This window comes from Diadema antillarum, unplaced genomic scaffold, assembly GCF_040938485.1.
Source record: "Diadema antillarum isolate AM-2024a unplaced genomic scaffold, OU_Dant_1.0 scf00000087, whole genome shotgun sequence".
In the NCBI taxonomy this organism is placed as follows: domain Eukaryota; kingdom Metazoa; phylum Echinodermata; class Echinoidea; order Diadematoida; family Diadematidae; genus Diadema; species Diadema antillarum.
In genome coordinates, this window is record NW_027270976.1 from 498,661 (window position 1) to 609,545 (window position 110,885).

Genomic DNA, 110,885 nt, shown 5'->3' on the forward strand with positions numbered 1-110,885 from the left:
TTTAAAGAGCAACGAGTTCTAATGTTTAAGCAGATTTCTTAGTTTTACTATATCACAGACCGTTCTGATTTCACTTACTTGTTTTTAATGAAATTCGCTTTTGTTAAAATCAAATTTGACAGCAGATAGTACAAACATTTTATGTGTCAAATGGAAATCTCGTCTGACCGTTTGCTTTCAACATACTTTCAATCTTGGTCGTCGCCTTGCGATGAGTTTCATCAGATTAGATTAGCTGTGACAGATATGAGTCTAGATTTCAGTTATTTGCGTCGCAGTGCCTTATTCTATATACTCCATGTCTGTTAACTGTTGAATTGTCAACATGCAGTCTGTAGTTACAAGCTTTTCCAGAAACAATTTGCATAGGGTTGGTCAGACTTGTATATCGTGACGATTTATAACAATACCATGATACACATTATTAACGTTCTAAATCAGACCAGGGCGCATGGGTTCGAATATCAAGTCTTAGAGCGCACTATTAGCGCTTCGTCTCTGAAGTCTTTCGAAGATCTGATTCAAGCGATAGGGACCAACCTCCGAGTTATAGACTCTGCAAAGGACGCAGTATATGTTTGTGATTTACAAAATACTAAACACAAATTGTAAACTATCTGGTTATGTTGTTTCTTGTTATAATGTCTTCAATCTTGTATCGTTAATGAAGTGTCGAACAAAAGACTCGCTCTTTCCATTGCACGGAATATTATTAAGTGACACTTCAAGCCGAACAAAACGCTGTGAAACCGTTCACGCTCTCATGTTATGAAGGATGGGTTCACGAGGAGATACATAGTAGAGAACTAGAAGAAATAGAAGTATAGATCCAGTCACAGATAATTATATTCTTGTAATCTGTGTCAAGAGAACGTATTGCAACATATATAATGGTAAGCTTCTATGCCATTAGTTTCCAGTCCAAAATATAGGTTAGTTTGATAAAAAAAGTAAAATCTTACGAGTTCAACGGTAAAAATTTGACTGAAATCGGAGGAAGAATAAGGAAGTTAAGACATTTTGAAGTTTTGCTGATTTCTGCAAAACAGTTCTTGTACAGCGGATTTGAATATGCCAATGATTGAGCTATGTCAAACCCTCACAATTTTCCATTGATCGTGTATATACAAAAAAAAAAGGAAAATACGAAAATTCAATTTTTCTGTCATTGAAGTCTGAAACATGACGTTATTCCTGGTGAATAACTTCAGAATAGTGATCAGTTAGATATCAGTATCAGTTAGATATAGGAGGATTTGATCCTTGGGCATAATTGCGTTTGAAAGAAAAACTGGCAGTTTCATTTTATGTACACAAACTATGTGATAAATTGTGAGGGAATGACATGCTCACTTTGCCATTTGCATATTCATATTGACCGTTCAAGCACTGTTTCTCCCAAAAAATAACGAAACTTAAAAATGTCATAACTTCCTTATTTTTCATGCGATTTCGATCAAATTTATACCATTGAACTCATAATATTTTACTCTTTCTTATCAGACTAACTCATATTTGGACTGGATTCCCCCTTTAAAAGGAATCATTTGAATGATATTTGAAAGCTACGCTCATATTTGAGTCCACTAAGACAATAAGAAGTGTGAATAACTGACAGAGGTCAGTATCTGTTAAAAAGAGTAGTGTCTGTACTAAGTGTGGGATGACTATCTGTTTAAACATACATACACACACTCGCTTACTCACCATAGAATTATTTCCGAGGAACTCAAAGAGAATCCTTTGCAGTTTGATGATATTTCCCTTGGCAAAATGTATTCCAAATCATGGACGCGGTGGAACTGAATTTGAACTCACGGGTTGCGCTGTGCTAGACCTAGAATATAGACCCCCATTTATTTTCATCGCAATTTCACAGTATTCTTCTCGTATGGTTAAGTATTTCTTCATTCCATGTAATATGATACGACGTTACACAGGTCAGAAGTTCACGATTATAACACATACACAAAAAGGCAATGTGAACTCACTTGCATTTATGTATAAAGTCTATAGGAGAGCTTCGTACTGGCTTTGCTAGAGCCAAGCCGAAGGTTTGTTAATCCGAAAATGAAATAAGGTGATCGTTATTCCGAAACACACGTTATTGGAATAGGGATCGCTGATCCGAACTTGTTGCGTTGTTCCGAAGATTCGTTAATCCAAAAGTTCATTCATCAGAAAATTAAAGGTTCCTTAATCTAAAAATGAGAGAAAGGTGCATCCCAACGAACTTTCGTAATTACGAACTGTAGCGGCAGGAAGTATTATTTCCATGAAAATCAGTTACCAAATAGGGGTCCCACCCCTTGGTCGCCCTCAAGAAAAGTACTGTGTTTAAATAGGTATGGCACCCCCAAATCCCTTAGATAATCCCTCTGAGGAGAGGGGTAACATTGTGCCACACCAGCAGTTGGCACATCATCCTTTGTGAGGCAAGGACCACTTGCACCCCAGCAGAGATGTGTAGTGAAAAAGTCTGTGAAGTCAGGGACGGATAACAGTCGGTAAGTTATAACTCTGTCCAAATTTCTATATATTTGAGATGTGGCTGATCAAAGGCAGTTGCACGAAACATCAAATGTTATAATTTAGTCAATATTATTGTCTGTATATAGTATCTGTGTTCCTCATGCACAGAAAGGTTACATAGCAGAGGAGAAAATAAGAAGAAAGACATCTCGCAGATTGATATGATTTGTTCAACCTTTCTCTAGTAAATATTGATTGAGTATATGAGTGATTTAGCTGCTATATCTGTTTGCAGATATATAGGCAGAATCAAAAGCTATGATATGTCTTATATTGTTGCAATGAAGTGTCCTACTGTAGATGTAAGTTTGCTCCGGATACTATATGAAATGTGAATTGGCTTGCAGGAGCAGAGTGCAGTATATAACAAGTGCTGTGTGAACAGCTCCTAGCTGTAATCTCAGCTTTTTACCTTGTGTGTGAACATGACAGTATGAGTCACAGTGTATTGTATATAGCATGCTGTAAGAACAAAGAGAATACGATGCCCAAAGTTTGATACAAGTTCAGGTGTATGGGGGCAGTGTAGGTGGACAATGTCATTGTCCAGCCAAGAGGCAGTAAAACCCTCTGTACATAAATCGAGATTAGTTTAGCTTTTCAGACCCAGTTGCAGCATACTTTGCTTGTGGAGTTGGGTAGATGGCATATATCTTACAATTTAACTTACGACGTAGTTGTGGTATAATGAAATGATTCTTCATTATGCACTGTATATTTTCTATGAGCATATAAGCTCAGATGTAGTGAAGAAAAAGGCGAATTTTACCTTTCTATCGTGTTACGGGTCTGTGATGTAGAATAGTGCACCTCCTACAGAAGTTGTTTAGGAGCATCTTGATTGTATGTGCCTCTTCCAATGTTTGGGTTTGTAGCAGAGCAGGAAGGGATTAGCTCACTACGAAAAGAGGTCTGAACGAACAGGCTCTTTGTTTTATCACAGTTTTGCCTCTCCTCCTATGTTCTGTACCTTGCTTCAGCCTTCTCTCTCTCTCTCTCTCTCTTCCAATTAATCCTCCATTTCCTTCTTTATTGCACTAAATGTAGTGTACTGTGGAAGTTGTTATCTAATTTATGCAATGCTGGAAGAAGCTTGCAAGTTTCGATGTTAGTGAAAGAATACACTGACTCAGTTGAGCCAGGAGTATTTAGGCTATGTATATACTGCGCAAATTGTATGTGCACTGTTAAATAAGGTAACAGAATTAGTTGAATTGAAGAAGAAACAAAGAATTGTAACAGAGTACAAAGAATGCAAACGTTATTATGTATTTGTATTGTATTTTTCTGTTCACTTGCAGTGAACCACGCTTATGTGCAGCTGATGCTTACACATGCCAGCTCGACGCTGCTAAAGAAGAATGCCAATAAAGATGCTATTAGTGTTTGAATAGTAAAGAAATTGGTGCCTGTGATCATTGGGCTCGTCGAGTGGAGAGTCTGATTGGTGCACGCGTGCGTTTGGACTGAATCTTAACCACTTCTGTGTAGAAGGCTCGCTTGAGTGCGAGATAACGCTACATAGAATAAGTTCACGACTTGCTGTTTACGACTACGAGATGGATGATGCGGCAACTCAATCGCTGAAACAGTCATGGTCAGCACACCAGGGATGGCTGTCGAGGCTATACAAGGAGCTCGAAGTGTTGATGGCTGACTTTGGAAATAAAGATGCGGTGAATGAAAAGTACCAGAAGTTGATAGGGGTATTTGTGCAGTATGAAGAAAAGTACCGCCAATATCATAGCACACTGTCTGGAGCTGAAGCAGAAACCGCAGAAGCAAAGTTCAATGCCAGCGTCAACAATAAAGAAGAGTTCAACACTAGGCTACAAGGCTGGCTGGAGAAGGCGGCAGGACATCGAGGTGCTGATAAGGATGACGACAGGGCATCGGTCCATTCATCTGCGACATCGGTCCGCTCATCGACGTCATCGAGCATCAGGTCATCGAAGAGGTCGAACTCCAGTTCATCGTCGGCAAGGCTGAGGGAAGCTAGGGCCAAGGCAGCTGTAGCACGACTGAAGAGAGAGCAGCTTCATCGAGCTCAACAGCTGAGGGAACAGGAGCTTAAACTTCAGCAAGAGATAGCGGCGATGGAGGCTGACAACGAAATAGAGGCTGCCGAGGTGGAGCTGCAGATCCTCGAGGAGGAGAGTGATGACGACGCACCTCAGGTGGACTCAGTACAATTTAAATATGACATGTCTCATAGTAGCCCTGTGAGGGAAGTAAAGGTAGGCCAATCAGGGGGTCATGATGTAAAGAGGGAGACAGTTAGTCACGATAGGGAAACATCTAATCCTGAGAATGCTAACAAAGTCAGTGATAGCTCGGGCTTGAATCCCAGTGCTCCTGAGTGGTTTCAGAAAGAGAGAAATGATGATGTAACTGGGGCCGGTATTGCTCCCGTAAATCAATTGTTCCAGGCAATCGATTTTGCTTTAAACATGCCTAAACCAGAAATAGCAGTGTTTGACGGTAATCCACTAGAGTACTGGGGATTTATCAATCAGTTTGAGACTACCGTAGCCTCCAAAACGAGTGATGAGAGAGTCAAGTTGACATATTTGATTCAGTACTGTAGAGGAAAGGCCAAGGAGAGTATTGAAAACTGTACTTTCTTGGGTAACGAAGGGTACCAAAAGGCTAGGGAAATACTAGCAGATCAGTTTGGGCAGTCGTACCAAGTGAGCCACGCCCACATGAAAAAGGTGCTGTCTCGGCAACAAATCAGACCTAATGACGGTGATGCATTGTGGGATTTGGCACGTGACATGAAACGGTGTCACATGGTGTTGTCTCAAAGGGGGTATGGGGCTGACATGAATAGCTCAGATAACCTTCTAAGTATCCAACAGTTGCTCCCACTACATCTGCAAGCAGAGTGGGCAAAGAGGGCGCACTCAATGATGTGCAGGGGGGTTGTTCCCAACTTTGAAGTCATGACTACATTTGTAGAAGAGTCTGCAAAGCTTGCCACCAATATGTTTGGTCAAAATATTGGAAAGGCATTAAAGCCAAACGCAAGCATCAAATCTCCAAAACCAAAGGCGAGCAACGAGATGATGTCGTTTGCTACACAGGGATCTGGTAGCAAATTTACACCTCCATCCTCGGCTAGGAGTGAAAAGAAAATGGAGAGAAGATGTCAGTGTTGCCAGGGCAGTCATGACCTACTATTCTGCCCAGTGTTCAAGAAGAAGTCCTTTGAAGAAAGGAAGGCATTTACGAGACAGGCAAAGTTGTGTGATAACTGCATGCAGCCAATGCACATGGCCGTCGGCTGTCTCGCAAAGCCAGCATGCCAGATCAAGGGATGTGAAAAAAGGCATATCTCACTGCTTCATCCTCCTGATCGAGAAATGAGACAAAGCCAGGCTAATAGGCAGAATGTAATTGAGCCTCAAAACGCTGCTAATACCAAGCAGGGTGTTCAGAATCAGGATGGTCCAGTTGCTACTGATGAAGTAGGGAACAGGGGTGGTCAGACATACAGCGCTCATGCTTTCAGACAGAACGTACGTTTGCGAGTAGTGCCTGTTAGGGTAGAAGGTAATGGGCGAAGCGCAACAACGTGGGCATTGCTAGATGAAGGTAGTGACGTCACGCTATGTAGCAAAGGTCTAGCAGATGAGTTAGGGTTAGCTGGGAAGGAAGTAGATTTTCAGTTAACTACAGTCAATCAGCAGGCTTCGTCAAAGAAAGGGATGGAAGTAAGTCTCTCTGTAAATGGTGTTGACGAGGATGATGTTATTAACTTACCTCATGTATGGACTGTTGATTGCCTTCCCATATCTACCTCCTCATTCCCATGTAGTCAAGATGTGAAGCAGTGGCCACATCTTGAAGACTTACACTTGCCATCAATTGAAAGAAAACAGGTGCAGATTCTGATAGGAGCAGATACTCCTGAAGCATTCTGGGTACTGGAGCAGAGGCGTGGAGAAAGGAAAGAGCCGTACGCCGTTCGCACGCCACTTGGTTGGACTCTCTTCGGGCCAACATCTTCTCAGCAGAGATCACAACATGTGAGTGTAAATTTCACTCAGCTGCAGCCAGACCCACTGCAAGATCAGCTCAAGCAGTTTTGGGAGGCGGACTTCGGTGCATATCTTCTAGACAATAAGGTGGGTGACTCTGTAGAAGATAAGAGAGCTCTCTCCATGATACAGAATAGTGCCATGCTCAGTGATGGTCACTATGAGATTGGTTTGCCATGGCGATCTTGTCCTCCGAGTCTTCCGAACAACAGGGGCCTTGCAGAGGCTAGACTCAGGTATCTCAAGAGGAAGCTTGAGAGAGATGATGTCCTCCGTGAGAAATACACATCTACTATGTCAGAGTACATAGACAAGGGTTACGCTGAGATTGTTGAGACTGAGGCAACATCACCAGAGTCTGAAGTAGAGTCAGAGGATGTGGTGTGGTATCTTCCACACCATCCAGTTTTCCACCCACACAAGCCGGGTAAGGCTAGAGTAGTGTTTGATTGTGCGGCTAGGTTTGGTGGTACATCTCTCAATGAGCAGTTGCTACAAGGTCCAGACTTAACTAACAATCTTGCAGGTGTTTTGATGAGATTTCGGCAGGATCATGTCGCTGTCATGGGTGACATAGAATCCATGTTTCATCAGGTCAAGGTGTCGACGAAGGACAGAAATGCCCTTCGATTTCTGTGGTGGACAGACGGTGACCTACAGCAGGATCCCCAGGAGTATCGCATGACTGTGCACACCTTTGGTGCGACATCGTCACCAAGCTGTGCTGGCTTCGCGTTGAGAAAGACTGCAGCTGATAACAAGGGTGATTATGATGAAGAGGTAATCAAAACTATCCAGAGAAATTTCTATGTCGATGATTGCCTGAAATCTGTCGAATCGAAGGAGGCAGCTGAGAGTCTTGTGCAAGGATTGAGAAGTTTGCTTGCCAAGGGTGGATTCCACTTGAGGAAGTGGATCAGCAATGATCGTGACGTGTTGACCACAATTCCAGAGGCTGATAGGGCAGCTTCAGTCTTGAGTCTAGACTTGGAAGAGATGCCTGTGGAGCGCACATTAGGCATATTGTGGGATGTGCAAACAGACTCCTTCAAGTTTGAGGTTCAGGTAAAGGACAAGCCGGTGACAAGACGTGGGATCTTGTCTGTTGCAAGTTCTCTCTACGATCCTTTGGGTTTTCTGGCTCCATTCGTGCTTCCGGCAAAAATACTCCTTCAGAACCTATGCAGGCGAAATTTGAGTTGGGAGGCACAGGTGGAAACATGTTCAGTACTTGGCGTCGGCCTTCTGGCGGAGATGGCAAGCAGAGTACTTGCCTTTGCTACAAGAAAGACAGAAATGGCTGACTCCACGTAGGAATTTGGCCATAAATGACTTAGTCCTTGTGGCAGATGACAATGCTCCGAGGGGACAGTGGCCGCTTGGAAAGGTAGTCGAGGTGTTCCCAGGGAAGGACGGGTTAGTCCGCCAGGTAGAAATCAAGGTTGATCTAGATTCCTGAAAAGACCAATTTCCAAGCTTTGCCTGCTAGAAGCTGTAGTTGGGAAATAAATCTACATCAGGTTGTTATTTGAGATCTCAGTTGAACATGAGTGTAGTATATTGTTTATCTTTCGTGTTCAACCTGAGATATTGTTATGATTTAAGTATGAATGATTGTGAGGGAATGACATGCTCACTTTGCCATTTGCATATTCATATTGACCGTTCAAGCACTGTTTCTCCCAAAAAATAACGAAACTTAAAAATGTCATAACTTCCTTATTTTTCATGCGATTTCGATCAAATTTATACCATTGAACTCATAATATTTTACTCTTTCTTATCAGACTAACTCATATTTGGACTGGATTCCCCCTTTAAAAGGAATCATTTGAATGATATTTGAAAGCTACGCTCATATTTGAGTCCACTAAGACAATAAGAAGTGTGAATAACTGACAGAGGTCAGTATCTGTTAAAAAGAGTAGTGTCTGTACTAAGTGTGGGATGACTATCTGTTTAAACATACATACACACACTCGCTTACTCACCATAGAATTATTTCCGAGGAACTCAAAGAGAATCCTTTGCAGTTTGATGATATTTCCCTTGGCAAAATGTATTCCAAATCATGGACGCGGTGGAACTGAATTTGAACTCACGGGTTGCGCTGTGCTAGACCTAGAATATAGACCCCCATTTATTTTCATCGCAATTTCACAGTATTCTTCTCGTATGGTTAAGTATTTCTTCATTCCATGTAATATGATACGACGTTACACAGGTCAGAAGTTCACGATTATAACACATACACAAAAAGGCAATGTGAACTCACTTGCATTTATGTATAAAGTCTATAGGAGAGCTTCGTACTGGCTTTGCTAGAGCCAAGCCGAAGGTTTGTTAATCCGAAAATGAAATAAGGTGATCGTTATTCCGAAACACACGTTATTGGAATAGGGATCGCTGATCCGAACTTGTTGCGTTGTTCCGAAGATTCGTTAATCCAAAAGTTCATTCATCAGAAAATTAAAGGTTCCTTAATCTAAAAATGAGAGAAAGGTGCATCCCAACGAACTTTCGTAATTACGAACTGTAGCGGCAGGAAGTATTATTTCCATGAAAATCAGTTACCAAATAGGGGTCCCACCCCTTGGTCGCCCTCAAGAAAAGTACTGTGTTTAAATAGGTATGGCACCCCCAAATCCCTTAGATAATCCCTCTGAGGAGAGGGGTAACATTGTGCCACACCAGCAGTTGGCACATCATCCTTTGTGAGGCAAGGACCACTTGCACCCCAGCAGAGATGTGTAGTGAAAAAGTCTGTGAAGTCAGGGACGGATAACAGTCGGTAAGTTATAACTCTGTCCAAATTTCTATATATTTGAGATGTGGCTGATCAAAGGCAGTTGCACGAAACATCAAATGTTATAATTTAGTCAATATTATTGTCTGTATATAGTATCTGTGTTCCTCATGCACAGAAAGGTTACATAGCAGAGGAGAAAATAAGAAGAAAGACATCTCGCAGATTGATATGATTTGTTCAACCTTTCTCTAGTAAATATTGATTGAGTATATGAGTGATTTAGCTGCTATATCTGTTTGCAGATATATAGGCAGAATCAAAAGCTATGATATGTCTTATATTGTTGCAATGAAGTGTCCTACTGTAGATGTAAGTTTGCTCCGGATACTATATGAAATGTGAATTGGCTTGCAGGAGCAGAGTGCAGTATATAACAAGTGCTGTGTGAACAGCTCCTAGCTGTAATCTCAGCTTTTTACCTTGTGTGTGAACATGACAGTATGAGTCACAGTGTATTGTATATAGCATGCTGTAAGAACAAAGAGAATACGATGCCCAAAGTTTGATACAAGTTCAGGTGTATGGGGGCAGTGTAGGTGGACAATGTCATTGTCCAGCCAAGAGGCAGTAAAACCCTCTGTACATAAATCGAGATTAGTTTAGCTTTTCAGACCCAGTTGCAGCATACTTTGCTTGTGGAGTTGGGTAGATGGCATATATCTTACAATTTAACTTACGACGTAGTTGTGGTATAATGAAATGATTCTTCATTATGCACTGTATATTTTCTATGAGCATATAAGCTCAGATGTAGTGAAGAAAAAGGCGAATTTTACCTTTCTATCGTGTTACGGGTCTGTGATGTAGAATAGTGCACCTCCTACAGAAGTTGTTTAGGAGCATCTTGATTGTATGTGCCTCTTCCAATGTTTGGGTTTGTAGCAGAGCAGGAAGGGATTAGCTCACTACGAAAAGAGGTCTGAACGAACAGGCTCTTTGTTTTATCACAGTTTTGCCTCTCCTCCTATGTTCTGTACCTTGCTTCAGCCTTCTCTCTCTCTCTCTCTCTCTTCCAATTAATCCTCCATTTCCTTCTTTATTGCACTAAATGTAGTGTACTGTGGAAGTTGTTATCTAATTTATGCAATGCTGGAAGAAGCTTGCAAGTTTCGATGTTAGTGAAAGAATACACTGACTCAGTTGAGCCAGGAGTATTTAGGCTATGTATATACTGCGCAAATTGTATGTGCACTGTTAAATAAGGTAACAGAATTAGTTGAATTGAAGAAGAAACAAAGAATTGTAACAGAGTACAAAGAATGCAAACGTTATTATGTATTTGTATTGTATTTTTCTGTTCACTTGCAGTGAACCACGCTTATGTGCAGCTGATGCTTACACATGCCAGCTCGACGCTGCTAAAGAAGAATGCCAATAAAGATGCTATTAGTGTTTGAATAGTAAAGAAATTGGTGCCTGTGATCATTGGGCTCGTCGAGTGGAGAGTCTGATTGGTGCACGCGTGCGTTTGGACTGAATCTTAACCACTTCTGTGTAGAAGGCTCGCTTGAGTGCGAGATAACGCTACACGAACCTTATTTCGATTTAAATAATTTGTTGTCATGCATAAGTAAAGAAATGGATTTACAGTTTGATGTACAACCACAGTCAATAACATTAATTACACATAGTAAGCCTAAATAAAAAAAACCAACAACAACCAGAAAATGATGTAAGCGCACATGAAAAAATATTGGCATACTGAGCTCAAAGTTTTTGACGATAAAACTATAATGAAGTCATAACAAATTTAGAAAACCAAATAGGGTACAAGCAAGCAAAAGGTCACACGTCTTGCAGAAAAAAGAAATAAAGTCAGAAAGGACAATAGAAGTGGAAAGGAGGAGGAAGAGAGAGAAGAAGGGAGTACATGGAAAAGATTAACGCACCTTTAAAATAACCAAACTTTTTTCCATTTTCGGATTAATGAACCTTCAGAATGGCCAATCTTATTTTCATTTTTGGATTCACGAACCTTTGAAATAAGGAACAGTATTTTTTTTTTTCAGATTAACGTACCTCCTGAGTAACGAATCCTATTTCATTTTCGGATGAAGGAGCGTTCCGAATAACGAAATGCAACCATACAAATTACCCTTGTTAGTTTCATTGTTTCCATAGAAATTCTGAAACTCTCACTGACTTTACAAAGAACCCACTAGTTTGCAGTTGGTAAAGAGCCCCAAGCAGGGCATACAGTAAGATTGATCCCGGCAAGAACATAATAAGATTGGTACAGAAAAGAATGCAGTATGTCTGAACAAGGCCAGAGTTACAGTAAAGACCCATTTTAACAGAGCCTTTCAAACCAGAGTTACTGCGACAACGTCCTGACAATATTCTTTTCTTCTTCTTCTTCTTCTTCTTCTTCTTCTTCTTCTTCTTCTTTTCTTTAAACCCTGCCTGTTTAAACGGTCCCCGCAATATGTTGCTCGGACGTTGTCACGGTAACTTTTGCCAAATTCTATTACCCCGACATTACCCTGACAACCCTTATGTTAAAACGATCTCGTGGCAACATTCCCTCGATACAATCAGCACGCATGCACAATAGTCAAAATAGAATGACACGCCTCTCCTCGATCACGTGCATGCACATCCCCTGCGTGCATGAAAAGCTATTAAAACAGTACCCCTTGCTTACTCCTCGGTTTTATTGCCGGAGGTTGTCCCGACGTTGTCGGGGCAAGGTCTCTAGGCAGGGCATTTGGCTCAGGCATAACAGCGTGATCGGCCAGACAAGCATACTATAGTATGAGAATGTCTGACTGGATGAATGAAATACCTTTGGGAAGTGCATTTAAATAGGGAGGTGAGACTACCTCCCTGATCTAAAACAAGTGCTTGAAGAATTAAGCTATATTGATAAACTTGATATTTTATAAAAAATCTTTATATACGAATCACTTGTTTACGCTGTATACCTATATCATTTTATGTAAGAAAATAGAAAACTCTTGTGACGACGTAAACACACAGTAAAGACTATGAAAGCCTTTTGAGTGATAGATTAAAGTCATAATCTGGGAGTTATTCATACGTCAACTTAACTATCATGCTTCTTTTCACTACGACACGATGAGGTCACAAGAGTGATCATGTCTTAACCATCAGTTTTCAATCTAAGATATCTATATTTCATGATACAGTTCGAAGTGAGCTCATGTGCATGCAAAAGGCTTCAAAATTACCTTTTTTTTTTCTTTGTCGGTCAGGCACTTTGCTCGTTTTTCAAAGCGACAAAATGCATAAGCTTGCCAACAGTTACGGAATTCAGCAGTCATGTTCAAACAAAAGACGAACTTGCCTGGCAAAGATCAGGGGACCAGAAATACTCAGTCAGTGGCGGATCCAGAGGAGAGCGCACCGGGCACCCCCCCCCCCCCCCTTAATTTTGTAAAGGCGCCACCTCTTTACGGAACTCCTGTATCCGCCCCTGAGAATGGTCCATCAACTAGGAGAAAACATCCGTTTCATTATTTTGCATTAAATGTATTAACAGTATTTTGCTATGAGGATTAGTTATCATTAAAAAAGTAATCACTATACATCACATATGCTGATCTCAGTGAATTCAAAAACCAACATGCCCTATTTGTACAAACGATCTTTTTCTGTTCATTTGAAGAAGGTGTGTCGCAACGATCTACCTGTGCCTGTCCAATGCGTGTTGAAATATACTGACAAGGGGGATAAAATCTCCACGCCGCCTTGTTGTATACTCATCAGTATTCGTTTGGTGTCACTTAGCTATTGACGTTCCATTAAAAGAAATGTGAATAAGAATGACTGAAGCATGTTGGCAGTGGCAACATGACGACCAACATCTGATTATGTCTTGTTTGAAAGTTTGCGCGATGACGTTAATGAGGAAGAGAGGTGTGTGCTAACATGTGTATTCGTGAAAGGACAGTTGTATAAGGAAATAAAGTGAGAACCAGGTAAAGGGTTCAGAAGTCAGTAGAAAGAGGAATAAAAAAAATGACGGAGGAGAGGGGAAAGAAGAAGGTTGGAAAATCATAGAGATAAGAGAGAGAAGTGATGAAGATGTGAATTCCGAACGAAGCGAGAGAAAACCAAGTTGGTAAGCAATTGAGAACCTTGTCTCCTATATTCCCCCGTCTCCATTAGTGCAACCTAAACTTCCAGCTAACCGCTGCCATTCGGCTGTCACTATTAGCCTTCTTTACACTTTATATAGCTATGGCGCTTCCCTCCTTCAATCTCCTTTGTTAAGGTCTTCTTTCTCCAATCAACAATCTTTTTAAGATCTATACACATGGTGTTCCGCAAATCCCTCTTCCTCGATATCTGATTGTTTATCGACAACTATAGCGTATAATAGTGTCGGTGCTTTGAAAAGTTTGGTGGCAAAAGAAAATAAACGCGTATACCAACCAGGCTGCCGGATCTTTAAATGATTTCTTATTTGATTTTTTTTTTCGTTTTTTACATTGCAGATTAAGCGGCGGATGTGTACCAGGTGATCTACAGGAACGTGGAGCGCAAAGATGGATGAGACGAAGGCGGTCAAGATAGGCGTGCTGGTCGGCCTCTTCGTGGCTACCCTCATTTTTGGATTGATTCCACTGGTATGCCTCGTTCGTCGTTCTAGCCTTACACAGAATATCGTCGCCCTGTGTAACAACTTTGCCGGCGGTGTCTTTCTAGCTACCTTACTCCTTCACATGCTCCCTGAAGCTGTAGAGACTTTGGATGATGCCTTCTCGGAGAAAGGCATCGAAGAAGACTTCCCATTTGCAGAATTTTTGGTAGCCATGGGATTTTTCTTGGTTTTCATTACGGAGCTCCTAGCACATAGGATGTACGGATCGTCCCCGCAATCTAACGTCGTCGTCGATCCTAACGACGCGACTCAATCAACAGGTGATGTTGATGCTCTACATGAGGGTGAGAGAAAGAGATTGCTGTATAGCTCCTACAGCTCTACCGCGAATGCCTCGCATGATCGCAGTCACGACCCCAATAACGATAAGCAAAATGATGATCCTATTCTCCCAAAATCTCTCATCGGGTCCATTGTGTTCTTAATGGCGCTAAGCTTACATTCTTTATTTGAGGGCATGGCAATCGGCTTGCAGGACACGCGTTCTGGAGTCATCCAGGTTTTTATTGGCGTCATTCTCCACAAGTGTGTCCTCGTTTTCAGCTTCTCACTCAGTGTTCTTCACAAGACGAAAGTTCGGAATATAGTACTGTACGTCACCCTACTGGCTTTGATGTCACCCATTGGCATTGCTGTTGGCATGGTGATTCCAGAAAACACACCGGAGGCTATGATGGCAAACGGTGTACTGCAGAGCATAGCCTGTGGTACAATTCTCTTTATCATCTTCTTCGAGATCCTGCGGGACAGCAGTCCTGAGCATGCCGATAACAAGTCTCTGCTAATGGTTGTGTGCATGCTGGTTGGCTTCGGACTAATGACAGGCTTACAGTTCATGGACCATGATTGAAGTTCTATTGGAGACGGGCAATTCTTCATTATTGTTGGAAATGATTACACGAATTTAGTCGGAGGAAGCAATTAGCAACTCGTTGATATCAGAATTAGTATTATTACTGTGTTAAAGATATTAAATGATTTAACTCCATACTATTTGTGTGATCTTGCCAGTAAACGTTCTACATAAATTTGTACTGTGTTAACTGCTATTCCTCACTAAACCTACTGTTCATCTCAACCGCGGCAGCAAAAGTAAACTAAAAAAAAAAGGAAGAAGATGGCTCTCTTTTATAGTTCCAACCATTTAGAACAAACAATCAAATCTTGTTTGAACTGCAAAAACACTGCAAAGTTTCAAAGACAAAATCAGAACCTGTTTTTAATCTTACCACCGTAGAATTTTGATAGTGCATTTTACTGATATATGCTGCATAATACAACTACACAGTTTCCACGTTAGTGCTCAGTATTAGTCTGAGTGCTTACCATGTGGTTTTAATTATCCTTTTTACAAGAGTTTTTTTTTTTCAGTGTTTGTCGAAGACAGTGGACAAATTTCTTAAAATACAAATGTGCAATCAACTATGTGTATCATAGATTTTTAGGTGTCATCAATATGTTTTTACTGAAATATATTTTCATTTTGATATTCTTAACTCTAATTTCTGTTACATCAGGATTTGATGCTATTTCTGATACGTATCGTTTTTCCCCAATGTTAGCCATTTATTTGTACGCTTTCAGTTTGTTGCGTTGTGGTTTTTACGATTTTTGTTTTTACCCTCGGTTTTGTATCACATGAGTTTTCACTCCGTATTTTCGTTTTGTACGTTTTTTAATTGATAAACCAAAACAACTCTTCTATAGTATGTTATTACAAATAATAAAATCATCATTGTGATGGTTATTCATCGGTGTCATCTGTGTATTACATAAACATTGGTATTGGTATGACATTGGACCATATAATGGTTTTGTATTTTTTTATGACAATCATAAAAATCATAGTTACCCTGGACTGTTTATAATGCGTCGTTAGTGCATTAGGTAAGACAGAGAAGCGACTTCGAGCATGCATGTAGTTCGGTTATAATACATGTAGTTTTTTTTTTTTTTCACGACGTATCAAATAGTACTAGTATGCATACAATGTGATACATACGGATAGACACACACACACAATAATTGATAATCTTTCTGATAGAAGAAATAAGCAAATTTTGTATATGATGTATAAGATTGCATATAACATGATGCCGGGAGAATTTTTAAAACATTGTGTTTTTAAAGAGTATTATTATGGTTTAAGAAATGTGTATAAATGCTTTGAGTTATTTAAACCACGAACTAATATTAAGAAACGGAGTTTTTCATTTCGAGGAATTAAAAAATGGAATCGATTGCCTAGGAATCTGAAAGAAATGTCCTTTAGATTTAAATTGAATATATAGTTTTTTTTATTAACGAGACTGTTTCAGTGATGGAGTCATATGTTGTGTGTATATTTGTTTGTTTAATCAGACGTAAAAGTCCAAACATGTATAGATTTTGTGTCGGGGGGGGGGGGGGAAGTTGGGAATATGTAGAATGTGATATGTAGCCTGTAAGCTCAAGTGTGTGTTTCTTCTTCTTCTTCTTCTTCTTCTTCTTCTTCTTCTTCCTCTTCTTCTTCCTCTTCTTCAGTATGATTTTGCGTATTATGACAAACGTGTATGATGTTTTTGTATTACGTGATGTAACTGTTTTTTATTAAGATGCATTTAAGATACTTGTTGAAGAACAGCCTGTGGCTGAAACAAGTGACCGTGTGGAAATAAAATAAATGAATGAATGAATGAATATATATATATATATATATATATATATGTATATGTATATATATATATATATAGTGTGAGGAAAATGCTGTTATTCCCCCCCCCCAAAAAAAAAAAAAAAAAATAAATAAATAAATAAATAAATAAATATAATACAATACAATACATGTAGTACATAATGAGAACAGCAATGTTGATATTGTCTTTGGATACAGGCAATGTGTTGGTAATTATCTCAAAATTGCTAACGGTGAACATTGGAATGTGAATAAAATTCTGAGAAATACAAAACAACAAAATTTAGGCATTTTACACAAAATGAATATCACAGTAAAGAAGATTTTATTGAAGAATATGTGTAATAAACAGTGAACAGTGATGATAGAAGACTAGCACTGTAGTAGCAGGATGCACACGTAAATGACAATGTGTAGACGCTAGCTAGGCTACATAGACATTTGCACAGCGTATATCGTAGTTACCGTATCACAGAATGTTAACGGACGAATTCAGAATTGATGACATAGATTTTGGCTCTTGTAGATCTTTTTGGTATACAAGATCAAATTTTGGAAGAAACTTAAGTCATTTGAATGTTTTTTACAAGTATAAAATGAGACTATGTGGTTTTACTGACATGTCTAAAATAAATCGGCAACGGTGAATCCTGTGTGCTAATTATAGCTCAGTCAGAAAACATAGAATAGTACATGTGGGACTGGGGTAAGATCGAGCATATTCACGTACGAGAAATGGCGTTAAGAAATGTGTAATCTCATTGCTTACCTTTTATGCTTGAGAGAAATAAGTTGGTGAATAGCCAGAATTTGTTCTGGAAGTGTAATGTCCAAAGATGAAAGTGTAATTTTTGTTGTATCCAGGTTAATTCCCCGGCGAACAATGGTCGCTGCAGTGTACTTCCCAATCGAATTTACCGCTGTGCGTGACGTAGAAACTTTTAGCCAATCAGCGTTCAGAGGCGTATTGTCTGCACTTTAGAGCTCAGGGTCAAGGGGTATAAAAGGGGCCCGGGAAGCTTGAAATTTTACCCTGGCTGAGAAATCTTATGAAGATCTTGACTCCGTACATCCTTGATGCTTTGTTGATGCTACAAGTACAATTGTGATCTGATACAGTCTTGAGGCTAAGTTAGAGCAATTGTAAGTCTAAAATTCTCTAAGTCCCTGAATTGTTGTTAGCATTGTTAGAACTTATAAACTGAGATATGAGGATATAAAAAAATACTTAGAAAATATTTGTGATGGTCTTCCTAGTTAGGGAAATTGGAAACAATTCTATTGACAAGATGGATAGTGAATTTAGGGTTTCTTTCCCATTGACTTAGGCGAAAATAAACTCTGCTTCTCAATAGAGTAGGGATAAGTATGGTGTACCAATTGTTTGAGAATATTTTCTTACATGCTCACAGTCTCTTAGGCAAATTTATTAAGAGAGGTTGTCATTTTCCTTTGCTAAACAGAGAGATGGTGATGATGGAAAGCAGGGTCTGGGACCCTGGGATAGGGGGTCATGAACGATGTCTCCTAGGATAGACTCACTCTAATTATTGTGTTACCCAAGTTCTTATCCAGTTAGTTGTTAGAATGTTACCCAGATTGGTAACTGGTGTTTGGAATTTAAACTGCGTTAGGGTTCTAGTTAGTGTTGTCTAGAATCTAACTGTTAGTTCTGCTCTTGTATGAGACACTCGTTGAGACTTAGACATTTTGCAGAGAAGTGTGAACTTAGAATATTTTATGGTGTCAATAGTCAGCACTTAGTCATTTTCAGAGAAGTGTGACTTAGAAATATTTGACAGTTGCAGCACTTAGAAATTTCTCAGGGAAGTGTGAACTTAGAATATTTTTATGGTGTCAGCACTTAGTCATTCTCGGAGAAGTGTGACTTAGAAATATTTGACAGTGTCAGCACTTAGATATTATTCAAGGGAAGTGTGAACTTAGAATATTTCATTGTGTCAGCACTTAGTCATTTTCAGAGAAGTATGACTTAGAAATTTTTGACATGGTCAGAACTTAGACATTTTTCAGAGAAGTGAGAACTTAGAATATTTCATGAGGAAGGAACTTTGACATTTTCAGAGTGTTAACTCAGAATATTTTGAGGTGATAGCACTTTGACATTTTCAGGAAAGTGTGAACTCAGGCTATTCTATGACAATGGCACTTAGGCATTTTCAGAAGTGTGGCAACTTAGAATATTCTATGGTGATAGCACTTAGACATTTTTGCAGCAGTGTGAACTTAGAATATTTTTATGATCATAATGTGATGTGCAGTGGATTGTAGTTCAACATCTTATGAAGACATGAGGTGGTACCATAGTAGTGCTTTTTGCATTTGAAGACTGAATAGGTTATAGATATAGGTTTAGTTTGTGATGAGTGTTGGGCAGATTCCCTTCCCCTTCCCCTCCCCCCCCCCCCCCCCTTTCCCTTTTATTCCCTGATGAGGTGAAAGACTGACGGCAGATTCAACAGCTTGATGAGTGACATGTTACCATGCCAAGCCAGCAGTTGTGATGTTTGCAGTGTCAGAGACTGGGTTCGAGACGAAAGACAAGTTTGATGCTTTAGCTGAAGGTTGAGTCTCAATGATGCTGAAACTACAAGGGCTTAGCTGAAGTCTGGCGATTGATGTCCTAGTATGATGTGGTCATGGCAAGCTGCTGTTCTTTCCTCTTCCCCCCCCCCCCTCCCCCTTCCCTCCTTGTGTTTCTGTCCGTTCACTCATTACTTGTAGTAAATTTAACAAGTGTCAAAATCGAGTGTGCCTAGGGCAGGCCTGACTAGTGCACAGTAACGGTCGAAGTGCTGAATTTAGTGTCAGAAGGTGGTTATTTGACAGCGGTGTTTGTGTCCCACCAGTGATAGGTAGGAGTGTGACCCACTTGATGTCTATGCTATCACCGAGTACCGGGTAGTGAGATACCTAGGTTGCAGGGTCTGACACCGACAGAGTGAGTGCAGAACTTGCAAGGAACTGTTGACAGGGCCTAGAAATGTATCTGTGGAGTGTGTGCTGGTTAAAATCCCGGCGGGGTGAGATCCGGATAGTGTCGTGAGACTAGCAGAAAGACGCGTGTTATTTATTCTTGTTGTTTGCGTATTTTATTGAGCCGTGCTTTATAAAGGAGAAAACCAAGGACGACTGCTTGCAGTCTAGTTTTGGAGACAAATGCCAGGAACCGAGCTTAGTAACATCTAGAGTGGAGGACCGGTAATTCAATTTAAGTAGAAGACACTATAACCAAAAGTTAATAAAATCTAAGTTCACACTGTGCTGAGTCATGAGTGTAGCGTTAGTAATACTTAAGGTGATTTAATAAAGTCAGTATGTAAGTAAAGAAATGCACTCATACTTCTCCAATGGGTAATATTAAACATAAGAATTGGGGCACAGAGTATAAGTATCAATGTCAGATTTTCTAAAATGGAAAGCATCTGTGTGTAAATGTTTGAACTGTACAATATTGTAAAGTGTACAGACCATTCAAGAGTGTACATAATATGTAACCACACTTACGACAATGTACTGAAGTTTGGAATTAAATGTTCAGTGTTGTTGTGAATTCAATCCCTGCTTGTACAGACTAAGTTTAGAAGAAAGTCAAGCGTTGTGTGATGATTGACTGAAAGTCTGCTTAGTGATCTGTGGATGCAGTTGTGATGTGTGAAATAATCTAAGTAAGAGTAGTTTAGCAGTGTAGAACAAGACCATCATCCCACGACCGCGTCCATATACTGTGGACAAACGAACCCGTCATCGACGCTCGAGCCAGTTGAAGTAATTAGTTTGATAAGAACTTAGTTACTGAGAGAGAAGGGATTACTAGTAGTTGGATACACTGTAGGAATGCCAGAATGTGTATGCCGCAATTTACAAGTGAAATCTACACGACAGTTAGGCCTGCTGAACTTATGCCCGAGTGTGGTCGAGAATGTTTAGCATGCCAGTCTGACTGCGTGTGTGCTCGAAACACGTGTGGAGAATTTGTCGCTGTTTGGAGTGTTGGGTGCAATGACTGAAACGTGCACAGCTGACTCGTGGTATTTAAATATCTACACTAGGCACTAGCTACTCTAACAGTCATGATTATGCACAAAGACACTAAATATCAAATTATCAACTCACCTATATTATGCTGAATGCTTGAATGATGAGATTGTTAGAAACTTGGCATAGAAGTCTTGTTGAAACAGGAGATTTTAGTGCAAAATCACGAGACTCACTGCATTCAGGTGCTAGTAGTAATGGCTCAGTAGGACTGTTTGGCGGTCAAGTCAGTTACCTCATTTGCATGTACGCACTTTCAACCAATAGCACATACAGTGTGATAGTGGCATTCAGAGTTGATTAGGCACTTATAAAAGAAGCTTTCCGATTGGTCAGTGTTTGTTATGAATAGAATCTAGTTATTCGCCCTCTCTCTCTGTAGTTCTGCTGACAATAAGAAAGTTATGTTGTTGGCAAGGCGTGGTTTACCTAAACAAACCTGGTGGCAGCATTACCTTCGAATGAGTGATAGTTGATGAGATTTGATTGATTGAGCTACCGTTACGGAGATCTAGCCTTGTTACTGTTTGGTGGCAGATAGGACAAATCTTTTAAGATCGCCACCCCAAATTGGTACATGGTCAGGATCAAATACCGTTACATATTTTTGGTGGCAGCGGTGGGATGGTCACGCTGCATTAGTTGAGAAATAAAATTTTTGGAAGCAGTGGGATAGTCACGCTGCACTAGTAGAGACTGAAATTTCTGGTAAGCGGAGTGATGGTTAAGTTTTTACTTCAGAAATTATATTTCTGTGAGCGGTCTGATGGTCTATTGCAAAGGTCTAAGTCAGAATATCTAACTTAGTGAATTTTGTATCAGGACAGTAGAAGAAAAAAAAAAATTGTCGGTGTGGTTACAAACAGGTTGTTAGTTTTGGAAATAGTACTTTGGTTTATAACACTGAGAAGCACTTAGTGGTTAAAAATGAAGTACAGAATTTGCTAGGTGATTGCGCTATCTTGAACACTGGTATTACATGACAAATCTATGGAGTTTTGGAGAACTTATGCCGTTGTGGAGATATGGCAATGTAGTGACGTTGAAGTTGTGAGTTAGTAGTAGGTGAACAGCAGGGAGCTGTGAGACCTAGGATAGTGATGTGAAGAAGTTACGCTGACATTGGTGGTGAAGTTTGAGGTTAGGACAGCTGGTCTGTCGAGAGGCTCATGTAGTACCTGTGCTCTGAAATAGACTGAAAATTCTGAGTGTTAAGAAAAGTACTAAAGTACTGTTTTTAAAATTGGTTGGAGTATAGGAGAGTATGAGTGCATAAAACAAAGTATTAATACACGTAAGATGATTAAGTAGTGGTAAAAATGCACACTTCGCACCTTAGTGTAAGTTATAACTCTATTCATGAACTGGTTGGTTAGAGTTAAGGTGAAAGAGTAGTACATAGGTGAATAGTTGCATAGGGGAGCTTGCTCCTGATTGTTTGTAAGAGACACGTTCACAAACCCCATTTCTACGCTAAAACTAAAAAGGCGGTCATGACTGATGCTAGTCCAGTGAGTCCTGTGACGATGACAGAGGGTACTGGTGGGGGCGATGATGTAGTCACTAGAAGTTGGGCTGTTGATGGTACGGATCCAGAGATAGCTGTCAGAATGAATGAGTATGGTGATAGCATCCCGCCAAGAAGACGACGCGAATATACCGCTAGTCAGTTTGATGCCAACCCCCGCTATGTCGCAAGTGATGTCCCAACCGAGACGATGATGCGAACTGCAGATGTACATCGCAAGGATGTAATTCCCGACAAGTTCAGTGGCAAGATGCCTTGGGGTGATTATCGCCGTCATTTTGAGGTTTGCAAAGAGTTGAATTCGTGGACTGATTCTGAGGCTGGGCAGTATTTGGCGACTCGTTTGCAGGGACCTGCTTTGAAGGTGTTGTCGAATTTGCCGCCTGGTGCACCCATTTCTTACAAGGACTTAGTGAAGCACTTGGAACATAGATTTGGTCCAGGGGAGCATGCTGAAAATTTCTTGATGGAACTTAGAATGAGGCGTCGTGGGAAAGATGAGACTCTGCAAGAACTCGGCCAAGCCATCCGTGATTTGACTGCCTTAGCTTACCCTGAACTGAGTAATGATGCACGTGAGAGACTGGCGCGTGGACATTTCTCAGAAGCAATTGATGACTCAGAGATTCGTAGTGGCATATTCCGTGCGCATGCAATGACTTTAGATGAGGCAATCCGTGCAGGGCTCGCGACAGAATCCTTTTTGAAGGTAGAGAAAGCTCGCGAGAGATGTAGGCCAACTCGATACGTCAGGACAGTGGAGAACCAGGCCCAGGCTGCACCTGTGAATGACAAAATGAGACATGAAATTGATGAGCTGAAATCTACTCTCAGACAGTTGACTGAAGTGTTGAGACAGAGTGATGTGAGACCAAAGATTGATAGATCTACTGTCACATGTTTTGCTTGCCAGCAGATTGGACACTTTAGTAGGGAGTGCCCAAATCGTGGAGCTCAGCAGGGAAACGACAGGAGGTCTTCCCTGTTGGCCAGGGGACGGCCCAACTACCAGCGATCAGGCCCACACAACTAGATGATGAACAGCAGAGTAACAGAACTAGGATTTGCACTATCAGTGATGTCAGTTACACTATGTTCATTCCCGTGATGATTGATGACAGACAGTTGCATTTCTTAATTGACACTGGAGCAACAATTTCATTAATTTCTCATGATGTAGTCAGCACAATGCATCAAGCAAATATGTGTCATTCTGCAGTACAGCTTTCTCAAGCAAACGGATCTGCAATTACAGTGTATGGAGAGATTGAAGTAGAGATGAAGATTGGAAGTAGAGTACATGAAGTTGAGTTAGTGGTAGCAGATATTGAGCAAGATGGAATTTTGGGGATGGATTTTCTCCAATGCACCAATGCGAGAATAAACTGTGAAGAGGAGTTAGTTGTGATAGACAATGAGGTTATTTCCTGTGCCAGTATGAGTGATGAACGAAGCCGTGTTCAGAGAGTTGAAGTTAGTGCTGATGAACTGATTGATGATGTACCCAAACACCTGAGAGACTTGTATATCGAAGCAACAGCCAACATTGATGAGCGACAGCATGCCAAAATAGCCGAGATGTTAGCTGAGTATGGAGACGTATTTGCAAGAGGAGACAATGACATAGGTCGAACTACGATGATGTATCACTCCATTCACACGACATGTAATGCACCATTACGACAAGGGCCAAGACGTCCGCCTATGGGTCTGAAAGATGAAATCGACAAACAAGTGAAAGAGATGCTGGAACGAGGCATAATCAAGCCATCAAGCAGCCCGTGGTCTTCCCCTGTTGTACTCGTAGATAAGAAAGATGGTACCAAGAGGTTTTGTGTAGATTATCGCCTACTCAACAAACACACTGTGAAAGACTCGTTTCCCCTTCCAAGAATAGATGAGTCGATTGATGCTCTTGATGGTGCAAAGTATTTCTGCACACTAGACTTAGCCTCTGGTTACTGGCAGGTTCCCCTTGATGATGATGCAAAGTTGAAGTCGGCTTTTGTCGTGCCTGGAGGTCTGTACCAATTTGAAGTGATGCCTTTTGGGTTATCAAATGCACCGTCTACTTTTGAGAGATTGATGGAAACTGTGCTGGCAGGACTTCATTGGAAGATACTACTCATTTACTTGGATGATGTTATCGTATTCGGCTCATCAGTGGAGGAGGTGATCGACAGACTCAAACTCGTTCTAGATCGTCTGAGAAGTGCTAACTTGAAGTTGAAACCCAAGAAATGTCACCTGTTCAAGACAGAAGTTCTCTACCTCGGTCACATTGTGTCAGATAACGGAGTACGCACAGATCCTGAGAAGATAGAATCAATCAAATCGTGGCCTACACCTGCCAACACAACTGATGTCAGAAGTTTTCTTGGCCTGGCGTCATATTATCGCAGGTACATTAAGGACTTTGCTGAAATTGCAAGACCACTTCATGTCCTCACTCAGAAAGAGAAGAAATTTGACTGGAGCTCAGAGTGTGAGACAGCATTTCAGACTTTGAAGGAGAAGTTAACAACCTCCCCAATTCTAGCCTATCCAAGAGAAGGAGTACCATTTCTTATGGACACTGATGCAAGCAAGTACGCTATCGGGGCTGTGTTATCACAAGCACAAGATGGGCATGAGAGAGTCATAGCCTATGCAAGTCGAACTTTGAGTCGGGCAGAACAAAACTACTGCGTGACGAGACGAGAGCTGTTAGCGATTGTTCACTTTCTGAAGCACTTTCGACATTATCTCTACGGTCAAGAGGTCCAAGTTCGAACAGATCATGGCGCACTGACATGGTTACTCAATTTCAAGAATCCTGAAGGTCAGCTAGCCAGATGGTTAGAGATTGTTACTCAGTATCGCCTTACCTTGGTTCATCGCGCTGGAAGAGTTCACATGAATGCTGACGGACTGTCAAGACGCCCTTGTTCCCAGTGCGGCCGCCTAAATGATGCCTGTGTAGGAAACAGAGACATTGAATTAGATACTGATGACTAAGCGTGTCGAGTAGTTAATTGAAATGGTGGAGTAAACTACGAAGTTATTGAAGTTTCAGACATTTGAATTTTAGTGTTGTTGTTGTTGTTTCTTACTTAGATACAAGTTATTCATGGATGATGGCTGAGAATACAGCTTTTGATGTAGATGAGTTGACAGAGAGAGTTGCTGCAATTACTTTGCTTCCCTCTGTGACGTTTGAGAGAATTAGACGAGCACAGCAGCAAGATGCTGACATCAAACATGTGTTGAGATGGAAAGAAACAAATGATGTGAAGCCAGAATGGAAAGAAGTGTCTGCCTTTTCCTCTGCAGTGAAAACCTATTGGGTGAACTGGGATTTACTGGCAGTGCGAGATGGAGTATTGATGAGAAAATGGGAGTCTGTTGATGGTAGTGATGTGACTTGGAAACTTGTTCTCCCTCGTACACTACGACCAGAGATTTTGATGGAATTGCATAATTCTCCAACAGCTGGACACTTAGGGGTACATAAGTTGCTTCATAAGGTACAGCAGAGGTATTATTGGGTAGGACTTGCAAGTGATGTGAGGTCGTGGGTGAGAAAATGCAACACTTGTGCCATGATGAAGAATCCGCCAAAGAGACTTCTTGCCCCTTTGCAGCAATATGGAGTTGGAGCCCCATTAGAGCGTGTTGCAATGGATATCATGGGACCCCTACCTAAGACTGATAGAGGGAATGTCTATGTGCTTGTCATCGGAGATTACTTTACTAAATGGATTGAAGCCTTTGCCATTCCTAACCAAGAAGCTGTGACGGTTGCTAAGGTCTTTGTTGAAGAATTCATTTGCCGATTTGGGATACCCAAAGAGTTACACACTGACCAGGGACGCAACTTTGAGTCCATACTGATGAAGGAAGTATGTAAGTTGTTAGGAGTGAAGAAAACTCGAACTTGTCCTTACCACCCTAAGGGAGATGGCTTCGTTGAGCGATTCAACCGCACTTTGACGACTACACTAGCTGCATCACTTGACCCTGATCGTCATCAGAGAGACTGGGATGAGAGGATACCATTCGCTATGATGGCCTATCGAACGTCAATCCAATCGTCGACTGGTGAAACTCCCTCTATGATGATGTTGGGAAGGGAAACCACTCTTCCTGTAGATTTGACGATAGAATCACCAACACCTGATGATGAAAATGACAAAGATGATTATGCATACAGGTTAAGATGTTCACTACAAGATGCACACGAGAATGCGAGATCAAAACTGAAGTTAGCAGCTTCTAAGCAGAAACAGATGTATGATAGAAACACTGTGATGCGTACATTCAAGAAGGGTGACTGGGTTTGGTTGCAAAGTATCCAGAGGAGAAGAGGTCTATCACCTAAGTTGATGATGAAGTGGCTGGGTCCGTACCTTGTAACCAGTAAACTGTCTGAAGTAGTGTATCGTATCCAACAGTCACAGAGGACCGCACCAAAAGTGGTACACGTTAATAGACTTAAGATCTATGATGGTTCCCCCCGCAAGAATTGGCTTGATGAGACTGTGAGACGCAATCCCCATAGAGTTAGACTGCCTCCACTTAGATATGGGAAGGATGATGAGTAAATGACTAACCAGATCATATTTGTTTTGTTTCTACCCACCTGATTGCTTCACAGATGAAGTGCCGTTTCTGTTCATCGTATTACAACACGTGGGAGGTGTATCGGCAACATCTAAATAATCATCATGAGACAACCATAACGGGGAGATGTAGGATCTGTGGGAGGGAGGTTGAGAATCAGAGAGCGCTCGATCTCCACCATGGAACACACCATCCCCATCGAAGGCTGCCCACCATCCAGTATGGTGTCGCTAGTGAGACGTATCGCAAAAACTGGATGAAGAATAGGTCCCAAATCGAGTTGAGGGGGGAGCGGATAACGAAGAAGGAAAGGAGAGACAAGGAAGAGAAGAAGGAAAGGACAAGGACGAGAGAAGAAGGAAAGGAGAGACAAGGAAGAGAAGAAGGAGGAAAGGAGAGACAAGGAAGAGAAGAAGGAGGAAAAGAGAGGCAAGGAAAAGAAGGAGGAAAGGAGAGACAAGGAAGAGAAGGAGGGCAAGGAGACACAAGACGAGCAGAAGGAGGAGCCAAGCAAGGGAAGTAAAGACAAAGTTACAACGGTTGAAGTGGAAGACGAAGGCGAGTGGGAGGAGATCTTCAGTGATGGTGACTCCAGTGATGATGAGGGCAGCAGCCACGACTCCGACGGCAACTCTAGTGATGACGATGGCTGCTAAGAATGATGACGGCGCTGACAGCAACTCTAGTGACGACGATGGCAGTGCTAAGAATGATGACGGCGCTGACAGCAACTCTAGTGATGACGATGACAGCGTTAAGAATGATGACGACGCTGGCGGCAACTCTAGTGATGACGATGGCAACACTAAGAATGATGAGAGTGTAAGCACCCCGAGCGCGTCTACTTCAGAGACAACTACAAGTTGTAGGAAGCGAACGATCGACCTGCGGGACGAGAGTGACGATGAACTGACCATTCTCCTGAAAAAGCCGTGCGTGGGGATCCGGGTCATCACTCGCATTGAAATCAGGAGCAAGGTTTATGTGACAGCACATGGACAGACGCGGCTCCTGAGAGAGACAGTGGACATTGTTCACCCGGAGTCAGACCTGTGCGAAGTGAAAGAAGAGTAGAGTGTAATGTGAACTGTATATAGTTACTGTTGTTGTTGTAAATAAGTGTAGATATATGAGATGTAACATATGTCATATAGTTGGAGTTGTAGGATATGAGTAGGAACTTTATTAATTCTGCTCATTCAGGAAGACATTAAAAGTTATAATTGGGATCTGTAAATTTAAAGGTGGTGGTAATAATCACTGGGACAGTGATTGTCGAGGAGGGGGATAGTGTGAGGAAAATGCTGTTATTCCCCCCCCCCCCCAAAAAAAAAAAAAAAAAAAAAAAAAAAAAAAAAAATACAATACAATACAATACATGTAGTACATAATGAGAACAGCAATGTTGATATTGTCTTTGGATACAGGCAATGTGTTGGTAATTATCTCAAAATTGCTAACGGTGAACATTGGAATGTGAATAAAATTCTGAGAAATACAAAACAACAAAATTGAGGCAATTTACACAAAATGAATATCACAGTAAAGAAGATTTTATTGAAGAATATGTGTAATAAACAGTGAACAGTGATGATAGAAGACTAGCACTGTAGTAGCAGGATGCACACGTAAATGACAATGTGTAGACGCTAGCTAGGCTACATAGACATTTGCACAGCGTATATCGTAGTTACCGTATCACAGAATGTTAACGGACGAATTCAGAATTGATGACATAGATTTTGGCTCTTGTAGATCTTTTTGGTATACAAGATCGAATTTTGGAAGAAACTTAAGTCATTTGAATGTTTTTACAAGTATAAAATGAGACTATGTGGTTTTACTGACATGTCTAAAATAAATCGGCAACGGCGAATCCTGTGTGCTAATTATAGCTCAGTCAGAAAACATAGAATAGTACATGTGGGACTGGGGTAAGATCGAGCGTATTCACGTACGAGAAATGGCGTTAAGAAATGTGTAATCTCATTGCTTACCTTTTATGCTTGAGAGAAATAAGTTGGTGAATAGCCAGAATTTGTTCTGGAAGTGTAATGTCCAAAGATGAAAGTGTAATTTTTGTTGTATCCAGGTTAATTCCCCGGCGAACAATGGTCGCTGCAGTGTACTTCCCAATCGAATTTACCGCTGTGCGTGACGTAGAAACTTTTAGCCAATCAGCGTTCAGAGGCGTATTGTCTGCACTTTAGAGCTCAGGGTCAAGGGGTATAAAAGGGGCCCGGGAAGCTTGAAATTTTACCCTGGCTGAGAAATCTTATGAAGATCTTGACTCCGTACATCCTTGATGCTTTGTTGATGCTACAAGTACAATTGTGATCTGATACAGTCTTGAGGCTAAGTTAGAGCAATTGTAAGTCTAAAATTCTCTAAGTCTCTGAATTGTTGTTAGCATTGTTAGAACTTATAAACTGAGATATGAGGATATAAAAAAATACTTAGAAAATATTTGTGATGGTCTTCCTAGTTAGGGAAATTGGAAACAATTCTATTGACAAGATGGATAGTGAATTTAGGGTTTCTTTCCCATTGACTTAGGCGAAAATAAACTCTGCTTCTCAATAGAGTAGGGATAAGTATGGTGTACCAATTGTTTGAGAATATTTTCTTACATGCTCACAGTCTCTTAGGCAAATTTATTAAGAGAGGTTGTCATTTTCCTTTGCTAAACAGAGAGATGGCGATGATGGAAAGCAGGGTCTGGGACCCTGGGATAGGGGGTCATGAACGATGTCTCCTAGGATAGACTCACTCTAATTATTGTTGTTACCCAAGTTCTTATCCAGTTAGTTGTTAGAATGTTACCCAGATTGGTAACTGGTGTTTGGAATTTAAACTGCATTAGGATTCTAGTTAGTGTTGTCTAGAATCTAACTGTTAGTTCTGCTCTTGTATGAGACGCTCGTTGAGACTTAGACATTTTGCAGAGAAGTGTGAACTTAGAATATTTTGTGGTGTCACTAGTCAGCACTTAGAAATTCTCGGAGAAGTGTGACTTAGAAATATTTGACAGTTGCAGCACTTAGAAATTTCTCAGGGAAGTGTGAACTTAGAATATTTTTATGGTGTCAGCACTTAGTCATTCTCGGAGAAGTGTGACTTAGAAATATTTGACAGTGTCAGCACTTAGATATTATTCAAGGGAAGTGTGAACTTAGAATATTTCATTGTGTCAGCACTTAGTCATTTTCAGAGAAGTATGACTTAGAAATTTTTGACATGGTCAGAACTTAGACATTTTTCAGAGAAGTGAGAACTTAGAATATTTCATGAGGAAGGAACTTTGACATTTTCAGAGTGTTAACTCAGAATATTTTGAGGTGATAGCACTTTGACATTTTCAGGAAAGTGTGAACTCAGGCTATTCTATGACAATGGCACTTAGGCATTTTCAGAAGTGTGGCAACTTAGAATATTCTATGGTGATAGCACTTAGACATTTTTGCAGCAGTGTGAACTTAGAATATTTTTATGATCATAATGTGATGTGCAGTGGATTGTAGTTCAACATCTTATGAAGACATGAGGTGGTACCATAGTAGTGCTTTTTGCATTTGAAGACTGAATAGGTTATAGATATAGGTTTAGTTTGTGATGAGTGTTGGGCAGATTCCCTTCCCCTTTCCCCCCCTCCCCCCCCCCCCCTTTCCCTTTTATTCCCTGATGAGGTGAAAGACTGACGGCAGATTCAACAGCTTGATGAGTGACGTGTTACCATGCCAAGCCAGCAGTTGTGATGTTTGCAGTGTCAGAGACTGGGTTCGAGACGAAAGACAAGTTTGATGCTTTAGCTGAAGGTTGAGTCTCAATGATGCTGAAACTACAAGGGCTTAGCTGCAATCTGGCGATTGATGTCCTAGTATGATGTGGTCATGGCAAGCTGCTGTTCTTTCCTCTTCCCCCCCCCCCCCCCTTTTCCCTCCTTGTGTTTCTGTCCGTTCACTCATTACTTGTAGTAAATTTAACAAGTGTCAAAATCGAGTGTGCCTAGGGCAGGCCTGACTAGTGCACAGTAACGGTCGAAGTGCTGAATTTAGTGTCAGAAGGTGGTTATTTGACAGCGGTGTTTGTGTCCCACCAGTGATAGGTAGGAGTGTGACCCACTTGATGTCTATGCTATCACCGAGTACCGGGTAGTGAGATACCTAGGTTGCAGGGTCTGACACCGACAGAGTGAGTGCAGAACTTGCAAGGAACTGTTGACAGGGCCTAGAAATGTATCTGTGGAGTGTGTGCTGGTTAAAATCCCGGCGGGGTGAGATCCGGATAGTGTCGTGAGACTAGCAGAAAGACGCGTGTTATTTATTCTTGTTGTTTGCGTAATTTTATTGAGCCGTGCTTTATAAAGGAGAAAACCAAGGAAGACTGCTTGCAGTCTAGATTTGGAGACAAATGCCAGGAACCGAGCTTAGTAACATCTAGAGTGGAGGACCGGTAATTCAATTTAAGTAGAAGACACTATAACCAAAAGTTAATAAAATCTAAGTTCACACTGTGCTGAGTCATGAGTGTAGCGTTAGTAATACTTAAGGTGATTTAATAAAGTCAGTATGTAAGTAAAGAAATGCACTCATACTTCTCCAATGGGTAATATTAAACATAAGAATTGGGGCACAGAGTATAAGTATCAATGTCAGATTTTCTAAAATGGAAAGCATCTGTGTGTAAATGTTTGAACTGTACAATATTGTAAAGTGTACAGACCATTCAAGAGTGTACATAATATGTAACCACACTTACGACAATGTACTGAAGTTTGGAATTAAATGTTCAGTGTTGTTGTGAATTCAATCCCTGCTTGTACAGACTAAGTTTAGAAGAAAGTCAAGCGTTGTGTGATGATTGACTGAAAGTCTGCTTAGTGATCTGTGGATGCAGTTGTGATGTGTGAAATAATCTAAGTAAGAGTAGTTTAGCAGTGTAGAACAAGACCATCATCCCACGACCGCGTCCATATACTGTGGACAAACGAACCCGTCATCGACGCTCGAGCCAGTTGAAGTAATTAGTTTGATAAGAACTTAGTTACTGAGAGAGAAGGGATTACTAGTAGTTGGATACACTGTAGGAATGCCAGAATGTGTATGCCGCAATTTACAAGTGAAATCTACACGACAGTTAGGCCTGCTGAACTTATGCCCGAGTGTGGTCGAGAATGTTTAGCATGCCAGTCTGACTGCGTGTGTGCTCGAAACACGTGTGGAGAATTTGTCGCTGTTTGGAGTGTTGGGTGCAATGACTGAAACGTGCACAGCTGACTCGTGGTATTTAAATATCTACACTAGGCACTAGCTACTCTAACAGTCATGATTATGCACAAAGACACTAAATATCAAATTATCAACTCACCTATATTATGCTGAATGCTTGAATGATGAGATTGTTAGAAACTTGGCATAGAAGTCTTGTTGAAACAGGAGATTTTAGTGCAAAATCACGAGACTCACTGCATTCAGGTGCTAGTAGTAATGGCTCAGTAGGACTGTTTGGCGGTCAAGTCAGTTACCTCATTTGCATGTACGCACTTTCAACCAATAGCACATACAGTGTGATAGTGGCATTCAGAGTTGATTAGGCACTTATAAAAGAAGCTTTCCGATTGGTCAGTGTTTGTTATGAATAGAATCTAGTTATTCGCCCTCTCTCTCTGTAGTTCTGCTGACAATAAGAAAGTTATGTTGTTGGCAAGGCGTGGTTTACCTAAACAAACCTGGTGGCAGCATTACCTTCGAATGAGTGATAGTTGATGAGATTTGATTGATTGAGCTACCGTTACGGAGATCTAGCCTTGTTACTGTTTGGTGGCAGATAGGACAAATCTTTTAAGATCGCCACCCCAAATTGGTACATGGTCAGGATCAAATACCGTTACAATAGATATATATGTATATATATATATATATATATATATATATATATATATATATATATATATATATATAATATAATATAATATACAGTGTATATACATGTATGATGTTATCCGTATATAGGCAATGAAGAGAACTTTCTCGAGACCTGCTACTGTGAAGTATTTTCCAACACTTGCCTCAAGAGGGCGCTCCATCACATTTCCGTGCTACCGTTTTATACCGTGCTCTTGCTTTGAAATCGGCGGTAGAGTCTATATATATCGCAACATAATACATAAAAATGAGAACCTTATTGGCGCAGCATGCAGGGCGGCCAGGGGATCATAGTCTGCCCACTGGATGTTTGATACATCATTGGAGAGCATCCGTTTTCTTATGAACATTGACAAAAGCAGAGTGTTGCTGAATGTATTTCCACGGACACGTTAATTCCCCTCTCCCTTTACCTCTCCCTTGCTCTATCCCTCCCTCCCCCCCCCCTCTCTCTCTCTCTCTACCTGTTTCTCTCTCCTTCTGCATTCATTTCTTAAAAACAAATTAATTGCCGAAGAGCCAGTTCTTTCATTTATTTCAAGTTTCCACAAAATACATTCGTAACATAATCTACAGCTCAGCAATGTGAAAATTCCATGTTACATGATAATTTACATAATTCAGTAGCATAATCTCCCTTTGTTTGTGAGACAAGCAGTTACAATTAATGAGTTTAAGGTCAGATTAAAAAGTCATCTCTTGAAGTAATGAATTTTATGTTTAAATTTCTTGAATGTGTGTTATTTTGTAATGCGCAGGAGATTATATTGTTACAGTAGCTGCGCAATATAAATGTCCTTTATCATTATTATTATTACATATTATAGTTATATTTCAAATTAAAAAGATAAGAAAGATTTGTAAAGGGTTATCCCAGAATAAAATATTAATCAAAAGAAAGTCACAATATTAGCAAAGAGTAAAACGATAAGAATGACAACAACGACAACATTCGCACTCTATATCATGTCCTTTTTAATAGTGGCTAATCTCACATATTATTATAACATTCCATCTCCTTCCGAATGTACCATAACCTACTTGTACAAGTCACCATTCTTACTCTTAAGTGATTTTGCATTTGTATATACATGTAAAGGAAATAAAATGAAACGTTACTCTTACCTCAATAGCTGCAACAGTATAGATTTTGTTGTATTACATTCATTATTCATGTTGTACGGTATATGTGTTTCTTAATGCTCGCAGAATCCTAGTAATCTTAGATAAGTAAGATAGGTAAGCATGAATAATTTTCTAAAGAGGACCTACTTTTTGTACAAATTTTGCTTCCGAAAAGTACCGCTTTTGTAATGATATCGTTTGTCATTGTTTCAATACAGGATTATGACAATCTTTACACTTGATTTCTTGTCTGCTTCCGAAGGTATTATGATTATCATATTGTATATACTAATAGTGATCAACGATATTTCGTCCATTATGTCTGAAATTATATATAAAAATAGATTTCATACCTTTGTCAATTTGTCAATTGATTGCAATAAACCGATTATGCCTCCTTGTAGAGCCATGAAGTAATTACTATGTCATTCATATCAACATGATGTTCACGCACTGCCAGATATTGTAGATACAAAAGTAAAGGAAGAAGGAAAAGAAGGAGGAGGAGAAGAAAGAAAAAAGAAAGAAAGAAAGACAGACAGACAGACAGACAGAGAGGCAGAGAGAAAGATAAAGAAATAAAGAGAGAGATGGAGGGAGAGAAAGAAACAATTGCAGAGCAGACTACAGGGTACAGTGTACTAGTATACTCTTGACTTATGATCTCTAACTGCACCTGATCACGCAGTAATTTCTCCCTTTACAGTGGAATGTAGCTCTACATTTCTTTATATATATATATATATATATATATATATATATATATATATATATGTGTGTGTATATAAAAGATCTTAACATTTATTTGCTCCGCGTACTGTCAACACTATAGAAATAGTAATAATAATGTTGCTTACGAATTTTCACAGTGAAAATTCATAAGCACTTTCATTCGTGATGAAGGGTGAGGTTCCAAAAAGTTTGGATTTTGAATTAAAATCAAGGCAATTAGCATTCTATGCATTCCTCTATTGTGACATTATATATATCATATACACTCAGCAAAAATAAAAATTAAAGTAAACACTTTTTCAAGTTTGTATTTTTCATAGAAGATTTTGATAAAAATCATTGTGTCATACACTATACTATAAAATATAGGTTATGTAATTGGCTATCAACCTGGTAGGTTTATACAAAGGGAAACTATAAGCATTAGTGAACACATTCGTCTTTATCCTCCAAGGTAGAAAAATAAAAATTGCAGAAATTCACATATGGAAATTCATTTGAAAATGCCCTTCAAAGAAAGCAACGTTAAAAAAGAACAATTTAAACGCAATGAGAGACATGAATGAAAAAGCAGAAATAAGTTTCCGTTCCCTTGTTTCTCTTTATATTCCTCAAACAAAAACATAAAGGGGAAAGTGAAGGGGGAAAATAAGAATTTTCTGTCAACCCAAACTTTAAATGACATAGGGAGTAAGCGGCGAAGGTGATAAAATGGACAGAATTTCCTCATTTCATATTTTCATGAAGGAATTTAAGAATGCATGAGACAAATTCAAGAACCATGCAAATATTATTTCGAATTTTCTTAATTTAGAATAACATTTCAAATTTCTATCATCTTTGTTACCATAGCTTCTTCTCTTATGCCTTTTGACAGTGGATTTGACAGAAAATTCTTCATTTTCCTCTATTATTTTTTGCCTTTCTTTATCTTTGGAGGGTTACAGAGGCATTATAAAGATCCTAAAACATATCTAAAACATATATACAGTGTCCTATACATGCTTAAATAACACAAGACAATACCAAGGGAGACCCTCAAATAAAAAGTAACGAAATAAGATCCTTCAGACTTAAGTTTTCCTCTCAGACTTAAGTTTTCCTCTCCACTGACTATCTTATCAAATCATATAAAAGTGTGTCTCCATTCCATTTGGCATTCTTGCTATCCTTGGTTTTATCCCAATTTCATTGCTGTGTAGGCTATATACTGATGCCATCCTCTTTAAGCGTCTGTGCTATATTGACTGTTTCATCAAAAAAAAAAAATTGTTTTAATTCTTCCCTAGAAGTATTACAGGAGAATTAAGCCTAATAAGAGTTTCATTACTGTGTCCATTGAAGTTGCTTGATTATCTCTTCACCAAGTGTGTTAGTTATATAAATTTATTTTAGGTAGTACTGCATCCTAGTCGTCCCTAAATGTTCGGCAGGTCATCTTTAAAGGTTTATAGATCATTCCTTTATATCTGGTAAAACTGGAATTATTCATCTCGAGGATAGGCCTAAACCATGTTTTGAACTCTAAAAGAGCAATCAAAGGGCATAAGGTTATCATCATTAAATATTTGTGCAAGGTTGACAGCCCATGATAGTGGAATGTTGTATGTCTCATCTATAGAGAAATTCTGGTGTCAGAACAATAATAAGAACAATAACCACAAAGAGATATTTTCCTGTCCGTACTGTAAGTCTTGAACTGCCCAGGCCGACCAATAAGTAATTACTTTCACACTACACTAAGACGACACCGAGGGGCAAATAAGTTTGATTTCACATATATACTATACGTCCACTTCAAAGGCGTATGTTATCCCAGGTATGTAACTTCATGCAAAATAGATTGCTATGTCAATGCTTGGTATTGATAGCACTTGATTCATTTTCAGCCATTAACAGATTTTGTGGGAAAAAAAGGGCTCTGAAACAAGTCTTTGTAGATGACGACATTGCTAGTGTTTAGTAGGCCCCTAGTTCAATAATCCTAGGTGTATTTCCTTGATACTGATAGGCCTATATTTCCCTTTCTATTTTCTTTCATTCAATTTACTAGTATTTCAGCACGGCACATGATTCAGCCAGACGGCTGTTCTTCCTCACTTATCCATGATAGTAATATGCGCTATACAAGCATTGTGTTATTATACCTTCTGTAATTTACATAATTAACAGTACTATACTAGTAATGACAAGTATACCCGGACACCCTCTTTCCACTATCCGAGTAAAGACGTGAATATTTTCACGTTTAGTGCCTGTTCTTGCCCTCGATGAAATAAAAAGGAGCAAACTTGAAGAAGAAAAAAAGAACATAAAATTGGAGGTGAAAGGAAATATTTTAGTCAACCAATAAATTGACAACTCTTGACAACTCTCAACAAACAACAACATTACGCTAAAAGGACGTGGGGCAGCGAATGTACAGAGCTATAGGCAATACGGTGAGCAGTGCTAGAGTCATGTGATTGTTTTAGACCAATGACGACGTTCGACTCTTGTTGCCTATTATCCGAGGTCGCGCAAACGTAGAAACAGGGACTTATCCATGTTGGGAAAAAGGCGATAATATTCACTTATCAGAAATGCCAAATAAAACTAGAAAGGACAAGGTGAGTAAAAGAGTAAATTTCGTGTCCATTGCACCCTTTGACTATGTCTGAAACATTTTGCTTGTAAAATTACATACCATGACAATGTTCGGTTCTATGGATAGTATTGTCATCGTAGTTAGACTCCCATAGACCCATGTGTGTTATTCAAGTTCAGCGCTTGTGAGTGGGATACTGTAGATAGCCTTTGCTGGCTTTGCTTGGCCTGTGCCATGGTCGCGTGGATAATTCAGTAATTCATTTCTAACATGTTTTGTTAGAGCGAGAGCTAGTCTACTCAGGACATAGACCTGTATAAACACTAATAAAGGATGAGTCGACGATGAGTTGACGACAGCTAGCAGTGGCTTTGGGATGATATGGTCCAAAGTATGGAGCTGGGAATGATAATCAAAGCTCAAGTTAATTTACAGCAACACTGCACTGTATGCTGCACTGCACACACACACTGCACTCTTTGAGTATATTATAGGGTTGGACCTACTACTATACTCATCGACCGCCTAATGTTTATTTGCTTGATAAGAATATTTAACACTGAAATTCTCGTAAAAAACTTGACCTACATGATTGAGAAAATCCAGCTCTATCAAATGCCGTTGTTCCCTTTTCGATTCAAAGTTTCAGTGCAAAAATATAGCTGACGAACTTGCGTGGCCTCGTTTCAGCTCCCCGCGGTAAAGCTCGTTATTAGGATCGACCACTGTTTGTGCATTGACAATGCACGCAAACCGAGTTGTATTGAACACCGTGTTGTAGAAAAAGTCTACGAAGCTTTTTAGAAACTTCCATAGACATTAGTATTGTGCTGTCAGTACGATTTGATGAAAATATTTATTCGAAATTTTGTCCTTGATTAAAACCATTAGACAAAAAGTTCTAATGAACAGTGAATTTTCGCGTTTTCCTACACCATCCTCATCAACATTCAAAGCCAATCCATTTTTATGTGCTTTGTGCGCAGTGAAGTGCGTACTAAGCGTTAGTGCGCCAATGAATACGCGGTCGGTTTAAAAGACGGTGGTCGATATGTAGTAGGGCTACCATACTATACATGTATGTAAGACGTAGATGCCTAATGTTATTGTTAGACATAACTATGCATAGAATGTTGATTTGCAGAAATGGCAAATGCCCATTAGTTTAACTGGGTAAATTACAGAATACCGGCAGCCAATCACAGATAGCGCAAATCGCTCTGAAAAGAGCGTAAATTTATTACGCTTGCCGATGGCAACCATCTAACGTTAGAAATCTGATTTGCGATATGGTCTATGATTTGGCTGTTGTCTATTGCATTTGTTTTATGTGTGTTTTCATTGATCTGTGCGGTGAAAGTGTGGAATTCATACGTTGTTCTCGGGGTTTCGTGGGATGTCCCCTGAATAATGTAGTTTTAGATCCTTACGATCCTAGCCTATACTGGTCGTTAAAATTTGCCTGAATTTACAACGTTTAGCCCTCTTCTCATGTTTTTAGGAGCTGAGGATAGTCTGTATGGACCATGTAGCTCTATAGAAAACTAGAAAATGATCAAAATTTAGTTGAGGCTATATAGAAAACAATCTCTTAATTTATTGCTGTTACTAGAGCTTACACACTGTCGGTGGCGGGTACACTTGACAGCCCACCATGTTGACTCAATGCAGTACTCGTGTGCGTTTTGTACTGTACGTGTGTGACAGTGGTAGCGCGTATTGAGTCTGCAGAACGCGTACATGTTTACTAGTATACAGTGTACAGTACGTAGCAGTTGAGGGCGCAATTGTCTCATAACAATAGTCAATACGCGTACGCGTTGCCTTACCAAACTAGTGTGATGTGAGTGATCATGAATGACTTGTCAAGTGTCGAAAAGAGATGAAAGAAGAAGGATACCTGCACACTATAGATCGCATTTCTCTGCTTGGTTATCACGCTGCACCTTTCATAGGCCACACTGCGGTGGTACATTCAGCAGCATAATTACATGTATTCCATTAATCTCTATAGAAATCTGAGGTGCATGTGCGAAGCTATTGCTGTACTTTGTATGGAGCATTTCAGTCACGCATGCACACAGCCTTGCATTGTTCAAAGTTGGTATTTTGCATTGTGCAGTGATTGTCAGGATTTGTGGTTAGAAACTGACATTTTTGCTCTGTGTACCTAGCGTGAGGGTTGGCTGTGGACTGATATACTAAAGTCTAAGCATCGTGTACCCCATGTCAGTAGATCTATAACATAATATTTAGGGTAGAATGTAGAAAATTAACAGATTTGTAGCTGTGTCGGGGGTGTGACAGTTGGTATTTGGGTTGAACGTCGGATGCCTTGGGCAAAGTTTATTTTCTTCCAGACCCTATTTCATGTTAGAACTAGGAGTGTTTGGAGTGTTTGTCATATGTTGTTTAAAGGTTTGCATGGCCGAATAATTGAGGAGGAGAGGTTTGCTTTTTTGTGTATACCTTGTATAATGACTGAGAGCGAGTGTATTTTGCCCACAAAAATTATTTATGTTCCTTTATTATGTCCTTGAATTTCCTTTGTGATAACCAGCCAAGGCCAAGGCAGAACTGCTATCTTTCTCTGTATAAATTTACCCTGTAAACTGTAGGCAACATAGATGTACAGTAGTCTAGTCGTGTAGTGCAGAGGTTTATCAGTGATTGGTACAAGTTAAGCTCCCTCTCTCAGGCTTGGAAGTATAAACGAGGTTCTGTGACATCAGAACATGTGTTGCCTGAGGGGCAAAAACAAATCATAGAAGTGTGTTTTAAGCACATAGCTCACTAGCAGTAGCCTGGCTGGCCCAGATAATATAGCATGTAATGATGGGACCTGGGATATAACACGTAAATGTTCTTGCCCATGCTTATTGGGGCCCCCATACGCAGTTTTTGCCCCTCAGCGTGGCTGGATGACATCATGGGAACCTCGTTTATTGTGGCAGTAACAACTTACCTTGCTTATGTTGTATGTGCAGATGTTCTTTGTAAGCTTCTGTATCACCCTAGGGACCATAACACTCAACCTGTGCTAGCATGGCACTGACAGAGCTGGGTCATGATGAGCGCAGTTTGTTCATTATGCAATACTGCAAATGACAAACTTTTTTTTTAATTTTTTTATTTCATGTAGTTTACCCCCAAAGCCATGGGCAGTTCTGGAGCTGCATGGACTATACATATACTGCATGTCATTTAACACTGGATTTATGAATGTTTTGATTGCTGACTGTCATTATGAAAAAAAAAAAGAACATTACAAAGACAAAGAACATAGAGTACACTGTACCTTTGTACTCCACAAGATTGCACTTGTCAGCTACAGCGTGTGGTCATTGTTGGAGCAGGACATTGTATGGCAAGTTTTTCTTTGGAAATGATGTAGAATGAGGAATTGTCTTCTTTCTGCCTGATTTTTTTAGGGCTATGAGGCATGTTGCAACGATGTACAATTGTAATATACAGTACTCCGGGTTTGTGTTCTCAATGCAAATATTGAGTGCCTTTTTGTTTCATTCAATTTACATAATTTGTTAGATTTATCTATTTATTTTTTCATTCATTCATTTATTTATATTTCATTTATTTATTTATTTATTGATTGATTGGTTGGTTGATTGATTGATTGATTGATTGATTGATTGATTGATTCATTGATTCATTAAGGTCTAAGTAAATTCTTTTGAAATTAATCAGTGATCATAAGTGCTTACTGTATGTACAAGAGAATTAGTATTAAATTCCCTTTGGGGCTGAGTTATGCAAAGGTGCCTCTTGGTTAATATGCAAAATGGTCACATTAATATTTCATCATGGATTTGTGGCATATATGTTTATAAGGCTACTTTATTCAGTGGCATTACAGTAAGACTGTTAAGTATTTTGTGTACCATTGTTCCAACAAGTACATGTAGTGCTCCTGGCTTACACTGTATGTACAAACAGATTCCAAGAGCTGATCTACATTTTAACAAGTACAAATTGTATGTTTGTGCAGAAGATAACAATAAGGATGAAAAATCAGCCATAGCACATCTTCACCCTCTGCATAAATAATCAATTTCTTTCATTCGAGTAAAGTCCTTGTTTGAAAGGTGTTTGTCTTAGGAAAAGGTGAGGCCAAGGAGGTTCAAGAGATGGAGTTACGACTGACTATGATTATTCAATCAGCTGTCAGTTTTCTATGGATGGACAAAAGAATTCCACAGGTGCATTTGTGCCTTTGATGTTCGATGCTTGAAGCCGCCATCTTTCTGAGCAATCTGAAGATTAATTTTTAACGCTAACATAATATCAGGTATATGCTGCTCGTTTATATATCAAATGCAATGAAATTTCACCTAATGATAAAGCATATAAAACAAAAGTCAATTCCGTTCGAAAATATGTGCAAAAGTGTAAATCTGAGCTGTATTTTGTCTAAGTGTTTGAAATTTTACCCTCACGGAAAGCCGGTTTTATCACTTTTCTCCTTATTTCCGCCAAATGAAACTAATATGGTATCATCTTCAAGTATAGTTCTTTATAAATTAATATGTCAGATTAGCATACAGACATGTACAGTCGAGTAATTTTGATATATATGTCAGCAATATTTGAGCAATTTCTATTCGCGCACCCCCATGCCCTTACCATTGTCCACCGCCCATCGTTTGCAAGTAGGGATAGCAAAAAGTAATTTCTATCATAAAGACATATCTTCCATTGAGAGTGACGAGTCATGATGCAATGCCACATGAATGTCTTCCTATCTGTGAGACAGCTGCAGTTTGACACATAATCCAATATTTTTGAGTGGCGGCTTCGAGCATGGGATCAAAGCGAATAAGGCTGTTGTGACTCCATTTCTCAAACCTCCATGGTGAGGCCATGTTTATGTATAGAATATCAAAATCACACTGCTTGATTTCTACAGTTAGCAGTGGTATCTAATTAGCAGTATGTTTCTGCATCTTTCCAATTTTCATAGCATCAAGGCTGGTGTTGGTGTCCCATACAATGAAGCAGTGAATATTTAAATATACAACCTTGTAAGGGCCAACCAAATATATTTTACAGTGCATGCAACTTTCCTGCAATGCATAGATAGATGCCTAATAATAGCCTTCGAAGCTGCTTTTTGTTGTGGTAATTATGTGATTTTACCACTATTGAGTGTTGGAGATTGTGAATTCATAAACCAGAATATTAATGATTGAGGTACATTTTGAATGTAAAGAAAGTTGAATAAAAAAGCAAAAAGAATATACTGTACTTAGGAGACATTTCACCATACTGTATCTTTGTTGACAGACAATCTTTACCATAGACCACCTTTTTTGTTTGTCTGTGAAGGTATTGTAGCCTTTGACCCTACATGACATAACTGTAGGTATTAGTGTGCAGCAATTGATAAAAAGGAAAGACAATTGAATTCCAGGCCATGAGACCACTTTGCAGATACTGTAGTAACATGGCAAAATCAACAGACATGTAAACTTATCTATGAAAATTGTGAGGTAAAAGAGGCATCTACTTCCACATCAAGAGTCTGCAGAGCAACTCTACACTCATTAAACGCAGCTCTCATGTCGAGTCCAAATTTGTTCATCGAAATTCTACAGTTTGCAGTCCATTACAATGTACTGTACCTGCTCAGGAATTGTGCCTTCTACATCATTTATGCTCTATTTTCAACAAATTTATTGTAGATGCTGATGACAACCATTTCAAGATTCACATTTTTATATGATATGATGACACTTAATATGATCATGAATTATCAAGTCAATTGTCCAATTTTGCTGCAAATTTGAATACTATTTCTTTGATTAGAAGCAACAATAATACTCATAAAGATTACATATTGTGTTTGACTTCTTGTGGTCTTATACATATGTATTGTTAAATATCATTTTATTTTATTTTTTTTAAATGGAATTAAAAGTTAGCATTTTACTATCGGAACAATAACATTTACACAAGTGATAGTAAAACATGGATGAAAGTTCGCCTGCACTTTGGTTTTATGCTAAGAAAAGAGACGATAGATGCATTATTAGCCTACATGCATGTAGGAGATTGCAAGAGGAATACTGAAATATGGAGGAGGAGTTGTATGTGCGCTTTGTTGATCTGAAGAAGGCATAACTTGATAGGGTTCCATTCCGAGCAATGTGGTTGAGTGGACACTGAAAACGAGGTGTGCCTGAGGTAATGGTAATGGTAAGGGCAGTGATGAGCTTATATATTCAGGGCAAGAGCAAGAGTTAGAGAAACTTTGGATTAGAGCTGTCAGAGAAGTTTGGGTGAGAGAACTTTGACATACATCAAGGATCTGTGCTGTCACCATTGGTGTATATGCGACAGTAGTTGATGTGATGATCGAGAGTTCAAGATATTGATTGCTAATTGAGATATTATAAAGTAAGGAAACATGCAGTGAGACACAACGAGACCAACTTGTGCTAGTAGCTAGTGGGCAGGAAACAAATAGAGAACATGCTTCATATAATCATACAAATGTACGTAATGTGTTGAGCAAACTGCGGACATATAATCCTGTGAGCAGCAGGGAGCTGTAGTGTGGTAATAGGCAATCATATGCAACTGAACACAGTCATTGTACGGGCGGCATATGTGTTACCTACGAGTTAAATATGCAGAAGTGTGACTGCAACCTTCAAATTTGCTGTAAATCACTGGATATGGCTGAATTTCGATATGTGCCAGGAAGCGCAGCAATACGCAGCGTAAAAATCAAAGGTGTGACAGTAGCACTAGAGTGAGGTAAATCTGGCTACCACCATTATCAGGAACACACCAGGATGATGATGATGATGATAGTATAACTATTATTATAAAACTAAAAACTAAGATGAGTGAAACAGAGAACAAAATCAGACACCAGGTGACATGTTTTTCTGTTGCTTCTTTCGAGATGGATATCATGGTCACATGATGGTACAGGGTATCTCAGATTCTGTGCACACATGTACACGCAAACAAGAAAATAAGATAAGACAACATGACTAAAATGGGGTATTTCTTTTACATACATGAGGTATGCAGTTTGTTCCAGAGAAATGACATTTTAAATGATGACATGCTCATTACTTTTGTTTAAAAATGTGCTTTGTTTCAGGCACCAGCCAAGACTGGAACTGCAGCTGTGAGTAACAACAAAAGCAAAGATTCCACAGATGGTGCTGATGAGGTTTGTATGTCAATGTTGTCTCGAGTATCTTCAGTCAGTATTCAACATTACTAGTTTCTGCTAGTCATTGGAGAAGTGAAATGGAGAAGAATTGTACTTTTTTTCTCTCTTTTTGCTTTGAAAGTATACCTGATAAAAAAGTGCATGGAAATCAGAAACTCTATAGTTTCTCCTACAGAATATAGCTGTTAATTAAGCAGCTTTTCACTCCCTTTGTCAGAGAGGGGTGTACCTCATAACGAGTTTAAAGGCTGGAAGTTGGTGTCACAACAAAATCATTCTCATTCCCAATTAGCAATCACAACTCATTGTGATCCTCTGAATTAGATAGGTTTGGAACAGCAGCCATAGGCAGGTACATATCGTCGCTAGGGTGACAAGACCTCGTATCTACAAAATGTCAAATGTTGAGGAGATTCAAAAAACATGGCGGCCAAAGCACTGTGGCGAATGGGATAGCTTTTCCTTTGACATGCCGTGGTGGCTTCATTTTTGGAGTAAGACAGTTGGGATTTGGACAGGACATCACTTAACCCATTATGTGACCATTAATCAAAAAAAGTCATTTTCACCAAAATTGCAGATACAAGGTCTTGTCACCCCAGCGACGATATGACATATGCTGTCTATTCTGCATTGACACATAGATACTAAAGTGCCTGCTACAGATGTCTTGAATATCAGCGACACATCAGTGAACAAAGTGTAATAAATGATGTATTCAACCTTAGCCAACATTACTTTGCCATGTAAGTGTAATGTTTCTGTTCTGCTACTCTGGGAGGATTATATACAATTTGTAGCAGTACAGCCATTGTTGTAAAGCTTCCAGGCAAGGTTTGTATACCAACATGATGCACAAGCAAATACCAGGTAGTATTGAGTACACTTCTTTGTGTGACAGACAAATCAAGATAGTAGCACTCCAACAAATCAAGCCCGTGTGGTCTTATTTCTCAGTCCCAGTTTTCGTATTGTTTGATTAATCAGTTATAACAGGCCGAGTCATACAAACCCAGAACAAAGAAAAATAGAATACTGATTTACATTATTTTACCAACAATTGTTGGTCTAGTCCTCTGGAACAGTTAAATAGTTAAAAACATGTGTAGATGGATAATCATGTCATCTGATAGAATTCAATGCCTATTATGCAAAAAGCATTGGTATATCACTGTAAAACAATTCTCGCTATCGCAAATGACGTAAAAAGTACCCGGATGTTGATTTAAGCGTCATTTACGGTGCATTATGGGATAGTCCGGTAGCAAAGTCACTTCCATTCGTACGCGCGTGATACGTGACTAATGCTATTTACACACACAACCGACTGTATTCTACGTGTACTTCCGGTTTTCTCTACTTGAATTTCAGCTTTAATATAATTTAAAATTCTCCATTCTTAAGAAATTGCTGTTAATACGACTATTGGTTGTTGCTGCGAAGCTGCCACGTGTTGTTCGCACGACAATAAATGAAAAAAATCTGCAGAAATAGGACCCTTACTGGCATGCGAGACGTGGCGTGGCCGCGTAGGTGAAGTTTGCGGGTGACTCCACAGCGCAGTACGTGCACGCGCGACTTACTAGTAGTGGTGGTAGTAGCACTAGGTAGTAGGCCTAGTGCCTACGTACATTGTACGTACGTACTTACTTGGAAGAAGTTGCTTCAGAGACAGGATAAGTTCGAGATCACTGTTCGTTCCGGATTGTGTTCGCAAAATTTCGACAGAGAACAAATAAAAATAAAGATGGATATTCCATGACGATATCCAGGTGGGTGAATATTTTCCAGCATATTTTCGTATGCAGAGATGACTGATCTGTGATGTGCACATCGATCGCATGATCAAGCAGTACGCTCATACCGGTATGTGTTAGCTTATGCGCTGCGTGCAGTGATGCATGCTAATGCAAGGCCAGGCCGGCCGCGGGCGGGGACTACAGTGTACGAGTATGCACTCGCTGGCTCGGGCGGTACAGCGGCCTACTGTACTAGTACCCGTGGTCGGCGCGGCGCTATAGGTAAGGTACACGTACGCGCATGCTAGCGTTGTGCAAATTATGCCCCGCGCCGGAAGTGCCCTTGCTACCAAGTGCTCTAAATTTTGACAAAAAAGCCACATCCGGGTACTTTTTACGTCATTGGCGATAGCGAGAATTGTATGAGGAGAGGTGTTTGATAATGTCTAAATCACTATTATACAATTCTATATTTCAAGGAACCACTTAATTAATTGAGTTTGCACAGAGAGGTGGGTAACAGAGACGTAGGCCTACATCATGGCCGGCGGAACCATGGGGGCCGTTGGGGCTCGGCCCCCCCGGCCCCCCCCCCCCCCCCCCCCCCACTTTTTGTGCACCATACAAAGGAATACATAAGGTGTCATCACTTTGGGCCCCCACACTTTTTTTAAACCCGGAACTACATAAGTGGCACTAAATAGAAATAGATAGAGATCTTGACGTGTGAGCGCGGTAAGGTTATGTTTTTCCACTGAAGACTTTTTTTTTTTTTTTTGCTTGTCACCTGAAAAAACTCGGAAGGGGAGAGATGAGCTGAGGACCTTTTTTGTTTTGTTTTGTTTTTGTTTTTGTTTTTGTTTTTTTGCTTGTCAGCTGAAGAAACCCAAAAATGGAAGGGGAGAGATGAGCTGAGGACCTTTTTTTTTCTCTTTTGCTTGTTAGCTCATGAACTCCGAAAGTGGGCCCCACATTTTTGAAAACGCTCCACCGGCCCTGTACATTCCAATCTTTGATACGGTACATGTACATGTGTGCTACCTAAATCTGTCTCTTGGTACTGTCAGGATATTAGCAGTTCCTGAGATATGACAGATTGCTATCAAACATAAACAACATACATGTTGTACATGTGTTGTTTGATGCATGGCCCTTTACTGCACTTTGACCCACACTGCATTACAGACTTTAAATCTGTGGGTCTTGATGTTTTGGAGACTATTGTCGTTTGAAATACATTATATTTCTAAATGTATCATTGGAGCAAAATTATGTTAACAACACTACCTTACAAAATACCGCATGATTACGATTATCAAGCGTTGTTGCACCGTACACAAAAGGACAGCATTGCCATGTAATGTTTTGTACTGTATGTAAGGTGAATTGCAAGAATCCTTTTGTTAGAATCATGATATCATGTAATACAAGTAGTGTGCTTTGTAAGGCAGTGGAGATGAGTGACTCCCTGTGCTGCACTCAGTTGGTGCAGTCATGCACTGAGCAAAGACCATTAACATTTGAGAGAGAGCAGTGGCAGGCAGAGTCAGCTGAATGAACGAGGGCAGTTGACCCACTTGTGTGTTCCTCAAATGGATAAATGGATTGATGTATTGATTGGTCACCTGGCCCATGTACTCTCTACAGAGATTACTCTCACTGCATCTGTGTACTCTGGAATATTTCAGCCATGATATGAAAGCATTCTGATTCCTCTACATGGATATACTGTATAATGTCATACATGTATTTCAGTGTGTAAGTTAGTAAAGGAAATATCTATTACAATGTACCTTTGTAGAAATGAAAGCTGAAAATTTGAAATGGCTTCCCCATCATTTCTCTTATGTTTTTGTTATTCATTTTTTTTTTCTTTGCAGGGGTGGGGGGAGCTGTTGATGGTGTAACTTTTGTACAGGCAGATGTACAGCATTTTCTTCTTACAAAACAAGGAAGAAGTTTTTTGCAGAATGTATGGACTATGGTTTTGTTGTATTTTCAGGGCCATCATTGCACACTACACTGTCATTCACTTGTGAAAATCACACAGAATTCCAAGAGCTATAGGACAGTGTACTCGCTATTGGTGCGGAGCTCAACATTAGCGGGTGTATGGGACCACCAAATATTGATGTCCAGCCACCGAATTCCAGTATGGTTAACTGTTGGTTTCCCGATCAGCAACTATGATCAAAATGGATTATTATGTTTCCTTCTTGTTCGAGCCAATACATTTTCTTTTTATTTTCTTTGTTTTGACCACCAAAATATGAAATTCAAAATGGAAAAAAAAAAGTTGGTGTCGTGCCCTGAGTAGGTGTATAAGAAGTGGCCAATCATGGAGTCAGGAAGATGAGGATGACTTTAATACAGATCCTGTATCATGGGGATTCGTGGAGTGACAAGGCTGCTCTGGTTTGGATATTCCAGAATCCCTGTAATGAATTGTGTACAGCCTTGTCACTAAACATTATGTAAGTACACACACAGCTAAGGAATCTTGACTGGAGTTGACCGTTACAGAAGAGCATTTATGCTTCTGTGCACATACATGTACAGTATTCTTCGCTGACATGTAGCTGATGGGTGCTATTTGTGGTTTTGAACGTATCCCGGTGAGCATTGAATGTACTCCGGTGAGCAGCAAATGAAGACCAATTCAATTAGACCACCCATGTTTCCACATGCCTCTGATTTCAGGTTCTTTCAAATTGCCTTCCTTAGCTCACCTACAGCCAATATTCATGGACTGCACATGTAAACATGTGCACGAAAGGCACTGTGGTTGATAAGTTTACTGATGATATTTTTCATTTGATTCTTATGCACATGTAGATCTAAACTAGGTTGTTAGTTTTTCTAGTTTCTCAACTCAGTCACAGCTTGAAATGAAAAAGATGATATATGCAAAGAAAGAGAAATAACCAAATAGTAATCAACCTGATTAACCCCAGTAGAGACTAATGAAGAAAAAAATGTCTGCCATCACAGTAAACTAAAAATGATGTTTACCAGAGGCATTTTATTGTTACGAAAGTTGTCTCATCCTGTCTATCTGGTAAAAATAACATGCCTCAATATGTTTCTGCAATATTGTCCCATGTAAGTGATGTTCCTGTATATCCAATGCCCAATTAATGGTGACTGTTATGTTTCATGTATATGCATGGTATCATACAACATACCAGCGTGAGAGGGAGAGAGCAAGAGAGAAAGGGGGAGACTATGCAACTATGTGGATTTGAGTTCATGGGAGATATTACAAGCCAATGAGATAATGACTGGGGTAGTCAGTAATGAGCTGAAGGGTTTGTTAGTCAGAAGTCCATGGCTTCATTGTTACAGATGAGGTAAGATCCCTCATAATGGAGACCTATTTTATCCTGGAATATCATGCAGGAGGCATAGAGTTGTATGCAAGAAATTACAGCACAATATTCATTGGCTGGTCATTGAAAGGGAAGATGTAACTTGAAGAATTTGTATGTTTCTCTTGATTGCTTAGACCATCCTACAGTCATCATGTGATCATGTGATATAAACTGAAATATCAAAATCAGTTGATTGTTCAGTGACCTCTTCACTATCGATAGTCTCCTATCCAAGGCTACATGGTACATATGGGGGCCACAGTGGTGCTGTGTGTAAGAGAGCTTGTACATAGACCGTTGAAGCCATTCAGTAACTTAATATTTCCCAACAATGTGTTATATTCTAGTATGATTTTAGAATGTGTGCACTCACATAGGAAGCACAATAGGTAACCAGGTAATGGAATATTTGCTGTAAAACAAAGAAGCTTTCATACAGTTCTGTATGCATAAGACTTTTGCAAATTTCACCAGAAGCTGAGATTCGCAAGAGTAAAATGCAGGTGAAAGTTATTGGGTTTTTTTCTGTACAATGCATTGAATGCAAGTGGAAATTGGTGAAAGTTTTTTTGTTTTTTTCTGTACAATGCGTTGAATGCAAGTGGAAATTGGTAAAAGTTTCTTGCTGCAAAAAAAAAAAGGCTAGTGTCTCCATCACAATTCAAGAAAGTTTCACGCCATGAATGTTTCTAGCATTACAGTAGACTGGTCAGAGTTATCTTGAAATGTCAGAGTGAGGCAAAAGCCAGACATGGTAATGGCGAGCATATCTCTTCCCCATCTCTTTCAGCTTCTCAATGTAAATAGAGTAAGGCTTTCAATGCATCCTATGAACCGTACGTTTCCTGAAGTCACTAGGCTACTGTGAATATCCCTGAACTCTGCACATATTTGTCTTGTAACCTTAGCGTTGCTTATGTGCTTTTCTTGCAAAATGCACAAAATTAAAATCATTTTCAGTGAAAGACAAATGCATAAAGGTGCAAAACACTTTCTGTACAGAAGACATGAAGTATGCCAGTGGAAGAGATACTGGAAGATAAACACACTGTATTCAGTTCATATTTCCATGCATGAGTTTCATTCTATGCTCTTGGTGCAGTGGTCACAAAACACATTCTGTAGCAACATGATCATGCACCTGGTGTGCTTGTGCGATGTATCCTGAACAAGGAAAATCAATTCCATGCATTATGGTGTACATTTTGTAGTGCACGTTAGGCGCATTCTTCTCATACTGATTTCTGGTACGGAACACTTTTGGACCACTTTGTGTTCGAGTGCTCTGTGCCATGGTATGGTACAGTACACTTAGAGAGCATTCGAGGGCCCCTTTGGCATGGGTACGATATGGTACGATACGATACCCTACGGGAGACTGCTTGAATGTATCCATGGTCACTGCAGCAGATCTGTGGAAATGCCCGTGGGATACCACATTAATTTCCAACTAACCTCCATGAAATGGATAAAGTCATCATGTCTTTTAATATGAACGTACAGTTTACTGAGTACTATGTATACAAAGTATGCATACTTTTCCTGCAAGAAAGCTTTCTAATTATACATTTGTATTACATCCAGCACCAGGTTCGAGGTAAGTTTTTGTATTACTTGACATGTAAATGCAAACCTATGAAGCTACATTGTATCGTAGTAGAGGCATGGTGAAGGGTAGATATTTTGCATTGCAAAGAGGAAGCCAATTCACCAGTTTGTAAGTACTCAAGAGGAAATGGGCAGAGCATGTTAGTGAGTTTGCAAAAGTGAAACTTCACAATATCAAAGCACGCACACAAGATTTTTAGATTAATATGATGGAAGTGCTTGTGAATATTTAGGACTATGAAAGTTATGATTCATTTTGTGGCGATCAACACACTTGATACTGCATTTAGAAATAAAAGAGATTTGACTGTACATAAGCACCCTCTCTCATGAATACTAACTGTTGACTTGATATTTTGCATGCTGTGGTCTGTACATTGTATAAAGGGTGGCAAAGTCCATGGTTTAATTGCATTTATCAATTAGGCCAGTGGGCATAAATAGAAAGGACATGAAGATGGTCTGCTGTACAAACATCACCTAATGGTAAAAGGATGTGTGTGCTGTTATGCTGTAGTTGCTAGAACATACAGCAAACCCCTCTTACTCAGAACACAGACGGTACGATAAGTTGTGTGGACTTGCACAGGAGCGAACACCCACTCAAATGAAAGGGAATGCTGGATTCCATCTTCATCTCATGCTGTAACTGATATTGATGTGTATTCATGTCCTGGAGCTACAACCTTTGTATTCATGGAGATCTGTGGTGTATGGGAGGGAGATACTAATTGCTTGATTGCCCTTAAACTGTGTGTATTGTGCCTGCCTACAATACGCCACATACTGTATCATTGCTGGCATCTCTAGCAGTCTCATAATGAAACCATTCAGTACCTATACCAGTATCGTAGAGGGAACATTTCAGCCATCAACCAGAGGGACAGCTCAGATGCTTTATACTACCAAGGGGCGAAAATGATGTCAATGTATGTAGTGTCATTTCTCTGCAAGGATTCAATTGGTAAATCTTGATGAGCCTGGAACTAAGGCAACCCACTTGGAAATTGTACAGGTAGTCAATTACTCAATGACATCCACAGCATCGGCAACTGGAAAACTGGTGTTGAGAGAACCAGTCGGTGGTGTGTTGTGCTGAGAGCTGGCTTCTGCCTTCTCTCTCTTTCCCTCTCTAATAGCGTTCACAAAGTATCAGTTCCTGTAATCTAGAGCTGTCGTGCATTGTTCCATTCAGTTGTCTGTTGGCTCAGACCTCTGCTAGGTATCTGGCAGAGAGAGCCAATTTGTAGAACAACATTTATCACCATGTCACGAAAGAAGCCTTCAGAATGGATATCTTCATTGATTGTAAGTTCAGTGGTACCGGAACATTCATATAATTTGTTTGTTGTTCATCGTTGTAATGTTTGATATTTGTTCTAATGCACTTCATGTATTACAGGAAAAATTGTTTTACCACGCTTCCACCAGGCCAGTACTGATGAAAAAAACCCTTTACTTACATGCATCAAAGCAAAAATCAAAGCATACCTGTTTGGCTCAATGTCTGTCATTTTGGTCAAAGAGGGGAAAAGTTTGGCAAAGTGGAGAGTTTTGTTTGCAGTGGTGAGGAGTTGTAGATGCAAAGTCATGTTATTCTTTGTTTTGTGGACTGCAAAATGATATCAAAGAACTCACCTCTCATCTTGAATTCTTAATGTAAACGACATCTCTAAAGGTAAGTTGGATAAGTAATTTTTCTTCTTTTTAAGGTGAGAAATGATATGGCAGTGTGTAAATTGCTAAAATATTGGTTACAGTATTAAAGCTTCCTATAATACCTGCTTTGTGTTTTATTTCCATTCATTTGAGCAAGAACAAAAGCAACACATGTCTGGCAGTTTCCACAAATCTTCAGGGGCTTCAAAGGGATTATCTTACAGTACATTTGGCAAACATTGTTCAAGGTCTCAACAAAATGTGTTTGATATGAACACAGTAGGTATATTGTAACTGTCAATATATTACAGAAGATACATGTACTGTAAAGAATCTCTTCATTGTTGGTTTGAATACTTAAAGATACATTACAGAAAATATTTTCAGAAAAGCTGATTTATTAAGTCTCAAAACGCTCAGTCACTGTGATGCTCACTGACTAGCAAAATTAAAACCTGATAAAAAATTTTATACAATGTACACTTTGGACTACAGCTGTAATTATGTGATGGAACACCAACATACATTGTACATTGTATGTGGACAGGTGAGGCACAGTGAAACATGATTTCATATCATCAAATGCAATTCTTTCTCTCTGAGAATTCTCTTCTTTTTTTTAATGTAGAGTGTCTTGTTTTATGTGAGTTTGAAACAAAAGCCAAATTTGGCTATATCTTGTAGGTTTTCAAAAATTAAAGTGCGATTTAAGTGTCAGTGAGTCCAGAGAGAATGTATTCAAGATTGCTTTTAACTCATGAACAAGTACTTTATTCAGTTTGGTCTGTGTTAATGATGTTATACAAAATTACCTCAAATTGTACGAGTACAGTCAAGAATGGTTACTATTTTAAGATTTGTATTGCAATACTTCTATATGTATTCACTATGTACGTGTAACTTTTATGTTTTTCATTGGTCAAGTTTGATTTTAATTACATCATATACTCCAACATTCTACAGTGTATTTGACTCCATCTCAGGTGGGCTAGACATTATTGAAAGGACACAAGTATGAGATCTCCATGCAGTTTTCAGACCAATGTGTTCTGCAGGAACTGGCCTAGTCACCAATACTAGTGAATATTATGTACACTGAACAGTCAGGATCAGCCATGCAGTACAACACTGTAATACCAGAAAACTGGTATCATGCAGCGTGTGCTTTCGTATCAGACAGTATCCTCCATCCTTCATATTTGTATAGTTGCATTTGTGTGTGTGTTTGTATGCATGTAGGAGTGAGAGTAAGAAAGAGAGAGGGAGGGAGTGCGAGAACATGTAAATGTTTTATTCTGTAACTGTCTGAATGTTTGAATTTGTATGTAATATGTAATATTATACACAATTTAGCCCTTGGGCTACGAGATGTGATATGAATAAATAAACCTTTCAATAATAAAAATAAATAATAAAAACCTTTCAAGAAATTCATTTTGAAAATTAATTCTAATTCAGTATACTGCCTCAGTCCATGCTGAGTTGAACAAGGATGTCATGTACAGTTGTTGGATAGTAGAATAAAATTCATTGTATGTGGTGCCTGTACCAATGCGAATGTTTCATTCTACTCTTTTGTGCTGAACATTTGACTTGTTTTTCTATTCTTCTGTCGCATGTTTTTAAGCAACAATGTAGTATGCAACAGACATCTGTGAGATTTTTGTAAGATGTTAGACTTCTCTTTATGAATTGTGGGAGTTGTTGTGTATCTTTGTGCACCAGTTTTTCCTGTTTTTAGGCTGCATGGCAAAATAAACCAGATGTTAGGAAATGATGAGTTGACATTTTATTGTAACTATTTTGCTCAGAGTCACACATTTTATGACTTCTGCAAAGACAACTACCGGTACATATTTGGGTGTTTACTTTTCTGAAGAAAACATTGAATTCTGTCTGTGTGTGAAATTTACAATTTGCTGGAAGCAGGCTGGATGAGCTACTGAGAATGACAAAACATTATTCTACTTCAATGATGTCCAAAAGTCTTGTGCTTTGCAGCAACATTCAAATAAAACATACACTACAGTGCTCATCTTATTAAATTGGAGGCTGCTTTAGCAGGAACAGCGCTTGAGGGCAACAGAATTCAATGTAACAAACTTTTTATGTGTTATTTTCACCACTTATGAAAGTGAACCCACAAACTGCTCTATCAGGACATATTTTGGCTGAACTACTTCCATTGTCCCTATTAATGCCTAAATTTGATACGTACACTTGTGTAAATCATCAGAAATAATCAGGGATTTCATTCTCTTACCAAGAGGTTTTTTTTTCTAATTCCAGAAAGATTCTGCTGATTGCACAGTCAAACATTTCCCATTGGGCAGTAGGATATTGTGCTGGCAGTCGTACATTGTACTCATACATCCACTTCAGGGTGAATATGGAGGGTCACCCTCCCTGCATGCACTTCTTACTCTTGTTCAGGGTGCATTTTAGTACGTGTAGTGTTTGTGTGACAAATGGAGAAAGAAAGGAGGAATATCACAAAAAGGAATAAAAGACTACAAAAAAAAGAGACTGTGTGTTCATTGCTAAGTTCCATGCATAGTGTACATGCTGTTCCCTCAAATGGTGTGAGAAAAGCACATTCTGCTTTGATAGCAATGCTGCTTATTTCTATGCATTGCATGGGTCACACTGTAGGCATTGTGACTTGGTTTGTAATGTAAACTTTGAACTGAAGAGGATATTTGGCTGAAGAAATGAAAAGAATAATCCAGTGAGACAATTGCCTACCTACATTATGAGGCTGCTTAATGGTGTATCATGTCATTTTTGTTCCCATTTTTATCACGATTTTGTTTCGAGGTGTTGTAGTGCATATTACTTTACTTGCTGCCAAGGATTTCAATGGGATAGATACAGATGTATCTGCACATGGTTCAGTGTAATGCCCACATTGTATTGGATGTCGTGTGGTGAGATTTTCACAGGCCAATACTGATACAGTCCACGGCTTGAACAGGGGAAAAGCATGCCTCTGGACCCCTCATGATTAAGTTGGGGCCACTGTATTAGTATTATAATGCAAAGTTATAGTGCACATATGCAAACATACCACTTGATCAGAGTAGCAGTTGAACAGTATGAATATTTTATAGTCTTTGTTAGCCGCTGCATTTGAAAAAGAAAATGCAGTTCGGCATGTCCAGACTAGACACACAATGCTGGCCAACTTCCATACAGCATGGGGACAGAGTGAGTGTTTAGATTGAGTGCTGTAGCTTGTTTCCTATAAAAATGCCTGGTACCTCGATTGAGCCCCAACCTGGGACCATTGATCAAGCAAAATAACAGCTATAACAGGAGGTTTGTTTGGATATTCTGATTTCAAATGCAAAATAAAGTTCACTTCCTGACATTCTGTGGTAAAAATTTTCAGTGGACACCCAGTATGTGACTGCATGGGACAAGGATAGAAAAAGTAAGGTGTCCTTACAGTACATGTAATCATTAGGTACTCTTAGTACGTATTTCTCCAGGCACAAAGTTGTTTGTGCAGAACTTCATGTTTGGAATGTGATATACTGTCCATTCAAATATTGATGAAGTGTGTAAAGTGTATGAGTCTTCAACCAGTGATATGTGAATTATCTGTTTAGTGAATTTAGATATTGACAACTGGCTGCTGCAAACTGTATGTCAGAAGCTTTAATAGAACACATAAACAAATGTCTGCATTGTTGTACACAGAAATTGTGCATCTCTTTGTTAAAGGACAAGTTCACCTTCATAGACATGTGGGTTGAGTGAATGCAGCATATTAGTAGAACACATCAGTGAGAGTTTGAGCAAAATCGGACAATCCGTTAAAAAGTTATGAATTTTTAAAGTTTCTTCTCAGTCACGGCGGGATGAAATGACTACTATAGCTCGTGATATCACATGAGTACAACGATATTCATAAAGAAAGAATAAAGAAAATTCAACTTTTTTCCATTTTTCTCGCATAACAAAAGAACACTCGACTTCTCTCTTTCAGAAGGCAGGGGGAATAATATTACCCATAACATACATTTGTACGTCAGTAGCAAGTCGAATAAATGTGCACTTTATTCAAAAAGTAAAGTTTTGTGAAATTCTCTTTTTATTTTCCTTATATAATTGTACGCATGTGACATCATACACTGTAGTAGTCTTCTCTTCCGGCAGTGACTGTGCAGATACTTAAAATATTCGTAACTTTTGAACGGATTGTCCAATTTTCCTCAAACTTTCACTGATGTGTTCACTGATGTGTTCTATTAATATTGCTGCATTCTGTCAATCCTTATGTAAGGTGGACTTGTCCTTTAATTACTAGAATTATAAAGTAGGAAACATTTGTTTTCTCCCAAGTATATGTAAATTAAGCATGATACTGTACATGATTATACATTTTTTTAATTGTATATTTCTTCTTTTTTTTTTCTTTTTTTTTTGGGGGGGGGGGGGAATATGTCATGCAGTGTGCTATAGCGTCCAGACATAGGTCATGAATCTAGGCTGTTGCCATGAACTTTAGAGGCTAAGTAGGATTTTTCTATGGCTTCCTGGTGCTGGCTTAGTGTAATTTCTGTTTCATTTTCAATGTTCTTGCTCACATGCAGCATACATGCTACACCCATATACCTGTAGATATTCCTACACAATGTTCAGGCTCTTAGGTTAACTTATCTTCCTTCAAAGACACGTATGCTAATTAGCCGATCCGGCAAGATTTATTCAGCACTCTCGTTGACGATCTTTGCGTTCAGAAGGTGTCTCTTGAGTGCGAGATTTTGCGAGATTTTGACAGGGCTTTGGTTTGCACGGTGCAGCGACTTTTACATATTGTATTCATTATTGTTACAAGTCACGATAAGTTGTTCCCCAGACTTTGATTTTTATTTTGATACCAAATTTGCGTCTAATATCGGTTCTTGTCATGACATTATAATCAGTTGAAGTTACATAAATTTCACCAGTTTTTCACGGAAGATTTTGTTATCTAAAGTTCGTTTTTAGTTCCGGACCGGATTAAGAAACCTTTGTTTCTGATTTTGGCTTTTTCGTAGAGAGGAAACTTAGATGCTCATCATATATTGGGGTCAAGGAGACGCAAGCATGATTTATACTAGATTTTCCGTTTTGAAATGTCTGTAAAATTCACTCCTAAGCCTGAAGTACGCTCCGCCCAAAGTGTACAGTGGCGCGAAAGAGCTCTCTCATTGGACAGCGCTTGCATTCGCGGGCGCTGTACCAAGCTTTTAGCTTGTAGCTTCCGTCCGAAGCACAGAAATCTACACGTGTGCCTATGCAAGCATGCACTCTGCATGGACGTGGCATGAAACCGGAGCAGCATAAGGACGTAATGCAAGCGCTGAATGCAAACGCTGTCCAATGAGAGAGCTTACTCTTGAGATTGCACGGTTTCAAGCTGACCAGCACTGACATCGATGTATATTTTACTGGTTCCTGACCGGATTAAGCAACAAATTGTCAAGATATTTACATGGATACAAAGATTAAGAGATGGGCTACCAAATAATGCATTTTCATTGACGTGAGACGCAAGGTGAATTTGGTATTCTTTTGACGTCTTGAACGTGTACTACACGAATCACTTTTCCCATCATTTTTCAAGCTCAAATTACGCTATGATATTTTTCATTTATAATAATTTGAGTAACATGTGACGATAGCTTACATATTTTCCTTGGATTTGATACCAAATTTGCGAATATAAGGTGTATTTTTGTTGCCGAAAGCCCAAGGACAAAATCCTCTTCCGCAGCTCATTACGTATGCAAGCCTAGAGCGGGCTTGCATACTAGTTGAATAAATACGAGCGAATTATTTGGTGCTGCGGTCTGACTGTACTTTTCCATGAATGCGTAAAGGTTGTAAACATCACAAAATTTTACATGGTTGAAGAATATTGTCTCCCAACATCATGTATGAAATCTTACAGTAATACTAAGAGTCTTAAAAAGAAAACGCCACATCACTTGAGAATGCATTCTTTTTTGTACCTAAAATGATGATTTCTTTTTTTTTGGGGGGGGGGGGGAGGGGGTCTAAATCAATTCACTGGCAATATGTAGTATTAATTTCCCCTCCACCATTCATAAAATATTTCTGTTTTATTGTTCTTATATATGAATTATCACTGGAAATTCATTGTTTTTATTCCCCCTCCGTTAAAATGATGAAGTTTCATGTTTTATCATTCTGAGGAAAACACACGCCCAAATTACCTCTACAATATACCAGCTTATGAAAGGAATCTAATATCTAGAGTCACAAAACTGAAAGGGACACACAAATTTTAAATCCTGAATCCTATAGCATTATACTTCCTGATGTCAGTTTTTAAAAAAAATAAAGAATTAAAAAAAAATATATTCAGGACATGTGTGACTGTATATAAATCTGTTTACAGCAGAATAATATGATCACAATTCACATCCAACAAATCTGCAAATTCCTATTGTTTGGTCCACATCTTGCTTATGAAAGTGAGCTTGATAGAATCTAAGGTGCAATTAGGTCTAGATTTTAGTTCAAAGGGGAGTGAACTTGAAATGAACAGTTAGTGCCTGTAAAGATGGGTTGAGGCTCTTTATTGACGTATCTGATTTCATGCACACTTTCATATCTGGACAGAGGACAAAAGCTTTGATGTTGGAGCAAAGCTTGCAGCAGGTCTGCAGTGGCTATTTCTTTGTGTGTACTTTACAATACACTCTCCAAAGAAATAAGCTGTGACATGACATGTGTAGAATACAATGTTACTACAATTGTATGACTTTTTAAGAATCCTTTTGTTGCCTTTTTGTCACCATTTTACTGCTAGAGAATTACAGATGCTTACACAGATAATAATAATATCGCAAGTTATGATTTTTTTGAAATCATAAATTGTACCATGGTACAGGGTGTATTAAAATTCATCCTCAGGTTTACAGCTTGCTTGCCTGATAATACTGAATCTCTTAAGTAGGAACACGGCTCAAGTGCAACAAATCTTTTTCAGTTTACACTGTATTTTCTCCACAAATTAGGACTACATCACTGTTCCATTGTTATTTCATATGAGAATTATGATTGTGCTCTAGCTGCTTGTGTGATGGTACCATAATTTTATGAATTATTACATTTGTTAAAAGGTGAAATCTCAAACCACTCGGTAGCTTTCAGAGTAAGCCACAGCAAAATACCAGTTGCAATAGGGTTGACATCCAGTTCAAAGGGTAGTGTTATGCATCCATGCAAGAGTAAAAGAAAGTATTCATACATATATACTTACAAATTTACAAGCTGTAGCATATATGTTGTATAGCTTACAGTTCAGTCTAGATTTTGAACAGGGACCATGTGTGTGTCTAGTTAACCCTCTAGTACCACTACCAGTGCCTTTCGTGTCAACTTCTACTCACTGAAAATATAGGGAAATACACTCTATTTTGCATGGGATTTGACAAATTGCGGGTGTAATTAAAGAAGTTTGTATGCAAAATAGGATGATGTGAATATGATATGAGCCAGACAAAGGAACAGGCATATTTTTACTGATTGCAACCCTTATAATTGCACATGCATAGACACACACACTGACAGATAATCACACAGAAATTAACAGACACATGCACACAAATAGGACAACTGCAGGCAGTTCAAGTGCTTACAGGGTTTAGATGGACGCAAAATGTACAACACCCTCTCACTTTGCTGTCTTGGCAAGTCATTTTGCTGAGTACTTAGTCAACACTAAATTTGGAGTCCTTTTGTAATCTATGTTTGTATCGTTAACTCAGCCACAAAGGAAGTATCAGTGAAAATGTATGATTCCTTGAGTGATATGCGGTACCGTTTTAACAGGTTAATCCCTTCCTTTAATCTTGTGGGAGTTTTCGCTCACGCAATACAGATTGAATTTTAAGTAACAATTGTAACTTGAATTTCAAGTAACAATTGTAACTTGAATTTCCATGAAATAATTGTCATGGATATTGTCATAGGAAAAAATGGATATACAAAATGAGATTTTATGCTTCCAAGCAACAAAATATGAATGCAATATTATATGAGTTCATGTTTTTATAACATTACTTGATTAAACATGGCAGTTACAACGTATACAACTTTAAGGATATTTCGTCTAAGATAGGACATCAGTTGATTTACACTGTGGTACAGTTGTATTGATATCAATTAAAGTATTGTATTATGTTTGCTTGGGAAATTGGCAAATATCCTCCCAGTAATCCAGATAATGTTAAACTTCTCTGTTTCCATAGCAAAGTGTCAGGCTTCTGTGTGTTTCATGGCCATGTCATGCAAGGAATTGTGTCTGTCTAACAGTGTTGGAATGGAATCCCTAATCCAGCCTCTTGTCATTAGAATGAAGCATTGATGTCAGTAGAAATACGCTGTCTATTCAAAGGCTTTTGTTTCACTCAGTCTTCCATCCATTTTGTGGGACAATGAGTAGCATACTGTTTGAAGGATTATACAATTGTAGGAGGGTATGCAGTAGCCATTAGGTACGTTCACACACTGTTCCTGTTTAGTCAATGATTAGAACCACAAGACATCTTATGATTTACGCTCTCTCCACGAGCCACGGGGGGTCCCCACTTGTAGTTTTGCTCCATGTGGACACAATAATCAAAGAGCTTGTAAATGGACATAAAAGTTTGATAATTTCTGCAGATTATACCACATTGCTTTTATTGCTGACCTTTTACATCCAGACTGTCCATCTCAGAAATGATCAAGGCTCAAAAGGCTGTAAAAAGTCAGCTATTTGCAGATTACTGTATTGACCAAACCTTAGTAAAAGAATATACCAGACATAACTAAGTTAGACCAGAATGGCCCATTTGTTCTGTCAGTTATGGTGTCATAATCTTTGTAATTCAAGGATATGGAGTGTGCACTTATGTAGGCATCAGTACTTAAAAGAGAAAGTGAAAATGGCCTTTGTTTAGGATGATATTGTCACTTTGATGGTTTCCTTCTTGTTTATCTCATATCTCTTGCAGGGAAGTAAACATCGGCCCACCAATGTGCCTCCACCAACGCAGCTCACGCGAACCAAAGGCACCGGTCCCCTGGTAAAGAAAGAAAAGAGACAAGGATCATCACGATTCAACATCTCAAAGAACAGGGAGCTCCAGAAGCTTCCACTACTAAAAGGTAACTAAGCTATAACAAGCCACAACTATCTCGTTTTTTTTTTATCATGTTGCTGTAAAAGATGCCTTGTGTTTCTGCAATATTGTACTATGTACTATGTGAGTTTGTTCCTTTTCACTACCACAGTATGGCTATATTATATGGAGGTTTTAGAGCTGGATTTACACTGTGCAATAATTCACTCATGTTTGAAGTACCTGTGGTATGTTTAAGTTGTAACATCCAATGTTGTGAATGTTTGTTTGTTTGTTTTTTCTGTGCATGGGAAAACACAAATGCATAGGTCCTTTGCTTCCAGACATTTACTCCTTCGCTACTTTCAAAGGAGAAAATGGCCAATATATTCTTAACCCTCGCGCAGACAGTCCCAGACTGGCCAGTACACATGGGTTGTCGGTAGGCAAACCTGAATTTGAGTTAATGTAGAAAGGTACCTGTTACGGTATGTACATGGCAAACATTTCTGGAGTGTGGGCCACAAGGCAGATTGAAATTCAGTATAGGTTTATGTCATCACCTCTAAACAGCTACAGGTCATGAAACCACCCAGGCTAATCGTAATGAGATATCATTGAAACACATTGGTACAATATCATACAAAGCAAGTCCAGAAGAAAAGACAGCATTGCAAACTATGTGGCTGGGAGACAATGGTTGACTGATTGATGGCACATTGATTTTTGTCCTTCTTTTTGGCATTGTTTAGCATGATATAACATTCAATGTCATCAGTGTCACATTCTTCAGTCTGTTTACAGCTGACATACATCTGTACATGTACTTACTACTGTATTCTGGCTTAAGGATACAAGATTGTTTATCATTCACAGCCTTACAGTGAAACAGATTTACATGCTGCAACAAAATTTTAAGAATGTTTTAATATACTAAATGTAATATGCAAAATTGTAGGTCAGTAAAGACACAAACACACGCACATTACACACACACACACACATGTACACCCATATACTTATACCTAAGATGTGAGTATATTTCCATTTCAATTAAATTTTTCAGGCACAAAATGCTTCACCTTTATCATAAACTTGTATCATGAATCAGTTTATAAGCCCGCAGAATGCTCACTGCATTTGATAAAACCAGAAGTCTCTTGCACCCCTACCCAAACAAAATAATGAACTATCTATACCTATACAACTGTATCTTGTTATATTAGTGAAGGAAAGAGCATTATCTATTCATACACAAATATAAAAAAATGATATAGTTCAAGTACTAAATGGTTGAAGAATTCTTTTTTTTGTCTTCAAGTTCCAATGAAGATGGAAGTTCAGTGGCTAAAGGAGCTACAATTTATCCTGATATGATTTTATGGAATGCATTTAGAAGTGTATGTGGGCATAATGCACGTGAAGCTTACAGTTTGGTCAAAATATGCCCTAATATAAAGGTTGGGATGCAAATGAACCTAGAGTAAAACTGCCTTGAATACTGTGGTATTTTATGATACAGTAATTAGAAATCTGCAAGTAGAATATTGTAAACCAGCCTTATTTATGTACTTTGTAGATAAAAGTAACAACATATTTTTGAGACCTAAATTGGGAGCTTCTTAACTGCTAATTAGACAGACAGCAAGCTACAGCTCACAACACAGCAATCCTATTCTTGTTGATTGCTCCATCATGATGGGCATAGTGCAGTGTACTTTGGAGAGCAATGATGTATGTCTTGGCAAAGAACCCTACAGCTGTATGAAATAAATGAGGTGTAACGATATAGACTTTAGATGGCTGCAAACAACTCTTTCTGAGGCATACCTTGAAAAACTATTAAAAAAAACACTTGGGGTAAGAATATAGCTATACACACCTTTCACTGGCTCCCTTTCAATTGATATTGAATTTTAAGAGACATGTTATCATTGGGGAAAAGGTCTGAAAGTAAATGTGAAGTGATCAAACTGCTACTTTTATCTATAGACATTAATACCTTAAAAGTCCCTTCAGTCATATCCATGTTGGTTGTTATAGCATGGAAATTTTTGCGCATTTCGCGCTACCAGAAACATTAGAATAAAAAGCACATGAATATTTTTACTTGTTATATGTACCACTATTAAATGTCTTGATTCCACGGAATTAAAATACACAAAATTGATCCTACCAAGCCCAGCGCAAAAAATTCCTTTCATGAAAATATCCACTTTTGCAGTAACCCACTTTTGCAGTAACCCTTTTCACAATCATAATTTTGTTTACATTGTAAGAGTGATTCTCGTAGTTATCATATTAATGTGATTTACATGACCTCTGTCATGCACTACCATTGTAATATGCTGTGTACAAAAACCTGAGACGTTATTCATCTCATAAGATTATGGATGCCTCCCAATAATGGACAAATCTTCACTGTGTTTTCATTCACAACTACATGTGTGCAAATCTCTTCACTGTTCCTCAAGTAAAACTGTCATAGATTACAATAATTACACTAGATTTATAAGAAGTCACCAGGGGAAGCAGTTACCTCATTGAATAAAACAGAGTGAGAAGTGGAGAGGGGGGAGAGAGAGAAAGAAAGAGAGAGACAGATGTGCAGAGTGAATGAGAACAGTTTCCATGGCGATATGAGAGAAGTGTGAGCTATTTATGTTGGTGACATTCAGGATATTCAGACAGTCTCATGCTTTGTGTACAATGCTTCCTACAAGTGAACACCTTCTTTCTTAAACAAGAGAATTGAAGCTCTCGCAAGTTCAATTTCTGTCATTGTGTTAATTCATTATTAAGACCTGAAAATCTTTCTTAGTGTGGTCATTTACTCACTAGATCGAAGAAGCTATACGATGCAGATATTTTTGCATTGTTTGGTTTTATTGAAACAACAAACAATTTTTCCATTTATAAAATGTATCAAATTTTAGAATGTATTATCTTTTAGAACATTTCTTTTAAATTTTGTTTTTAAATTTCATATCAATTTAAGCTATCAGCACTTAGCTAGCAATCCGGAGGTCGTGGGTTAGAATCCCGATAGAATCCCATTTTCTCTGCTCATTTTTTTCCACTAATAAACCAAAGATTGTCAGTTTTGATGTACATGAATGACCTTTTGTCATGAACGTAAAACAAACTACCAAAGTGTTTCATTGATTGATCTTGTAGCATTGCATGAGTTTGAAATATGTGGAATTTTTCTCTCATTAAAAACTCAATTTGAATACAGACTGTGAGAGAGGAGACCAGATATTATCATGTGTAATGCTAGCTTCTTTGACCCAGTACTTTTGAATGAATGATATACATCGTAGTGTGTATTGTGTAGGTGTCATATATGATGAAACATGTTTCTTACTCTTCTTAGGTTACACAGTTTGCATAGTGACTATGAATCAGAGGGAGTTCACTTTAAATTGTCATAGATAATTCCAGGGAGAAATCAGCTCTAAGACTGTCTTACCAATCAAAACTGAAGTGATGAAATCAGAGCACATAGTCTTGTGAGATACAATTGTACCAACCAGCAAGATAAAACAGCACAAATGATCTCCAGTAGCCTGGCCAGTTTTCTACTATTTTGTTGTTTAGTTCCTCTGAACTAAAGTTAACCTGAGCTTTAGTTAATCAGCAGTAGTCAGGCCCTTGATAATAAGTGTAGATTATCAGTACATGCAGTTGGTATTCTGATAGCCAGAACTCGCTAAACCTCAGATTAAGAGTAGACTAAATATTAATCACAGCTATAAAAATGTACAGTGAAGAATCTGGTACACAAAACTCACACTTTTTTTGCTGATGCGATGCACAAAACACAACACTTTCAAAACTACAGTTTTTTTCTTGCTTGCTGGCACAGTCCTGTGAATCGCGAGACCAACAAAGTCCAGAATTGGGCTCATTAGTGTACGTGTTGTGTAGGGAGTGGGTATACGTTGGCACGACAGTCTTGTGCGGAAAGTGAACAACCACTGAGTTGTTCACTGAACAACCTCTGAACTACACAGAGTTCTATGATAAGATAACAAATCTACCGTAAAGTTCCGTGTATGATAAAGACGCACCCGTGTATAAGACGCACCCCTACTTTCTGACCTAAAATTTAAAAAAAAAAAACACACACGAAAATTTCCACGCAAATATTACGAGTGTCATACATATTATTTTAGCTCAAAATTTCCCTAAAATGCAGCATTTATTTGCTCTATTTTTCGTTTCCTTTTATATTTTCTTTTAACGGTCTTCATCGGACATTGGCAAAATATGGAAGACGCAAAATGCGAGACTTATTGTCTCGGTACTACTCACTTGCTATTGTTTCGCCTTTCAATCGTGGTACATGACGGGATTGTGTCATGCACATCGTACTCATGAGTGTACAGTACGATCTTTGCTGTCATACATAGCAGAGGGTGTCTCGCATATTGACGCATGTCAGACTGGAAGGTTCATTACGAAAAATAAGAAAAACATCAACAAGTGTAGCAGAGGGATCATACGGCAAGACGTACGGTGCGTACGGTAATTACACTCATGCACTGTTTACCAGTAACATGTGTGTCTCTTATACCATGCTTGTATGCACAGTGCTAGCCTTTTGCAAAAGGCAGCTCGCTATAATTTCAGCACACGCACACAGAGAACAATGGACTTGCACACAGCACACAACGGGCAAGCGCGCTTCGATCCGATCGCTGTGTGCACGCAAGTCCATTGCAGGAGCCTCTCTGCGGCTGCCTTTGCTAAAGACTTGCTAGCTAGCTAGCTAGCTACAGTGTAGCTATCCTAGCTGGCCTCGTGAAATGAAGAGCAAACGAACGACATGGATATGCATGCATGCTTCACACATCATTCATATTTACGGTGACATAGTGTCGATCCTACTCCGTATTTTACAGCTTTTGTCTATGGCCATATTGATACTAGTACATTGATAAGTTTTACGGTATCGGTAATTTAGTAATGATCATGATACCTGTACATCGCGTATTCCAGCTACTAGGTTGGCTGTTGGTAGCTTGGTAGAATGACATCGGTAGCATACAGCAGTGCTGTTACAGCGTTGTCTATGGCCAGATTGATACATCGTTACTGCACAAGGCGAATATAAGTTTATCTCGTATTTGCAGCTTTTGTGTATGTCCAGATTGAAAGATCGCTCATTTATCCGTAAGTTTTAGTGATTGCTTACCTTCCGAACGTCGATGGACATACATGGCCCCAAGTTGGCCTTATAAAATTGGGTGTACATGACGGATTTTTTTCCGTGATTCGACTGTACCCATGTATACGATGCACCCCCGATTTTCAACGTTTTCCGACGAAAAAATAGTGCGTCTTATACACGGAACTTTACGGTAAGCACGATTTTATGGAAAGAATGAAGAATCAACATACCTGACAGGCTGATATGACAGACTCATACATACTGTATGGTGAGAAAATTTGCTGATTACCACATCCTATTGCCATAAGAGAATAATTTAAAGTTTACAATTGTATTTCAAAGATTTGTACGCTGGTGTATACACATACACAGTATGCACTGTTTAAATCTGTGAAACTGGGGCAGATATTTCCAATCACCATCGCATTAAACTCAGTTTCAATAGATGAGCCATTGCTAGTCAAGCCAAGGTATGGATGGTACGGTACATACTGTTGACTTAGTTCAGATTTTAGACTACCCCCTGCGAGAAACTAAAAATGTATGATTTTGTTCACACTTTAGTTTGGGGTCAAGGTGAAAACTCTTATGCCAAACATTAAAAAAAAATGAATAACAAAAGTTACGCCTTGCCTAAATTGTACCAGTTAATCCCCAATTTATCTGGACTTAAGTCTCAGACTAACTTATTCTGCGCTATCAGAATACTAGCCATTGTCTTGATTGTTTTGAAGATGAACATTGAAGCTGCTGGTTTAATGCAGCTAGCTTAAATGCTGTGTTTAAACATACATCTTTTATGTCAATGAGAGGAAGAAATTTGGCACAATGATTCAATGCAGTCATTATCAAAAAATAAAAATAAAAACCTTTTCAATCTGTTCCCCTAAATAGCTTCTTTGATTAGCAGTGGTCACCAGGCAGTCAATGAATAATGTTTCCTTTTTGCATGAATATAGATTTTCTCTTAAAAAAAAGTTTAGTCCACCTCATGATATGCAGATTACTTCATTTTTTTTATAAGAGTTGGACCATGATGACATCATGAAGAACTGTTACCTCTAGGAGGGAATCAGCTTTTATGAAAGTGCTCAATTCATGAAATTAACCAAAAATTGATCAAAGTGGGACATGTATCAAAATACAAAACTGACACTTTGAATGTCTTCTAGCAAGTATCAGCCTCTGTAACTTTGAATCATAGAAGGTACCTATGTGTTATGATCACCATAAAATAAAAAAACAATATTTTAATATAAATATCTTTATAAAGTTGTCAACTCATGTTCTGGGGTGAATGTTACACTGTACATGTCTGAGATACATTGTTGAGTAGAGTTATACACGAAATACTGTAAAACCAGAAATGTTCGCATACATTAAACTTTCACAAATTTCGCAAAGAGCCAAGATTCACAGAAGTCAAATGCACACAAAAGTTTTTGTCTATACCATGCATTGAATGCCAGTACAATGCAGTACACCATCATGGTCAGCAATTTGCGAGAATTTCAAACAGCAAAAAAAAAAGGCAGTTGGCTCCAATTCATGAAAGTTTCAGGCCGTGATTTCAGGCCGTGACAGTGATTTGTACTGGTTAGGGACCGTCGGACCAGTGCCAGTGTACAGCGTTGGGTACAGTAAGCACTATCTAATACCCATATGTCCTTAGACTAGTTGACAGAAGGGTAGTTTTTTTTTTCTTTTCTTTTTTCTACGATTCCCTAACATCAACACTGTAAATGTATAAAACATGAGGGAAAATCCAACTGGGACAATGATGTACAATACACTTCTCTAGAAATACATGTTGTACTGTGGGTAATGTTAAAATTGTTTGCAAGCTACCAGTATTGTGAAGTTATCACAGTTGATCCCATCACAGCTAGACGTTGATGTTTGCTTAGATTACATTAATGAAATAAATCGGGGTCACTCACTTGCGGAAAGCTAAGAAAGCTACAGGTAGGTACAAGCCTTGTACACTCAATTCAGTTGTGAAAAGGAAATCATACCTACGTTGTAATGTGCATGTACTCTGATCAGAACACTGTGAAACACTTAGCATGAAACAAGGAAGTGACTGGATTCAATTTGAAGTCATGTACAGATTTACAATATCTGATATTGCTGCACATTGTAAAGAGAAAATTAAAAAAAAAGTTACTTGAATACTGAAAGGTCAAGCCTGTCAACACTGATGCGTACATGTCTTCAATGTATACTTACTGTGTTAATACACAAAACTGCACGGAAGTGCATACTGTAACAAAAATACATTACTTCAGCCAAAAAAAAAAAAAAATGGGGCAGTATTGTTATGAGAACTCGTACAATTGCACAAAATGCATTTTATGTGTTTTATCATATTTTATCAATGACTGTGCTTGTACATCAAGTCTCACTGAACAGAGTGTATACTCACACAATATGAATAAGATACTTGATTATATATGACATTTCTTCTGATCATCAGAGCTGTTCGTGTAGTTCCTTTGATTTGTTGATTGCGTTTCTTCTGATCTTAATCATCACAATTATCATGGATTTATAACAGGTGACCAACTTACCAACCAACCAACCCACCAAAACTAGTTTATAATCACAGTTTAGTGGTCTCTGAATGCATGAATTTCTGTACTTCTTCAAATGAAAAAACTGCACCCTCTAATGGTTTGGCTGAAAGTGACTTTTCACCTCAACCTAGAAATTCCTGTCAATCCCCATGCTTGGTTTAGTTGCCGTGTAGAAAAACAACAAGACACCCTTAGTGTGAGAGTATAATGGAGAATGATTTTTGAGCTCACTATGCACCCTAAATGGTGTGATTAGGATTCATAGTATACTCCCATGATCTACTTACAATTTATTTCATTTATGTAATGTGAAGTAAAATTATTTGCTGTGAAGAGGACTGCTTCTTATGCAGTGTGGGATGAACTGATCTGTAAAGTTGTTATTTCAGTACTTACATGTAGAGGTGATGTATGTGCAATCTCATCTAAGAAATTAACTACTGTCATATGATAATCAAAGACTGAGCTGCTGAAAGTTCAATTACAGATATTAGTACAGATATGAATGCTAGAATGCTAAGGCATTAGTGAATAAAAATGGTAATGGCAAGAACTTATTCACAGCTCATTAGATTTAAAAAAAAAGGTCAGCTTATTCCAGTGACGTTGTAACCCACCCTATAATTGCTAAAAATATGCTGAGTCAGGGATTGTTATACATCGTGCATGTATTGCGTGCCTTCCGAGATGTCAGTTGTAGCTGCCCATGTAGCAGTATTTGAATGAGATGCAGTGACCAGTGTATCAGTGAATGCCTTGTGTGGAGGGCCATTCCTTCTGTTTGTCCTCCTCATACGGCATGCAGAAATATTGAAATGATCTCCAAAGACAGTAGGTGAATATTTGTTGCTTGTTACGTCATTAGATTTGATAGTAACCTGCTGCATAAGGAAAGCTGCACGTGTGCAGGTGGTGCCTCAGTGACTACTTGAGACCATGATGTAAACATGTTCTCTCTTGATGCAGTCATTTGTAAGAAGATTACAGGCATCCTCCTTCCCTATACTCTGATGTGCAATACCAGAACCTGAACAGTGCATACCCAAAGCCATGCCACCAGAAATATGTGATTACAGATAAGCTCAATGAGCTGTAGAATAGTTGTTTTATCAGTCCGAGAATCAAATATATGCCTGTTCAATATATGAACAGTTTTAACTGTCATGGTGTAATACATTGTTCAGCAGTCTCATTTATTTTTGCTAGCATTGTACATCATGATGTAAGGGTGATGCAAGTACTAGCCTCTATTCTCCAGATCCCATGTGTTGGTATTTCCTCATAAAATTTATAAAACTACTCATTTGAATTGTACAGATCAGAGCCAGGATCAGTAAATCAAAGGAGAAAACCAGGGACTGAGAGTACTTTCTAAGATGGAATTCAGTAATATATCTATGACTGATTGCACCGATCAAGATCACAACATTTGGAGGCCTTTGAAGAGTGCTGCATTACAGAGAAATATGTGTGAATACAGAAGAGAATCAGTTGTTTGTTTGTGTCAGTGTTTTCGTCAAATATCATGTTCCAATGAAATATGTTTTGTGCTTTTTAGCAGGGCAGCTCTGACAGTTTGTTTTTTGCATATATATGTACAACAGTACTCAGTCCTTGTACTGGTCAGTATAGAGTAAATGGCCAAACCATAAATTTGTGTTAGCAAGAGTAGAAGTTTACATCCAGCTTACAGTGCATCACCCAGGAGCTCTTAAAGGACAAGTTCACCTTCATAAACATAAGGATTGAGAAAATGCAACAATATTAGTAGAACACATCAGTGAAAGTTTGAGGAAAATTGGACAATCGATGCAAAAGTTATGAATTTTTTAAATTTTTGTGTTGGAACCGCTGGATGAGGAGACTACTACAGCTTGTGAGTCATATGCGTACAACAGTATAAAGAAAATATAAAAGAAAATTCAACATATTTTCACTTTTTTCGCATAATAAAAGAGCAATTGACTTGCCTCTTTCTAAAGGCAGGGGGAATAATATTACCCCTAACATTTATCGGTAACGAGTCAGGGGAATGTGTACTTTTTTCAAAAGATGGAATTTTGTGAAATTCTCTTTATATTTTCCTTATATTGTTGTACGCATGTGACATCTAAGTTATTCATACACTGCAGTAGTCTTCTCATCCAGCGGGTACTGCACAAAAACTTCAAAAATTCATAACTTTTGAACGGATTGTCTGATTTTCCTCAAACTTTCAATGATGTGTTCTACTAATATTGCTACATTCTCTCAATCCTTATGTTTAAGAAGGTGAACTTGTCCTTTAATGTGATGTTGTACAATGCCAAGAGTCTTTCTCAGACTGCTGTTCAAATAATGGATGGCCTCTCTCACTTAGCTAATTTGTAACATGATTTACAGCTTGTATTAAATGTGAAGTCCCATTTCGTGCCATACTACATTAGCCTTTGTTTGCGTCCCATGATTGAGTGATGTTAAACATTCAGATGAACGTCAAATACTTCAGTTTCCAAGATGATATGACTGTCTCACAGTGAGGCTCTGAGGGAATTTATGCTGAAGGATTGCTAATGGGAACTCCTGTGAAAAGTTATAATTTTCAATTTGAATTTACTTGAATAAAAAAAAAAATTGTTATAAAGAGCTAATATATTATGATAAAATTAAAGCCTGTAGGCATGATTTCACCTGAGCCCTTCTTTTCACAGTAAGTGCATATCACAAATTTCAAAGCTGTACATACACTGTGATGTTCAATCACTGAAGATAAATTGGTAATGGAGACATACAGCTGTAATTACTGCATACAGTGTACTGTATATTTCATGAATCCTGACTTGTTACAATTACAATTCTGTTAGAGGTTAGATACACAATTGAGAGGTACATTGTAAGTATGTTCTGTTTTCAAGGTAGTGATTTCCCTCCGCGGAAGTAATATTCATTTGATTTGTGTTACTGTGGGCAGTATTGTTGGTATGTTGTAAATTTGGCTAATGTCAGTGAACCTGTGTAAATGGAACGACAGCAAAATGAATTGCATTTTATGCAGAATATCATCAGTTGCCATTTGAAGCTGTGATGACCAATTTAGTTCGAGACCAACCCTGTTGGTCAGCAGTACAAGTTAGGTCTTGTCTAATGTGTGTAATTGTTATATCTCTTGACCTCTGACCTTTCATCAGATGCAACGCCAGGTGAGCGTGAGGATCTCTTCACCAAGAAGCTGATGCAGTGTTGTGTGGTGTTTGACTTCGTCTCAGACCCACTTAGTGACCTCAAGTGGAAAGAGGTAAAGAGGGCTGCACTTCATGAGCTGGTGGACTATGTCACGCATCAAAGGGGTGTCATCACGGAACCCATTTACCCTGAGGCCGTCCAAATGGTTAGTATGCAAGATAATTTTTTGGGGAAAAAAGAAGCTTTTTGGCGGTATTTAAATAGTTACATATTTCAAAATGCTTGCACTGTTTAGATGGCATTTGTATTTGTGTGAAATGATGTGAGTCCTTTTCAGAATGGAGATTAAAAGACACACCAATTGGAAGCAAACCTATGAAGAAAAAAGGAGAAATCAACAATGAAACATTAAACACCATCCAGCTGGAACAGAAGTATTCGGCCAATGGAATTAGCAGGCTATGATTTTCAACTTAAACTGTTACAATATTGTGATGATACTTTGTTTTTTGTTCAAGATGAAAAATCGTTTTAAAAGATTTATATATTTTTTGAGATGTAGCAGGTCCAAAGATTAACAAAGATAAAACATTCATAATATGATTGGGTAAAGAAAGTGAACGCTGGAATTTAGATAAGTTTTATTTGAAGTGGTTGAATAAACCAGTTGGCCATTTGGAACATTATAATCATCCTAATAATGATGCAGCTTTGGAGTTAGATTGGGAGCAAAAATTATTCAAGTTACAAAAAATTCTTGACAGTTGGACAAAGAGAAGTTTAACCATCTTTGGACGAGTTATTGTTTTAAAAAGCTTAGCTCTTAGTCAAGTTATTCATTTTATAATGGTAGATTCAATACCGCTTAAATTTTTGAAGATTTTGGAAAATATGATGTTTAAGTTTATATGGAAAAGAAAAAATGACAAAATAAAATGAAGTATTATTACAGAGGATTTCAGTAAAGGTGGCATAAAGATGATGGATATACAAAAACAATTGTTCAGTTTTCGGTTGAAATGGCTGGGTCATTTTCTCAATGACTCAAGAGATATATGGAAAATAATGTGTTCATATTGGTTTGATTTGCTAGGGGATATTATTTTGCTGCTGAATTGTAACTGCAACACGAGTATTAATGATATTGATACAAAAATCCCTCCGTTTTATAAAGAAATTTTACAGGCATGGGAACAAATACGATATTGTACTACAGTGAAAGATATCAACAGTGCAAACAGTGGGTCAACTGATGTTTTAAATCAGATTGTTTGGCATAACAAACTAATATTATTTGACAAGCATTCACTGTTTTATAAAGATTGGTATGAAAGTGGCTTACTCTATTTTGGAGATTTAATAACAATAAATGGTTTCCGGTCTCTGGAATACATTATGTCAGAAATAGATTTTAAAAGAAGAAAATGTACTGCAATTTTTGATTGTGCAACATTACAAAAAGCAGTTCCATTAGTATGGATTAATATGATAAATAAGGAAATGTTTGATAGTTATATATCAGAAAAGAAAATGTATTGTGTATACCAAGTGTGTGTGTTTCAAAAACAGTAATTTTTATCATGGATCTAAGCAGCAAGGCTTTGTACAATTTGATACCTTAAAACCTTTACCTTTAACCAATACATGTTCTTTATACTGGGAGAACAAGTTTCATTTCCGAGCTGATTGGGCCAGTGTATTCAAATAAAATTTAGAATATATAAAAGAAAACAAACTACGAGAATTTAATTTGAAATTGTTGTTTAATTTACTGCCAGTGAGAAGTAATCTGTTCAAATGGGGTTTAAGTTATGATGATTTGTGCCCGGAATGCAAAGTAAAAGAGGACATCGTTCATGCCTTCACTGAATGCAAACTTAATGAATTTTTTTTTTTAATATAAGGAGTCTGTTACAAGATGTATACCATGCAACAGTAACAAATATCAACGTTTCACATTTGCTGAAAATACAGTGCAAGAGTCACTATAGTTTGTTTTTGACAATAGCATTTTGGAGTATTTATAAGCTTATTTTGAAATGGAATGAAACCAGTAATGATAAAAGAAGCTGTTCCTTAAAGCACGTGTTTATGAGAGAAATTAGAACGAGAATAGAAATACAATGTTACATGAAACATAGAAGAACATTAAGGAAAAATGCACAATTGTTACCAATCGAATTGTTGAATATCTAATGCACGACTGTGTTTGTATCACTTTTATGTGACATCGTCATGACAATATTATTGTGATACAAGTGTATTTTGAATGGAATCCTGAATAAATCCTCGGACGAGGCAAAAGAAAAAAAAAATTTAGCTGGAACAGAAACAAGATATTATAGTGTTTCCAAATTTATATGCATGTATAACCGTGTGTATCTAATTGGAAAAGCTGAACTGTTCTGCATTTCATGTGAATATGCTATGAAACTTGTTATAATGTAGCAACCACTATTAAAAGGAGAGCAAAAAGTGATTTTCATAGGCAGATGGCCACTTAAAAGAGGTTGGTGGCTGATTTTATCTCTAATCACATCATAATTGTAATAAATGCAATCGTCATGTCCCCGTACACAATAAGAATGTAAATGGTCTTGATATGTTAATGATTGTCATTTAATTTCAGAAATTAATGAATTTAAAAAATGTGTTTTATCTTTCTTTAAATCTTGGTTAGTTCTAAAAAGCCACAAGTTGAGATTCTGAAAGTGGTAGACAAATAATTCAATTAATACTCTGGAAGGCAAGGCTCAACTTGTTGTCAGTGGCAACCAATATTGTCCTCATTAGACTAATTAGGTGGCCCCTGGTGGCAGTACTATGTGTTTAAGGTCTTCAGCTCATTTCACTCCGGGAGAGTCTTCACAATTTGTATGTTGTAGCAAAATTCTTGCAGAATAACTGCTTTCACTGAGTAATTAACATATTATTTTCTTCAGATCAGAAAGGAATATTGAGAAATATTGAGTTGTATACAGTGCTGAAAGACCTCTTCTTGTAATGACATTACTCTTTGTTTTGTTGCAGTTTGCAATCAACATGTTCCGCACATTGCCGCCCCCATCCAATCCCTCTGGTGCAGAGTTTGATCCAGAGGAAGATGAGCCCACGTTAGAAGCAGCTTGGCCACACCTGCAGGTAATGTCCCTTAGCTCACCTTGCCTGGTGTTTGCTGCTGTCACTGTGGCATTAAAGGGGCATTCCAGACAATTTTCATAGTTTCACATCATGTAGTACATAAATTGACAGCTCCATGTATAAATTTGTAGAATTTATCGTTGTCCTTGAGCAGAGAAACAATACTCTAAGAGATCTTAAACAAATGACAGTGAACAGTGTTGATGACATAGGAGCCTTACTTATTTCAGAAATGTAGCAGTGTAATTCCATTACAATACCACTTGCTTAACAAGTTCACTTGTGTAGAATATGAATGCCATCTTCTTTTGTTCTGCTTCCTGGAGCCCCAACTCATGCATTCTTATGGTGAGGCTGCCATGTCATCATCCTTGCTCATTGCAATTTGTTGTAAATCTTGAAAACATTCTTATTCCTCAACCCGATCACTGTAAATTCTGAAATTCTGTACTCGGTATAACTAATTTATAGTTGTTAAAATGTAAAAGTCTGAAAATTATCCAGAGGTCTCCTTTAATATCAAGTGAACTACAGACAGAATAATACACATTGACAAGCAGGATATCTTTGGCCTCTGTTCATGGTATAATAATTAAAAGAGCAGTATCAAATATAATTTCAGTTATACTGAAGGAAACTTAACTCTGTGATTTTAGTGACTTTGATACAAACATGAAAGTCAAGTAGACAAAGCAGTGAATTTCATTGAAATTGGGCAGAAAGTTGTGGAATTTTGAAGTTGAACATGAGTTTGCAAAACAATGATATCAGTCTCATCAAAATTAACAGTAAATATTTAACTTTTACCTGACTTTGGAGACTCAGATGCAAGTAGTTCAGATTGTGAAATGTTAAGGGTTAGTTTGTGTACATGTTTAGACATCAGTATACAAGGCGATGTAAATCTACGCTAGCGACTTGAGCTGTGCTGCTGCTTCAGACAAAAATAGTAAGATATCAAATACTGTAAAAGTGGTTTCTTTCGCGGTGGTTTTATTTTCGCGCTTTTCGCGCTTTGAGGTTGAACCGCGAATTTAACATCACGCGAAAATGTTTTGAACTCGTCGCTTGTATAACGCTATCATTACCGACCGCGAATTTAAACACACGCGAAAAAGTCTGCACCGACGGAAATCGCGAAAGTTTCTGTACGCGAAAGAAACCACTTTTACAGTAGTGAGGACCTCCTGCACCACATCCATCTGAAAATCCAGAGGAGAAACTACTTTCTTTGTTTACCTGGACAAAAGTGTTTGTTATGTAATTGAACATGATTTTGTATTGATCAAGACAGGGGAAAAAGAGTGAGAAATTTATTTATTTTCATCTGTTTTCTGCAACATTGTTTCCTAATCATCTTTTTGTCCAGATCTTTGAATAGTATTAAGAAACAGTGAATGCTTTGTGACAGCCCCAGTTTTTAGACGAATGCTATTATACTTGTTATGACACAATCCATTCATTGTTAGTGCAGTTTATATCAACATATCAATGTGCCTCTACCATTAGTGATATCCTGTTATTCCCAGTAGCCTTCAAACAGACTGTTCCAAAGTTCTCCGCTCCAAACAACAGCTACAATGACCTCATTAACATGCTTACTGCTGTTTGCTCAGTTGTGCACACTTGTACAGATGCCCAGCTGAAGATTCTAAACATGGACAGTGCTTGTTTATCCAGAGTAGTTGTTCGACATTATAGAAGTTGCCTTGTTTTGGAGATATGAGATTATTTTATCATATGCAGACTCAGAATGGCTGCGTAAAGCCATAAATGTGACCAACTAAATGATACCTTACAATTCTGTGTAGAATCAGTTGGTTATTTGCATAGTTCTTTCATCATATATTCTATACTTTATCCTTACTGCGTCAATTGTAGCCCTTCCTATTCTAAATCTAATGTCTATTTATTTATTTATTTATTATACACTTAAATGCATTTTGATGCTTGCTGTGTATTTGTTAAGCCTTTCATAATCTGTTGAAATGTTAAAAAATCAAAGCACTGGGTATATTCAGCATTCTTTTTACAATAGGAAATGCAAATGTAGAAAGAGTAAGGAAGATAACCACTTTTAATGTGTCTCCTCGAGTATGTTTTAGACTGCATGGTATGAAATTTTGCCGTATGATATGTTATACACATACGTCTACACAAGGAATATTACTGAAAGAGATTGTAAAAAGTTTATGAGATACAGCAGTATGCAGGGCCTGACGTTATCGGTGGCCCAGTGACACAAGGCCACTAAAAGTTAGTCTCCGGCCACCAAATTTATTTCTTGGTGGCCCGATTGGGCAACTACGACAAAAAATTGATTGTTACTTAAGTTGCTTTTATTTCAGGTAACTATATACAATGTATTACCTCATTTGAGCCACTAAAATTTTCAACTTTAAAGATTTTGTTTTCCAAACAGGCCACCAAGACGGGAAGTTATTGTCGAGCCCTGCATTTTGTTTGATTCTTTTCCATGTATGAGAAGAGACGAAATGAGAGAGAAAAAGGCGGAGGAATAAAAAACCCAACAACATGTGCAATAGGTTGCCATTGTATATTTCATATGAACTGATAACTTTGAACCACAGCCAACAATTAACCAAGGCAATTTCTCTCAGTCTAGTTAGGAGCATCACTCTACCAGCTAAACAACAACAACAACAACAAAGGGGGGGGGGGGGAGGGGAGGGGGCTTTTGAGGCACGGTAATTCCCAACAATTGATTTTGGCAAGAAAGGCAAGGTAGTGTAACAGTTCTTGCTGAAATCTGATGCAGGGGAGAAAATGACTTGTGGAACCCATGGGAGTGGGTGAGATCAAATTAATACTCTGTGTGGATGTGCACAGGTAAGTTCACTTGAGAACATCCCATGCCTTGTGCTTTCTCTTCAGATATTTTGCCCTCTCTGTGGTGCGATGCATGGCAGGTACATAGAGGTAAAGGGCAATGTGTCCAACACCTGGCAAGAAGCACTGTTGATCCACTGAATTATTAATCTCTGATGTTAGGGATGCAGTATGTTCTTACATGTACAGTGAGCTAAAAGCTCCATTAAATCTAAAGTGTCATTAATTACTTGGGTGACTTTTTGCAATTTGCATATACAATTTGCATATACAATTTGCATATACAATTTGCATTTACAATTTGCATATACAATTTGCATATACAAATGAGTGTAATATGTATTGTAGGTTCTATTCAGTCAGAGAAATAAAAGCAAATGCCATATTAATTCAACACCTTACTCTACTTCATGCATAGGACTTACATTGTAGTCGGATAGCATTCAAAGAATAGTAGGCTGGAGGACGATGACAGGAGACTCGGGTTATGTTTAACCCTAACCAGGCCAGGGTTGTTTTGCTGTTCTGTGGCTGGGGGAGGGTTGAATCAATCCCCTCTCCCCAAGATCTTGGCCGTCGATCGCGCAATTGCCATGAAAATTGGCAGTCCTACATCACCTACATTGATTCAACCACCTGGCCGTTTTAGTACTAAGGAGCCCAGATAAAATGATAGAATGGTTGCATGTGTTACCAGTCCAGGAGTCAGATACACTGACTAGTAAAGAGCATGGCATGACAAGCTGTATGCTACAGACAAAACTTCACAGTAACTGGTTTTTACAAATCAAATTGTTGACATCTTGCTAGTTTTCATGAAACTGAGTTACTTTCATTTGAGAAAATGACCATTGTAAGCTACAGCTTCAGGAACATCAATGTCTGCATCAAATGTATGTTATATGTTTTAATACCATAATGACCAGACAACAGGGAGACCACCAAGCAGCAGTGGTAATATGGAGCACCGTGCAGTACGCAAATGCCTCCCAGATACCCCCCGATTTCAGATGCACTATGGGATATCTAGGTGGCAGAGCTAGGCCCTGTCATGGCTACATATCTCTAATGAAGAGTGTACATACGCAAGAGCAATACGCATATCACATGGCTGACAACTGTACATAAACTAGTGCTTTGCAGAGCTATCATGGGCCTGGCACTATTATGCAGATAGAGCATTTGATTCGGCACGCCGTACACCGGGGTACCGTTGTAACCCGGGGTACCGCGTTGTATAGCGCCATCTCGTGCCAATTATTTATAATGCGTATCCGAATTCAGATACGCCGATTCTGAATTCGGATACGGCAAAGTCGTCGCAATGAACTAGCACCATAGGTGTTTTTCGAAGTACACTTGCATGCATTAATTGATGCATAATCACAAATTAGAAAACATTTTTGTGCATAATAATACTAAAAAATATTTTGACACATTTTTTGGTAAGCCAGGGTACAGCGCTGAAAAAAAAAATAATTAATTCAACAAAATGGCAAATTTTCATTTGGTACCCCAGGGTACCAAATATTGCATCATTTGCGATGTACAAAACTTACTATGCCACAAGCAGCATTGATTTTGGCATTCGCTTTGACTTCGTGTCATCCAAGTACTGTAAAACATGATATATTCGTGGCACGAAACTTTCGTGAATTGGAGCCGATGGCCTTTTTCGTGGCATGAAATTTTCATGAATTGCTACTGGCGTTCAATGATTATAGTGTAGACAAGAAATTTTGCGTGCATTTTAATTTCACGAAATAAAAATGCATGCGAAAATTCCTCGTTTTACAGTAATTTCTGTGACTCCATTTGTAACTCATGGAAATGGAACTCTCATCTTGGAAGTTTGTAGAAATGGCAGTCCTTCAGTTGAAAGCATTTTTCACTGAGAGGGATTGCTTCTCAGGGATTCCTTCTCACAGAAAGGGAAAATGTAAACATGACCTATTGATCACTGGCTGTTAAAGCAGCTGAAACATACTGGTATAACATTTCTGAGCCCTGTAACCAGGATGAATTTTGGAAGAAGTGTTGCACATGCTGTAAACTTCACCTAGGTCATGCTTTTCATCCAGGGGTCTATTTGAAAAATTTGTCATCTATCATCAGGTGAACAGCACATTGCACCTTTGTAGTGACAATGGCTCTAATGGCTGCATATCACGAGAAACTGTAAACTTTTTTAGAATACAAAATTCAAACCAAGGAAAAGGAAAGAAATGAACAGAATGCGTGCATTGATTGCATTGCATTGCATGCATACATGCAAGTACATGTCTATAATACGTGTGTATGTAGACATGTGCTCGACAATCAGAAGCAAAAATGCCACCAAGCTATATTCCACAGTTCATCTGTGACACCGCTCTACAATGGTGTGTGCCCATTTGCGATACCAGAATTACAGTCATATGAATTTTTGTTTGTCCTTTTTTTTCCCACCACAGCAGTTGTTTAATATGGTGATGAAAATGTGTAAAGCATACAACTATGTTACGCATGATTACTCTTTAGGTTTTTCTATCATCATGAGTGATGATTATTCATTTGTCTTTCATTCCTTTCATGCAGCTTGTATATGAATACTTTCTTCGGTTCCTGGAGTCAGCGGATTTCCAACCAAGCATAGCCAAGAAGTACATCGATCAGAAGTTTGTGCTCTCCGTAAGTGCTTGTTTCATTTATGAATGTCTCTACCTAGTTTATTAGCAGGGTCTGAAGGATGATGGGTTTTTAGTGCAGCTTTCCATTATCATAGGCATTGTAACATGTTTCATTGTTTAATTAAATCATCATCATTGTTCACAGTCATTTTGATCATGCTCATTTTAATCCCAAAGATGAAATATTTCTTGATACATGCTGGCATGTGTCAGTAGGATATCATTTCATACTAACTTTTTAATCAATTTCATCATGAGTCACATCTTTGCAGAACCTCTGGTTTTTATTAACTGCATTATGTCATAGAAGATGACTTCTACCCTTTCTTCTTACAATATCCTGGTCACAAGCCAGCCCTCAAGACTACTAGTATCACACTGTATGTCATGTCTACCTACTCCCATAGAGTCTTTCCCTCATGTGGACATCCTATTATCCTGTGTGTAATGGAATATCTGGAAGCAGGGAAGCCACTCATCCCTTCAGCCTACTTAATTGAGATGGTTCGCTGAGTGTTCAAAGAAACTTTAAATATATAAAACTGTTTGATTCTTTATGAAAAATGGAAATCCTTTTGAAAACAATGAATCTAGAAGCCTTTTTCATCGTTGTGTTCCTTTGGTAATTTGCTGTAGAATGGAAGAAAAGAATATTTGTTTGTAATGCTGAGAACCACTGGCACAATTTTTGTCACTGTATTACCATGAACATAAACATATGTGGTGCTCTTTATATCTCGTAACTCTTCTCTCTCATATCTACCATTCAAATACAGTAATACTTATACTGTATATCACTGTTAACAGTAAATTCTGCCCATGTATTATCACTTAATGTAATTGATGGGCTGATGTTGATGAGAATGCAATATGCACTCATCACATTCCTAGATGTAGAAACCTCTGACATTTTATAGACTATGATTGAGTCAACCATGTGTTTCTAATTCTCCAAGCAATCTTACATGAAGTGGCTGTGGGATCCACACACAGTGTGACTATCAAGTAGCATACATAATATCAACACTCAGTGGCATTCTCCGTGTTTGCTGTGGAAGGGAATAGTTTGAGATGTTTGATTTGATTAATCTGGCTGGTTCTGCAGAAAGACACAGTCATCAAGCAGTATCAAGGGTAGCTGCCTCTCACAGCCCCTGTGCCCCAATATTGATGCACTAGATTTCTCAACACTCTGGAATCATGCTATACCTCACTGCGTTGCTAGGAAACTACATTTACATCAATGGTTCATATGCCATGGCACTGATGTAGAAAATCATTTGTTTCTTCTAAATGTGATTATAATATGTAAGAATGCCAAGATAGTTAACATTTTATACCAATGAAGCATACCTTTCAACTGCTCCTATTCTATAGAAATATTCCTTTTCTCAGGAAAGAAGCTTCCCACATTTTTAACTATCTGTTAGTAGTGGCTTATTGGAGATGGATGATTTTTTTTTTTTTTTTTTTTGCATGCTCGCAGTGTTCCTATTGGTTAGCTACAGAGTTGTCAGGAAGGATAGAGTTGTGTTGTTTGTGAGGTCTTCATGTTTTTAAGAAATAGATTCATTATTTTCTGTTTTTGTTATATAACTGGACATGAAATTCAAATTAAAGGGGCTGTACAGTAGTGCTTGAGGTGAGGATTCAGGTTTAAAACATTTTTTGGTGAGATAATGAGAAATCTCTTATGAAATATGAAAGAGTATGTAATTTCAAGAAGAATCCAACGTTTATTCGATGAAAATTGGCCTTGAAATGGCTGAGATATTCAAAAAAGCAATCCTAATAGAATTGACAGGCCACGAGTTTTATTAGAATCTCTTTGTTTTACCTTGTTTTTAGATATCTCAGTCATTTCAAAACCGATTTTCATCAAATAAACTTTTGATTACCCTTAGAATTGTATGCTCTTTAACATTTCATAGAGTTGTTTCTAAATATCTCGCAAAACGTTACAAGCTGAATCCTCACCTCTACCAGTACTGTACAGTCCCTTTAGTGATTTAATGAAACATTATTGCAGCAAAGTAAAACTGATTAAAAAATGAGATCTGTTGTGTTTTCATGGATCTATATTCATATTCACGCAGCTTCCCTCAAAATATTCTGAGTGAAATTATGACTTTACATATAAAACAGAAAAATGAAGTAAAAGGAGCTGCCAACTGGGCTTTCGTGTGTTTTCTTTATCAAATATAAAAAGTATATTTTTTGTGAAATTTTAGTAGTATAGTATGTGCATTTGTTTATTTTATTTGTTTTGTTTGTTTTGTTTTTACCTTTGTATAAGTAACCAATTTTACCGTGCATTAGTCCCTGGTACAATAAACCTTATATTTATGTTGTATTTATTGATATGCATAGGTTGGCAACTCAATAAGTACAAGTTAACAAAATATAAGTTTAATAGGGTTTAAAAACAAGAATCTAGTCCAAAACTTCATTCATATTTCAAATAGGCAACAGGCCCACAACTAATATACATACAAGTGCAACAATAATTTCTCACCAAATATTGATTGTAATACAAGGGTAATAAGCCCTCCTATTGTTTATGATGCTGTCACTATGAATAAAGATGCATTTCATGTGTAAAAATCAGACTTCATGATTGTTTGAGGGTAGAAGAACCAGAATAGTTGGCCTTCTAGGAGATCAGTCTTAATGGGAGGAAATCCCTTGGCTCAAGATAGCTATTTGTGAGCTCTCATTGAGGAAAACTCACATCCCAGTGTGCTTCTTGGCTATTGATTCATTGCACGATCAATGGACGTTCCCTGAGCTTCTATTTTACCCTGGATCAATACCAACCTTTAAGCGAAATCCAAACATAGGTTTTAGCACAGAATCCAATTGTATGACACCTTGAAAAGCATATGGCCACTACATGACTGCATTGTGAGTGTGTGTATTATGTAAATCTTCAGTTGAAAGCTATGTAGTCATATTGCCTGCATGGTGCGCAAAGATTCTTGGTTTGAAGTGGTGGCAGGGAAGTGGTATCTCGCATGCCATAGAAAAAAAAAAAGTTTGTAGTTTATTCCATGTCAGAGACTATGAGTGCATACAAGTTTTGTGGATGTATGTAGAGTAAAAAACTGTAATCCCATTATGCTGTCAGTGCTGTCACCCAGATGAAGCTACAATATATGAGTAGTTACCAGTTTCTATTAATAAGGTATTGACCGATTCTGTGACGCGCTATGTGTATTTTTGGCATGGGCAGTGCCATTACGCGGTGTCTTAGCCGACCCCTCCCCTCTCCCCCACCCCCTTCCACACACGGAATAAAAAACTGATGCATGGTTGTTTTAGCCAATGGGCGTGTCATACTGAGTGCGCGAATGCTTGCTTAGTGCGTGAACCTTTGTTACAAGTGCGCGATAAACATGTTGCCCGTGGGGTGGGGGAGAGGAGGGGGGGTCGGCTAAGACACCTCATGGCTGCGCCCAGTGCCACAAAATGTCTGCTGCCCTCAACGAACCTGAATCGGTCAATTGCTTATGCTCCCCGTGTAATTAAGATTAGATATCTTATCTATTACATTATGCCTTACCAAAAAATGAATAGTATAAAGTACAATGAAATAAGATGAAATGAAATAAAATGAAATGAAATGAAATGAAATGAAATGAAATGAAATGAAATGAAATGAAATGAAATGAAATGAAACAGAAATTCTGATTTGGATTTCACAATGAGCACTGAGAAGCCTTGTATGATACTTATATCTTTCCCTTTAAAGCCATTGCCAAATAGCTTAAACTGTCTAATTGGAAATTATATACAACTGAAATATACACCCAATGACAGTAACAACAAATGGATTAATAAATGTAACCTGTTCTAATTCAAACAAGTATTTGTTCTATTCTACAGTATATAGCAAGTCCTAAAGTTCAATTCCGTGCTAGTACTCTCACAGCACCAGTAACTCAATACTTAGAATAATCATATGAGAGATCCCCTGTAAGAACCAAGGGGAGGTTTGTGGCTGAGCTTCCCCAGTGGGTTTGCTACATGCTTAACACATCTCTCACCAACTTACAATCTTCAAGATGAAATTCAAGGTTGCCTAGCAAGATTGGTCACCATAGCAATAAATTGGTGTAGTCACCATCCCTCTGCTGAGTGTGAAGGTAATTATTGTATGCAGGCTTCAGGATTTTAATGCCTTGCTCCGCTTGTTTTAATGTTACAAGGACGTAGGGAAGGAAATTGTTTTCTGAAAAGAGTTTGCTTAGATGATGACATCAATCCAGTGGTACAAACTCATCTGTGTGCATATTCAAATACAATGTTTTATGCATGATGATATGGAAACATCATCAATATCATCAACACATTAGCCACATAAATAAGATTAGCAGAAATTTTAAAAATGATAACAAGAAATGCTAATATACATGTATGTATCCCATACTTTCTGTCAAATCATTTGTCTGTGACAAGTATTATATATGGCCAATGTAAGCATGATCTTTCTTTCTGTCTCACCCATAGCTACTGGAACTATTTGACAGTGAGGACCCCAGGGAAAGGGATTTCCTGAAGACAACGTTACACAGGATCTATGGAAAGTTCCTTGGCCTAAGAGCATACATTCGCAAGCAAATCAACAACATTTTCTACAGGCAAGTGGATCAACAGTTTCAGTGTGTTCTTACTTTGAATGGAAAAAAAAAGAACAACAACAGCAAGGAATAGTGAATTGTAGTATGAAAGAATTATATCGGTAGAAGGCAGATCTGCTAAAAGTGTAAATGTTTGTTTTGGAAAAATGAGTAGTGAAGTCATTTATCTGTGAGAACAACGCAGATTGTCCGTGTATATCTACTGTTCATTTGGTGTCTGCATGCCTATGATGGATGTCTTGGGTTTTTATTTGATGTGTGTTGGAAACATGTTTGAAGTATCGAAGAAATGCTTCAATGTCTATATGCATGTGATATGTTTCTAAGCATTTTTCATGTTGTAACAAGTTTAGGTAATGAGAGATAGCGTTTGGTACTCTCATTTCTAAGTCACTAGAGGGTTGCCATCTTTGTTTGTAGACTTTCGTAAGTGGATTCAAGGCAGTGTTGGTTGAATGACTTCCCATTCATTTCGCTGGTATTGAGATATCTGCCTGACTTTCACTTCCTCTATTCCTTGTCAAACCAGCCATGTCTTGGGGTTCATAAAGAAAACCTTTCTTGTGAATGGTTACCCATATGTTTTGTTGAGATATGCGACAGTGAAATGTTCGTGAAACTAACAGTATGACTCAATGTCATTTCCCTATAGGAGAAAGGTATGAGGATGATTTACACTCTGCATTTTGGCTGCCTGAGAATTGTTTGTGTCTAGAATATATATGTATATGATGACATAAATGGCATCCCGGGGAACCAAATAAAAATCAGCCATTTTGTTGAATTATTATTTTTTTTTAAAGTTTGTACAGTGGGTGCCAAAAAGTGGGAAATTATTTTGGTGCTGGAGCTAGTGCGCGCTAGCCACTGCACTGCACTGCACAGCACTGCACTGAAGCGCACGCTATACTGCTAGCACAGCATACCATGCATGCTGTATCACATGCAGTGGCATGGGAATGACTGTAGACGCTCACACAGTGCATGCATTTCTCTGCGGCTGTTCTCGAGTGGACATGAGGTGGCGCTACATAACATGGTACCCTGGGGTAACGCGTGATGCATCTTATATATAAATCAGTTTTGAAGGTTCAAATGCTCACTTCCATATCAGTGTAAGATGAGGCTAAGATAGTGAAATATCCTCTGTTGGTGTGAAATGAAACCACACAGTACAGACAGACAGACATTGCAAAGCCAGTAGTTCACTCAGGGTGGTGATTGTCGTTGGAAAGGAGAATTACTACAGCAAATATGTTTGATAAAAGTAGTGTATTAGAATGACTAATCATTCACAGTTTCAATGAGGTCAAGTAAAGGGGAGGTTACTTCTATTTAAAGGTCAGTCAGATCATTCAATGCAGCCTTGTTTTTATACTCAGAGAGAGAGAGAGAGCGAGCTTTGTGTCCAGAATGAATCTTGTACTGAGTCATTGAGATACTTATGTTTACTTGAGGAAATGTGAAATTTGTGATATCTTGTACATGAAATGAACAAGAAAGTATTAGTGCTGTTATAAGTGTGTGACCCCTAAGGTCATTTTGAGACATCCTAGGATACCCTATGAAATTATTTGACCAGTGTTAACAAACTTCTAACCTACTTGTAAGTATCATTTGTATGATTTTGCTCAAAATTTGATGTTATGATATACCATTTCTGTAAAAGTAACAAATTATTGTAATGCTATCTTCTGAGTAGAACTATTCTTGTTTTTTATGTGCCTGTGAAAATGGGGTGCATATTTTGTATATTGTATGACAGAATGGCATAAGCTCATTATTGTACCTGGATACTGGAGCTGATTGAAGATACATACTAGAGGTATTACTCTTTTGTCTCAACAGGTTTGTGTATGAGACAGAGCATCACAATGGCATTGCAGAGCTACTAGAGATTCTGGGAAGGTGAGTCATCAATTCAGGCTGTAAACCATTGCCAAGAATAGCTGTCCCTTGTCATTTGTGACTATTCAGATTATTAGGATATCGTCTGTCATTGTGCTGATATCGGTTGTATTGTAGATATTTGACATTGTATACTGTGCAATGTTTTTCAGGTTCAGTAGACTTTGATTAAATCAAATCAGACCAACTAATGGTTGAAGTTTCATTAAAAATGACCTTAAGATAAGAAACTTGCAGAATTGTACAATCACTTTTACACATGATATATGGCAGCTACACAATGTACACCTACAAATTCTCCATGTGAATGCATTGTGTCATTCATGATTAAGAATATAAACTTGTGTATATTTGAATGTCCTCCATATTTGGGTTTTAATTATTGTGACAGGTATGTAATTTTGTGTTGTATTCATTTACCAGTTTGAAAGGCCCAATTCTGTGTTCTGTATGAACTAAATGATAAATCAAATAATAAAGAAAAAAATGGATGAGGCAGTGATGTCATCACATGACAATTCTGTCTCTTGTTTATTAACAACATTGTAAAATTATGCTTGTGGTTGGTTTATCAGCGGTCTTGAATTGGCAAAACAATGTATGTCGAAAATTCATGAAAATTGACTTGGTCACTTATTTCAGCTTATTGTCCCCGCCGAACGAGTTCGAGCAGGGGACTATGAAACGGGCTCCGTATGTGTGTGTGTCCGTGTGTCCGTCCGTCCGTCCATCTGTCTGTCTGTGTGTGCGTTCGTGTGTGATCAAAATCTTCAATTTGCTACTTCTCTGTCATTTGTGAGCCAATTTTGATTCTGGTTGCTTTATATGATAGCACTACATGGGAATGCTACTCCTTCGCCATTTCTAACCCGATTTCGATTCCGTTTGCTTTATGTGATGGCTCTAGGTGAGGGCTTCAAAACTTCTACACAGAATTATGACCTTTGACTTCTTTGACCTTTGACTTCTTTGACCTTTGACTTCTTTGACCTTTGACCTTGATTTTTGACCTATATTGTACATTGGCTACAAAATGCTACTCCTTCGCCATTTCTAACCCGATTTCGATCTGTTTGCTTTATGGACTTTATGGACTTGGCAAAACAATGTATCTACAAGTATGCGATACATTGTTTTGCCATCTCAATGTTTATGCAGTAATAGACAGCGCGCTGCGCATGGCTGCAGAAGCGCGCGCATATTGACATTTGTAATACATTGTACACGTGCCAGTCATCGAGACTTACATTGTTTTGCCATATCAATGGCGATACTGTGGTTACGTTGAGACGGCAAAACAGTGTATGTTTTGATTAGATGCAAATTATTCTAAAAATAAAGGGTCAAGTGAGACCAATTTGGATGCACTGTATTACTGATAGTGTTGGTCCTTCTAGGGTAAGATATGAAGTGTTGAACAAAAACAGAAAAAGAGCTGTAGGTTTGCGAAACTTCAAACTTGATTTACTGGAAATGAGGTTGGATGTAGATACATTGTTTTGCCAATTCAAGGCCGTCAGCAAAACAACCCCTGCTATGTTGAAAGTCATCACAAAATTATAATACTACACTATGCGCATAGGACACAGGTAATCATTACATGTTTAATTGGGAAAGAAAAAGAACTTCAGTTCAGATATATGTAAGCAGGTTAATTGAATTTGTAGGAAGATGTTATCACCAAATATGAGTTGCATGCATGCTTTTGAATGTCAGTAGTAGCCACCATTAGCACTGTGCATTGAGAATGTGAACTTTCTTCAGTTTTGTCCAATTGTAATGAAATATTTGCTGATTCTGTTTTATGTCACTTTGATAGAGCAAGTTACAAAACCTCCTAATTTTTGTATTGTAGATTTGCATTTTGTCTTAAATCAGGCGTGTTACAAATAAAACATTCTACAATAAGTATCCAGCATAGTGATATAGCATGAGAAGAATAAAAGACTATAAAACTTTAACCTCATAGTCTTTAATTCTTGTATGCAATCATTTAGAAAGAGGATAAGATTGCAGTACCCAGTGGAGGTAGTTCTGTAGAAATACACATGCCATCAGTGTTATTCTTCTGAAGTACCAACCTTGATGTCATTGTGTGATTGTCCATTTAAGTGTACTCTTCTGTGAATATGCCATATCTTGCACACAACTTGTGCAAACAGTACATTCAAGTGAATTATCAGTTAACATTCTTTTGTTGTGTAAACTTTATCAACACTGTAAACCCAATCCATATCAGATTTAAGTGAATGAGCATACAAGTGTACATAAAGATGGTAATACATTTCCTGACAGTGCTCATCTTAATCTTCAATAGACTAAATCATGAAAGAAAATTTAGGTAATCATGGTGGTCAATGTTGTAATGAGTATCCTGTTCCAGAATGTTCAGTCACAATTTTTACATATGGCAGGTTTTATTGAATTCCATTTTTGAGAGTACACAACAGGCATTTTGACTTAGCAAGCCAAAGCCCAACAAAATAGAAGTGTTAAGCTCACTTTACTGCTCAATGCAAGTATCATTTGTGTGATGGGATTATTTGATGGTAGGCTGCTTAAACATGCATCAGTGCGTGTTTGTGGCTAGGATCAATCATTTAATTTCAGTGCACTTCAAATGCAATTTCCAAAAGTGGTAATCCTTTTACCTCCGGTTTTTGCAAGGCTGAAGCCATTGTAAGGATGTGACTTACCAGTACACATAGTAATATGAAATAGAACAAAAAAATGGACTCGGAAATATGCTGGAGGTAGCCAGAAAAATGTAACATACTGTATGTGTATATGCCATATGATTCAGGTGGTTTAATTTTGCAAATTCTGTGAGTTGACTGATATCTGTTCAAGTTACAACATGCTCAAGTATTGCTTCCCATAATACAAATGCATTCCAGAAATTGTAAACTTTGCTTTGCAGATAAGGATAATACTTATTTTGTATGTCATTGACAGTGGTCTCAAATGCTAATTCAACCACTCCCAAAATAGTTTCACCAATCTTGATTTGCTGATTATATGACTTATTCGGTATTCACTGTTTTCATGCTGTGAATACTGACCCTCATTGAAACAGTGTCTGCCATGTGAATGTGGTATCCTTAACGGAAAGGGAAGTCATATGATCTCTCTGCATTTGGCATGAATTCCCTTAATCAAGATCTACATGTATGGGCATTTGATGTGAGAACTTCAATTGTAGATATGAAATGTATTGCTAGTCAGTTTAGGAAGGACATATTTGTGAAGTGTTCCTATCATACCACATTAGTTCATGCTCATGTTGGCTCACACAAAAATGTTTAGCCTGTATGCACTTGATTACTACATGTACATGTAGAACCCCTCAAAATAGGTCAAAGTAAAGATTGGCATGAAACCAGTCCCGAGAGACATCTGGATTATACAGTACTGTAGCATAGAATAATTGATTGTTGCTTTAAAGGTACATGATGCTTTATCGTGTTGGTCAATGTCGTATCAGCTCAAAATGATAGGAACTTTTTATAAACTGACATATAGAGCCAGATATCAAAAAGTTATACAAGAATCACCCATTTCATAACTTAAACATGGGCATTTTACTGACTACCCATGTTCTAGTGGGTAGAGCATGATGTGCCATGTTGTACCTGATGGTCACTGTATGGGTCACTCTGGTGGTCACTGCTTGCTGCATTCATCACAAACAGGATATGTTAGATGTGATAATGGTCAGAATCCTCTTGTTTCCATAGCATCATCAATGGGTTTGCATTACCACTGAAGGATGAGCACAAAGTGTTCCTGCTTAGAGTTCTCATGCCACTCCATAAAGCAAAGTCCCTTAGTGTCTATCATCCTCAGGTAAGTACCATTCACTGTCAGCTGGGCTTTAGTTTTATCGTTAGTCTTGGGTAGTTTCACTGTAAGCTGGGCTTTAGTTTTATCGTTAGTCTTGGGTAGTTTCACTGTAAGCTGGGCTTTAGTTTTATCGTTAGTCTTGGGTAGTTTCACTCTACTCGCCTATATAACATATCAACTACTTTCTGCTTGATATATAATGGAATAGGATACCAACAATTTGGGATCAATAAGACTCCTTAAAACATGACACTTGATACTCGTTACGAAGAGAATGAGGTGTTGAGTATCATACATGATGGATAGAAAAATTATGTAGGTGTGTTGATCATGTTATGTAATTAATGTTCAGTTCAGTCATTTTAAAATGTAGAGTGGGTGGTGTCTTAGCATAGAGATAGTTTGTTTTAATGCACTCATGTTTGTTTGCCATGAATGAGGAAGCCAGTCATGTTAATAATATATTTTTATTTGCCTCATGTTTCTTTGTTTCTGCCTCTACAATTCATATTAAAATTCAAATTTAAACCAATTAGGAGGTAGCTGTCTAGGAAATTGTGCCTTTTCCTGTGCTTTTACCCAAGTACCCAAGACAAAAAAGAGAGAAATGTTTAATACTTCCACAAACATGTATCCTTCCAGTGCAGGGAGAGATCTGTGTATGAGTGAAATGCTAGAAATTTATCAGTCCACCAAGCTATGACCCCATGTCCTGCTTCCTCCGTGATCAGGGCGAGTCAACTTTTAATCTAACAATCATTCCCCCAAAAGATGGGCTAATTAAAGGCTGCAGGGCTTTCCCATTTTCTGTCTTTAATGAAATGAGAAATTGTCCCATTTGGCCTGTAAGGGTTGTTAGGGTGGAATGAGGCCAAGAGGGAGGTAAGAGTGATTGTCTCTAATTGAGATCAAGAAAAGAGAATGACGTAGGTAGAGGATGGCACACTGCTCTTCACTCTCAATCAACTGACATAATCAGTGTCAGTCCTCATCTTGACCTCTGGTCTTTGCATTTGAATGCTCTTTTATGGTCTTTATTAGTGCATGACTACATATCATGATCAGGCTATATTTCATAATATGTGACCATTGCCCTGTGACACATGCTATGTTCAATGTACAAATGATGACATTCAGTTCAATTCAATGACATACAATGTATGATGCACTCAGAATTCGTGAAGAGCATCATTAAATCCCTTCTTCCCCTTAATAGTGGCAATTTTTTTTTTCAGCACATTCATCCACAGCAAGATCTAACAAATCATACAAGAACAGAAAGAATAATCACAGAAAATCAAGTGAAGGCTCGAGAAATAGTTTCACACAGTCATTCCTATTAGTAAACTAATTACATACAATGTCAACAGTATTTTGAGCTGCTGATCCTGTGGGAGTTAAAGTAGCAATGTTAGCTCTTTACTTTCTTTCATGGCAAGTGTTGCATCAAGTTAGAGTTAACAATAAAATCCAGTTTGGCAACAATAAGGAAATGTTATTATCAAAGTATGTGAGAAAGGAAAGAATTCTTCTTCCGCAGTAATATTTCTCATTTGCATATGAGTATGTTCAGTTGAGTTCGTGCATGTGTTCCATGCTTGACATTTGCTTTTTTTATATTATGTTGTATTTGTTCACCAACTATAATGATTTTCAATGAAGTTATGTACAACATTATTTTCTTTATCTTCATATTACACAATAACTCAACAGCTAGCCTACTGTGTAGTTCAATTCTTAGAGAAGGACCCTACATTAACAGAACAGGTAAGTTGAGAATATTTGAACTTCCTGCTTTGGTGACTTTCTTTGAAAAGTGCTTCTATTTGTGGTCCTGTATAGCAGTTTAGTATATAACTTGATGACCATCTCATTGTACTGAAAAGAAAAAAAAAAGTATGACAGATTGACAGTGGTAGTCATTTGACTGTATCGAATAGCGAGATGGGTTTGTTTATGTTTTTCCAAATAATACCCTTTGCAAAAACTGCTATACAGATGTGGTAAAATACCTGAGTGGCATCTAATTCCAACAACCCTTCCTGTCCAAAAACAAGCCAACAACAACAGAAAACCTTACTTTGAATAGAAAGGACTGAATTCACATCAGTTGCCTAGTATTATGTTATGGAATGTGGCTCAGATAAAAGTGTCTGGGATTTCATGTGTGTAATATGTACTGTATATATTTACTTGGTCTTTGGAGTTAATCTTATGTCACAACTAATTACATGTAGTGTGGAATTTAAGACTGGCAGGTGTGGTTTATTTCCTAAAACTTGAGTTTGTGTCATTTTATTGTTTTTCCACATACACAGGTGCTCAGACTCTTGCTGAAGTTTTGGCCAAAGGTTCACAGTCCAAAAGAGGTAAATAGAATATCATGCCTTATACTATGTATTGTTCATATATTATGCCATCAATATTACAAATTTATGCATCAAGATTGTATAGATTTAATAAAGATTACCTGACTTCTGGATTAGCAAGAGTTTGTGGATCAATATATTTAGTTCATGTGTAATTTCGTAAGTAATTTGGGAAACTAGTGAACAACCAGATTGATATTAAGTAACCTACTATAGATGTTTGTGTTGTAGATGGCTAGTGAGAGGAGAGTTGACATGCTGTGCTATCTTAATGGTCCACAGGTTATGTTCTTGAATGAGCTGGAGGAGATTCTGGATGTCATTGAACCAGTGGAGTTCCAAAAAGTGATGGAGCCTCTCTTCCAGCAGCTAGCAAACTGTGTGTCTAGTCCTCATTTCCAGGTTAGTCCAAATATGGCATGGTATTGAATGAGTGAAGAATAAAATTGAGACTGGTATGTAGACTAGTACAAGTAGCAAACTGTGTGTTAGTCCAAATATTACACTGTATTGAATGGAGGAAGAGTAAAGATTCAACTAATGTGAATGAATTATTATAGTATTGAATTTTGGTTTTAACCACCAGCAAAATGAACCAAGAAAAAGTAAATTGAGGACTCTGTCAAAACTGTTCTTCCCATCATATATTGTCGTCCTTTTGTGAAAAATATTTCTTTTGTGTCACAAAAGAATTGTATAGTGAGAAAGGTACAGGTCTTCACTTCAAATACTATAGTCAGTATTAAAATGAACTATGACCAAGTTTATAGTACCAAGTTTTACTGTTTAAACAGGTATTAACTGGTTTCTAGTAACTAGTTTCAATGAAACTGTCAATCTGATGATATAAACAACAGACATCTTTGCTTATAAATACAGTAATATTGTCCCTCATCGCTTTAGTAGAGCTTTTGTGACAGACAGTATTTGTGTTCCTTTTAATGCTTATTTATTGTGTGTTTGACTGCAACAAAATCACCTTTAATTCATGTTGTAACACATTTTCAGCCCAGGATTGTTGATAAAGGAATTGATACTACAAGAAGCAAGTGCTTCAAATCTTCCATCCTCTCATTAAAGCTAAATGTGTTTGTGAATAGGATTTTGTCTGATATACATGTATAATAGAGTACTTGATAGTCATGCCATGTGTAGAGAGCTGTTTGTACAAACTCTACTTCTTTGACTTCCATCTCTCTCTGTCTGTCGTCATGCATTGCTGAAGGCAGATTGTCTGGCAGTGATTATTTTCTGACTGACAGACCAAATTTGTTGTTTGTCCCTCACTAGGTGGCAGAACGAGCCTTGTACTACTGGAACAATGAGTACATAATGAGCTTAATAAGTGACAATGATGAAAAAATACTGCCCATCATGTTTCCAGCCTTGTACAAGAACTCCAAAGCACACTGGAATAAGTGAGTCCTTATTGCATTTTTTTTTTGTTTTATACCAATGGTACAAATTTAGAAGAAAGTAGTTTGTATTACAATCATAATGTGTGTGTCTATGTGTGTGTGTGTGTGTGGGGGGGGGGGGGGTTCCTCAGCTAGGTCAGTACAATCACTGTAAATTCAGTTGTAAGACAAAACTACACCAACAACTTTTTTCATATAATGTTTTATTTTCTTATATTAACCCCAAACAAAGAAAAAAGGAAATTATTGTCATTGTTTCAAAGTTGCCTCTGACTATGTGCTGCGTATTGCAATATTTATTTTAGTGGATATGTTTGCTTGATTATTGGCGTTTTATAGATAGGTATTGGTCTGTGGAGACATTGTAACAAACTTCAAAATAAATGCAGGGTTGAAGAGCAAATTATGAATGCCAACCTAGGGCCCTATGTCGTGGATGTTTAATCTTCAGTGGTTTTAAATCTTTGACAGAACAGGGAATAAACTTTCCTATATTATGTGCATGTCCAATGACTTCTCTTTCTAGTATCTTTCCTGAGGAAAGCAATAATTGCAGTTAGTGGGGCAACAGTTCAAATCCCCACAGCATATTGGCTCTTTCATTGCTGTTCCCATTTATAAATGTTCGAGATATCACACTTGATGCTTATGTGTAGGTCAGTTGTATCACTAAACATCCTTCCATATAAAAATTTTGCAATAAAGCCTAAAATAAAAGGAGATATCACTATTTCTCTCAATAAACTATGACTGTGGACAGTTTGGTCTAGAAATATATATTTATAATAACCATTGTTCACATTTTTTATTATACTTAACATTGACTATGCTGAATGAACTTTTTACATTGGTTGTTTCTATCCCTAACTCACATTTTAGAACTATTTTGAAGCACCAAAAGTCAAAAACTGCATTTTTGTTTCATCTGCAAATGGCAAATAATGCCTTTGATAATTTGAAATATTAGGTGCAGACACTTTGCACAAAGAGTGAGCAAGAGGATACAGTAGAAACACAAAGAGTTTACTTTGCATAAGCTGTAAATCTATCCTTCCTGTTCTGTTACTTGCTTTTATTGCACAAGAGACCTGTGGCTTGCCCTTTGGTTTCCTATCCACAAGTACAAAATGGACTGGAAAACCGGAAGGACTCTATAAACAAATGTGGTTTAAAAGTGAATTCAACCGTTGTATTTTCAGAACCATCAATGGCCTGATCTACAATGCTCTAAAATTATTCATGGAAATCAACCAGAAGCGTTTCGATGATTGCATGCAGAAGTACAAGGATGAAAGAGAGCAGTAAGTTGAATGAAGTATTGTCACTCTCACTTACACCTAGCATACAAAATGGATGCAGTTATTGCATTCACAGAATGCAGTTACTGCATTCACAGCACTGAACATTGCAGCCATATGCATGTACCTAGAACAGTATCACACGCAGTCCATTTGAAATTTTTCAAGAATTTCTATAAATTACAACATGTGTTTGATTTCAGCTTTGATGAGAAAGGAAAATAAGAAGAAAGGAATAGAATCTGTGTAGAAGGAGGGTAAAAGAATAAACATAGACAAACAGTATTCATTGGATATCTTAGTCTGCCATGAAGCACAGACCGTAGAGCTCATTACTTGAGGTTGTTAGGTGGTTTATAAAGCAATCTCGTCCAAGGTAGGAGAAACAGTGCTGTCATAATGAACAAAAATAATCAAGCAATGCCTTGTTAGCTTTTGTTTTTATGCCTCCGCCACGAAGTGGTGCCGGAGGCATTATGTTTTCGGGTTGTCCGTCCGTCCGTCCTTCCGTCCGTCCGTCCTTCCGTCCGTCCGTCCTTCCGTCCGTCCGTCCGTCTTTCCGTCCGTCCGTAATGAATTTTGTGGACAAGGTAACTATCAAAAGCTGTTGAGGTATCCTAATGAAACTTGGCATGTATGTGTATTAGGGGGTGAAGTTGTGCCTATCAACTTTTGGGTGCACGTGCTCAAGGTCAAAGGTCAAAAGGTCAAGGTCAAATACATAAAATTTCACTATTTCCACCATATCTATGCAATGCCTGAAGATATTTTCTTGAAACTTAGTGTATACATGTATTACCCAATTTAGATTCTCTGGTGAAAGTTTGGGTCATGAGGTCAAAGGTCAAAGGTCAAAAGGTCGAGTAAAAGTATTAAAACATCTTTTTTTTCTCTGTAAATTGGAAAATTGTTCAAGGTATCTTCATGGAACATAGTATATACATGTACTGACTGGCAGTGATTATCTAGAGAATGTAGGGTTCATGGGGTCAAAGGTCAGGGGTCAAAGGTCAAGTGCAACACTTCAAAATTTTACTATTTCCCTCATGTTCATGCAATGCCAGCAGGATTAGTATTTTTTTTTACACTTGGTGTATGCATGTGTAACCTAATAGAAATTCTCTGGAGAGTTTTTTTTCTTTTTCTTTTTTTATTGCCTCAAAGGTCAAAAGGTCAAAGATCAAGTGAAAGTGCTGAACTAACTTTTTCCTCCATATCTCGGAAGTGGCTCAATTTATCGTGAAACTTACTGCATATCTATGCATGTTCTTCCTGAAAGTGATTATCTTATGAATTTTAGGGTCAAAGGCCAGATGAACATGGTAACAAATACTATTCAGTACAGAAATTGCACTTTTTCTCCATACCGGTACCATGAAAATTACTCATTGCATTAAATGTATGAATGGGTCAAAGTCAAGTTAAAGTCCTTAAATCCCCAAATACATGCTCTCCTATTCATCCAATTAAACCAAGGTCAAGGAAGGTGAACATTCAACACATTTGTGACAAACTTGTCATTTCAATATTTTGCCAGTTTTGTGAAAATGTAATCACACATTGTCCACATGAACTATCTAGACCTATTAGGAGAATCATGCATTATGGCGGAGGCATACCAGTCGCCATAGCGACATTTCTAGTTCTTTATGTCATAATGTATTTCATAGTTTAATAGTTTTGTAACACATATTTCAGTGGTAATCGAGGAGTTTTGTTTATGTTGTTCTTGTTTTCATACCATATCCAAAAGAGGTTCAGAGATACACAATACTATAGTTGAACCCTCACATAACAGTTTCTGGATTTGTCCAAGTATTCGACTTCTTCAGGCTTTGTGCCTTCTATGTATGATGTGAAAAATTAGATAGAGGAGGAATTTTTTGTGTATGTAGTGCAAATGCAACATTGTGTTCAATAAATGGCACATCAAATTATTAGACATGTCTTTTGCTTGTCAGTTGATATACTCAATGTAATATTTGCTGTGATTGCAGTACTGTAATATTTTTTAAGGTAATTATGTGCACATAGTTCTTTTTGAGCATATATATTTAATATTTACAAAATTCATAATGGCATCCGCTGATTCTCAGACTACTAGATGGGATACTAGTAGTTTGGACAGCTAAAATAGAGCCTACAAGTTAGCTATTTGATTTTTATATTGCTGATTTAGAGACATCAGTAATATCAATATGTGTCTCATAATACTTATGTTGTATTACTTTCTTTATTCTGACAGATATCTTTATATCGAGGGCTTTGTGTGTGATACAGCATAAAAAATACGCAGTTTTTTTTAAACCATGTTACTTTGTACTCTGAAACAATCTTTTCTGTAACCAGGCTAGGCATGAAGACACAGGGAAGTTATATAATATCTGTTATCTCAACAGTATTCGAAGTCTGTGTGACACATTTCTATGTTCTTCGTTCATTTTACTCGATATGATTTTATCTATCTGTCATCCAGTCATTTTGTACGTGTGAATGTGTGTCTTGTTTTCTGCTCACACCTTACAGGGAGAAACAGAAGCTGAAGAAAATGGATGACATGTGGGATCAACTTGAGAGTGCAGCCAAGAAAAACCCTCTGGTAAGTCCTCTTCCAATCAGCTGATCCTCGTTCTTTCTCCTCTACACACAGGATATAATATGTTGATCTGACTTGGCAGCACAATCTGCCCTTACTGTGTTATCCCACACGTTAACGTGTTTGTGTAACGTGTTTGGTGAACACAATCCAAGGATCAATTTATGTATGACATTACTGTGATGTCCTGCGAGCCGGCTGCAACATCTATCATGCATTCACAATCGGCATTCATTTGTGGGACACCGCAGTCAGATAGGTGAACAGAAAAATATTAAAATATTGATACTTGATATGTTTGCTCACCCCCCCCCCCCCCCCCCCGATAATTTCAGAGATGTGGAAATTTTCTTCTTTTTTTGTTTGTAGAAACTGTTCAAATATTTCACCCAAAGTGTGCACCAAATTGCTGAATTTCAATTCTGAAAATGCAAAATCTCCCTTGCATCATCTAGGTCCCCTTCCATATGCCTAGTACACTTTTGTGATTGACAAATTTAAGAATGTTTTATTTTAAAGTGTGCATCAGGGCCCCGTTTCATAAAAAGTTGCTATGATAGCAACTCTTGCTGAAATGTTAATTGTCGTGACAACTAGAAGAATCCAGCTTCCTGATTGGCTGTTGCTATTTGAAGTTGCCATTCCATGGGAGTTGCCATCCTAACATCTTTTATGAAACGGGGCCCAGATCTGTCACTTCAGTTCCCATAAATTCAAAAGATACTTCATCCTTTTTTAATATACTCTTCCCCTGCTCAATTTCTTTTTCCGTAGATTTAGACTCGGCACACTTTGGGGATTGACTATTTTCCAAATATTCTACAAAAGTGTGCATCAGATCGTCCTATTTTCAGTTCTAAAAATACAAAAACTCTGTCATGTGGAAAGGGGCTACCCCTTCCACACCCCTCACATGCCATGCAGAACAAGAGCTGAGATACAGCGATATCATTTTTCACAAATCTGTAAATATTTATTTTTCTAACGTTTTTGATAGGGGAAAAAAATCTAAATATTTCACCCCAAGTATGCACCATATCAATGAATTTCAGGTCTGAAAATGCAAAATCTGCCTCGTGTACGAGGGGAGCTATCGCCCTCCCACACCCTCTCCCTGCTCCCTCGCACAGATCGTCCAATTCCAGGTCTTGCCCCAAATCATGAAAACAGATTGATGCCCCCTGCACTCAAAAGCATTCACAACCACCCTGTTGAGCCCTGGTATAGTTGCTGAAGCACACATAGGAAAATGCATGTTAAACACCAAAGGCAGATAATACCTAACTAAATGTTATTTATAGACAGTATTTACTTAGCTGGATTCTTCTTACATTTGTAAGATTTATATTATGGGTCAACATCTTAGTTCAGCCTTAAACCAGGGGAGAGTGTCTTGTAATGAGTTGGTAATAATGAAAAATGGCGCTATGACAGCCGTACAAATATTCATATTTATATTTCCCAGGAGAGTAATTTACATTTGTAAATATGTTCAAAATAGAGGCATTCTTTTCCACAGCTTAGTGAGAATGACAGGGATAAAGGCTTTGGTATTATTAAACATTTGTTGTATAAGGTCCTATTCAACATGGAATTTTAGAAGGTATATATTCATTGAAAGTATGGTGCAGTAGCTTTAGTTAAACCCTGATGTAGCTTTAGCCAGACTTGATTGTTTGTACTTTAGAATAGCAAGGATATGTGTTGCTGGTCACAGCTATAGACAGTGTGTGCACATCTCTTCTCAGCATGCAAATTGTGTATGATGTGGTTTGTACGTCTCTATGTTGGATGCTGGATGTATACAGACAACAACTCATGGGATTAGAGAAGGTAATTCCCCAACACTCTCATTTTGGCATTTAAATCAGTACTGTATGACTGTATCAAAGCAGTAAAAAATAAGTAAGTTGTGGATGGGAACAAGAGAAGCCAAAAATTCTTGTAAGGATTATCCCTCACTTCTACTCTGACATACAGGAGGACATCATTTAAATACACATAACCATAAATACCCACATAAAAATTATGTTTGCATACCTTGCAGAAAGAAAAGCCATGCAGTCAATAACCCAAATACTATCTGTAGTACATGTGGCGTACAAAATGTACGTTGATAGTTTTGGCCATAAAATTTCCAACATCTGTCAGTGTCTCATTAATTTACAGATGTTTTGGAATCCTTCCTGAAGAAGAATATTTCTTATTCTACTCTTCAATTAGCATTGGTAAAACTCTGAAAAGAAAACTGCTTTAAAAGGGCTGCGCTCTTGTTTACTAGTTCACCCAGGTGAGTGTACAGGGCAGCAAAACTTCAGATGGAAATAACAGCCCTGAGTTGGAGATGGATACTGAGGCGGAGCTCAAAGACCACATCAAAAATGAGGTCAGTGCATATCTTGGCACACTCCTCCATTACAAACTTTATTTTTTGGGGTGTGAGAAGTTTTTGCAGTGCACTCAGCTTCTTCAGCTATCCATTACAGGCATTAGCTCTTATTTGATTGGAATCAAAAGAGATTAAGATTGGACTGGCTTGTCTAGAACTTTCACTGGTTCTTTGTCTTTGTGAACAGAGCCCACAGTCTGTTCTTGCAAGAATAAGTCAGATTCATTCCAAAATGCAGTAGTTGGACATGCTGTCTGTGTATGGAATAGAAACTAATTTTAGGAGCCTTTCCAAATAAGGGTTATGGGCTCTTCTCAGTACACGTTATGCCAGTTAGTGTGCTCTTCTGTGAAAGAGCTTTCTTAGAAATAGTTTCACCGTCAAATAGGAACTGTACATTCCCATAGATGGGAATAAATGCTAGTGTTTATATATTCCAGCAGTAATGCTGTGAACCATGGCTTGTGCTGGTATGTTATAAGGCAGGCTGCCTTTCACTGGGTCATGTCCACAGATATTAACTCATACTTGTTTTAGTTGGTTGTATTACATTTGGTTTGAAGCATTCATGGTGCTTGTCTGTTCTTTGGTGGCACTGGATTGTTTTTTTTTTTTCACTTTAAGTTTTATCACAACTTTTGTTCATTCTAACTCATACTAACATGGTCCGAAAGAATATTCATGTAATCCCAAACAATGGGTTTGATGCACAAGATATAATTTGCGTGAATTTGAAAAAGTCAGTTAACTGACCATGTAATAAGTCACTGTGACTAACATAAGTTCCACAGGATGGAACTGTTGGTTATGCTGTAATGTAAATCATAATTATATGAATTTGGGCTCCATTTTCTTCCATGACTGGCCATGTAGTACACATAAGATCTGAGTAAAAATTTATGGTTAGATAAGAAAGATAAGAGCTTTCAAATTTGTCAATCAGTAAGAGCAGAGTCATGAGCAAGTTGTCAAATAGTAGCAACAGATACAACTTAACGCAATAATTCATTAATTTGGAAAAGGTAAGAGCTGTTTTTCATTGATTTTCAGTTCTTCCTATCAATGCTTGTGACACTTACTTGTAGCCGTTTATCAAATTCCCTGCTTTCCAATACTCTGAATGCAAGGTTAGTTCTGATCATTCCTGGTAGGGGCTCAAGGGGGAGATTTTTCTAAAATAAGGAATAAAATTACTTTAGAACAAAATGAGCTGTGTGCTCTTGAGCTCAATCCTGCTCTCATAGTTGCTAGATAAACACTATGTGATTAGTGTCTCTCCAGCACCTACACATCGTGTTCTGGTGCTATCTGCAGAACCCACTGATGTTCATCATGTGGTGTAGCTGGATTCAGTAGATAGTTGGGGAAAATTTAGTTTAAGATAACATGGAGCTTGTCAGTGAACTGTGCATGAAAGATATCTCTGTCCTCACTAACCCAACTGAGTTGCTTGGTAAAAGCAAACACAAACATAAAACAAACATAACACACACACACACTCACACATATACATACTCAACATCAGCAGCAAGTCAGAATTGTCATTGTCATGTGATGTGGTTGTCAGCACCTGGTGTTCACCTTCCTTTCATTTGAAATACCTAAAAACTTTGCAATGCTTTACAGGTCTGTAATGTTTAAGTTTGTCACACCTTGTATTCAATGTGATGCTTTCCATACTGTAGTACTGTAAAAGCTGTTATTTTGGTGGACAGATAATTTACGAATGAGGAGGTAACAGACATGAATTTTCAGTAGACGTTGTTTTATGGTTTGACACCGAGGCTATCATAAGTGCATAAGTGCAACAGTGTCTGCCCGTTAATCAACAAATTTATGCAATTAATTTTTGTTAAGAATTTGCAGCCAAACAGTGATTTGCAAAATATGCAAAGATTGAACCCTCACAATATAACAGCTTTTGACAGTGAATAATGTTCCTTCATATCATGCCTGCTGTGTTCTTTGCTGTGTGTAGGGTAGGGGCATCATGGGGATTAAATTACTTTTATGGAAGTAAAGTTAGCTAGTGAAATGCAACGTTGATGAATCCACATAACTCAAGTGCTGGTGTCTGCCAAGTTGGTTGATTAATTGCTTTTGCTCTTACATCTTGTGTTCTGTGTGGTTGATTATTAACTCTTCAGAGGCATGTAGACTGTGTATCAAAATTTTCTTGATGAAGTGTTTTCTTCATTTTAATTGCACTGTATGAAAAGCTAATGTGTACAGTTTCTGATTTATGTATGACATTGTTGAAAGGTATAAAATGATTAATGTTTTTATGCTGGTAGGCCTGCTTGGGCTCCTAATACACCATAAAGATCTGAAAAGCTGCTTTGCAAATAAGTCAGTAAAGACTGTGAGTAGCTTTGGGGTTGCATATTGTCTGGGAAAGGTAATGTCAATTATATCTGTTATTGGCACATAGATAACAAAAACATTGCATTGTGGTAAGTGTCCAGGCACTGCATTTATAGCACATGTTTTCTTCTCTGTATGTTAACCAGGCGGCTGAGGGTGTACGGAGGGATCCCAAGCCACTTCTGAGAAGGAAATCAGAGCTTCCACGAGACGCCTTCACAATCAAAGCTATTGGCTCACACAAACGCCATGAGGAATTCCTGGTTTCATCACCTGAGACTAATAGTTGAGCCCTGCTGCACCCCTTCCCTGCTGTCTGGCACTATGCCTGCCTGTCTATGCCCTCCACTCTTTTCCCATTTTACTGCAGAGGCTCTCTTAAACTCCCTCTTTCCGTATCAATCATACAGTCATCTTATGCCCTCTTTATAGCCTCTAGTAGTCTCTGTCCAGTTTGTTTTTTTTTTTTTTTTGTCTAAGTGTGACAGAATTCCTACTGTTTTCTGCCTCATTAATACTTCTGTTTAACCCTGTCTGAATTTGAACAGTTTCCATGACAACTGCCGATATGAATTTTGTTATCCTGGCAGCATCATGTTGATCAATTTGCTGTCATGCTCCTTTCTGGATTACCTTCTTCAGTCCTACATTGTTCTCTTAGTTTCAGCAGAAGTGTCATTTTTGGAATGAAGTTAGCATCCAAACCACAAGTAAGCCCTGTCCCATCCCTAGCCTGTGCTGTATGTTTTCCATAGACAAATATCCACGATCAGTGGTTATCATGTTTTGAATAGCTGTGTTTGTAAATAGATAAACAAGTGAAAGATGCTATCAGCTGGATGAAGATTGTGATGCTATGCTAGGACATCAATGATGTGTGATATTCAAGTGATCATGATGATGAACAACTGTTTATCATTGAAATCTACATGTAAAATCATATTTTTGTAGTGCTGAGTTGATGTGGAATTGATGAATTGTCAGTTCTTAAAACCATACTGTAATGCAGTGTAGTATATAATGAAAATACTCACTTCTTGCCCTCTAGTATGCAAGCTAGTGAATCCATGCATCCTACAGCCCTTTTTTTCTTTCTGTCATCATGTTGCCTTGCATGATACATTCTAGTTCTAGTATATGAAAAGCCAACATCACAAGGATCCCAGACTGATAAGATGGATAAATGTGAATACAGAATACTTTGAGCACAATTGCCTTCTGACTGTTGTAGTGCTTTATTCATCTACCTGGACTTTGGTGATTCATGTGTGCACATATTTCCCAAAGATATGAATTGTTGCAACTTTGATTCTTTATTCTTGATTAACATGCATCCAGATTACATTATGAAAAGGCCGTGAAGAAATGGCCCCATGGAGTTATTTTTTGTATTGTAGGATCTATATCTATCTATATGGGTTTCAGATGTGATATTTGATGTACTGGGCTATATTTATGTATGTATGTATGCATTTGTATGTTACACAGAAGAGATACATATAAATGTTTTATGACAGTTGTCTGTTACTCCTTGACAGGTTATTAGTTGTTGAGTAGTACATAGACAGTGCAAGATGACATTGCATCATACAACCACTAGTACATGTGTACAGTTGAATGTTTTCCAAAAGAAGGCAGGAAGATTTATCATCTACATGTTTGTGTTTCAAAGTGCCTACTTCCCCAGACCGTCTTGCTTTACTCTCCAAGGCTAGGCTATGGTTTCAATCAGATCTTTGTGTTTAGAGACATACACAAATTGCTCTGTGTCTTTTACCGTTATGTAGGAGAGCTTCTTTTTCTTCTTAATTTGTTTTTTGTCTCTTCCAACTTTCCATGCTACCAAGAGTACTGTCTCACCTAAAAGAGCACATTTAGTTTGCAGGTCTTGGAATCCTGATGGCAACGTTCCGAGCTTACCCACTCACTGCCTTCTGGTAGCTACATACTGGCTGGTGTAGGGAGATAATTTATGTGTAGGTCAGTAAACTTCATTCTTTGCCACTCGTCTCCTTTGGTTTGCCAACAGGAAGGAGTGTCTCTCATGCTGTCATCACTGGTGAACTTTGTTCTTACTACACAGTCTTCTAATTGCCAACACTAAGTGTTTTTAAATCACGTTTTCTCATTGATGGTATGAACAATTTTTGTATGACCTCTTCTGTGTTTATTTTTTTAAGTGTACAGCAGGTTTGATTTGTGGAGAAGTCATGGAGTGCTTGGACATTTTTGTGCACATGCATCATGTTGACTTTTAGATCATGTGTTATTGTGTCATGAAGGAAAAGTTTTGTTTTTCCAACCCTTAAGAAAAAAGTTAAGATGAATTACTGGGTGTCTATCCTCACTATTGTCTATGCTCCAATCTCTATTGTGTGTTTTTGAGGCAATGTGTTTTGTGTTATATGTATTTTTTTTAATGCTATGCACTATTCAGGGATGTGATAGAGCCAGATAGAGACAAAGCAGGCATTTAATTTTGCTAACTTTTGGAAAGCAAACTGGAAAATGCTACCTAATGAAGTACAAGTATACCCAAGCTATGTTTATCAGAGAGGGGGAAAGATATATGTTGATCAGCCTTTTTCTTGATTCTAGTAGTTAGCACAATGGCTTCAAACAAGAACCTACAGAGGCAACCTGTGTTGTATTACAGCTCATAATTCTATCATTCAAGACTTCATTGAGACAAGTAGTACCCTGCTTGACAAGGGAAGACATCTGATATATGGGCACTGTCATCTGTGTGTAATGCTTGGATGTACTGAATTGTGGAGAAAACAAAGAGAAGTATTTATTACAGTCTCAAGTAAGAGCTTGAAAATGGTAAGTTTATCAGTTATATTAAAGTGTTCTTTATGTGGGCAGTACCACAATCTAACTATGTACAGCTTTAATCAGTTTGACAGTAGATGAGTAGGCAATTTATCAATAGGCAGGGCTCGACATTAGCAGTGGCCTAGTGGCCCAGGACCACTGAAAACAGATGCCAGGGCACCAAATTTCCAAACAGGCTATCTTTTGGTGGCCTGATCTAAGATTCCAAATGGATTGATATAATTCATTTCCATTTATTTTGGGGTACTTCCTTACTCTTTTGGGCCACCAAAATTTCAAATGTCATATTTCAGATTTTAGTGGCCTGAATGGGTCACCAGAGAAAAATAATGTCGAGCCCTGCTATAGATGCATTTTTCCCCTAATGATATGAGTTTGCAGATATGTATAATTCTTTTGACAAAATGAGCTTTGTGGATTAAGAACGCAGTGAGAATACACCTGTATTTTTCAGAGAAATTTTAGTAAATGTTTTACTTCCTGAAGTGTCCAGTAATCTCTCTGATGTACCTGGAAGTTTTGTTCTTATAAATCAGTAGAAGACTTTCTAAATACCGTTATTCTAGATTCCTACACAAGCTGCTTCTGTTTCTGATATGTAAGTGGCACCACTGTATTGTGCCTATCAGAAATGAATTGTATTTTGGGTGATGTAATCAGAATGACAATGTTTGTTCCACATAGAAAGGCCACCGTGTGAGATATCAGTGGATGAATAGGAGTTGCCATGACTAAAGCCTTCACTGCACCATACAAGTTTTCTAGTGTGTCAATTGTCATAATTGGCAGTTTCATTATCTGATCCTCCAGCTGAATGTGTTTGATGTAAGTTTGGAAATAAAACTGTATTTAATGTGCATTTTGTCCTATAGCCAAAAATCAACACCTTATGTGGTTGTTATAATCGTGCTTTAAGATCATTGAAGGAGATATTTAATCTTAAATGTCACCAGGGAGGAACAATCTGTAGATAATAACTGTTGTGTTCTACTTTGGCACGGTCCTGAAAGCTTTATTCTTACAAAATTTGTAAAGAATGTAATTGTGTCACATAGGAGGTACAATAATATTCAACACTTCTTTGTGATGCATTATGCCAGTAATTTATCTAACATATTTTTTAATAAATCACTTACAGGTAGTAAGGAATGGCCGTCAAGCCAGTGAATAAATAGAGAAAATGACTGTCGAAGAAAATAATGGAATTTTGTAGAAAGAGTGTAATATCTTCTTCCACTTCTACTCACACCCCTAAAAAACAACAAACAAACAAAAAATAGCCACTGACATTGTAAAAAGACATTTGGCACTGCATTGCATAGCAAAGATATTTATTGTAATGCTTTCTATCACTCAGATCTGCTGTTTGCAAATGTCACATTTGTGTTACTTTTCTGGAAAAAACATGGTATCAGTAATATCTGGGTTATCTAGAGTACGAGGGGCATTTTATGAGTGCCATTATCTTCCTATAGTCAGTCTTGATTCTAAGACTTACTCAGTGCGTGTATTATCCCACCTGGCACATTTATTTTTATGCATGAAAATCAATTTTCTGTATGTACAAGCTTGACAATGAATGTTTAATGCTAGCTACTTTTTGTTCCTTCTATATCATTGCGTGTTGCAATCTATGAAGAGAACACAGTAGATTTGCAATGAAAGGGGAGGTTGGACTTGATACTTTGGTGCATTCTCTTAGCTGACAGGGTTGAATTACTCTGTTCAATGGAAAAGACAAATTATATTTATGCAAGAAGAATTAGAAATTATATAGGCAGTATGAAACCTGACACAGATGTATATTATATGAAGATGCTGTGAAGAGAGCGCTGTTAATGCCATGGACAAGGGATAAATGATCATTTTTGCCATAAAGAAAATTATGACTAATTTTAAAAAGATATAAAAATGTGCTCATGTGTAACTTTGGATGCAGAGATGACATTTCTCAAGTCTGGACACAGTGTAGAAATGGTAAATCTATTTTAATGACTGTACTTATATGGAACAGGTCGGATTGTTCATTTATATTTCCAGAAAACCATGGGACTGTTGCAAGACATCTGACTATAATCTAAAGTCTTAACATGTTGAAGTTCATGTTGCTCTCTATTGGCAAGTCTTGTTATGTCATGGACAGTATGATTGATTTAGTAGGCTGTATGCTAGTTTTATGCTCTGAAGCTTACACAAGTTGGGCATGCATTCAGACACACGAGAGAGATCCCATACGTACATGTATCAGCCTGTAATGGCTGTCTTGTTCACTGGAAGACTCTTCCACTGTGTTTCAAGGGGTTACAGCAAAACACTGCGGGCAGGCAAACCCCTTGGTCACCACAAGCATTCATCTTTAGTTCAGATAGATCATCTCTAGCTCACAGTCAGTGGTTGAATTTACTGACTAATATATTACAATACCAGTAGTTCAGTTGTGTCATTGTGATACTTGTCAAGCCTAGTGTAAGAAAAGCCGTGCATTTCTGCTGAACTTTCCTTTTGCACTTTTGATATTTTCCTAGTAGATTTCTGATTTGCTGACATGCAAGGAGCTTTTTTGCTAGTGAGAAAATAATGTCACCAATACATGGCTAAATCATGACTTCTAATCTCTTTAATTGCATTTTCACCAGCAGTATTTTACCATGTCGAGCTGCACCTCCCAGTTGTCAATGCAAGGTATATATGGGAGCATTGCTTTTTTTCGTTGTCAGTATGCCTAATCTTTGTACAAGCAAATATATTGTTAGTGTAAAGATAAATATTGCATTTCCCATATACTGGGCTGGATTTAAATTTGTATTCAGAATATTGTGCATATGAATACATGAGCTTTGATGTGAACACACCTTTTCTGTGGTGGGAAATACTTCTTTGTTTCTCTCACTCTTTGTGAAGCACAGACTAGGTAGGAGAATAAGGCTTCCCCCGTGTAAGCACTATTGTATATTGTACTGTATGATATGTAGTAGTGACAATAATGTATAAAACAACCAAAAAAATAATCTAAAGATGACATTGTAAAATGTGGTTGATGATGATATACAGTTGTGCTTTGTGAATGAGAGAAAAAAAAAATGTAAACAAACTGCTTATTGTGGTTTTTTTGTTTGCTTTGTGTACTGTGTCCATACTGTGATATGTGTTTGGGGCTATAGATGATCATTCTGTGACCATTCTGGGGGCAATTATTTTTATGACCTCTACTTAAATTCAATACCTGGATACTGTGCAATGTAGTTTCAGCCCAGGCTTTATCAGTACACATATCTGTTGAAATGAATTGAGGTTCCATGTGAAGTCCAAAAAGCAGATGAATGAAAGTTTGATCGTATCAGACTGGGATAAGGAAAAATTGTGAATACCTTGAATGACTGTCATTTCTCCAATTTCATCCTTTTCCAAAAGGTGACTGAAAAAAAAAAAAAAAAAAAAGCTGATGTGGTGAAGTGACTACCATATCAATTGCAGATTTGTATCTTAACAAAATATGATTTGTTAAATGGATGGTATAGCTTTGGTTGAGATGGGGCTTCAGGTTTCCAACTTTTTTGTTACATAATGAAGGACCTCTTATGAAATATCAAAGAGCATGCAATTTCAAGAAAAATTCAAAGGTTATTTGATGAATATCGGGTTTGAAATGGCTGAAACATCAAAAAAGGAAAGGTCCTAATAATAGTAATAGGACCAC

General features: G+C 38.1%; 2 protein-coding genes and 1 long non-coding RNA gene across 5 annotated transcripts; 2 read left to right on the forward strand and 1 right to left on the reverse strand.

Annotated features, from left to right (window-relative positions):
- The first annotated feature begins 14,072 nt into the window (after positions 1 to 14,072).
- On the forward strand, positions 14,073 to 14,861 carry LOC139718031 (zinc transporter ZIP1-like). The gene has a single exon (XM_071629521.1). The coding sequence runs from the start codon at positions 14,073 to 14,075 to the stop codon at positions 14,859 to 14,861; it is 789 nt and encodes a 262-aa protein (XP_071485622.1).
- Positions 14,862 to 22,510: 7,649 nt separating this feature from the next.
- On the reverse strand, positions 22,511 to 26,391 carry LOC139718004 (uncharacterized). The gene is made up of 3 exons (XR_011710018.1): positions 26,199 to 26,391; positions 25,140 to 25,226; positions 22,511 to 23,054 (listed from the first exon to the last, which is right to left on the reverse strand). It is a non-coding gene; the product is annotated as an uncharacterized lncRNA (long non-coding RNA).
- A 10,784-nt stretch (positions 26,392 to 37,175) lies between these two features.
- On the forward strand, positions 37,176 to 104,793 carry LOC139718052 (serine/threonine-protein phosphatase 2A 56 kDa regulatory subunit delta isoform-like). Of its 3 annotated transcripts, XM_071629541.1 has the most exons (17): positions 37,176 to 37,264; positions 44,375 to 44,446; positions 61,844 to 61,997; positions 72,871 to 73,070; positions 75,896 to 76,006; positions 81,434 to 81,526; positions 86,035 to 86,165; positions 88,014 to 88,073; positions 91,811 to 91,919; positions 93,630 to 93,683; positions 94,235 to 94,285; positions 94,568 to 94,687; positions 95,576 to 95,703; positions 96,903 to 97,004; positions 99,528 to 99,600; positions 101,879 to 101,983; positions 104,497 to 104,793. In XM_071629541.1, exons 1-17 carry the CDS (start codon positions 37,238 to 37,240, stop codon positions 104,638 to 104,640), a joined length of 1,734 nt encoding a protein of 577 aa, XP_071485642.1. In that variant the 5' UTR covers positions 37,176 to 37,237; the 3' UTR covers positions 104,641 to 104,793. The 3 variants fall into 3 exon arrangements, with proteins under 3 accessions (XP_071485642.1, XP_071485644.1, XP_071485643.1); XM_071629543.1 differs by lacking the exon at positions 101,879 to 101,983; XM_071629542.1 differs by lacking the exons at positions 37,176 to 37,264; positions 44,375 to 44,446 and adding an exon at positions 52,342 to 52,475.
- The last annotated feature ends 6,092 nt before the right edge of the window (positions 104,794 to 110,885 follow it).

What these genes read in the sequence shown, in the direction of transcription:
- LOC139718052 (XM_071629541.1), top strand. Translation starts at nt 37,238, where the DNA reads ATGCCAAATAAAACTAGAAAGGACAAG. An exon ending in ACCCTGAGGCCGTCCAAATG is followed by an intron (nt 73,071 to 75,895) that starts GTTAGTATGCAA and finishes GTTTTGTTGCAG; the next exon opens with TTTGCAATCAACATGTTCCG. An exon ending in TACAAGGATGAAAGAGAGCA is followed by an intron (nt 97,005 to 99,527) that starts GTAAGTTGAATG and finishes CACACCTTACAG; the next exon opens with GGAGAAACAGAAGCTGAAGA.
- LOC139718031 (XM_071629521.1), top strand. Translation starts at nt 14,073, where the DNA reads ATGCTCCCTGAAGCTGTAGAGACTTTGGATGATGCCTTCTCGGAGAAA.